General features: G+C 44.0%; 1 protein-coding gene across 1 annotated transcript; it reads right to left on the bottom strand.

Moving 5' to 3' along the window:
- Positions 1–42,830: 42,830 nt before the first annotated feature.
- Positions 42,831–117,671, bottom strand: VEGFC (vascular endothelial growth factor C). Its single transcript, XM_036458201.2, has 7 exons — positions 117,293–117,671; positions 68,460–68,673; positions 66,509–66,699; positions 53,173–53,324; positions 48,730–48,836; positions 47,887–48,220; positions 42,831–43,323 (listed from the first exon to the last, which is right to left on the bottom strand). Exons 1-7 carry the CDS (start codon positions 117,443–117,445, stop codon positions 43,209–43,211), a joined length of 1,266 nt encoding a protein of 421 aa, XP_036314094.1. The 5' UTR covers positions 117,446–117,671; the 3' UTR covers positions 42,831–43,208.
- Between the last annotated feature and the right edge of the window lie 26,508 nt (positions 117,672–144,179).

Below are 144,179 nucleotides of genomic sequence, written 5' to 3'. Positions count from 1 at the left end.
ATGTTGATTCTTTGGAGACTTCTTTTGTGACCTTGTGTAAATTTGGAGCTTCTTATCTCTCCAAAGAATGTACTTCATGCCCTTGTTAAGTGTAGAGCTCGATATATGAATACTAGTCCAAGCTTATTTATTGTATTCAGATTATTCATAGAAATTGCCCATGAAGTATCAGCATGATACCTCATGAATCAGATTAAAATCAAATTTCAAATTATGATATTTAGGTAACAAAATTACTAGTTGTTGAATATGTCCTGTTGGTTAGATACTAAACTAATTCCTTAGAAGTTATTGTCACTTCATCCTCAGGACCATCTCTGAATCAACATTAGTCAGGGGTGGATTGTGGCCACCAAAATAACTAATTCAACTTAATATGCTTTAGTTGAATTGAGGTATGTTAAGGTGGCAGTGATGTGAAGAGGTTGGTGATGTAACAAAATTCAAAAGACCAACTTCATTTCATGGTTTCACAAGGTCCCTCCATAATCCATCAGTAAATCAACGAATGAGTGAGATAATTTCCGTAACTGCCTAATTTCATATAGAGCCAGGCATGATCTAAGAGCTAACTAAATGAAACCAGTTAAGAGTAGGATTCAGGCTCCAGAGCCAGATTGGCTGGGTTCAAACTAGCATATAGCTCTGTCATGTTTGAGTTGTGTGACCTAAGAAAGGTGACATCTGTCATCTGTGGGCCTCTGTTCCCTTATTTGTAAAATGACAGTGATAATAGTAAACTCTAGTTCAAGCAAAGCATGAGAAAACATTTTACATGTTTACTAGAAGTGGTTCCTTCAGCAAGGATCCAGAGGAATCAACTCACTGATGAGAGTCATGTGATTCTTTTGAATTTCAAGTTAATTTTTACCTTAAGAGAAATCTATGGAGATCATAAAATTTCTAGAAAATAATATTTTAGAATCTAAGATTGCCATAAATTCTCTTAAAATATTTCATTTCATCCCCCTAAACTTAAAACACATCTAAAAGAAGGGGAAAATCATAGCACTGAAAATTTTTTTTTTAATCTTTTATATGGTATTCCCATTTATTCATCTATTAATTAATTAATTAATTAATTAATGGATTCAACCACTCATTCATTTAACTTTGTGAAATCTGTTCTTGTTAAACAGACATGTCTGTGGGATCCCTGACATTCAAATAAAAAACCACAAACAAACAAAAGAATGGCTCCCAGTGGATTGGGCTAGGAATCCTGCAGCTTGCTCTGTTCTCGATTTATGGTCTTTTGCTGCCATTCACCCCCGGAGAAGTCAAATGCACGCACATTCTTGGGAGATTGTTTCCATGATGACTCTATTAAGTCCAGCGGTAATCCAAGACTCGGTATTTCAGAGATGACATTTCGCCTACCTTTATCTTAAAAGACTCCCTGCTTCTTGGCGGAGGAAGAGAATTAGGCAAAGGAACACTGTTAGTGATGAAAGCAAAGTGAGGCCACATCAGATTCCCTGTGGATGTTTTTCAAGAACATTTCATCCTTAGGAAAATGTTGCTCTTGTCACATTGCCAAGGTCAGCGATAACTTGGACGGTCCTCTAGGTATGAACTAACTGTTTAAACGAGACCTGGCCAGTAACATATTCAGTCTGTTCTCTTTAACTTCAAAGAATTTGCAACGTTTCTCATTCATAAGTTAAAATATGTTTTACCACTCATTTCTTCCTTTGTTTGTTCTAGAAGGCAGTAGACATGCTTTCCCTGTGGCACTGGAGTAGCACAGGCATGCTGTGCATGTGGCTCTGGGGGCAGATTTCCATGTCCCTTGTTCAAACCGAAGATGGGGGCATGGGAGGACTTGTGATGATTGCCCAGCAAAGTCAAAACAATAATTTCAATAAAGGAAAGACATGCAAATGAAGTGAAAAAAGAACTATAGGATAATGGCTTGGAAAGAGAGGCACACAAGGTTGCAAATGATTGGTGTGGGGACAGAAAGCAACTGTGTACCTCGCATAGCCATTGGCCGAGTAGCAAAGGACTATTTCCTGCGTGCTCTCTCACTGAGCAGATGTACCGAAGGCACCCTCTTTCTGACCCACTGCCTTCCAGGATGCTCCAGAGGAGGGAACATGGCCATGAATGGCCAGATAGTGATTATTGGATATTGTACCACTTGTCAAGGCTGTTCCATGACTCATACGGTGCAACCCCAAGGCCAGCATCCTCACCCAGGGCCTTAAATGCTGCAACCTTTGAACCTGGCCTCAGTGAGTGGCTCCTCCCTCTAACCTCTTCTACACTCACAGGTACAATGGCGCATGACTCCTGCTAGCTCTGTTTTCCGGAGAAAACCTCGGAGCAGCGTCCCGTTGCATGATTCCTGGAGCAACACAAGGTGACATGAGACCGAGGTGAGTGTGAGTCTGCACGTGGTGGGAAGGTCAGGGTCCAGGCGAAGCTGCTTCTACCTGCGTCAGAGCTCAGCCTGTGCAGGGCTTGTGGTCTCTGTTCCCTTTTGCAGTTTGTTCCCTCACCCCCTTCTTGAACCGTGGTGTACATTGGCCTCTGTGCACTATGTCCCGGGCCAGAACTTATAGGATAAACAGCCTGGACCAGAAGAGTTTCCTCCATCAGGAAGCTATGGGCTGTTTGAGGGAACAACAAGCAAACATAATGATCAAAGCGGCATGTTAAGTTGGCATCTGGACTGTTGTCACTGATATTCCAGACACATCCAGGCTTGTGAGGAAAGCCTTTGGGGCTGGTGAGGTGACGTCCTGCAGACAGAGGAACTTGAGTCAGAGCACGACATCCTGGAATTAAACATCTGGCAACCTGAGGACAAGGGCTCCTTCTGCTCATGGAGTCACCCCACTTTGTGACCGGGCCACAGGGTATGGCACCTTGATGTGAAAGTCTAATTGCCACAGGTGATTTTCAACATACAATGGAGCTGTGCCTGCACTTTCTGGATAAAACTGCAGTCAAAACTGCACCATCAAGAGGGATAGAGAGGTCACGTGGTTGTTCCGAATGTCAGGAGACCATGAGATGTGGGAAGCAGGACAGAGCAGACACTGGTGACTGGCAGGAATGTCCAACCTTTAGAGGGAGCACAGTCACTTCACTGTCTGTGTCTGTTTATCACACATGGAGTTTCTGTTCTCTGTTACGTTCAGATCACCTTAGTATGAGGATTTGTTGACTTACTGCCAGGTGATGTCTGATGGTGTGAAGCTTGCTGTGGTTGAAACATTATTTCTAAGAAACTTGGAGGCCTAATGTCACTGAGCCAGATTGAAGAGAAAATGTCATAAGCTTCTGCCAAGCACCTCCGCGCACCGCTCAGCTGGTAGTAAATAAAAGTTAAGGTTCAAGAAGAGGCAAGTGGGGCCTGCAAGTCTGAACAAAGGCTGATTGGCTCCTAGCTCAGAGCATTTCTGGGTGCATTGCCTTTGGCTCCAAGGTTTGATTGAAGGAGGATGCCAGCGGGTTCTCTGTGCTGAGCCACCCCCGGGACCTGTTCCCTTCTTCCTGAAACATCGCCCGCACTGGATCTCAGCTTGATAACTGTTCCTCCCGGTGCGTAGGTGGCCTCAGGGCAAAACCAGTTTTGTGTGCAGGCCTTTCCACTCTGGAATGTTGCCTTTGTCCAGATTTTGGTCCCATAGGTCTTCACTATCCTTTCAGTGGAATGAAAATGTATAAAAGTTGTCCTTGATGGAAAGATAAGTCAATTATTCCATTGGCCATAAAGCATTAGCACTGGGATCAGGGTGTTTCAGTCTTAGCAATATTGACATCACGAAGTGGTTACTTCTTCCCTGGAGGGCTGCACCCTGTACACTATAAGGCGCTTAACAATATCAGTAACTTCTATCAACCAGATGCCAGCAACAACACCCCCCCTCCTCCACCACACACACTCTCAGCCATGACTATCAAAAATTGTCTCCAAACACCATCAAGTGCCCCGTAGGAAGAAAAACTGTCCTCAGTTAAGAAACTGCCCTAATGTGTTGCCATTTTAAAATGAACATTTCTGAAAATATTAACAGTTTATTATAAATTAGGAATATTTGGTTTATGTGCTTTTACTTTAAATTTCAGCTCTGTGATCTTGAAGAAGCAGGCCTTGAAAACCCAATGGGAAATGGCTGAACAGTGTGATTTATAGAAGGAACACTAACTTTAGAGCCAGATAGAAATGGATTCTAAACTTGCCTCAACAACTTACTTTGACAGACTACTAATCACATGGCCCCAGGCAAGTTACTTAACCTCTTCACCCTTACTTTCTACTTCTGTAAATTATGATCCTCAAAGGGTTGTTTGTAAGTCATTTCCTTCTCATTTGGTTCAATTATTCATCCCAAGCACATAGAGCATGCAATGGTATCCTTCTCTCGCTCTCACCTCCCGATACTGTCTCAAGTATAGGCTCTTTCACCCAAGACTTTATTGTTAAATTGGGAGTAGGGGCAGAGGGAGAGAAGTCTATTGAATTGATTTGTTAATCCACAAAATAATTTTATTTTACTTGAATTCTTAGAGTCTTCAATTTAGTTTCAATCTCACTTTAAAAATTACTTATGGGTTGGGAAAAGAATGCAGGTAGGTTTTATACAAGGCCAAAAATTGTGTTTCAAAATTTGCACTTTTTCTCAAGGTGTGTTTTTACTTGATTGTATACGGATGGGAGAGGTGGAAAATTAGAACTCTTTGGGTATGAGACAAGTAACCAACCCAATTTGTGTTACTTTTCACATCAAGTGGAATCAGAGAACTCAGCATATTCTTGGTGGGTCTACAAAGAAAATGCATTGAGTACCAGATGGGAAGGTTCCATGTAAATAGTTTTTATCTGTCACCTCATTTGGCTTCCACAAGACACACCTGAGGTAAGTGCTATCCCATTTTATGGATGCAGGAATCTCAGGTATATATGGAGGCTATGAATCCACATTCCTGCAGCTGAGAGCAAGTCATTCCAACCCTGCTCCTCCCGGATCCAGCTTTAGAGCCAGCATGCAGCCAAGGACAGAGGAGAGACAGAGATGCGTGGACCCCAAAAGATAGTCTTATTGGAGGTGAACTCCATGGAACACAATGGGAAGGGGTCTTGAGGAAAGACAGAGGCGCAGGACATGCGAACTCCAGGGCAGAAATAAACAAGGGAAAAGGAAAGGAGGGTGGGACCAGAGGCACAGGTTTATAGAAAACTCCTAATACTTATCAGCTGAAAGGAAACATCTTTATTTTTAGTTAAACAGAAACTCCCAAGACATCTATTCAATGTTGTGTGTTTAACTACGGGATTATAAATGATGCCCTCCTGCCCACAGAGAGTTTACTTATGGGAATGAACCTCTCTTTGACACGGAGACAAGCTTCTTAATCATCAGGTAATTCTAGCACGTGGACGTTTTTAGAACCAAGGAGTTATATTTTAAAGCTTCCGCTGAGCCCAGAAGTGCTGGATGGGCATCTTGTCTGGTAAGAAGATAGATCTGGCTCATAGCTCTTGGAGAAAAAACACCTTGGAGACCCTCAGTGGATGTTCCTTCCAGGGCAGGAAAAGCAATGGATGCTGTTACCCAGAGCCTCTGAAGAGCCCAGGTCAGCGACAGCCACTTAGCCAGGCAGGCCCTTCAGATGGTGCCTATCAAGGAAGATGGAGTGGATCCTAAACCATGTCAGAGTTCCACTCCCATGGAAGAAGGGTCAGACCTATTCTCTCTCTCTTTCTAGCTGACACTTTCTCCCAAGAATGATCAAAAAGTGGCCATACGCAAGGAAATCTGTGAGCATTTTCTTCTCGGAAGCTACATCTTTCTAAATAGATTGCTTCCATATTCCCAAGCTGGTGGACTATCACCTCAGCTATGTGGGTGCCCAATGGGGAGTTAACTGAGTCTGTGAACAGTAAAGGAGGTATTCAAGAGGACCTAGATGTTGAGATTTTCATGAGCTATCTCCTTAGCTTTAGTTATTTTTGACTACTTCCAATGTTTGTAAATACCATGCAGTGAACACACAGTCAGTCTGTGATCTCAGTAGATTTGAGAGCTGACAGGGTGGCCCCCAAAGACAAACAGGAATTCAGGTGATATTCAGCTGACTTGGGCGTTCTGTCTAAATATTTCGTGCGGGAAGGAGGAGAAGAAAGAATGAGGGTTGGAACCACACTATTTGGGGACTGTGTCTGCGGGCTGGCTACTTAATCATCTTACTCTCTATGTTGTTATTGGGAAAACGGGGTAATAGGACCATTGTCCCTGGGCTATTATGGGGAATGAATCCACCAGCTCACCATAAGCCATGTGAGCATCCACTCAATACACATCTCAATTCTTCATCAGGTTCCAGGGATTACCAATTCACTGATAGAGAGATCAAATCTTGTTTTGGCTATTCACATAACTTGGTACCTGAGAAGTTTTATGTAAGGAGGGAGGAAAAAAGGACTAAAAAGAAACATGGTGTGAGAATGGGAAAAGTTGGCTATGGTGAAGTACCAACTCCTGAATTAAGTCAGCTCTACCTGAATGGGAGATGTATTTGTATGCCTATTCCCTGTTGGCTGTAGGGGTCCCCACTTAATCATGGCCTCTCTACTTGTCATCTTTGGGGCTTGGGGGTTTGGTGACTGGCTCCTCAGAATCCCCACTTCTCATATCCTTTGTTCTGAGGCAGTCTAAGTTCCTCCTCCCCAGGGCAGCACTAGCTCCTCCCCCTCCTCTGCAGCTGACTTTGTGCAGGTGCCGAGAATGGGGACACAGAAAGGTGAAGAGGCATGATGAGGCCCGTGCAGATCCACAAAGCGGTACTTTCCTGGGTGCGGCTTTTGGGGGGTTGATTTGAAGACTTCTAAGCACCCAGTGTCCTTCTCTGTTCTTTGTTCTCTGCAAGATGTGAAGAAACATGAGGAAGCTCCTTTGAGCAACACTTAGTGCAGTGGGATCAGACTTTGCTCCAAGCCAGGGTCCAAGGCTGGAAGCACTATGCTAGGTGTGAAAACGGAATGCAATGTGAATGGGGCTGTTTTCAATGAGCACATTGGTTTCTGGAGAACTCCATACTGTAAGATAGATAACATAAAACTGTGGATTTTTAAGTAAGTATTTTTTAAGAGAATAATGTGTGTGTGTACATATACACACCTACACGTTGCTGCCAAGTTGTGAGATTCAGGCTCGCTGCAGAAAGCCCGCACATTAGTTGGCAGGAAGCAAATCTCTAATGTAGGTGCTGTGTGCAGTCCAGATCCATCTCAGGAAGGGAAACGGAGGGTGACAGAAAACCGCCCAACTGTAACTGCAATTAATATCCACGTTCAATTTGCTGCAAGGCATGCTGGTCGTTTACCACTTGAAAAAGCAAGCTTAAAATACATTTGAATGTGAAATGATCCTTCTATTTGAAGTATTTTTTCTAGGAGTTGTCCTGAAATGCTGAACTTGGTCATTGATTGTACTCCTTGATTTTAATTCATTCTGTGCTAAGCTTCCTCCAGACTTTCCCTGTTTTAATACTTCATTCATCCTTGTATTTTTAATATTTGCTGGATCCCGTGAGGCTACTAGGTGTCAACTAGCTTGCAGCATTTCCAATGAATTGCACTTGGTTAATTTTCAGTTTCCTGAACCTTAGTTTCCAGAATGTTCTTAGCTGAAGTCCTAGGTGTCCCAATGGGTTAGATATTGGGATAGAGTTGGGATCCCTGTTTACTATGAAAAGACCTCCACGTGGCTTTTCAAGAACTTGTAACTCTTGTAAACTAAAGATGGAAAGAAACTCTTTCAGCAGTCACTTGAGATAATCATTTACTTACAAATACAACTTTATATAAAGAATAAATTGAGCAAACAATGAAAAGATGTCTTTATCATGTAATGAGGGAACTGACTTTTATTTTTATAACATACCTCTTTTAATAACTGGGGAAGGAGTGTGGGAATACTGCACATGATGGGAAAAATCAGAAACATGGTATTTTTAACCTCAAAACCCATGAGATTTTTTTGTAAAGCAATTTTATTTCTATAAGCTCTCTGCATTTTCTAAACCTCCATACGTCATGATTTTAAGAAGTCTAGTCTGGTGTGAACTTGAACTTGTACGTTTAGGTTAAAAATCTTAGCCAGTGACACATTGCAGAAGATAAGACTTCATCTTTCTCTTTCAAAACATCTACACACCCACTCCCTACTCCCCCAGCTGTTTTGTGCCATTCCATGGCAGAGTTGAAATATTTCAACCTGAAATAACAGAGCCACGTTCAAGGTTCTCCCAGCACAACTTGGGGAAGTGCCAAGCATAGCAGCATGCGGTTCCTGTAAGGTTGGACTCCATCAGTTTCTTAAGGGAGAGAGATTTGTAGGTCACTCCCGGGGGCAGTGGAGAAAATGCCTTGCTGAGGATCAATGCTGAGTCCTAACCCTTGGCCTACGAGTCTATATTTTTACAGAGCCACTGAACAAAGATGATGGGATGAAGGCAAATCTTAGTAGAAGTGTGTATTTCAACACTCTGAAGGATTAGAGGATGGTTGGGATTCACCCCAAAAGGAATTATTGTCCTTGAGCTCAGCCAAGCACCTGGACAAGCACAGCAGTGAATGGTGCATTGTGATGCTGCTCGCCTTTTCCTCCTGACGCTAACGCACTGTGGGCTGTGCCAGCAGTCAATGCCTGTCCCTCGGAGCTGTTTCCTACGAGCATCTTCATGATGTCACGTGGGACGCCGGAGCTCATTCTAGGATGCTGGCCTGTCATTTCTGAACCGACTGGATGAGGTTTTAGTCTGTGTGTCATGGGTCAAGCAAACCTCTACTCATCTGAGGTTTATAAGTGAAAACTCATACTTAAAAAAATCAGCATTGCTCTCCCTTGCTGTAGCTCCCATAGTCTTTACTCTGCACAAGAAAGCAGACAATTTGGAGAAAGCATCAATTTTACCCGAATAAATTACCTATGTGTATTTAATACAAAAGAGATATGCTTAAGGAAAGAAAAAGATTGTGTTTTGTTTTTTTTAGGCATCTGAGAAGCTTCTAGGCAATTGTGCTGGGCAGATTGGAATCTGAGCTATTAAGAAATATCTGCTGAGAATCACACTTCATAGCTGCCCATTTAGCTAATGTGCATTATCTGTAATATCTGTGTTAATGTACCCGAAATGTTTTTGCACAGACAATGCCCAAACATCATTATCTGGGAGAAATGTTTTTTAGAGTAAGCAATCATCTCCAGGAATTATTTTAAAACAACCAAGTGAGAGTCTACCCATGAACTCTGGAGCCGTGGGGACTATTTAGAAGTATTATTAAAGCAACCTACAGAGTAGGAGTTAATTCTTGGAGAAATCTTAAAAAGGAAAAGAGTAGGCACAGGTGGGTGGGGACAGTGTTTGCATGGGCTGGGCTGAAGGGAATTTTGGCATCCCGCTGCATTGTGCCTCTCACAGGTTGACTGGTTCCAGCTCCATCAAGCCCACGGCCTCGTTTACTTGAAGCAATGTGCACAGAGGACTGTTATTCACGTTCAAGTGTCCTCAAAGACAGGTATGGGTGAACACAGAACTCCTGATGGCTTAGGTGGGTTCACAAGATTAATCCCTCTCCACTCACAAAACTAAAAGTAGAGAGAACAGTGGAATGAATTTTAGCTAATGGCAAACCTTATTAAAATGCCCCAAGTAACTCCTCAGTTTTTCCCCAGTTAAGGCCTGGAACCTGAGTAATTTGTGGCTAGGTCTTCTTATTTACCTGTTTGTATTCTACACAACTGGATTAGACCTATTTTATATTCATCAAATCACCATTTAAGTCTCCTAAGCTACAAATAGGTGACCTGCATTAGTCATTCCAACTGATGAAATTTTAGCATCAAAACTAATGAAAGCAGAGGGAAGTCATCAATATAAAACTACCTTTGCATAAAATTCATACTTAATCCAGGATTGTTGTATGCATACAATTGCATAGAAAAAAAATATATGATCCAACAAAATTCGAGGGTCATGAGTATGCTCTAAAGATGAGGTTATGTTTCACCTGTGAATGGAGAAATTGAGAAATGATGATTAAATGAGTATCATGCTGATTAAATGAGTTGCTATAAAGTGCTTACCACCATATTTGGCATACAGTCCGTAGGTGGCATTTATTCAATACTAAAGACAACTATCGTTGTAAAGAAGCATTGCAGATTCCATTTCCTCTCTTCTGTGACTTGATGATGACGACTTTGAAGTTCCAGGTTCTTGCTTTGCCTCTGGTTATACCTAATCACCTGGAGTGCAGAATCCTAGCTCAAGAAGGACACACTGAGTCCCCAGGTGCTACTGATCGCACACAGTGTACTCTGTAGCTCCCTGCACCAGGAACTCGCATTCAACTGGACACAAAATTGGGATGTTAATGGAAGACTGTGATGGGTAGTGTTATTTGTCAAGTAGACTGGACCTTGTTGTGCCCAGTCACGTGGCCAGACATCATCCTAGGTGTATCTGTGAGAGTTGTTTCTGGATGAGAGTTTCTGGATTGGTAGACTGAGGAACACAGATTGCCCTTCCTGATGAGGGTGTGCCTCATATAATCAGGTGAAAGCCTGAACGGGTCAGAAAGGATTCTGGTGAGAGGGACTTCCTCCTGCCTAACTGCCTTTGAACTGGACATCACTTTGGACTCACACTGACACCATGTCTCTCTTCGGGGACCGAGCTTCCTGGCCTTCGGGCTGACATGGCCCCATAAACCCTCCTGGGTCTCAGGCCTTTGGACTTGAATTAAAACTAAGCCATAGGTTTTCCCGAGTCTCCAATTTGTCAACTCATAGTGAAAATTCGGGACTTGTCAGCTTCCCTAACCGTGGAGCCAGTTATTTTATACACACACATATACAGTCTGTTGGTTCTGTTTCTCAGGAAAACTGTGTCTAATACAGAAGTAAACAGTTTCTTTAAACATTATTAAAAATTTTTCCAACTTAGTTTTCTTCCGTTACCTATGGAATTAATCTTTCTAACAAATATTTTATTTGATTTTTTAAAAAGTAACTTTAACACCATCCATTTATTTATTCAGCAAAAGTGCATTTAGGGTCTAAAATGTACCAGGCACTAAGTTAGACTCTGGACTATAACAGGAGAAGTGGTTCTTACCCTTGTGGAGATTATAGTCTGCTGGCAGAGAAAAACAATGTAGAAGTAAACAAGCAAAATATAATTTTTCTAGGTTCTAGAAAGACACAAGAGGGCGGAGATTCTGGGAGGAAATGTCTCCTAAACTGAGGTCTGAGTATGAGAAGTTTTTAATCAGAAACAAGGGGAATTCCAGGCAGAAAGGCACCAGGAAAACCAAGAGCTGGAGGCCCACATGCTGGGGAAATTGACCAGAGCCATGGCTGAGTCATGGCAGCCTCACTAGAAACAGCAGGAGGGCAGTGAAGTCAGAGACAGAGAGTGGCGGGCAGGGCAGGGGACTGAGGCCCATAGCAAAGAATTTAATTAGAACTAAGTGACCCTGTGGAAGGATTCTACATGATGGGTTAACTTGATACAATTCATGTTTTCAAAACATTTGCTAGGCTATTGAGGAAAGAAGTGACTAGCCCAGGCAGGATGGAAGTGGGAGGCCACGCCTGGGCAGGGTGAGTGGGGATACTGTGCCTGAATGGGAGTGGGGCCAGGAGACAAGGAAGGAGAAGCAGCAATAAGAAATGCATTTTCTCTCCCACCGGATGCCCAGAATGGCTCAGTGACCTCCAGGTTCTCCTGGTTATAATCTTCATCACACATCACCCCGAGATTCATTAAAACTCTCAAGGTCAAGTTTCACTTTTTCCAGAGCTCAATCTCTGGGATCCAGTTAGAATGATCTGACACATGATTCTAATTCAATATAGAGTTCCTGAAGGAATGGATGGAACGAATACTATCTGCTCTGTAAGGAAAGAGACAAATGCCCCATTTCCAGGGAGATGATGGGAAATGAAGAGTTGAGACTAAGAAACTGAATATGATGCTCACACTCGGTTGAGAGAGAAATTCTAGAGACATCAGGTGCATCTGGAATCAATAGAACCTATTCTGACCAGGAAGCACCTCCTCCAAACCACCATGCTGCAGTGACCAGGCCAAAGCATCACCATCTTCACTAGCGTGTGCTCCTTGGTGCTGTGCCCCTGGTGGGAGGTGAGTCAAGTCTGCAAGACCAGAAGGTGCTGAGTGGTTGAAAGCCTGGCAGTCTTCCTGTCCCTCCTGGGCAGCCCTTGTGCACCTGGGCTGGCCAGCATCTGCCACAGGTACAGCCAGGCCAGGGAAGCTACAGGCGACCTACTCTGTAAGACCTTTAGGAGGCGAGAGGGAGGAGAAACCCTGCCCACATCGCCATGGCCGGGCCACTGCTCAGTGCATTCCTCTCTGCACCTTCTGTGCACCTGTTTTGTTTTCCTTTTAATCTCTATTCTTGAAAATATTACATAGGTCCTTCTTTCCCCCCATTAACCTCTTCCAGCCTGCTCCCGCCACTCCTCCCCTCCCCATCCTCCACCAACCACTGTCTATATCCACTGCTGTGTCCATATGCATACAAGTTCATTGGTTGATCTCTTTCCATCTCTCCTCCCCTTCCTTCCTCCTGAGGTTCAACAGTCTCTGGATCTATCTTTTTTTTTTTTTTTTTTTTTTTTTTTTTTTTTTTTTTTTTAATATATTTTATTGATTTTTGTACAGAGAGGAAAGGAGAGAGATAGAGAGTTAGAAACATCGATGAGAGAGAGTCATCGATCAGCTGCCTCTTGCACACCCCCTACTGGGGATATGCCCGCAACCAAGGTACATGCCCTTGACCGGAATCGAACCCGGGGCCCTTCAGTCCCCAAGCCGACGCTCTATCCATTGAGCCAAACCGGTCCCGGCTGGATCTATCTTTGATTATCAGTTTGTTTGGTTCATTAGACTCCCCTCCTGTGCAGCCTTGATTGAGGCTTGGGCTGCCTGTGAGGGGGATATTACCTCTGCTCCAACCAACAGCGGAGTGTTAGTATTATGGGTACATTTTACTGTCTTGTCTGCAAGTTAGAGAAAACCACCCAGCCTGCTTGTTGAGGATCTGTGGGTCTTCCACACACTCTGCTTGACTGGCTAATGTAAATTACTGGTGTCCTTTATTTTGTTCTATGCAGTTAACCCATAACTTAACTTAGCAAAATAGCTTGTCCATTTGGTGTTATGCAAATGGAGACTGTGTGATAAAGGAGTAATAGTCAATGTGGGAATAGTTCAGTGTTTCCCAAAGTGTGGTACTCATACCCCCAGGGGTATGGGAAGAGTTTGGTGGGGGTACGAGTTGCACCGGAGTTTGGTGGGGATATGCACTGTACTGTGCTTAGCTGCGCCTAATTCTACATTCTCATGAGTATGAGGGGTACTCAGCATTATGAAAATTATAGAGGGGTACACATATGTCAAAAGTTGGGGAAACATTGGATGATTGAAATAAGTGTTTTTAAAGCCCGTATGGGAAACACATGTGTAAAGAAAGTTTATGTATCTCCCTTTTTGGAAAAAAAAAAAAAGAAAAAAAAAAAAGAGAAATCTCAGCCTGTTAGCTATATCCCCTGAAATATCAGAGAAAGAGGTACAAACCATACACAAAGTTCACACCTGCACCAATCCCATGTGCTTCCACAGGAGAGTGCATGAGTAAACCATGGACCATCCACACCAGAAATGTGCAGCACACACAACAAACCCACTGGTGACCTGGGTCTCCAGGGATAACTCTCTGCAATCTCATACACAAAGTCCTTGTGTTTGGTCACTCAGACAGGCAGGGGCAGAGGCCTGAAGCATCTCCCCAATCTCATACTCAAGTAGAAGGGAAAAGAGGCAATGCTCCAACTGGCCCTGGAGCAATGTCTATGTCCATGTACCACAAAGTTATACAGGCACGAGTGCAAGGGGTTCAGGTGATGACTCCGCAGGCTGCCTGGAGGCAGAGTGGTTAGATGGGGCCAGAGAGCCCTGCCTTAGATGTAGATCCTGTCATCATTTTGCTCCATTTGCACAGCAGAAATTTGTAGGTGCTGATTAATTACATTATATTAGAAGGAAGAAAATGGAAGGAGGGAGGGCCTTACAAATATCAATATTGAGAGTGGGTCATAAAAAATATGATAAATCCTCCCCAGCCAGCATGGCTCAGTAGTTGAGTGGCAATCTATGAACCAGGTGGTCATGGTTTGATTCCTGACCAGGGCACATGACTGGGTTGTAGGCTCCATCCCCAGTATTGGGAATGCAGGAGGTAACCGGTTGATTCTCTCTCATCACTGTTTCCTCTCTCTTTCTTTCTTCTCTTCTCTCCTTTCCTTTCTGAAATCAATAAATATATATTAAGAAATAAAAATGCATGACAAACCCAATTTTATGCACCCATGTAAAAAGAGACAGAAAAAGAGAACACACAACAAACGATCAAACTACCTTTTCTTGAAACACCAGACAAAGGTCTCTTTCTAAGTTTATCTGATTCTCTAGGGTGTATTGGGGAGCAGAGCCAGCAAACATTGCTTGATTTTTCCTGGCACCTCTCGCATCCAGGACACAATATCCCCCACTGACCACTGGCCCAGGCGTGGCCTTCCCACTTCCATCCTGCCCAGATCCTATCTCAGTAGCCTGGACAATGTTTTAAAAACATGATTGGGTCATATTAACCCATCACTTAAAGTCCTTCCATAGCCTCCGATTTATTTCTAAGTAATTCTCTTTACCATGGTCCACAGCCCCACTTCCTGTCTTAAAAGGCCGTCAGTGGCAGGAAAGCCTGGTTCTACCTGAAAGCCCCAGGGACCTCTCTCCCCGGAAGGGCCTGGAAGTCCTTGTTGTTCCGTCATTCAGACAGGTAGGGGCAGAGGACTGAAGCATCTGCCCAAAGGTAGTAACTAAGAGACTCTGATTGCAGTTTTAAGAACTCAGAGGAAGCCAATTTTTGGAACTGAGAAGGTCTTAAAAATGTTACGGTTTTTCTGTGGAGCTAGTCCATCTCCATTCAATCCCAGTGTTCCTGAATGGGGGTGCCTTTCCTTTGGGGGTGACTCGATGGATGAGGTGCTGGCAGAACCCAGCACTAAGACCAAGAACTGCAGTGAAGAAATACTGGCCATTTTACCGAAGAATGGCTCCACTTCGGAGAATGAGAAGCTACAGTTCAAAAGCCTGAACTCCCTGATGGCCTGCAGGTTACAGGTTATCCAGGGCAAAGTCACAAGACACTGTGGGTTAGGGCTTTGGGCCCTGCTGGGAGCTGATCTGTAGGATGTGAGGTTAGGACAATGAGTCATTTGTTCAGGTCTTGAGGGCAGTTCTGGGCCTGTCCCTTCTGCCCTATCTCATGGGAAAGCAGCCAGGGGGTCATTCCACCTGAAACAAAGCTGAGGTCAAGATGTTATCATCATTAACCTGACCAGTAGTCAGGTCCCTTCGACTGCCTTCTGCTGCCTCGGGGGTTGCTGATTATCTCTGGGAAAGACTAGGAGAGAGAGAGAGAGAGAGAGAGAGAGAGAGAGAGAGAGAGAGAGAGAGAGAGAGAGAGAGAGAGAGGGAGAGAGAGAGAGAGAAAAGAGAAGAGAAGAGAGAGAGAGAGATTTCCAGAACAAGGATTTAAAATAAATTTAATCACAGTCTTAGAGACCCTTGGTTTCAGCCTCCCAAGGTTACCCTGCAGATGGCCTCTGATCCACCAAGTTACCTTCAGAAGAGTGTCTGTGGAGCTAAATTTACTGACTTAACTTTCTTCAAATCGTATCTCATGCTCTACATTCAGACTTGAGCCCCGCTGCCCATCAGCTGGGACACTACCATAGGGGCTGGTCCCCAGGACTACTCCCAGGATCTCTTTGTGAAATCAATAAATGTATAATAAAAAATAAAAATGCTGTGGTCTGTCCTGAGTGGAAGTGGTCTCTGAGTATCCGTGGGTAGGGGAACCCTCTGAGCCTCCTGTCCGGGGGGTGCTTCTGCTAACACTAACTGTTCTATTGTGGGCACAACAGACAGCCCTGGAACAGAGGTGGCACTGCCCTCTGGAAAAAGGTTTCTCAGCCCTGCAGGATGCCCCTCCTCTTGGGCCTTCCAGCAGCCGGACCTCAATGCCTCATGCTGACTCATGACAGGGTGAAGGGACCTGGACCAGTTGAGCTGCTTTGAGGGGTGTCCAGAGTTCAGGGCCTGTGACTAACATCCTTGTGGTGAAGGCTTTAGCTAATGGAGTGGAGTTCATGGTGATTGTGGGGGCTGGTGAGTTGGAAATCCAGAGGGCAGGTGGGCCGTGGGCTGTGGGCAGGCTAGAAATGAAGTCAGAGCTGCAATTACCATCTTGAATCTGAAATCCAAAGATTGGCAGGATGGACACGTAGGCAAGATTTCTATGTGAGCCTTGAGGCCAAATGCCTTCTCATTTTTCACGTATATGAACAAGTTCTTCAAATACCTTGGGAGGGAAAAAGACTTTCAGAAGAGGAAGAGACCATTGTAGCAAGAAGCATGGGCAGAATGCCCTGGGAGAGAAGACTGTCCTTTGCTGGGATGACAGAGGTGAATAGTTCACAGGTTCTCACCCAACCTCTGACTCAGAAAGTCCAAAGGAAGAGACAGGGCTTCCACTTGACCTAACTCTGCACACAATTGAACTAAGGAGTGACCTTCCTGGCCGCAGCCCAGTCCCTGGATTCTCTCAAATACAGAGCCCTCCTTGGGAAAAAGATAAAATAATGAAGGTAAGTCCTTAGTCTTCCACAGGCATGAAAAACCAAGCTCTCCATTTCCCACAATCGTGGCACAGCTGATCCCAGCAGGGTTTTGTTAAACTCTGAACTTGACCTTAGGGGTCCCCTCACAGTGGGATTTCTATGTGAGCCTTGAGGCCGAATGCCTTCTTCTCATTTTTCACGTATATGTGAATAGTGGGATGGTGACAAGCCTGTGCTCTGACTCAGGGGCCAAGGTCTGCAGATTTCCAGCAATGAACGAGGTCAGAGAAACCTTCTCGCTGGTGCTTACTTTATTTTGCATGACCACATTGCCCTCTTCCTTCTTGGAGAACAAAATTCTTAACAGAATCCTCCTTTGCACTTGTCCCCTGGCATTCACTGCCCCTGTGAGAATATTCCCATGACTCTGTGCAGCCCTGGGTGGCTTGTCAGAAGGAGGTTTGTTATTTCAGCCTCCACTTCAGGTAATTAAGCATTTCCACTGGGCTGGCACTTCCTCTCTTCCTGAAGGAGGTGCTGATTGTTCTGACAGCTCCCAGGGGACACCCCAGGCTCCTGAAATGGCTACAGAGAGCAGGGCGGCATGCCCTCATGTGTTCTGTCACACAAAAGACCCCAGGAAAGTCTATTATAATATCAGCATCAAGGCTGTCATTGCCTGCACTGGACTTGCTGAAGCTGGAGAAACCACCAAATGGAGTTACCTCCAAAAATGGAAGAAAAGAAAGGCTTAAAACCTATTGAGTTTTGCTTTGGTCAGGTGGCTAAGTGGGTTGGAACATAGTTCCATATACCAAAAAGGTTGCGGGGTCAATTCCCAGTCAAGACACATATCTAGGTTGCTAGTTCCATCCTGTAGTCCAGGCAAGTATAGGAGGCATATGTAGGTTGCTAGTTCCATCCTGCAGTCCAGGCAAGTCTCTCTCTCTCTCTCTCTCTTTCTCTCTCTCTCTCTCTCAATTTCTCTCTCTCTCTCAAATCAATACCCATATCTTTGGGTAAAGATAGAAAAGTAATTTAAAAACAAAGAAATAAAACCTGTTGGGCTTCTCTTTTAAACGCTGTGGCTTGCAGGGGTCATTGGTAGAAGAATAGGAAGGCATGGTTACTTCTAAAGAGCATGAGGGCACTGTGACTTCCAACACAAAGTGCAGACAGCTCTGCCTGGGGCAGGACAGGCAAGAACAGAAATCTTGCAGAGATAGTGGGCTTAGTGGCCGATGGTTACTGCCCCTCAGTGCTATGCATTCCAACTAGATTCTGGTGCTGATGAGGAAGGAGTGAGCAAAGGTACTAAACCTCATAGCTGCCCACCAGCATGATTACATAATTGTGCAAAAGAGGGTTCCTCACGTGCGTGGGTGAGCAGAGCTCCATTGCTTCCAGACTTGAAATAAGGACAGTCGTCTAAATTGATATTTGTTTCAATAATGATGCTTCACTCATTTTGTAAATGAAGCCTAAATCCTCAGTCCTTGCAACTAGCTAAATCTTCCTAATGTCATAATTTCAGGGGTTTAATCATATAATTAAGAAGTGATCAAGGTTATACCAAACAAAATTAAATATAAATTATCTTTAGGGTGCAGTGGGTCTATCTAAATGGGCAACATTATTGGAATTATTATCATGAGTTTATGAAATACTCATTTTCATAAGTGCTTCAAATCAACCTGATCTTGTAAGTGTTTCTCTAAGAGGTGGGATAGCAAAAGAAAAAGGTTAGAAAAAACAGCTCTTCTTATTCTTTTTCTGTCCAAAATGTTAGCTCTTTGGGATGTTACATTTGGTCATTTGGTGAATGCTATATTTTCTCCTCTTTCACTCCAAATCAAATGTTACTTTATTTTCTATTGGTAAATTATTGAAGGGAATTTAAGAATATATAGAAAACACAGACAAAGTAAAACAGTAAAATATCCTAAACTTCAAGCCATTATTGTCAAATTTTAATTTCATCAAAAAAATAGCTCTAATGCAGTTACATTAAATTCCACATCTATCTATCTATCTATCTATCTATCTATCTATCTAGTCTATCATCTATCTATCTAAAAGCCTAAGCAACATCGACTGGTCACTATGATGTACTGACCACCAGGGGGCAGACACTCAGCACAGGAGCTGCCCCCCGCCCCCCTCGGTGGTCAGTGTGCTCCTACAGTGAGAGTGCCACTCAGCTGCCAACCCATCCTTGCAGCCCACCAGCTTGGCAGCAGCCACTCCTTCCCACCCTCGGTAGTATTGCAGATCTAATCTCTGGAGAATAAGCCAGGCACTGACAGACCATCACCACTGGCACAATCCCGACAGCACCACCGGCCTCCTAGAAGTCAGCTATAGCCATCATGCCCACTTCTCTCTAGAGTCTACTCTAGACAGTCCACAGAGAAGAAACTATATAAAAGCAGCCACGAGGTGCCTCCAGAAAACTGGCACGGATGTCAGTGGGACAGATCTGGATCCCAGGGCCGGCAAGGGCATCTCATCGCCTGCCCGGAGGGTCAATCACATCCTGGCTGTCTCCCCCCTACCCCCATCCCTCTCAGAATGGGCGCCAGACACAGGGTTCATGGCTGGTGAGTGCCTCTGCAGGGGCATGAGCCTCCCCCAATTAAGACTGATTGGGCGTGAACCCATGGCAGGCACAGTGGGGCCAGGATGAGTGGGAGCAGTAGGCTGGAGTGGCAGGCAGTATTGGACTGCCAGTTTTGGCCCAATCCCTGCAAGTTACACAAATCCGTGCACTGGGCCTCTAGTATATTAATAATAATGTTCAGGAAGATACTCAGTTAAATAACTCAGTGAATCTAGAAAGCTGAATAAGATCTAAGGCAAGAATTAGACTCTAGTCAGTGGATAACCAAGTAGATAAATGGCAATGATATAAAGATAAAAATTAATTAGGTAAGTTCCAAAACACTTGATATTATAAGGAATAATTTATTCAACATAGCATTCATTCATTCATTTAGTTAGACTTCACAAATTATTGATTAAAATATGGCTTTTCAAAGAATATGTGCTAGTTAATTGCAATGAAATGTTTAATAATTAAGAGGTAGTGATCCAGGATACCTCTCAAATGATGATTTTTAATATAGATAACTACCAGATATTTGAAGGATGAAATGATTATGTGATATTTTCATAATGATTCTGTGGCGTATGTAGTATTTTCTTCATTCATGCTGTTGATGTGTTATAGCACATTTGTTGACTTACGTATGTGAAACTATCTGGCATCCCAGGGATGAACTCTTTCTATCATGGTTTATGATCTTTTTAATGTGCTTTGAGGGCAGTGCTCTAGTGATTATTGAGAATTTTTGCCTCTGTAGTTACCAGGGATTTACTTGTTTAGTAAATGCCAACTGTTTCCTCAGAAAATGAGTTAGTCCCTTACTCTTCAGTTTTGTGGAAGAGTTTGATGAAAATTCTTTAAATGTTTAGTAGAATTCATCGGTGAAACCATCTGGTCCTCAGCTTTCTTCATGGGAAGATTTTGATTATTGATTCAGTCTCCTTCCTCGTTATTGGTCTGTTCAGATTTTCTATTTCATCATGATTTGGTCTTGTAGCCTGTATGTGTCGAGTTTTCCTGTGAGTTGTAGGATATTGAGTAGCATCTCTGGTCTCTATCTGCTAGTTTCTAGTAATACCCTCTCACTTGTGGCAACCAATAAAGTCTCCACAATTTGACAAATGTTTCTTGGGGGACAAAATCACCTCCAATGGGAAACCCCTGATCTAAATATATGTAAGAAGTGATGAGAGTACCATGGAGAGAGCAGGAAACTTTATGGGAATGTGTCAGGAAAGGCTTCAGACAGGAGGTAATGTTTGATGCTGTTAGGAACTTGCTAGGCAATCAAGACATTTGGAGAAAGAATCACAGGAGGCATTACTGCAGGAAACTGGGTAATGTTTATTAAGTTAATTAAGTCATTAGATGGGACAGCTTCTCAGTGAGTTAGTGTGTAAACTGGGGCCCTTTATGGTTGTTTAGATTTGCAGGATGTCAGCATTACCCAAAGCAATCATTGCTCCGACTTCTTTGTATCTAAAATGAAAGACCCCTACGTTTTACTTAAATTACTGCTTTTGGTGATCCTGACGTGTCAAACTACTGCAGAAAAGCTCACATAATTTAATAACAAAATGTCTCAAGAGCAGAATTTTCCTCACCTTTGGCTATGTGACTGCAAATAGGTGGTGAGAAACCATAAGAATGGCCCTGAGCATTACTCAACATCCCAAAGTATACATAATCCTGACTAAAAGTCAGATTCTAACATTTATATTTAGAAAACATTTGAGCTCTTTTATTAGTATTCCTCCCCATTTCCATGCTTAGTTTCCTCTTTAGCCTCTCAGTGTATTTGTGTGTGTTGTGTACTGTGTACCAAAATTGATGTTAAATTTGAGACTGCACTTATAGGAAGTCAAAATCCAGATAATTAGAAAGAACCACCAGATTGACAGATATTTTACATTCAATATCTGTCTAACAGTCTAATAATAATATGTCTAATGGTCACATGTTAAGTAAATACAACACAAAGTGTGACCATTAGACAAATTATACCCTTTCAGACTTCTTATACTCATCACCAAAGCCTTTACAATGACTGATCTTTTCATTACTCAGGACATTTGTATTCTTGTGACCAATCCTCCTTTGGTTTTCAACATCTACTGCTTTTATGATGTGATAAATTCCTAAGTAAGAATAACATGGATTATATTATTCTTTCATCTGGAATGCAAATAATTCTTTATGGGTCTCAGCCCACTGTTTAGCATGTTGATTCCCCAAGGGTGGACCTAATTTCTCCTATTAAAATAGTAATAATTTCCCCTATTTCTACCTTCATAACAGGTTGACATGATCCGATGATCATGACAATCAGAAACTGAGCAAGCTGTGGAAGAAATCACCTAGTTTAGGCCAATAATATGAAGGATTTCTCATGTCATATGGTCTTCTCTTTTCCCATCAAAAACATGAGGAAGAATAATCATTTTGGGGAGGTCTGCCAACAGTGTTTTGTGCTTCAAATACATTTTAGATAATTGGAAATACATGAACATATGGAGTTATTACAAATGTTAGCATGTGTTTAATCATAAGAGTGATATTTGGCAGAATTTTCTATGTATAGATTTTTAATAGTAATTTTTCATGAAGGTTCTTCATTAATAGTTTTAACTTGGGGATCACAATGTGTTGTCAAATCACCAATAATGTGAATTTTTCCAGGTATGCCTTTGAAACAGCACCATTTTAAAATTATGCCATATGACTGTGCTCTGAGAAGAAAGAATAGACATGATTTTCTCTATTTATTCTTCTAAGGATGACTAAAAGCCACACCCATTGTGGGGAGGCATGGGACAGGAGTTGGCTAAAGGCACCTGCCTCTGCCTTGACTTTTCCAGACTAGGTTTTAGCCCCCAGGTATTTACTTAGACACATCCTTGCTTGAAGGACACATGTGTTTTCTCAAGGATGCTTACCTGCTGAGTATATATAATAGCTAATTTTAGTTCAAGCTGTTGTTACAATAAAAGTCTAAGGAAGCAGGTGAACAAGACTACTTGATGGCTATAGCCAAGTAGTCCCTTAGCCTCTCTTTCACAGAAATGTGTCAGAATAATCATTCATTTGTTGTTCAGGGTCTGTTGGTCAGTCCCAGCAAAACATTATACCCAAAAGAAGCTCTAAAAAATGGAGAAAAGAAGGAAGATCAGGTAGGAAACTCAGGGCCCAAGGATTAGCACAGGGGGGCATTCCCTGGTTTGTCTTTAGACTCATATAGCCTATACTTGGAGACAAAGAACTTGGCAAGCCAGACAAGGGCAGACCAAAAAGGCCCAACAGAAGCCCCCTTTCTCTAGCCAAAGGTCCAGGAAAGGGGCACCTTAGCAAGAAAACTTAGATAATAGCCTCTCTCTCTACTCCAGCTAAACACCACAGAAAAAATCATGGCCCACTCCCACTCATGCTAATAAAAGATCAGTGGGTAGACTAACTGCCAGCCAGGCTGTAATGAGGTATCCCAACTCCCCTGCCAAGATGGTGCTAGAGAAGGTTAGGCGTGGAGCTAGGACTTTCATCTCTGCCCGATGGGATGATAAAGATATGCCCCTTCAACTGCCCCTCCCACCCTAAAATGCTCCAGAAAATGGCATTTTCTTAATCCATTGAGATTTTGCTTCTGGCAGTTGTTGTCAGTTTGGATCAAATGAACTCATAAAAATTCTGCAGGTTTGAATGTTTCTTTCATTGACACCCTAAAAATACACACAAACCAACAGCCTATTTACAAAGCAGTTTCTATATACTAGTTCTTTCTTAAATAACGTTTTTGTCATGTTAACTAGGTTTAAGACCAAGAAACACTTCCGTCTTAATGCTATAATTGACAAAGTATTTCTGTGACTGCCACTTCGAATTACTAGAGGACTGGCAGTTGAAACGTAGCTCTCAGCCCAAATGAAGTGTAATGGAGCTTGAGTTGTTTGGGATATATTGGCCAAGCCAAAGGAATGGACAAAGAACCAAAGAGATTTAGTCAAACTGTCCAAATCGGAAAACAATTTGCATTTATTTCCTGAAAGCTAACTTTAAACTTCAGCTTAATAAGTATGACCCTTCTGTCTACAAACTAGCCATTTATTTAAAAATCATAATTCTAATATTTGAATTCATCTACATTTCCAAGAGTTAGAAAAATTTCAAGAGTTAAAAACATTTTAATTGGGAAATTCTACTTAGTAATATATTCCAAAATCCTTTCGGCTTTTTTTTTTTCCATTCCAAAATTCAATGATAGCAACCAGCTCTGTGCTTCCAAAGTCCTGGAATGATTTCAGAAGAGTCAGTACCAATGCCAGTTCTCTGGTCAGGCCTAGTGTGGTTATTTTGGTAGTAGTTTTTGAATCCATTTATAGGAGAAATGCAGTCTTTCCCCGCCCTCACTTTTGTTTTTGTGTAGAAAATATACTCAAGCAAGGCATATTTTTCTGTTGTTCTTTACCCCACCCCCCACCCCCAGTATTGGGAAGAGGGGGAGAAGCTCAGAAACATCTGTTTTCCTTCAAATCACTGCGAATTTCCATGTCTGTTATTATTACTAACAAGGAATTGTAAAATGGGTGCTGTTTCTAGGGTGCTCTGCATAGAACAGGAGTAAACAAACTTGGGAATATGATATTTCTGAGCCCATGAGCTAAGTATGTACTTAGGATTGACAACAAGTTCTCAGCTCTTAACAGACCAAATAACATGAGACCTGCGTTCACGTGCTATTTGAATCTGGCTTGTGCTTACCTCATGTCACCAAGCTGTCTCTATGCTTCTGAGCAGAGAAACACCCAGAAGGTGTGGGAATGTCACTGAAGCATTATGGCCCACAAGTTGATGTAAGACTCAGGGCTTGCTCTGCAATAAGAGATGATTATTCTGGAATTTTCCAGATTCTACCATTGATGTACTTATGGATCCTAGAGGAGCTACTTAAATTATTTCCAAACTTCATCAGCAAGATGGGAGTTAGTATACTGTCAACATCATATTTTGACCCATGACAAACATAGGTATTAGTAACTTACTCTATAAATTAATAGAGAAAGAGATATGACCGCCTCCTGGTCTACTCTCCTATAAAATAAGATGGTGATAAAAATTAATCAGCCATTTCCAGGGTTTAGTACTATTACAATAGAAAGCAAATTTACCAGATTTTCATTATTTCCGCCCCCTCTTCTCTATATTGAATTCTCCCACTCACTATGCATTAATATTAACTGGTGTAGTCCAACTCAACAAATATTGGTATACCCGGAATTAATTTCCAATATTAATCCCCTGGCGACTCAATGCTCTGCCTTAATTTGAGTGTGACATAAAGCAAAAAGTTAACATGTGACGGATGCCCAGTAAAAGAATCAAAAGTGCTACTAGTTGAGGTGAAAAAGGGTGAAGTAACCACTGTATATATAGCCCACCAGTGATTTTATAGAAGGGCAGTCAGAACCTGGGGATTTCTACATGTGCCCACCATATAGAAGGCATAGAAGTAGACATTCTTTACCCTTATTAGTTCATTTAATTATTTTAAAAAAACATATGAGATACATATTATTTCCTCCTTTTTTCTTTTTCTTTTTTCCCCCCACCAAATGAAGATGTTGACATCCAGTGTGCTGAATGGAGATGTGGGTTGGCCGAAGACAGAGTGGAACACAGAGTTTTCTTTCTGACTCTGAAACCAACGTACCACTGGTAGGGACCATCTGAATAAGAAGCAATGGCCCTTGCCAGTTTGGCTCAATGAATAGAGCGTTGGCTGCAGATTGAAGAGTTTGGGTTTGATTATAGTCAAGTGCATGTATCTCGGTTACAGGCAACATCCATGGCCCTGGTTAGGGTGTGTTCTGTGTCAACAAATTGATGTGTCTCTCTCACATCCATGTTTCTCTCTCTCTGTCTCTCCCTCTCCCTTCCATTCTCAGTAAAAATCAATGGAAAATATCCTCAGGTGAGGGGGTGAAAAAGGAGCAATATAGGTCAATGGATTTTGTTAACAAAGTGGTTCCATTGATGTTTACTCTCTATCTATGGAAGCAGAAATCTAAGATGACCCCAATGACCTTTTACACTGGTATTACTCCCTTGGCTGTGTGACTTTGCTGATGATAGGATTATGAATCTGTTGGCTTTAAAATGAGGAGATTATCAGGGTGGGCCTGGCCTTGTCACATGAGCCTTTTCAATGTTCTCCAGCTGGTTGCGGTTGAGTAACTCCAGAGATTCTAAGCCTGAGGAAATCTATGTGAGGAAATTTCACGCTGTTCAGATGGAGGGTCCCTGGGGCAAGGACCAGAGAGTGGCCTCCCGGAGGAACTGAGTTGTGCCAACAGCAGCAATGAGCCTGGAGCAGATTCTTCCCCAGAACCTCCAAATGGAGTCCTGCCCAGTGGACACCACGAAGTCGGATTGGGGCTCAGAACAGAGGAGGCAGCCCTTCTGGACTTCTGACCTAGAGGAATGTAAGGCCGTAAATGGTGCTCTTTTAAGCTGCTCAGGTTCTGGTCCTTTCTTATGCAGCAACAGAGAACTAAGACATAGAGCGACTGGTCAGATTCACCTGTGGCACTTAGCAACACAGGCCAGTATTGCTCTCTACAGAATTCTTAATCACGAACTTGGTCTCTATCACTTAGTTATTTTTCTTTAGTATGAAGAGATTTCCTCACCTGGAAGTCCTGTTCTTTATCCGAGCAGGGTGACTTGTGCCAAACAGGAATAATGAATGGAATTTGTCCCCTTTTCATTCCCCCCCTCCCTCCCAATTTAAACATTACCTGTTTAAAAAGAGGGTGGATTTTGGTCTAAAACCTAATATTTCTTTTTAAAAAAAATATATTTTATTGATTTTTTACAGAGAGGAAAAGAGAGAGATAGAGAGCCAGAAATGTCGATGAGAGAGAAACATCGACCAGCCACCTCCTGCACACCCTCCACCAGGGATGTGCCCGCAACCAACGCACACGCCCTTGACTGGAATCGAACACGGGACCCTTCAGTTCACAGATCGTTGCTCTACCACTGAGCCAAACCGGTTTTGGCTAAAACCTAATATTTCTTTCTTTTATTATTATTATTATTATTTTTTAAAATATATTTTATTGATTTTTTTTGCCCCCCTCCCTCCCTCCCACACATCCCCTCCCTCCCCAGAGTTTTGTGTCCATTGCTTGTACTTATATGCATGTATAAAAGTCCTTTGGTTGATCTATTATCTCCCCCAGATCTTCTTCCCCTCCCCGCTGTAATTTGACAGTCTACTTGTTGATATACTGTCTCTATATCTATCTTTTGGTTCATCAGTTTATAATGCTCTTTATTATCCACAAATGAGTGAGGTCATGTAGTGTTTCTCTTTCATTGATTGACTTATTTCACTCAGCATGATGTTCTCCAATTCCATCCAGGTTGCTGCAAATGATGAGAATTCCTTCTTTTTTATGGCAGCATAGTATTCCATTGTGTAGATGTACCATAGTTTTTGGATCCAATCATCTGCTGATGGACACTTAGGCTGTTTCCAAATTCTGGCTATTGTAGATTGTGCTGCTATGAACATAGGGGTGCATATATCCTTTCTGATTGGTGTTTCTAGTTTCTTAGGATATATTCCTAGAAGTGGGATTAATGGGTCAAATGGGATATTTCTTGCTCAGTGGATAGAGCATCGGCTTACGGACTGAAAGGTCCCAGGTTAGATTCTGGTTGAGGGCAGGTACCTTGGTTGTGGGCACATCCCCAGTGGGGGGTGTGCAAGAGGCAGCTGATTGATGTTTCTAACTCTCTATTCCTCTCTCTTCCTCTCTGTAAAAAAATCAATAAAATATATTTTAAAAAACAAACCTAATATTTATCTGCACAGAGAATGAGACATGTTTTTAATAAGAGACATGGAGACCTACCTGTAGGAGAGTCTGCCTATAAAATGCTCAGGTCTGCTTGTGGAGGAAACAATTACCATGGAAAAGGCATCTAGTGGGCCGTGGAGAATTAAAAATGCTTTGAGTCCACTGGACTATCTGGCAACCTTACTATAAAGTCTTGTTTTCATTAAAATGGATTGGGCTGAACCTTTCTTTGATCATTTAAAATTTCTTTCTACTTTCCCTTCTCTCTGCCTCCAACCCCCATGCTTTAGACATCATTGGTATTTTGGCAATCTAGGAGGACTTGAAAACAAATTACTGGCTTAAATTTTGTCAAGCATCTGCCCAAAAATCACGCAAAAACATGTTGATGGGCAGGCTTTCCCCACACTGCTCTTGTACGTATCGGAAACTGGCTGCTTTCTCATGAGCTGCATACAATACATTTAGCACTGAGTGGTCTCATTGGCCCTTTCCAGGAGTATTATATCCCATGAAAAGCCAAACTGCTGAAATGGTGGAGGCAGGTAAATACAGCATGTGTAGTATCTGCGTCTGTTCACCATTCCAACATTTCTTCAGTCACTTCTTCCTCAACTTTTGTACTCTTTGATCTATCCTTGTTTTAGTTACTATTGCTATGGAACAAACGATCCACACTTACTGTAAAACTGCAGGAATTGTGTTACATTCACTGATTGTGTGGGTGAAGAATTCAGGTAGGACACAGCTTGTGTCAAACCCATAGGGGCCTCAGTGGAGGCAGTTTCAAATATCTGAGGGCTGGAATCATCTGGAGGCTTCTTTACTCGTGTATCTGGTTTCTGGGTTGGTTTGACTCAAAGGCTGGACTTAGTTAAGACTTTTGACTGGAACACCTACTCCTGGCTTTCTGGGTGAGTTATGATAGACATGGAATGGTGGATAGATGTGTCCAAAAGGGGACAGTCTCAGATGACCTGGACCACCCAAGCACAATGGCAGTTATGACCCAGCCTACAAGGCACACAGCATCCCTCACACTGCACTTTGCTAGTTACCTGATAAAACAACGGCAAGCCTTCCAGATTTCAAGGGAGCTTAATAGACTCCACTTTTCCTTGGGAGAGTAGCAAAGCAGATTTCAGAAAAGCAGTTTGGATGGGATATATTTGGTGGCCATCTTTTGGAAATATTGTATGCCACTATTCATCCACAATTCATATCGTATGGCCACTCTCTCTCAACACCCTCAAAATTTTCATTCTATTTTGTCTTTTATCTCAGGCTGAAGATGAAATGGAATGAGATACCTTGAATGCAATTCCTCATGTAGGGTTTCTCCCAATCAGATCTGTGAACTAAAGAAACAGGTTATCTGTCCCCAAATCAGCAAATATATAGTCAGACAGATTTAGGACAGCCATAGTAGACTTGTCTATTCAAAATAGAACCTGTCTCATAGCAGTTCTGAAATCCAGCAGAAACAGTTTACCAAATCCTCGATTTAAGGCTTCAAGCTATAACCCAAAAGACATTTTCAATGACTTTTAGATCCATTTTGGGCTCTTTATTATCCCTCCTAAGTCATTCTTCCTTTTTCATAACCTATAGCCCATGTTTACAGCTGAGCATATTTTTGTTTCTTTATTTTTGTTATTATCCTATGTCTTGTCTGTCGAAGTTTAGAGATGCTAAGACTTTTAAATATATATATTTGTTATTGATTTCAGAGAGGAAAGAAGAGGGAGAGAGAGAAAGATCAATGATGAGAAAGGATCATTGACCACCTGCCTCCTGTACATTTCACCCTGAGGATTGAGCCTGCAACCAAGGAGTGTGCCCTGACTGGAATTTAACCATGACCTTCTGGTTCCTAGGTCAATACTCACTCACTGAGCCATGCTAGCCAGGCCAAGGCCTTTTTCATTTTGTACTGTTTCTGTTCCTTTTAGTCTCAGTGAGTATAATTTCTTTTAAAATGTTGTAGGAACTTTGGTAAGTCAATTATGAACCTAACCCCTGAGACAAACTTTCTATGCACACGCCTCTGAGAGATAAGCCCATTCCACTGTGGGCCCCCGGGTGACTTCTGCAGAATCACATCCTGAAGAATTTTAGAAACTCGAACTTTTGTTTAAATAGAAGCATTTCCTACAGAACACTTTCCCATCTGAATGTGTCTAGAGGTCATGAATATAAATCTTTCTGAGGTCTTCACAAAGGCAAACCTAAGGGGGCAGCCTCACACTGAGGCAGAGTTTTTCTGCTTGCGCTCTGAGTTTAATATTTGAACCAAAGTGCCTTTCTTATTTGAGAAGCCTTGCCTGTCAGAAAATGCCTTCCTAAAGCCTCTTCAGTTGCTCTTGAGAACTGAATATAGTTTGTTTTTAGTTCCTGTCATAGGAAGTCAGCCTCAAACTTTCCCAGGTGTAGTTTTGGACCATCAAGACTGAAATGAGCGGTTTTTGGTTTTCTCATGACTTTTGACTTGTGGCGGCATGGGTTGGCTTCCTTAGACATCAGCGCCTCCAAAATGACGTGTTAGTGTCATCATGCACTTTTTGTGGAGGAATGATTCCCCCTTTCTCACCGCCCCTCTGCCACTGATCATTTTTTAGTTTGGAAGTCTTCCAGTTATCCCACAGGACCAATCAGTCGCCTTGTCATCCTTGTAAGGATGTGGTTGCCACTGTCCAAGGGAGATAGTCAACACAGGAATTTGTGACTGGAAGAATTTTTGAAACTTCTGTCGTCATCATCATCATCACCAGCACCATCATCCTCATTAACATCACCATGACTACCATCATCATAGTGCTTTGTGTGCAGGAGAGGAGGGCTGGGGTCCTGTAGCAGGCCACCTAGGCCAGCTGAGTTGCTCTCACAGGGCCAATGCCCAGGCGGTGTGTGTTCTCGGTGTATAGGATCTCTCTCCTCCAACATCTTGGTTTCTTTCCTTTGGTTGACGTGTGTGAGTGCTGCGATAGCCACGGCTTTGTTTGGTGGTATGCGAACCCTTGGAATGCCCTTTGCGACTTTGCAGGCAAAACTCTGTGGAGCTGAAACTAAACATTGTTCTCTGTGAGTTATAATGACAGGGAGGGAGATTAGATCTTTCACATAATTATTCAGGGTTTGGCAGATTCTTGAACTGAATGTTAACAGATAAGAAGAAAAAGAACCTTTTGGAGCAAAATACTGCTTCATCATCCTGATTTTAGAGTGCTTTTGCACTCAGCAGCTAGAATTTGTCTGTGAATATATATCTGGAGTCACTACTTCTGAGCTTTTAGAAACTGCCTCTTATTTCTCTTAAGCTTTTGAAGGAGATTGCTCCCAAGGACATTTGACTTTTTCCTTGGCACCAAACACTGACCATTATTTTATTTTGGGAATGCCAATATCTTCTTTATCGCCATGGCACCTTTGGTTTCTATGGCCTCCACTTTTAATTTTTGCAACAATCCTAAAGGTGGACCCTGTCGCTTTTCCAGCTAACTGATAGGAACGGTGAAATCCCCAGCTGTTTTTGTCTTCAGAGCATATGCTTTTAACCACTAGCTTTTCATGCTCCAAACCTCTAAGTGGGAACCATTGCAACTATAATTGTAGAATTTTAAAGAATTTTTAAAAAATGTGAAAAGCACATAGTCTAATGCTTTCTATGTAGGAGGTACTTCATTTTTAAAAAATAGCTAAAAATAACTTTTCTTGAGCTGAAAGGTTCCCTGGATTAAGTGCGTTTGTTTCCATATCATTTAAATGAAAGGATTGGCTTGCCTCTTACACATGAGACATGGAAAAGCCAACAAGAATCTGTATATGAGGACAGGCAATACAAAGGACAAATAAGGACCCATGAAAGAGAAGCTAGAATAAGCTCTATTTTGGCAACAAGCAGTCCCAACATTTCTGTGTTTTTCTGCAACAGAAACCTGCTTCTCCCTTGCTTGTCCTGAGGATCCTCTTTACTTTCTGCGATTCTTCTAGACAGCTGACCTCTGCAGCCCTCTCACTTATCCAGAAGCCACTCGTGCTGTGTGGCTCCACCGTCTTTAGACAAAGCTTCTCCATGATTTTTTCTGAGAGAGGAAGGGAAAGGTTGTACAAGTGCACCTGACTTTTCATGGACTCAGCTCAGAACCCACCCCAATGACTTCCACTGGCATTTCATTGGCCAAAATCTGTCATGTGACTTCAGCTAGGTGTCAGGGAGCCAGGGAATGAAACACAGAAAACAAAGGGGACTTTCATTGATGAGCACTAAGGCTACATGCTACACAAGCCCAGGATCTCAGCCATTAAGGGGAGAGAAAAGGCAGGGGAATGGTTAGCGTGGGGAAGACAGGGAGATGTGAAAGAAAGGATGAAAATATATGTATTTCAAAGCTATCATCTAATTGACGTGGACAAGAGGATTGTGGGTCTTTAAGAAAGGTAGTTTTTCATCTTGCTTTCATCTAATATTAGACTATGCATCTGTGACTGACAGGACAGAGAGTGATGCTGGTAGACTGGAGTGGATACTTGAAGTGAATTTTGTTGGTCATGCTGCTGTTGGTGGAAATTAGATTCTTTCACAGGATCAAGAGAAAAGAATTCCAAGGACCTGCATGCAGGAGATTGTGGTATGGTGGCAAGATGATTTATTTGTGATGCTGACACTGGGCTTCCAATGTCCTATCTCTCTCTGTTCCACCATAGAAGAAAATGAAACCATGTCATCAGCAGGACCAACATAAAAACCAGCATGCAGAGTTTCTGTTTCATATTTAAGCTTAGTCCATTGGAACCAATGAGTCTCCTGAAAACCTGGGTAGCTGCTGAACCACCTGGTCAGCATCTTTCTAGGCAAGAGAGAATGCGAACAAATAGGAGAATGTGGGTCATTAATAGAGAGAGAGAGAGAAAGAGAGAGAGAGAGAGAGAGAGAGAGAGAGAGAGAGAGAGAGAGAGAGAGAGAGAGAGAGAGAGAGAGAGAGAGAGAGAGAGAGAGAGAGAGAGAGAGAGAGAGATAGATAACTTCTTTGTTCTCTTGGGCTTTTCACCAGGAACTTTTTCAAAATAATCCATCAACTTCCTAAATTTTTCAGGACTTGCACTGGCTCTGCCCCCTAGCCAATGATCTTTCCCCAGGTTAGACTGACAGGCCTCTAGGGTCAAGCACCTCCCCCTGCACCACATTGAGTTTATTTTGCGTGTACTTATCTCCCCCTTTGCTCTATCCTTACCCTAGTGACCTGGTGAATGGCTGGTGGTTCCCTGCAGGGAATGTGAGCTGCAGCTGGTGAAGCAAGCAGGTTCTGAGTCCCCAGTTGACTATGCTCAACAATATCTGACTTTCCTGCTCTCTCCCCATTATCAATACCTCGCTACCCATGGTAACACCAACAAAACTAAGATAAAAAGGAAATGGCAGTATCAAGTAAGGTGGAAAATATGTCCAATTATATATGACTTTTAATAAAATATAAATGAATCCAAACTCTTCTATCAGAAGATAAAACACATATGCTGTTTTCAGGGCACACACTTATACCAAGAGGGTCAAGAAATACCGAAAACAAAGAGGCAATTGCAAACCAAATGAAAAATGTTGCAATATGAACATCAGACAATGTAGTTCTTTAAGATTAAAAACACCCAATAGAAGAAAGTGGATATTGTATAAAACATGTTCATTCCAGCTTGACTTAAAAGCACATCACTCTAATGGGCAAAAAATACACTCTTCATAACTAAACAAGTAATTGAAATCAACATCATTAACTTGTATGTCAACCAAGTAGGTTAAACTGGATTCATTTTGGAAATGCTCTGATCCTAAGCAGGGTGTTTTTCCTGTCACATCATTCAACTTGGTAGATGGCTTTGGGTATGATGTTCCCCCATGCAGACATAGATATGTGTGACCAATATTTCAATTGGTTTAAGGCTGTCCATGACAAAAATAGATGGAATTCCCTCATCTGTCAATTGTTTGATCTTTGAACCATGCCTTCAACTAACTTGTCAGTCCAATGACGAAGGCCCTGGACCACAATGCAGGACATTCCAACCTCCCAAATAAGAACAGCCTCCGCCCTCTTTTTCACCTTTTCTTGCCTTTTTTTCCCCTATTGCTCGAGCTGAAATTTAATTGTGACAAGTTAGCTTCTGGTTGAAGCCGACTTTGTGTTGTACACAATAGTTCCACCAGGCAATTTATGGAAAACAGGAAACATTTAAGTGAAACCCATTCCTTTTGTGGGAGGCAACCGAGATTTTCTTTTTAGATATGATCTCAAAACTTAACTGGCTAAAATGACTTGGGTATGGAGAAACACGGCCGAGAATCTGAAATGACATGGGCACGTCTAGTTTACTAAGCTCACGAGGCCATGGGGAATTTAGGTTGTTTGTTATTTAGAAAAAGCAGGCTAGTTAGGCAGGCTGCACAAAAGAGAGCACAAAGTCAGGAAAATGTGGCAATATCCTGCCAGGACCGCCGGGTAAGGTGCTGTCTGCAGTCCTGAAACGGGCATTTCATTTGCAATAAGCCTATGGATCGAAAAGGCATCAGGTTGCTTTAGTGATAAAGAAAAATGGATATATCAACCTTTGTATATTTCAGTCTGAAGAAGGAACAAACACCAAATTGCAATCGTGGTTAGAGACTTATTAAAAATTATTTATTAAAATCAAGCTTGACAGCTTAGGACACTTCAAGCAAATGGTTCCATAGCAAATGGGCATATTCTGAGGTGCAGGGGTCTCCATTTTCTCAGAAAAAGTGGAAAAAATTGGGCAAGAGAGAAAAATAAAGTTTTAGATGATTTCCGCAATGGCCCTTCCTTTTGAATATGACTGCTTTTCTAACAGCATTACAGGAAGAAGAATACATAAAAGGTCGCCAAGTATCATGTTTTAAATGGACGGTTAGGTACATCAAATTTGGCTTCTGTTTAGAAAATGTAAATGGCAATGTCCCCGGAAGGCCAATGTCATGGTTCAAAGGGATCAGAGGTTACATTCCAGTTTCTGGTTATTCCTTTATCCTGAGGAGCATAAGCTTTTAACAGGCTCCATTCAGCTTTCAACCAGACACGTTATTTTGAGGTTTCTAGGGAGAAGCTTAGAGCTGCTTTCCTCAGGGTGTAGAGGGGAGATGAAAAAAAAAAAAGAAAGAAAAAAAGAAAAGCACTAGGAAATTAAAAGGGTCAGAGGTTAGGCTGTTACTATGAAGTAGGGCCTGAGCATTGCAGCCCCTGGAAAGGTATAAGAGGAGAAAAATCCAGAAAGACCACCCACTGACCCTCAAAAATCACACTATTAGTTTCATGTCCTCTACCTGCATACATTTGACTTGATATTTTTGTTTGTTCTTGTATATTGTATATTTGATGGAAACGTTGAAAAGTGAAAAAGTAACATTTAGTCCATAGTTTGAAATCTTTTAATAATGCATGTGTCTGTTTAAGTTAAAAAAGAAATTTTTTTTTTGTAATGCTTATGGAATTATATGACCCAAACTTGGTCATCTCCATATTGTAAGATACTATGTGAAATGAATGAATGCATAATTATTCAATGTTTTTCAATTAAAGTAACCATGGATATGGAAAAATTAATATAAACTCTAAAAAAACATTAAATGCTTTGGAAAAGCTCTGTGAAGGAGAGCTGATTATAACAGGGTGTCAGTTAGATCTCAGCCATCAACTAGCAAGGGTTAGGGCAAATGTAACAGAATAATTTTTTTTTCAGATTGCTTTGTAAGTGACTTTAGTTTCTCAGTCCCCTTGGATGTAATAAAAATTCCAAAATATACAAAGCATTGCATGCTTTGTACAAGGAAGGACACCAATATCCAATGCCAATGACAAGATCTTGTTACTATAACGACAGCCTAGAGGGTCATGTACATAAAAAAGGAAATTATAATTAAAGCATGCTTAATGATCCTTAACCCCTTAGATTAATCAACCACCCACTAGAGTTCAGTTTATTTGTAGAAGTCTTTTCCAATTCCAATACATTCCAGTCTTCAGACACACATTATACCAGAAGCAGAGGCTTAAGACCCTTATCATTTCCAGGTCTTTGAACTTGGACCAATAAGCACCTCATACATTCCATACCTATTGCCAAAGTTAATGCCAATGGTCTAATCAAAATTTGTATGGATGAGTGTTTTGCTTCAAGACCAGCTTATTTCCCCAATGTGTCATTACAGGAGAGAGTATTATAAGACTAGAGTAAAATAAAAGTTGTCACCTGAAAGTTGAAGTTTGTTAATAACATTTAGACTTACTTGGGGTTTGTACTATATGAAGGATGCTCTATATTTTTACTAACACTAGAGTCCTGATTTACTTTTAATTTGCCTATTAGCATTTTTTAAATTACATATTTACACACTCTTTGGCCAGGAGATTTCTATAGTTTTACTTTAAAATTATTATCTCCTCTCCTCTAAGCTCTTATAATTCTACACTTTAAACTTTAACATTTTGAGCAAACTGTTTTTTTTTTAATTTATTGATTAAGGTGCTACATATGTGTCCTTATTCCCCATTATCCTCTCCTAGCCCCCCTACTCATGCCCTCACCCCCTTGTTGTCTGTGTCCATTGGTTAGGCTTATATGCATTGAACAAACTGTGTTTTGAACCACACTGAGCCTTCTGTTGTTCATCTCTTAGAAAAGGTGCTCAGATTTTAGTACATCTGTATAAATGTATTTCCTTTCGAGGACAGGAAGAATAAAAAGTTAAATTCAAATCTGCTAGAAATGAGTCAGAGTGCCAACATCTCTGGTTCTGAGGAGTGGTATTTTTCCTCCAACGGCCAGTCAATCTGATCTCACAAGAAAGCTACGTGTTAAGGACCTGGTGTGGCCTCCTGTCCAGGGACACGGTCCAGGGACACGGTCCAGGGACACGGTCGTGACATTTCCCAGACCATGTTGTCTTTCCCAAATGCGGGGAAATTCTCTACCAGTTAATGTTTGACAAGCGCTGACTTTCACTGACTTTCTAAGATTTTTTTTTGAGGAAAGTGCATTTTCTTAAAAATGAAAGCAATTCTTGCCAAAATAGTATGGGGAATTCTTAACCAAGTAGACTTATTTGTAGCTTAATGTTATTATTCAAATGCATCTTAATTTTTTTCCAAATGTTTCATTTTTCATTCTGTCTGTATTTCTTTATTTATTTTTTTACAAAACATTTACGGTGTTCAAAGTGCCCTTCATTCTCAGAATACTGACAGTTGATCTCTCAGAACTTTGCTGTGATTTGTAAGTGAGGCTGAATTTCTGAATTTAACTTTTACTCAAGTTGAAAAGAGGATTTGGCATTTGAAACTACCAAACCAGGATGATTGAAATTACTTCTAGAGGATTTTTTTTGTGTGGATCACACATGAATTTAACGTGGACACATTTGCCAATCGTTCAATCAGCAACCAAAATATTGACTACTCTGAAAACAACACTGTGGCTTTGCCTCTGGGTCGCCCGTAGAATCTCAGTGCTGACTGGGCTGATCCGCTTCTAGCTTTTGCTTGGAAAATCCCTCGGCAGCCAGTTATCCCCAGGTGTCTCCTGCCCGTTTGACGACCATCCTGTAATGTCTGAGAGCACCAGGCATCTGGCCAGCAGGAGCTTGTGACACTATGCAGAACCTCGATATACCATCTAGGAGGCAGATAACGGGAAGACCCAAGTCATGAGTGAAATCTGGCTTCTATCGATATATTCAGCCATCTTACCATTTTTCACACCCAGCTCAGTTAGGCTGTCTTTCACCTCCCTCTCAGGTGGAGTTTCGGGTGTAGCTGGGCTGTGTGGAACTGATCGCTCTCTCTGCAGATCTCGGTTACTTTTCCCTCCATCCACACACAACCCTGCTCAGGGGCACGGTTTGCCTTGAAATAAATATTTCATTTGATCTCAAAGCATTTGAATCAGAGCCAGCTCATTCTTAACAATGAACATTTGTCAATGGAGAGGGGGCTGCTATGTATCGATACTAAATTGTGTCCCCTCCACATCCACATGGTGAAGCCCTCACCCCCGATGTCCCCACATTTAGAAAGAGGGCCTTTAGGGAAGCCACGGGGGTCCAGTGAGGTCCTAAGAGCGGGGTTCTGATTCAAAGGGGCGGTGGCCTTATAGGAGGTGGAGATACAGAGATCTGGTTCCCAGCACAGCACAGAGAGAAGACCCGTGAGGACGCAGTGAGAGGGAGAGCTCCCTCACTCTCACCAGAAAACCAGCTCTGCTGGCACCTCCACCTTGGGCTTCCAGCCTCCAGAACGGTGAGGAAATAGCTTGCTGTTGCTTACGCCTGCAGTCTGTGGCATTCTGATATGGCAGCTGACAGGGCAAAGTGTTTGTGAGAGTGAGTTCACACCAGCCCTCTGACAACAACCTGGCTAGTCTAGGTGAGGGCGGCTTCTACTGTGCACAGGTTCCAAGTCCTGGTAAAAACAACGTGGCACGTGGTCCAAGAAGAATGCCGTGGCTCCCGGGGGGAGCTGCTTCTACACCCAGCCCCGAGCGTGGGCCAGCCCGGCTCCTGAGTTCTGTTTCAGCTGTGGCCAAAGGCTGTCAATTGGGTGTAATTAAAAAACACAGGAAACCTGGATGAAAACCTACCTGCATTTCTGGTTTCCCCGCAAGTTCTCTGCAGAGCATTCTTTAGCCAGGGCTCTGCATGGGGGTGCTGTCCCCACCTGCCGACAGCTCGGTCCCCTCCCTGGTGTGGCCGTGGGTCGGCTCCCAGGTCAGGCAGAGGCACGGGCATGCCCCTGGATTCTGTGAGTCCGCACCCCTGCTGCGCCTGTGGGAGATGTGGCTTCTGCAGAGAGCGAGAGCCTGTCCAGGCCGTTCTAGAGGGCAAACATCATGTCTCAGAACATTTGGGAAGAGTTTTCAGAGGGCCTTTTAAAAAGTAAACCCTTTCCCCCTCGATGTCTTGCCATAGAACAGATCCGATCAGGCAGTGGGGTGGGATGAGGAGGGAAGGCCAGGACCGGCCTGGACGCTGCGGACACACAGGGTGCCGCTGGGGAGGAGGAGGGAGGTGCCACGACCATCCCCTGCCCGCGCTGTCCCGTGGGCGCTGCCTGTCTCAGGAGAAGCCGTTAGCAGTTCAGGGCAACCGGTGCTTTTCCATAAACATGAGACACCGGCGGCTGCAGCCTCTAGAGTAGGGGTGTCGAACTCAATCAGAGAAGGGGCCAAAATCTAAAATCCAGCCTAAATCGCGGGCCGAATGGTTTACTGAACAGTCATAAACTGTCATTGTGATGGAAACGCAGCGGAGTGCAGTGATGACAGCGCGGTGCAGGCCACATTGCAAGGCCTGGCGGGACGGATTTGGCCCGCGGGCCTTGTGTTTGACACATGTGCTCTAGAGCAGTGTTTCCCAACCTTCTCTCATGATGAGAATCACCTGGTGGAGTTGTTAAAACACAGATTCCTGAATACCAACTAAGAAGTGCTAAACTAGAATTTTTGAGAACATATAGGTAAAATTGCATACCTAACTTAGTGCTCTGTATATAAAATCTGTCTTAGAGCACTAGTTAAGTATACAATTTTACCTATATGTTCCCAAAAATTCTAGTTTAGCACTTCTTAGTTGGGATTCAGGAATCTGTGTTTTAACAACTCCACCAGGTGATTCTCATCATGAGAGAAGGTTGGGAAACACTGCTCTAGAGACGCCGTAGGCCTCACGGGAATTCCTGGAGCTGTCTCAGGTGCGGCCTGTGGGCGTCTGGCTTCCCCAGAGACCAGATGGGGTGAGCCACCCTCTGGGTGAAGGCAGACTTCTCATTCCTGTGCCCTGCAGGGCGTCTCATGTCACCCCCCCCCCCCAAGGCAGCAGGGAGAGCAGAGCTGGCCGTTTTGTTGTCTCACACCCAGGCCACACCAGTCCTGTCACGTAGGGGAAATCCCCATGACGTGGCCGTGTGATCCGAAGTGGCCGATGAGGCATCGGCTTACATGTAGGGATGAGGACATTCTTTGTTTCTCCAAGACCTTCTCCAGAGCAGCAGACCCCTGCGGGAATGGCGGTGACCGGCGTGGCATGCAGAGTCCACGGCCGCGGCAAATGCCGCCCAGGGTCTTACGTCAGGGCTCCCCTTGACCTTTCAGACGACGGCCTGGCATTTGCTGATTACCATCCTCCCGGGCAAGGAAGGGCTGGGCAGGACACGAGCTCCTGTCTTTGCCACTCGGGCCATGGACTGCAGAGATGCCCCCCTCCACGCCCAGACTGGCCTCACCTCCCCCCCCAACCTCCCCAGCCCCACCAGGTCCCAACAGGTCAGGGACACCTTCATCTTTTCTTTAAAATTCCAGTGGGCCTGCTTTTCCTCTCGATTCCCCTCCTGACCTTTTCTTATTTTTTCCCCGTTCTTTCTTCCTGTTTCCACCTTGTCTTCATTCCTTTCCCTCCTTTCTGTTTCCCTCCTGCCTCGTTAGCGTGTCCCAAGGCGAGTCTATGACCCCTCATTTCCTGGGTGCCCTATGAAACGCAAATATCAAAATCAGGAGAGGCTGCCCTAAGCTGGGCATAGAATGGGGGAAGCGGTTCCTCCCAGGCCTGTCTGCTTCCTGGGACAGCCTATCCTTGAGCAGTGACAGTACAAATATTGTTTGTTTTTAAAAAATATATATTTATTTTATTGATTTCAGAGAGGAAGGGAGAGGGAGACAGAAACACCAATGATAAGAGAGAATCATCGATTGGCTGCCTTCTGCACAACCCCCACTGGGGATTGAACCAGCAACCTGGGCATGTGCCCTTGGCCAGGATCCAACCCGGGACACCCCCTCCCCTCCTCCACAGGCCAACATTCTATCCACTGAGCCAAACCGACGAGGGCAGTACAAATATTGTTGACAGGGAATTGGGAATAGGAGAGAGTAGAGGTTAAAGGTCATTGTTCAAGATTTGTAAGAGATGAAGAGAGAACAGCAGCACCTGAGGGTGTGGTGGGGGCTGTCAGAGAAAGGAGCGTGGGCGTGCGGAGGGCTCAGCTGTGCACATGACCTTGGGCTCTGGGAAGGCTCCAGGCCAAGTCCTCACCGATGTGACACTGACTCCCAAGAGGAGGGTTTGGTGGGTTTTTCCACACTGACTGGCCCTGTCAGCCACCCAGCTGATTCCTAATGATATCCTCAAGACAGAACTCCCACTTAATTGAAATCTTTTCATTGAAATAGAGCAAAATTAAGCTTTAAACAGATTGAGAAAATGTGCAGCTGCCTAAAAATGATGGGAAAAATGTCACAGCCTTCACAATGCATCAGAGTGACGTCCTGTCTAGAAGGTCAACACTTTGTGTGCAAAAAGTTAAGTGTTTGAGGCGATTTTGAAGGTTCTTATGCAGCTTCTCATCACTTTGTGAATTTAAAGGATGTTTTTAACGGTGTTTCACCATCCTTCCCATCGGATTGATAGTTACTGTGTCAGAGTGGACAGTCACGTCTCTTCAAGCCTGATGCGTGGTCAGCCCGGTGGGTGAGCTCCTGGCTGCCTCCGCACCTGCCTCTGTTCTCAGCTGGTGTGGACCCTAAGCTGGGAGTGGACCCCAGGCCGGGAGTGGACACGCATGCCTTCCCAAACACCGCTCTGAGCTGCATAATGAAGAGAAGAGCGAGCGAGAAGCTCTGGTTTACAGGTTCCCAAACCCTCAACCCTCCAACCACTCATGCAAATGAACAGATATTCCCATTTAAGATAAACCCCATACACGAAAGTCAAGGTCAGAGAAAGCCAGTGTTTACATTATCAAATGTCACTGGCTTCCTCAAACAGGGTTCTGGGTGTGCTGAAGGCATTTTTTCTTGATACAATAATTGGATTTATTTAGAACTTTCCAGAACTCATCCACATAAAAACCAGACTCGCCAATGCCTCTCTTCCACCCTAGCAAAGTGATGCGCTATGCTCATCTCCAGTTCAGAAGGCAAAGTCCCTACACAGGGCCCCTTGAAAAATCTGCCAGTGAAAGCGCAAAAGGGTAGCACCCGTAAGGGATGGACACAGGCCTTCCTCACCTGGGAGTGTCGTGACCCCTGGCCAAGCCCTCCAGCAGCGGCTCCAGCTCAGCCCACCTGCGCTTCTGCTGTCCTCCCCCAATCCCTCGGGACTGGTCCTCCCGACCAGGGTCTCCTCTCCAGCCAGACCAGAGCGCGGCCTGTGCCTCACACCCAGGAATGCCAGTGGATCCATTCCGTGGCCGCCACCCACCCTCTGCAGGGAGTCAGTGTGCATGCAGAGAGCACAGCTATTTTTAGAAATTCTAAGACTGGGATCTGTTTCATTCCATCCGTCAGCCAATGTCAAAACCCCTTTCCAAAAAAAAAAAAAAAAAAAAAAAAAAATCTGGAAGCCAGAGCTTACACAACCGCTTAAAAAAATATCTTTTCCCCTGAGTCTTTCTAGCTAAGGACACAGCATGAGGTTTCCGGGCCACAGTTCTGTGGACAGACTTCCCAAGACCCCGGTGTAGTCCCTGATGCTCAGTGCCTTCTGTCTTCATCCTGCAGATGCCCAGGCTGGGGCTGGGGGCTCGAGGCTCGTGTGTAGAATCTTTCAGCTTCTGCTGAGGCAGTCAGTCTTGCTGATGGTCCAGCTTTCTCTCCGGCCCCCCTCTCCAGCTGGCACCACACAATGCAGTTGTTACAGTGGAGGGAGGTGAGGTTTGGATGGTCCATATAACGTGGCCCGATCACCACCCGCAATGTCTTGGCTCTGCCCATGTTCCTTCTGCTTCTGGCCCAAATGGTTACATCTCCAGGGACGAGTGAAATGCCTTTTCCTCTGGCCCGCTTCACGCTTTAATATTTGGCCCAGGGGTTTGCTGGCTTCCCCCTATCTTCTGAGAAACTAATTGTCAACACATAGTTCAGATGACTCTTAAGCTGATAACTTACAACAGCTGTTGTATCGAGTTACAGAGCCTCAGAGGCTCAATCAAACTTATATTTTTCCTGCATTAGTTGAACAATTAATGTATTTAAAGATGTATCCACACTAACCATGACTCACCAGATGCATAGAGAGCTCACCCCCAGAGCTAGGGTTCCAAGGGCCCCGGTGCCTGGACTAACGCCATCACACGGATATGCTAGGCAGACTGCTTTGCTAGAAGGTATGTTCTCTATGGATTCATTTGGTTATAAATTCAAGATAATCACGTGCTAAAATGTTTATCATCGTGAAAATGCTGAGATCAATTGAAATGTAATAGCAACTGTTACTGTGTGGACGTTTCTCTGGTAGGCTCAGGCTTTGTCCCAAGCCCAGTCTGCCATCTGGCTAGAGCACATGTGTCAAACACAAGGCCCGCGGGCCAAATCCGTCCCGCCAGGCCTTGCAATGTGGCCCGCACCTCGCTGTCATCACTGCACTCCGCTGCGTTTCCATCACAATGACAGTTTATGACTGTTCAGTAAACCATTCGGCCCGCGATTTAGGCTGGATTTTAGATTTTGGCCCCTTCTCTGATTGAGTTCGACACCCCTAGGCTAGAGGAAAAGAAAGAGGGTGGGGGTTGAGGGGGGGTGAATGGTCCATAATATCCAATCCTACTTACAACGGAAGATGGTAAACAGACCGAGCTCAGCTGCTTATAATACAATTCTCGTTTTATTTTAAACGTATTTTGCATGATATAAAAATATTGGTCACAGTGAGCTTTACCAATTGTTATTGCTATACACATGGATGCAGAAACAATATTTTTAGTGGAAATAAATTATATAGTCATTTTTTTTTTAAATCACAACAGGAAAACCTCGGCTCCTCGGTCCTTGGCGGAAACCAGTGTTTCTAAGAGGTCTTTGCAGGTGAGCTGGGGCCCGTGTCCGTGACGCTGTCCCCGTGACCCGGGAAACACCCACAGACGCTGTCCCCGTCGCCGCAGCCCCACACGCTCTGTCCGCAGACAGTCTTTAGGGGGAGCACAGTCCTCCACGGGGGAAGCGGGGTGCCGGGGGGCTGCCCGCTCAGTTGCCGTGCGGCCTCTTCCAGTACGCGGGCACACAGCGGCACACCTCCTCGCTGAACGCCAGGCCCGGCTCGCAGCCCCGCGGCCGGTTCGTGCACGGCCGCCGGTAACAGCTGCGGAGACAGACAGAAAGACACACACTCCGGTTAGAGACCATGCGAGGAGGGAGAGCCCTCCGGTTCACAGCCGCACAGCACTGCACGGAGGGGCCTGGGAAATGTGATCCTGAGTGAAAGAGGCCAAACTGAGAAAGGCAAATATCACATGATCTCAGCTGTGGAATGGAACGAGCAAAATGAATGGGGCAACAAAGTAAGACCCTAAGCAGGGAGGCATGGAACGGAAGACTGACATGCCTCGATGTGGGGTTGGGGGAAGATTTATGCACTCAAGTGGGGGTTCCTCAGCCTGGCCTGCACCTCTCGCAGTCCAGGAGCCCTCAGGGGATGTCCGATGGATGGCTTGGGCCTGCTCCCCTGGGTATCCTTACAGCTGCCATGGAGATGAGAGAGGCTCCCACCACTACCACTGCACTCGCCAGCCGTGAGCCTGGCTTCTGGCTGAGCCGCGCCCCCCCCCCGGGGGCAGTGCACTGACCACCAGGAGGCAGCTCCTGTGTTGAGCATCTGCCCCCTTCTGGTCAGTGAGCATCATAGCGACCGGTCATTCTGCCGTTCAGTCGATTTCCATATTAGCCTTTCATTATATAGGATATGCATAGCCATGGGCATGTGCAATAGGGTGGGGAAGACCTGGGGCATAGGTAGGAGCTAGGAGGAGGGGGGCAAAGGAGGGGATAGGAGATATCTGTAATACTATCAATAATTGAAATAAATAAATACATAAAAGACCAAGGGGAGGAATCCGTTATGCTACACACACCTTTTGTGTTTTTCTAAATTTTAAATGAGAACGAAGTTACTTATTTGTCATAACATCAGGTTTAGAGGTTTGTACATTGTCAGTTTGTGCTTACACTCACACAGTTTGAGAGGAATGGACCCCCCCACCCCTGACACACAGCATCAGTGTGTCTCGGTGCTGATGTAACAAATGGGACACGGCCTGTAGGGTGTTTTGAAGTGCTGTCTGCTTTGTAGATGAAGAGGAAGTGTTGGAAGTGACTGTTCTGGGAATGCTGATTCAGGATGACTACATCAGCATGAGGCTTCGGGGAACCAGGGCTTTGAAGGGACCCAACCCCACCATCTGCAGGCAGGAGTGTGGTCCTCAGGGCAGCCCCACCCTCACTCCCATCTGCCGGACCAGACCTGCAGCTGCCAGCATGGTGGGGGCTCACCCCACTTACCCCCGCTCCCCACCTCGGCTCCACGTACAAAGGGAGGGACAGTTTCCATGGGGGGGCCCCTCTCTGTCACCCCTAAACTTCCAGTTTCCAGCAGTGGTGAAAAAATTAATGATCCAACAACTAATCCCATCCCGAGCCCTGTTGCTCTGAGGAATAGAGAGGTCTTTGAAGATGTTGGTTTTTTTTGTTTTTTTTTTTGGCATATGAGTTTGCTTAACACGTGGGAATGGGGATGGGTGTCCGGGGAAGAATGCAAATGGCTGGCCATGGAAATCACTGTGCACTGCAGAACACTCCACATGCGATGCTGACGCGATCGCTTCACCTCTTGTGCTTTAGCAAAGGAGGCACATCCAGTTAAAATGTGGTTCTTAAACTTCTAAATACAAATGCAATTTCCTAAGACCACTGTTGTTCTTTAACTGAAAAAGACAGAATTCTCAACGAGCAATGCAAGTTACTGAACAAGGCAGTGGACCAAAGCATGTATATGCTGCCCACCACACTTTGGGAATAAATATTAAGAAAAAGTGGGTGTAAATGTTTTCACAATATAAATTATTATTTTTTTTTGCTACAATATATACATGATACCTGGAATTACACGCTAGAAAAGTGAACATAGGAAGAGTTTCAGTAAATAAAAATCTTTGTGAAGCATGTATGCTATTAAGAGAAATATCGTACAATGATATAAATCTCTTCTAACTTATAAGAATTCTGGAGAAAAAAATATGGTTACTGGTTAGACTTTATAAACATACAAATTTCAGCTTTTTCAATACATACTAATTAGGTTCACTTAGAAGACTCACTATACAAAATGGTTCCATAAGATTTGATATCTATATTCTTCATTTTTAAAATACCCTGGTAACTTGAGTAGAGATATGCAAGTAAAATTTCAATATAGTTATTGCTTAAAATATTCTAAAGAGAAAAAAATGGTTCCAGTAAGGTATTCTGAAACATAATGAAAAAATATGTCATCAATTGTATCTGTAGATTCACTAAATCTCCTTATGCAGCAGCTAAAATGCTAGTGTAGACCGATCTTCAAATATAACAGAAAATGAGAGCACAGAGCCTTTGAGAACAAAAAGATGGACACTGCAATTACTGAGGAAGAGATACTGATGAACATCAATGCAGAGACGCAACTGTGAATAGATGGGATGAGAGCATCGAGTCTGTGCATAGCCATCCCTGAAAGGGCGTCAGCACCGTCTGGGAAGAGTGGATGAAAGAGGAGAAGAGAAGCACTGAAGGTGATGAAGAGCAAACATCTGAAACTCAGAGACGCCAGGAAAGGGCAATGTAATGTCAGCCAAAGAAGGAAGAGAGCTTAAAGAAGAGCTATAGAAGGGCCGCTTCCAGAAAGACTGAACTGTCCAGTGCATCTGGCAACCAAGATTGTACTGATACCTTAAACAGAAACCTATAGTGGAATTCTTGGGCACAAACCCCATTAGTTGGTTGAAAATTCAGAGATGGCCCAGCCGGCATGGCTCAGTGGTTGAGCATCAATCTATGAACCAGGAGGTCACGGTTCAATTCCCGGTCAGGGCACATGCCTGGGCTGCAGGCTCGATCCTCGGTGTGGGGCATGCAAGAGGCAGCTGATTAATAATTCTAGCTCATCACTGATGTTTCTATCTCTCTCTCCGTCTTCCTTCCTCTCTGAAATCAATAAAAATATATTAAAAAAATAAAAAAATAAAATCCAGAGATAAAAGAGGTGACAGTGTGGTTAGAGAGGCTGGGGACTGGAGGGGTGGCTAAAATATATAGCGATGGCAAGAGACGAGATAATGGGTCATGAGCACACAATGGAATATACAGGTGACATGTTATACACTTGAAACCTATATGATATTATTAACCAACATCACACCAATAAATGTAATAATTCAAGTTTTTTTAAAAATATTTTATTGATATTTCACAGAGAGGAGGAAGGGAGAGAGGCAGAGAGCTAGAAATGCCGAAGAGAGAAACATCGACCAGCTGCCTCTAACACACCCCCTACCGGGGATGTGCCTGCAACCAATGTACATGCCCTTGACCGGAATCAAACCTGGGACCTTTCAGTCTGCAGACTCTACCACTGAGCCAAACAGGCTTCGGCTAATTCAAGTTTTAATAAAAGAAAGAAGTGGACCCGAATAGGGAAGACCTAGTCTTAAGCATCTCTGGCAAGGAGGACAGGTCTCGGTGGCTAACATGATCTCTGCACACACACGCTGAGAAGATAGAAGGCATTTGGGAGCTTTTATAACTTGAGCAGAAAGGACAACAGAGTTCAGGTGTAAAGGTCAAGAAGAGAGAGGCATGATGGGTGAAGCAATGCTGAAGGAACAGGGACAACATGTCGAACATGGAATCTGGCTTCAGTAGCCGACCACCTTATTCTCAGGAAAGAGAGGACCACATTCAGAACTCACACCGACAAGATTCGGGTCCAAAAGCCTCATTTTTTTATTTTTTATTTTTTGTGAAGAGGGAGCAGATTTAAGGAAGAAGTCCTGAGTAAGCTCTAACAGCATATTAATTTACTTCTCTAATTCCATTAAACACTTAGCTTCACTATTTTTATGCCTAGATACAATTCTACAGTAATTCTCAATGTCTTGTCCTTTGTAAGTTTTAGATGCTATTTTCTGCACGTAGAACAGTTGTCTTAAGTCACATCTGATGGAATCGTAATTGTGGTGGAGGCAGGTGTGCATGTCCGGCTGTATGTTTTTTGTTGTTTTTAATCCTCACCTGAGGACATTTTTTTCTACTGATTTTTAAAGAGAGTGGAAGGGAGGTAGTGAGAGATGGAGGGAGGAAGGAAGGGAGGGAGGGAGAGAGTGAGGGAAGGGGGGAAGGAAAAAGGGAAGTAGGGAAGGATGGAAGGAGAAACATTGATGTGAGAGAGACACATATATGGGTTATCTCCTACACATGCACCTAGGAGGCCAGGGGTCAAACCTGTAACCCAAGTGCATGCCCTTGACTGGGAATCAAACCCAAGACCCTTTGGTGCAGCAGCCGATGCTCTAACCACTGAGGTCACCAGCCAGGGCCTGGCTGAATCTGGAAAATAACTGCCCTATGCACCTGTCCAGCTCGGGTGGAGAGCCACCACCTCAGCTTCTGGGACAAGGACTCCGTGCACTGAACTTGGATCTGGTGTGCAGTCCCAGGCCTCCTTTCTGGCCTTGAAAGTGTGGCATTGGTTGGACACTCCCAGAACGACTCTTCCCGAATGTACTGGTTCCGCGCTAGCCACCGCAGCTGCTGTGAGTGCTGAGAACACTGCGTTCAGTGGAGGAAACATTCTCAGGAAGAGGAACACCCAGGGCTCATGGGGACCGCTCACCTGCACGTCTGAGGCTGGAACTTCTTCCCCTTGAGGAAGCACTTCTGGGGGCTCTCTGCGCACTCGCAGGCGCACCGGGCCGGGTTGAGGGGCTGGCTCCTGGGGCAGGCCCTCCTGCACACGCACTGGCACGTGCTCTCGTCGAACTCCCGGTGGGGCCCGCACGCACCGGGCGAGAGCTTGTTTCTGCACACGCACTGGCACGCGTCCCTGTCCAGCTCCCGGTGCGGCCCGCAGCTGGCTGGCCGCAGCCCCCCTCTGCACACGCACTGGCACGTCTCCTCGTCCAGCTCCTTGTTGGGGCCACAGACGTCGTGGAAGCCGTCAGCCGCGTCTAGACAAGCGGGCGGGACATGGTTACTGCACCTCACTCTGGCTGGGGGGGGGAGTGAAGCAGTAAAAGCATCTTCCCTGACATGTCCATCACAGGGCTGTGCACGGACATGGGTGTTCCCGTGTAGAAGCAGTCAGGGCACAGACATGGGTGTTCCTGTGGAGGAGCGGTCAGGGCACAGACATGGGTGTTCCTGTGGAGGAGCGGTCAGGGCACAGACATGGGTGTTCCTGTGGAGGAGCGGTCAGGGCACAGACATGGGTGTTCCTGTGTGGGAGCGGTCAGGGCACAGACATGGGTGTTCCTGTGTGGGAGCGGTCAGGGCACAGACATGGGTGTTCCTGTGGAGGAGCGGTCAGTGCAACCCCGATGGGAGGCAAGCGAGGGCCTGTCGTTAGCGAGATGGTGCAGGCTCTCAGGACCTGAGCCTGGTGCGTGTGGGTCTGATGGGAAAGTGTGTGCCTACCACACAGAGCCTGGCACCCAGTCACCAGCCACCACGCCCTTACCGTCTCCCGCTTCGGCGGCGAACATGAAGTCGTGCGGAGCCAGGCACCTACAGACGTGGCTGCTCCACGTGTGGTTGGCGGGGCAGGTCTGGTTGTCAGCCTGGCACCTGGGGGAGACAGAGACCGGGCGGCGTTAGCATCATGGGCACGGAGACAGGGCCATCGCATTCCTAGCCTAAGTATCCCGTCAACACATGCGTGTAAGAGCGCTCCACAGTGATGCCAGGGCATGGGGAATGACATGTGGACGTGCCCTCTCACACCACCCCTACCCGCAGGGGCTGTGGCATCCCCACTCCGGAGGGGACCACAGTGAGGGGGCAGGTTTGACTCCCTCCAGGCTTCCCTCTCTTTAAGGCGATACCCTGGTCTGTGCCATCACACAGCGCTCTCACGTGTGCAAACATGGGACAAGGCCTCTTCCTCCAAATGGCCCTTCCACTAAACAGCAACCCTCGGCAGGCAGGCCGTGACGGTCTGCTCTTTTGTCTGTGGAGGCTACGCAGGGTCCATGTAAAGATTATTATTATTGATTTTATTGGTCCCCCGTGGATAGCCGTGGGAGTGGCTGCCGCCTCAGCCTTTGCCAACAAGCCCCCAGGAAGCATTCTGTTGCCCCGGCCTGGCTGACTGCTTCTGGAAGCACCGATGCCCACACCGACAAGGTCCATTCGTGCAAAATTCCACTCTACTCCCCACCACAAAAGCAGCTGCAACCATGGGTTTTGTGGTGTTCGTCTTCCCTCCCCTCCTTCCATCTTGTTTGTTTTGCTGAAAGTTAACCAGCATGAAGTTCTTCTTCTTAGCTTTTATGACTTTGGAGTTTCCTTTTGCAAATAAAAGGAAGGAAGTAGGTAGGTGTGTATACATGTATATATATGTATGCTTATATTTTATCTCATTCTCTTACACAGATGATATCCTCCCGTGGATTCCAAACCTTGATTTTTCACTTAACACTGCTTCCTGGAGAATGTTACACCTTCATAGTAGTTTCAGGTATTCCCGAGAGCAAGTCTCTGTTCATTATGTATTTTTGTTGCTATTTTGTAAGCTAATCACAAGCATATATTGATGCACGTAAAAGTTAGACAGTGCTTATCCATTTTCTAAAACAGTCTCATTGGTTTTTTTAAATATCTTTTATTGATTTTTTTACAGAGAAGAAGAGAGAGAGATAGAGAGTTAGAAATATTAATGAGAGAGAATCACTGATCAGCTGCAAAACCAAGGTACATGCCCTTGACTGGAATCAAACCTGGGACCTTTCAGTCTGCAGGCTGACGCTCTATCCACTGAGCCAAACTGGTTTCAGCTCGTTGTTGTTTTTATTTATCTCTTTATTAAAAACTTGAGTGTTCCTCCATCAGATAAGACAGCAGTTATGTTTATATAACAGCAACGCAATTAATCCTGGTTGAACCAAGCTCAGATCACTCTTCTGTAAGTGCAAATCAGTCTATGATGGCCATGTTGCCTCAGTGTTAACGGGTTTAAGTGGCACATCCCATGTTGGCACAGTGCTGTGGGGTCGCAGCTAGAACTTGCCAACGTGTGCTTGAAGCTGCCATGACCTCAGCCACCATGTTCCCAGCTAGTAGTTGTAAGCCGGTCGTGGGTCATAAAATTAACCACATGACTTGGGGAAATGCATTTTTTAATGTAAAAGAAAGGCATGTAATAAAATAGAAATGAGTAGAGTTCATGTGATATTGTTTTCAGCAATTACATTTCAATTATATATATATATTAATGTAAGTAATGCACATATACAAATATATATGTGTGAATATTAATATACAACCTCTCATACACACAACTTCCCTTCTCCCATGTGTGTGGTATGTGTATGTGTGTGTGTGTGTGTGTGTGTGTGTGTGTATGCATGTCTGTGGTTGCAATGTCAACTATATTTGTTTTTAGTCACAGTTGGAAAAGTGACAAAATACCTACTTACGCTATTTAAGCAGCACCAAGAGGTGTCAGAATAATCCAGATCACTATCCCAAGAGAGACTAGTAAATGGCGAGATTGCCAGCTGCAGGCACATGTATTACTGTGTCTGTGCTTAGTTTTAAAAATGGATACACAATTGTTCACCCCAAGTGGGTACAAAAACAAAAAAACAATTTCCTAGCATATAGTAGGGAAAACATAGTTTTCTCTATAATATTCCAACATCTTAAAAAATAGAAACTCGAAAGTATGGACTGAGTGTAGAAACTAATGTAGGCATAACTGTAGAAATATGTTTCTGGGAATGTCATACAAAGCAAGGAATCAAGTCTGACAGAATTAAATAGAGATTTCATATGATCTGGCTTCATTAACCCTTCAGTTTTTGTGCATTTATGTTGAATAAATATACAGCCTTCAGAATAACACTCAGTTATGTTCTGTCTCAAACACTGTGCCCACTTAGACTTTATATTGCTAATTATGGTTTGCTCAAAGTGAATATTTTAATTTCTAATACTCTTAAAATTTAAATTTCTGGGACAATATGACTTCTGAAGCTACTAAAAATAAAAAACTACTACTTATCAATGTGAACACATATTTCCAAGTTGAAACTTGAAATTCTGCTACATACGACTTAATGAAAGAAACACACATTTGGGTGAAATACATTTTCATAATTTCCTAGAAAGGTTATTTAAAAGTGAGTAGCAACTGCTTAGCATATAAAGCTTCTCATGGGAAAATAATTAGAGACACAATTCCCAAAAATATTGTCATTTTAGAAGAAAAGGCAATGATTTCACGGTGGACAGGTTTAGCACCATCATATCTCATTTATCTTCATCTCTAGAGCATTTTAGTTCTATTGAAACTGCAAGTTATGAATATTAATGGGTGAACATATCAACATGTTTACAAATTAGTTTGCAATCACTGGGAAAGAGGGTCTAAGCTGAGAATCGTAGGGAAATATACGACTTCCCTTTCCTACCCAGGAACACACTAGGCCTAGGCCCGCAGACATCAGTAAGGTTAAGTCCATAAAACCATCGCTGAGAGAAAAAAGGTAATGTCACCATTTTAACAAAAAATGTTACACACTCAGAGCTGTACTGTGTAACCTCTCGTGGCGCATCAACTCACCCCTCTGCCATAAAAACAGAAAAGCACGAGTGGCAACAACATTTTCAGAGGAGGGATTCCCCTGTGCGTGGGGACAAGGAATGGTGACGCAGGCCTGTGGGTTATATCGTAAGTAAATAGCAAAGATATGTTTGTTAAATGTTGGATTGGGGTGGAGGAATAGGTCATTTTTGTTTCTGCTGTCCTGTAATAAGTGTTTGAAATTTTAAATTTAAATAAGTTAAAAATGCAGCCGAGACTGCAAACCCACAGGAATAAACTGACTCCAACCTTGTTCTGCATCTCTAAAGAGCTCCTTGTCAGGTGTGATGTTGGGGAAAGTTACTGAATGTGGATGATTCCGATTTTCAGATCCAGTTGAGAATTGGTCTCTCCTCTCTCGTTGTCTCTCCTACTTTCTCAGACACCCTCCCTCTATGTGCCAGATTATCATTAAATGACAAGGTGATCTTCGCTCCATGTCCTTCAGCTAAAGAGTCAGTCCCTGCCATTCTCGGGCTTTTCCTAACAGTTGATCCTCTCACCACTTCTCTGTCCTTGAACTCTGCTGGCTTTTGTAAGATCATTTGAATTTTGTAATATCTTTCCTCTTTCAGTGTTCATCTCTTCTCTTTCTCAGCCTTCTGCATAGACCACTGCTTCTCCAACAGTTTCTAAATATTGATGTTCCCATGGTTTTATTTTCTCTGCTTACGTCCTGTATTTTCCTTGGTTGGGTTTAGCTCTTCCAATTGCTCTCACCACCAATGACACGCTGGTAGCTACCCACCTTTCTCCCCCCCCCCGCCTCCCCCTATCCAGCTGCCTGCTGAACAGTCGCTTTAATTTCTTCAGATATTGCAAATATTCAAACTACACACATAAAAACTTAACTCTTCTCAAACCCGCCTCCCCATCTTTTGAAATATCATCAGTGCATCTTCTCTCCGTTATGCCACATGCCTAGCTAATAGATATATCATTTATTTTTTGTTTGTTTGTTTTGGACCAAAATCTCATTAAGACTTAAATGTTTTAGCTTGAACATCCTTTGTGAGTTGGCACTCCTAACTTTATGAGTTCTGGATCTACATTTCTGCCAGTTGGATATGAGCGGGAGGTGTGTGATTCCACAGAAACACTTCTTTGGTTTTGTGAGCTGCTGTGTCTAACAAGTGGGCTTCCCTGTTTCAGCTTAATTTTGTTTTCCAGGTGCACTATTACATTTGCCTTCTTTTGTATTTCAATGCAAAGAATACTATAAAAGATTGCACAAAATGGCTTTTAGTAAACTAGTTACTTGAACACAGTTTCCCCTGAGGAGAGGACATGGAGAAGGAAAACTTAATTCATACTCACTGTGGCAGTGTTGCTGGCAGGGAGCGTCTAATAATCGAGTGGACTTGTCTGTAAACATCCAGCTTGGACATGCACCGGCAGGAAGTGTGATTAGCAAAACTGACCGTGACTGGTTTGGGGCCTTGAGAGAGAGGCACTGTAATTTCAAACAACTACAAAGAAGGGACAAAAAGAGAAATGATTATATAGATGCCGGACAGCATGGCATGGCAATCGTTGGAGTCCACAAAGAGTGAGATGAACTCTTCATGAACAGATAGAATGCTGCATAACATCCATATCCTTGATCAATTAATCAATAGGCCCTATGCTTATCGCATGTCACTGTTTCAAAGCATATTAGGATTTTGATCATCAACTAAGGATTATAGAATGGAGATGTCATAGACCAATGTGTTCAAGGAAAAGAACTATTTCAGAGACCTAAATTATTATATATATATATATATATATATATATATATATATATATATATATTGATTGATTCCAGAGATGAAGGGAGAGGGCATGTGCCTTGACCAAGAATCAAACCATGACCTCCTGGTTCATGGGTCAACAATGCTCAACCACTGAGCTGGAGAGACCTAGATTGTTTAAAGGGGTAAGAAAGGGGCACCAATGTCCATTTCATTGTAATGTAAGAGCAAAGCTATTGGCCACCTCAAAACATTTGGCTGAGTCCTACTGTATATAAACTGAATACATAGACAAAAAACACATAGATGAAAAGCTGGTTTTCATTTCAAATCAAATTTCTACCTCAGGGTAGTTGTACATGTATTGAGATCTCTTATAAACGTATTATGTTTAAAAGAAAAAAAACAAAACAAAACAAACAAAAAAAAAACACATTCATGATTTAACACCTAACACTCTGTTTCTGCTGTTTTGACAAAGGTATTAGGAAAAAAATTAATCTTAGAGAAAGGTAGGGCATTTTACGTGACTGTGGGTTGGAGTTTCAACATTTAACTTGACTAACATCTCCTTCAGCGTGCCATGTTTGTGGAGAACTTAAGTTCTCTTGCTTCTACCAAATCAGTGCTTTGAAACATTACGTGAAGCCCAGCGGATTTAAATTCCTCAGGCTCTCATAATCTAAGGATCTTCAGTACCAATGGCAGAGTAAAACCCTGCCCATTGCCTGCTCGATAAGATCAGCGTGCAGTGACTCAACTGCAGGGAACCACGTGTGTGTGGGACTTTTATGGCAATCTGGGCAGCGAGAAGGACATGACATACTCCAGAGCCTCGTGATCTGGCGCCGCCCTGCAAGTTCATACCAACAGCTGAAGATCACTGAGAAGGGTGAGGGAGCAGAGTTAGTTGCCCTGTTGCTCATACTACGGAGAGATGCATTAAAGTGATTTTGGAAGAGTGAAATGCAGAAATATCTCCATTACAAAATGCATGTTTTCTTCACTTGAAATGCATTCATTTCCGATGGCATCTATTTTCTTAGCGTGAGTGCCTCTGGAGGAATGGGCACAAGGTCACACCCAGGCAGGACACTTTTATAGCGACCGCGCTTGTAAGTTGTGTGGATTTGGGAATGCCATCTAACTTTTCAAAGTTTTTTGTTTCTTTAAAAACTAGTAACATGAAGATAATATATTGACCCATTACTTCATGAGACTGTTATAAAATGATATAGGCTGAAGCACGAATGTGCTTTATATATGGAGTGCTGTATAGGTTATAGATGTGGGTGTTTAATTATTTACATATATTCTCAGGATCCTAGATGTTCCCCAGAATACTGTCCATTCTCCATTGATAATTTCAACTCAGGGCCTCTGCGTACCCAGCATTCCAGTTTTGACCAGTTTCTTTTCTAAGAGACATTGGTTCGTGCAGTTGGGCAGAACCTTTGGTTAGGTGACACGTTACACTGGCAGGAACCCTTTGTGCTATGCGTAACTATTTAAAGAAAGCTAATTCTGTGTCTATCAATGTTACTGTTTTTCTACTTGCATGACATCTGCAGCCCTACATTAATGACCAGAGTGACAAAGGCAACATAAAGTGGCTGAGAAACTAAACCATTTTAACATGGTGCCTATTTAATTTTTATAAATGACTTGAGAGGTGTGCAGCTCAGCTCACAAAGGCCTGGATTTTACATCTAGCAGGTGGATAGGTGTTTGTGCCTGGAGCTTAGGAGAGCCATTAGAAAATCATCCACATTAACATTGGAACTGACGTCTGGGCATCGATAAGATGACCTGATGAGATCCAAGAATGTCTAACCACAGAAAGCTGGGCAGGAGCATTTCAGGGTGGACAAAGGCAGGTGCGCTGGGAAGAGGTGTGACAGGTAGGAAACCAGGCGGGTATTTCTAAGTCCAGGGAAGGCACAGAATGAGAGGAGGGCTTCAAAGGGGCGTGTGTGGTCACAGGCTCCAGTGTCTCTGGGAAATCAAATTCGTCAGGCGAGAGCGGGGACAGCTGGGCACCAGAGTGGCTCTAAGGGCAAGGCAGAGCCGGGGTGGGTGGGCAGGAGCAGCGGCCAGGATGGAGAGACAAGAGGGGCCCCTCAGGACTGGAGGAAAGGGGCTCAGATGGCTCTGGCAACAGGGGACACTTGCCCTGACAGAGTGCATGTAATCCTCGTAGGATCTGTCACTGTCTCGAGTGACACAAGGCACTTGTTAGAGGGAAGGCTCAGACCCGGTCTGAGATAGGGCTGTGTAGAAGAGTTAAGGATGTTTTCCCACTCCTGGACCTCAGGGGCACACATCCTGCTCTCAGTGGTGGTGGCCATTCCAGACGCCACCCTATGTGCCTCCCCAAGAAAGATCCCCGGGTCTGGTACCCGTGATCTCAAGCCACTTCAGCCTCTCCCAGTGGATAATGACCAGTCAGGACCCGTCCAAAGGTACCACCTGTGTGTATTCAGGAACTGGGGTGGTGAGGAATGTTCCAGAGAGATGAAGGTCAGTTAAATGTCCAGGAAGAAAGCATCTTCCAGGAAAAATAAGACTGGCTCTACACTTTCAGAGTTGGCAAACACTCTACTAAGAGGAAAAAGGGACAGGTAAGGAGGCATTAAAAAAAAATCACTGTTTAGAGAAGTTTGTTTTCTTTTTCTTAAACTTGAAGAAATCTTATGCCTTCAAATTACAGGATAGATTGGGAGAAAAATCTACTTATAGTTTAGCTCAGGTTGGCAAACTCATTAGTCAATGGAGCCAAATATCAACAGTACAATGACTGAAATTCCTTTGGAGAGCCAAATTTTTTAAATGTAAACTTCTAGAGCTACTTCTTCAAAATGACTCGCTCAGGCCGTGGTATTTTGTGGAAGAGCCACACTCAAGGGGCCAAAGAGCTGCATGTGGCTCGTAAGCCGCAGTTTGCCGACCACGGGTTTAGCTAATTAAACAACAGGAAAAAATTGTAGTTATTGATATTTCATTCCTCTTGTTTGAGTCTAAGTAGGCAATTGGCCAGCTGGAATAAACAATTTAATCAAAAGGAATAAATAGGTCAAAAATTAAAGTTAAACAAATACATGTTCTTGAAACACTTCTTCTACCTTCAAATTTTGACCTGAGTTTCTCAGGTAGTTCCACTCCCTTCTGGAGTGTCTCGGTATGGGAAACATGTAAGGGGCCAGGGAAGGATGGCTCTAACCAACATAAAAAGTAAAAAAATTGAGTTTTATTCATTTATCACTTTCAGAAAAATGGGGAACACCTAAAAGTGTGCTGTGGGTGAGTTAGCTTACTTGTCCTCTGCTGACTTTGTGCAGAGAAGGGGCCATTTCCCTCCTCCAATGTTATTCCCCACTATTCTTCAGGTGCATTCATTGATTGACATTTTCCCATTTAAAGTGATTAAATATTTCTATTTAATTAAATATTACACTTCTAATAAGTACAGTAACTTGTTCTCTTTACAGAACAAGTTGTGAATTTCATATAGTTCTATTTAATCCCTTCATTACTAAGAATGTCCATGTGCCTTTTCCCCGAGTCAGATAATATGTACTTAAAAATGTAAACTTTTTTGAACTAAAAATATTAATTAGAATCACATTATAAATTCACAGATCCCCCTCCTGAAATAAATCAGTGTATTTTTAAATATCTGGCAGCTTCCCTTCCCCACTAGAGATGTATGAACAACCAAGAACATCATCTCAAGGACAGGCAGATGGTAGGCAGAGCCCCAAATTTGCAGTTTGGTATTCCTGGGCCTTGGAAAAACTGCCCAACGGCCCTGAGCCTCCATTTCTATCTAAAAGAGGGATCATTGGGTGGTGATTTCATTGTTGGGCTATTTGATTTCCCCTCATCCTCCCCATTCGTCTTCAAGATTGAGTTGAATCTTTGGTAGAGGATTACAAATGATTAAGTTTCTGTTTAAAATCATTCCTTGTTTAGTTTTCAATAACTGTTTATTTTTTTAAATATATTTTATTGATTTTTTACAGAGAGGAAGGGAGAGGGATAGAGAATTAGAAACATCGATGAGAGAGAAACATCGATCAGCTGCTTCCTGCACACTTCCTCCTACTGGGGATGTGCCCACAACCAAGTTACATGCCCTTGACCAATCAAAGCTGGGACCCTTCAGTCCATAGGCCGGTGCTCTATCCACTGAGCCAAACTGGTTAGGGCTCAATAACTGTTTACTGAGAACCTAGAAGATGCCAAGCACCAGGCCTTGCTGGACGGTCTAGCTATCAAAACATGAGTCTTGCCTCCATGCTATTCTTAAGAAGCCAGACAAACAATGGGAGTGAACTAGAGAAAACTTTCTATGTATTATGATTCTATGTTAGAATTATCAAAATATCAACTAGTTTACCACAAATGCTGTTAGTGAGAAAGAACATAGGTTTACCTGTCTTATGGAAATACACGTTGGCCATATATGAAGACCTGAATCAATGCAGGAACTATAATTTTCTCTTAAAAGAGTCTGTTCCAGCCATACATCAGAGTGTTTGAGGCAATAATGGGTTCTTTATATTTTAATAAAATAAGAATCCTTATACTATTGTCAGACTATTTTGTGCTTCAAATGTGTATACTGTGGAGTTTTCTATTTTAGATTTATGCTCATAGAATGCAAGATTCATGCATTAGGTTCAGCATTAGCTAATAATTCTACGTATATATGGGTACTTAGTCAATACTGATGGATGATGGTGACAATCATAATTTGATATTTTGAACATGATGATTTTCTTAAGGCAGTTTCATGCTACAAAGTGAATTGCTCTTGAACAGTAAGATACAAACTTGTAATTAACTTAGGTCCCAGTACTAATGAAAGTCACCATGGAGACTCAGGCTGTCTATCGGTATACGCCTGTTGAAAGAGTTGCTCGGTTTAAAGAAGATCAAAAGAACTTACATCCAGAGGGCATTTAAGCAAGGCTGGAAATTGGGGTGAAATACAATAGTATGTCCTGTAAAGTTGCAATAAAAAAGGAAGTGGCCGTCATTTCCAACTGAGAGGCTCCCCATTGCTATCAACTGGAATGTTTTAATAAGAAAGTTTAATAGTTAATTCTCACCAACAAGAATGAACTTCATTTCAAGCCACTTTTTGAAACAATAGCTTGTTTACCCAGCATAGCAACTGTTGTACAGCAACAGTTCCTAACCCTACTTATCTGGCCAGCTATTCAAGAACAAGGTGTAGAACTTCCTTGCTGAAAAAGTCCTGGATTAGCCAATGTCTAAAGGAAGGCCTGTGTGTGCCCAAGTAGGAAACAGAAAAATGCCTTCCTCTGCGACCTCTTTACACCCCAAGGAGAGCCAGTTTCCCTCCAGAACAGAATATCTCACTGCTATATCTAAAGCCAACATTCCCACCTTAGCCCATTAATTATGGAAACATTGACAGTCCCTGAATAATAGAACTAATAACTGTCAAGTCAGAGGAAAACACTCTATGCCATGTAAAGAAGTAATCCCTACAAACGGAAGAAGGTGAAAATTAAGGGTTTTTTCCAAGCACTTCCACTGAGCATACCGACCACATAGGCAACTAGGGCCTATGAACCTTCAGTTGAGTTTGAGGAGAACATGGGATAGCAGATCCCAACAGAGCAACACATGGCTCTGCATTCATTTCAACATATTGTTATACATGCAAAGTATGCACAGTGTTACCATGATCACAAAAACCCATCCAGGAGGTTGGGACATGATTGATACCTTGAATTGAAAAAATAATGGGCTTTTAATAGATGCATTAATTTTTTTTTTCCTTTGGGCAATGCTATTCCTAAAGAGACGTCTGGTAACTGGTATTGGTGTAGGTGGAGAGTTCGTTCTCCACATCTGGATAAAACCTGATTTCCAACAACTGTATGCGCCAAAGATGAATTAGCTAAAAATTCAAAACAAATCACATTGCACTCACTGCGTACAGATGAATGCAGTAAACTAATTTTTCAGGCTGCCACAGAGTTCTGCCTCATTGATGGAAGAATAACCTCTGTTTGCAGCACAAATGAGCACCTAGGAGTCTCATTCCAGAGTTGCACATTTTTATTGGGTTTAAAAAAATATCGTGGTAAAAGAGAATTTTATGGAGTACCCAGGGTAACTCAAATATAACCTGGAATGCTTTTGTTAACACATCTGCTTTTATTATTTCTCTATCACATAATTAGAGGAGAGACCAGCCATTTCTTTAGAAGATGGCAACGCAGAATCTGAACAGACACTGTTGGAGTCGTTCAGAAGGAGCGGGAGACCTGGCTCCCAGTGGAGCCTCCTCCTCCATGGACACTAATGAACGAGGCAAAGAGGCTCCCGTTTCTAGAAGTTCTCTCCCAGTGTCATCTTCAGGGAAAATATGTAAGGTAAATACCAGCATTTAACGAACTTTTTAATCCAAATGTTTGGCTCGAAAGCAGACGGCTTTCTCCTACTGCTACTTTGGCCATCAAATGATTGACACTCTACAAAATCCACTTTCTGCTTCTTGGTTACATCTCTTAAATGCACAGCCTCTCATAAGACAATCCACTGAAGGGGTATGTTTATGAAAGAGGTCAAACACCCATCCCATCCACTCCCGTGTCCCAAGGCCTGCAGGCCTGAGCGGGGAGGTCTGGGCGGCAGCAGAGGACTGGGTTCCTGGAATGTGTCCTGCATGTGGTTTGACTTTGCAGCAGACCAGGCTCCGCACACATCCTGATAACATGCCTGCGCCCAGCCCCATAAAAGAATTTCTGTGAAGTTGCCACAGAGCACGTGGGTTTTACATGGCTTACAGTACGTTGTCTTCACAATTTATAGGATTCCAGTGGGTGACTTTGATGGCTAAATGATGTGTGTGGAACTCCTTTAACAAAACAAAACCTCTTCTCCCCCCTAACCCCCCCCCCCTTCAGAAATTAGAGCAGTGAGACACTGGCTTTTATGTTGGAAAGAAATCATCACATGCTCCCAGTTACATGACACTGAAAATAGTAAAACACACTCAGGGGAAGGTGTGACTTGAGTACAAGCTTTTACAAGCTGCAATCTCAGGAGAAATGCAAATGAACACTCTGCCCTCAGGGCTCCATGCCTGGCACCCCTGGTCTGTAAACCTCCTGGATACGCATTTGCACAAACCACTGCACTTCCCTTTCCAACACCAAGCCTACTGTCCACCACTTGGTAACTGTTGATTTTCCTGCTGAATTGTAAGCTCCTTTAGTCAGGTCCACCCATCGTGGGTGCTGCACCACACCTGCTCAACTGAGTCCAAAATAAAACGACCCCTTTCTCTATAATAAAACTGAGGGATTCTTCAGGCAGGAGAAGTGCAGGAAATTACAAAGTCGGAGGGAGAAGTGATGGGCCGTCAATGGTGAATACTGGCTTTCCCGCTTCTCTCCTGGTCCAGGAATTCACTTAGTACCAACCACACCAGGGCTTCCAACAACATTCACCAATAGGATGTTTCCTCCCAAATCTGCAGCTGACGATCCAGTCACTGCCAGAGAATTCTAGAATGACATGCCCAGTCTTTTCCTGATGTCTCCACCTAAATGCCACTCAGATTCATCAAAATCAGCATGCTCAAGACTCTCACTTTGACCCCAAATCTGTCCCCTTCTATCTAGGTATTCATTCCATTTAGTGCCAAGTGTTTACTATGTGCCAATGATTGCACTTTGCCTGGGGTAAGAGCCAAACACACCTTTGCTTTCATGGAGTTGAGAGCCTAGGCAGTGGTCAGCAAACTGAGGCTTGTGAGCCACATGTCATTTGCAGCCCTGTTGACTAATGAGTTGCCAGCCACTGGCCTAGGGAATAAAGCACCTGAGAGATAGGTAAGGTAACGATGCTAAAATACGGGCAAAAACGATGCTGTCACAGGCCTCGGAGTGACATTTATGCTTAGGTCTCAGGAAGAGGAGCAATCAGCTAGGTAAGAGTGATATGGGAGTGATATGGGAGTAGGGTGAGGAGGCATGTTCGAACACAGGGCATAGTGCTGTAATGACAAGAGGTACTGATATGATTTAAGGAATCCAAGAACTTGGGTGCTGGTGGAAAGGAGTCTTTGAGAGAAAAGGCAGTGACAATGGAGCCTAGAGATTTTGGTAGCAGCCAGATCATGAAGGTTCCCATAAACCATGTTTAAGGACTTAACCTTCAGAAGAGTGAGTGCCATTCAAAATATTTAACAACATAGAATGTTTGCACCAGCCAATCAGAACTGATGCTAGCCTGAGCCATCCAATCAGAAAAGAGCAGCTCATCAATGCACCAGCTCAATGCAATGTTCCTGAAGAATTGAGCGGTATCATTTAGAAAAGAAAAACCTCACTGCTAAGAAAAGGCAAATGGATTTGAGGGGAGAAAGAATGGGAATTTGAGACCAGTTATTAAGCTGGCCCAGGTGTAAGTGGTCGGCAAACTCATCAGTCCACAGGGCCAAATATCAACAGGACAACGATTGAAATTTCTTTGGAGAGCCACATTTTTTAAACTTAAACTTCTTCTAACACCACTTCTTCAAAATAGACTCACCCAGGCCGTGGTGTTTTGTGGAAGAGCCACACTCAAGGGGCCAAAAAGCCGCATGTGGTTCCTGAGCCGCAGTTTACCGATCACGGGTCTAGGTGATTAATGAATGTGGCCTTTGCCAGAGTGGGATCTAAATCTAGAGATATTAGAAGATAGATTTAGCAGGGATATTTGACTACCCTGTTACTGAAAGAAATGGCCAGCTAGATGAACAGTGTCATTTATGGAGACAGAAAGTACTGGAAAAAGAAGGTTTATCTACTTGCTTGTTTATTTGTGAGGGTGAGGTGGGATGGGGAGAATATATGGGTCACAACCTCACTGTGACACAGATTGACTTTGACCTTAACATGGCTTAATGATGAAATCAGGAGACTGTGACTCAGGAATAAAGACTGGGGAGGAGTCAGCAGGAGAGAAAGCATAGACGAGGAAACTACGGAGTGTGTGCAGAGTCAAAAAAGAAGGCAGCTGAGGAAATATGGGAGTGATATGGGAGTAGGGTGGGGACCAGTACCTTGATTTCAACCAATCTAAAATTTTTAATTCCAAAAATATGCAAATCTAAAAGATGGCCATGCCAGCCCAGCTGGTGTGGCTCAGGTTGGGTATCGACCTATGAACCAGGAGGTCACTGGTCAATTCCTGGTCAGAGAACATGCCCAGGTTGCAGGTTGGATCCCCAGTAGGGAGCGTGCAGGAGGCAGCTGACCAATGATTTTCTCTCATCGTTGATGTTTCTATCTTTCCCTCTCCTTTCCTCTCTGAAATCAATAAAAATATATATTTTAAAATGCACATGTTCACATGAAAACTACTCTGTTAGTATAATGATACACATTTGAAAATATGACTGCAATAAATATTTGCAATAAAGGATCAAAATAAAACTGAAAAACAACATAAACCAATAAGAAACACCAGATTGACTTAAAAAATTTTAGGTAAATCCTGACTCTCTGGGCAGATGACTGTGAGGAAGCAGGGGGAATTACCAACGTGATTAATCTATTACAGTAGAAGGAATCCCCAGTTCTCTGAAAGAAGATGGAAAAGAATGAGAGCTGATGCTAAATGACATAAAGTAGACAATTTTCTTATAGAAAAACATGTAAGTATGAGGCTACTAGACCAAATTCCATTCCACCTGCACACACCTAATCTTAGCACTAAATGCTCTTCTAACTTCTAAGTTGGCTTTTAAGCCTTTACCTTCTAAAATCTCAACCCCTCCGAGGCTCCCTACCTGGTGGTATGCTGCCCTGAACACACACTTACCCTTAACCAAACACTTCGCTCTATTTGCCAGCTAGGGAAATAGGGGGCCAATAAGAACAATGGAGGGAAATGGAAAGTGGCCACAGAAAACTGGTTGACAGGAATGCTTAACCAAAGACTGTACGTAGTATTTATCTTGTTTACTAACAATGAGCTGTGTGCTGCTTTCTGAATTTAGATTTTTCCTAAGGGACTCCTATTACCTATTTGGCCTCTGTGTAAAGTAAGCCTGCATTAGCAAACCAGTAGTAAGAGGATTGGAAAGTTGACTTTTGCTCGTAGTAACTATGAATGAAAAGAAGGGGGAGAATTTCCTCCCTGATAGGTTAAAGAAACAGCTATTTTTGAAAAAGTTGAACTAAATTTAGAGCGTACACTTTAGTTAGGCAAAGGGATCATTTAAAAATCACCCAGGTGAGTTAATCAGCTATTTTATTATGATCAATCTTGGAGGCAGTACTTTGAAAATCTGGCTCCACAGATAACACTTAGGTATCAGAGAACCAACTTCCTGAAACTGGGAGTGTGTGCGGAAACTGGGGTAAATGCTGTGGATGTACCCCTATCTTCATCCTCCCCCCCACAGAAGGTCCCATATGTGATTTTTTATGTGATTAGGGGTTGTGCACTAACTCTGTGGTAGGCACTCGGGTCGCTAGTGAACAAACCAGACTTCCTTTAACCTTGGTGGAGGAAATAGATATTAATCAACTAATGATGACTATATTATTATACCTATAGGACTATAAGCTATAGTAAGTGTTTCAAAGAAAAGTGTGAGAAACTATTAAACAGTTAAAGTAAATTCTGGGCCTGTTTCTGACCTCTTATCTCATGGAGACCAGAAAAATCTCCAAGGAGGACTTCCTCCTGCCACATCAAACTTGAGTTGCGACCTGAAGACCTGGTCCCTTCGCCAGGAGGGGACAGGAAGGCCAGGATAATGCACAGGTATGTGCAAAGGCTCTGGGGCAGTGAGGATTCCAGAAATGGAAAGAAGCCTCCAGCACTGGTAGACAGAGGTGAGGTCCAAGGGCAGGTGCCACTGCAGAGGCTGCACAGGCAGACATTGGAGCTGAGATAGAGATTGGGGGCTTATAGCGCCATGAGAGGTCCTGAGAGGCCTTTGTGCCTGAGATGGCTCGCATCAAAGGTGCCATTTTTAAAAGATTACACGTTGGGCCAATTAAAGAATGGATCAGGAAAGGGAAACAGAATCAGGAAGAGCAGAGAGAATGCTGTTTCGTTGGTTGGAAAGAGCGTCAGTCTTCTGGACTACAGGGGTGGTGGTGGATATGGGGATTCAAGACTCTTGAGGGATGAAATTAACATGTGAGCTGAAACCGGTCTGGCTCAGTGGATAGAGCGTCGGCCTACGGATTGAAAGATCCCAGGTTCGATTCTGGTCAAGGACATGTACTTTGGTTGTGAGCACATCCCCCAGTAGGGGATGTGCAAGAGGCAGCTGGTCTATGTTTCTAACAACCCTCTATCCCTCTTCCTTCCTCTCCGTAAAAAATTAATAAAATATATTTTTTGAAAAAGAAATTAACATCTGATTAGGTGATGGACTGGATTTGGGATGATGAAGAAGTCCGAAAGGACCCTATGTTTCTTACTAGAAATGATGCCACACGAGGAGAGAGGGAAGCTAGAAGACCAGGTGCTTTGTGTGGTGGTGGTGGAGTTTGAGATGAGTTTGGTTTGGGGAGAAAAAGCTTGTCTGGGGAGCTAGTATACAAAACATGTGGGTATCCATATCTAAAGAAGACATATTTTGAAATATTTAAATATGAAAGCAGTAGGTAATTTAAATATGAAAGTCCTATTCAATAAATGGTATGTTATAGAAGTTGAGACGTTTTTAAAAGAAAATTCATTTTAAAATATTTTCTTTGTATTAATAAGGCAAAATAAAATTTATGGAAGAAATTAGTAATGAAAAGTGGCTTTGTATATTGTGAATTGGCAACTGATTTCCACCAAGAAAATAAATTAACAATATAAAATGAGGAATTTATGTAAAACTTTCAACAATAAAGAATTAAAACAAAACAGGAATTTAAAGAAATAAATGAACAAAACAAGAAGTCCCAACACTACAGTGGTTATTATTCAATTCTACATCTTTAAAATATGAGCACTTTGAAGGTAAAATTTCATCTCACAATTAAATCTAACAAGTCCTTTATAAAATGATGATTAATGAGCACTGAACAGACAGATTTGATTAAACAAATATTCAAAATTCATCATTGGGTCTATCCAGGTCATTCCATTTCTAAAAGAAACGTGACCCTTCGGTATTTGGAAAATGCAATTAGGATGTCAATACCTTTGAAAGATCCACCAAAGTGCTATTTGATTTAAACAAAACATCATTATAATAAACAGTATAATCTAGGACACATATCTTATTGCTCAACTGAATTAATTAAAAATATACACTAGTAAATGTATTCCACAAACTTATTTTAATTCCTACACCACCCATATTTCTTTTCTTTGTAAAAGAATGATTTCCCCCCCCAAATGTCTCAAAAGGCCAAAAATGCTTTTATTGAGTTTGGCTGGATATAAAACCAGCAAAATTTTAATATTAATATCTTTTTCTTTTAAGTAACTTTTTTGGAGACTATCCTACCGGCATAAATATTTCTACTTGATAGAAACAGTTTTTAGTTTCAACACTTACTAAAGGATTGAAACGTAGCTCCTTGTCAAATGAAAATTTTATCCTCAAAGATGAACTTTGTATGTATGTGTGCATGCCTATGTGTGCACATGAGTATGTGTGTGCAAGTGCGCATGTGTGTGTACAGGAGTGTATGTGCACATACATTCATATGTACATTTATTTTCTTCACTTGCTTTTGGTCCTGCTGCATGGGTTCATAAAACATCACTTACTCTGTGAAATTCCCATCGAAACCACAACACACTGAGAGCTTAGCGTTATTCCCCTGAGAACAAGAACAGACAGGCTGCTCTGCATCGCACTAGGCCGCTTTGCGGGGGAGGAGCAGGGAAGGGGACGCAGGCGGCAGGGCTGGGGGGACACCTACCGTCTTGCTGAGGTAGCCCGTGCTGGTGTTCATGCACTGAAGCCCCTCGCTGTTGCAGCAGCCCCCACATCTGTAGACGGACACACATGGAGGTTTAAAGAAGGTGTTTGTGGCTGCTCCAAACTCCTTCCCCACATCTACACACACCTCACGTGGCATGCATTGAGTCTTTCTCCACTCATTATCAATACCTGCGAGTCATAGGGAAGGCCAGAGGTTACACAGAAGCCACCAAGGGGAGCGCCCCCCGCAGCTGGAAGCCACTCACATTCCATCTCAGACTTTAAAGATTCACAGATAACTTTACAGAAATCACAGATGGTGCCCGCAACTGCCCTGGGAGCTGGGACACGGCATCATGTGAAACAGCAGGGAAGGCTATTTTCTAAAAGAACCGATTTCCACACAAGCTACAGCAGATGTGATTCCTTAAAATGACACCGATGTTCCCCAGCACGAATGTCTGATTTCAGTAAGAAAACGAACACATACACTGAATGGCCAGATTATGATGATCTCTGAACACATAATGATCTTGCCACTCAGTATGCAAATATGCAAACTGTCCCCTCGACTAGGAGTTCAGTGAGCAGGCAGGCCGCCCAACCGCCCATGTCCTATATATATATATATATATATATATATATATATATATATATATATATATATATATATATATCAGTGGCCCAGTGCATGAATTTGTGCATGGGTGGGGTCCTGCCAGCCTGGCCACGGGGAGGGGACATGGGTTGTTGGCCAGCCTGCCTGCTTGCCTAACTCCTGGTCAAGGGGACAGTTTGCATATTAGCCTTTTATCATATAGGATAATCTGGCCACTCAGTGTATATGTTCACATGACGTGCAGAGGCCATGCTCATTGGCTGTCACATGCACTGCTTTCCGGGCTCCAAGCAAAGAGGACCATGATGGGTGTCTCCTCTTAAGCTGAGATGGGAGCAAGATGGTGGCTATTGTGTGGGACTCCCTTCTGAAATGATGTTCAGGCTGGCTACTTGGCCATGTGGGGCAACGTCATGGTGGCAGCTCAGCTACTTGAAACACAAGGCTGTTTTCAACGGGGAACATGGATCTGAATCCTGTTTGCTCAGGAGAGTGCTCTCTCTTTTTTTCCGCAGGCGTGACTCTGCATTTTACCTTGAGTACTGCTGACTCTGTAAGTGCTGCCTTCCAAAGGAGGGAGGTCTCCACTGTCTTAGTTCTCTTAGGTCTCCACTGTCATGTTTCCCATGCTTCTCTTAAAATAATATTCTTTGGGGAAAGAGCACATACACTCTTCATGACTCAACCATGAAGCCATTTTGTGTGGCTGGTTTTGTTCTGGAAGTCCTTGGCAATCTCAAACCTTTGTAGGAATTACCGTCTAGTAACTGAAGGGGATTACTTGTGAAAAGTAATCCACCTGTTTACACTATGCCATGCTATGTGTGCAGCAGCCTAATTTTGGGGACACTTTCTGTGGGGTCTCTCAGGACCTCCCTCGAAGTCCCTCCCTGATGCCAGTGACCTGTGAGACCACAGGGCAACAAGTGGTGCTTGCGTAGATGAGCTGGACTGAGTTCAAAATCAGACACTTCTAAATCCACACCAGAAAAAAACACGTTTGTGCAATTATTTTATAAGCTACAGAATGTCTCCATGATCAAACTCACAGGCTGTGTGAAATACCCTTATGTTTTAAAATTGGGCAGTGAGATATCACCAATGTTTAAAAATTGAAGTGTGCTGGTAGGCATGCACTCTTCCCTTTTTATTTCAATAAGTCAACCTAACCACTCTCGGTGAAATCCTGAAAGTGTGCCTTTGGAAAACAGCCTTTCCTTTTGGCCCTAAACACATCCAGTGGGCCCGGCACCGAAATGCACAGCGCAGGCTGGCCACCCCCAGCGGTGCTGTGGTGTGACCCTCTGTGTCTTTCCTCTCCCACACTTACTTTTCAAGATCTCCGCATTATAATGTGCGGCGGCAAACTTTACAGTGTCCTCTGTCCTCGGGCCCACGCTGGGCTGGTCGTGGCTTTGCTGCCAGCCCCCCTTCCGCAGCTGGCACTTGTACATTTTCCAGTACTCTGGGTAGAGCACGCTCATGAGCTCGTCCACGCTGGACACTGCCCGCAGCTGCTCCTCCAGGTCTCTGCCCGCATACGCCTGTGGGAGAAATGCGCAAGATCAGATACCTGCCAGAGTGTGGGATGTGGGGACAGATGTACTGAAGAACCTGTAGGTTTACTAGTGTACAGGCTGGATCCATCCTATATAATGAAGAGGTAAAATGCAAATTGACCATCACTCCAACACACAAGATGGCTGCTCCCATGAGGTCAAAGATGGCCACCACAAGATGGCCAGCAGGGGAGGGGAGTGCAGTTGTGGACAATCCGGCCAGCAGGGGAGGGCAGTTGGGGGTGACAAGGCCTGCAGGGAGGGCAGTTGGGGGTGACCAGGCCTGTAGGGGAAGAGAGTTAAGGATGGCCAGACCAGCAGGGTAGAACAGTTAGGGGTAATCAGGCCAGCAGGGGAGCAGTTAGGCATCAATCTGCCCGGCAGGGGAGTGGTCAGGGGGTGATCAGGCTGGCAGGCAGACGTGGTTAATGGTAATCAGGCAGGCAGGCAGGCAGGCAGGTGAGCGGTTGGGAGCCAGCAATCCTGGATTGTGAGAAGGATGTCTCTGACTGCCCATTTAGGCCTGATCCCAATGGGGTCCCAGATTGAGAGGGTGCGTGCTGGGCTGAGGGAAACCCTTCCCCCCCATGCATGAATTTCATGCACTGGGCCTCTAGTATTAAAATAGGATGAGTGACCCCTGGGTTACTTAATGTTCCATGGTAAAATATTCATACTTTTCATCTGAATCAATGCCACCATAAAAGTGAAATCACATCTCCCGGTGAACATATAAAATAAGTATTTCGGTTTTAAGTCAAAAGTCGTGTGGTATAATTTTTAAAGTAATTCTTTGTAGGAGCTTGTTTTGTTGACAGTTCTTTTACATAAATGGGTAACTCAAAAGTTTGGAAATTCAGTCAAGGTTGTGTTCACTTCCAACATAAATAAAATTAAACTGAAACCCACTCTCATGCTTTGCTTCATTTGTAATTATCGGCCCCAATAAAATGTAATTAAGCAGGAGCTTGAAAACAGTCTTACAGAAGCTCTTTGAGCATCAATAATCACATGAAGGGTTGGATTTCGACAACATCATCACAGAAAGGTTTACATATTGGCCAACACTCCAGTATTTCAAAAAAATTAATCACTGAGGTTTAGTCTGGTATGAAAAAGAGGCCAGAAAGCATTAATTCTGCTTACAGATAGATAACTGTCTACATTAGTGCATCCAATTAAGTGAAGCATTCCATAGTACAGCCAAGTAGTTACTGTACCTAAAAAAAATACATTTTTTCCCTAAATTATACTTTAAAATTATGGGAAATGGTATCCTGTTTAACTTTATCTGCGAAGTGAAAGACAACATGAAGTGTTTGTTTTATATTGTCTTCATTATTACAGTTTTAACGTCTAGATATAGAATACTTGAGACACAGGGCATTACATCTGTTAACAATGCAGGTACCTGCCTCCCACATCCCCCAGTCGCACATCTTGGATGAAGAAACTACGTTCTAACTTTAATGGCTTTGTCTTTCTAATTTTTGAAGAAGAAAATTAAGAATTTGCTTTAAAATACCAACATATTATCCATTGGAAGACTTTTCATCACTGTTTTTAATTATCCAAGCTACTCTGAGGAAGATGATCTCTAAACAACATTTTAAGAAACACAGTCTAAGTTAGGTTTCCTGTTCAGTACAGAGTCTCCAAAGCAGTGGAGTGTGAAATGTGTCCCCTCCTACGACATAATAAAATTAGCTATTGATTTGGGGGTTTCCCCTCCTTCCTTTATTGTGTGAATTGAGCATAATAAAATATTATGTTATGAGAACATTGAGATTTCTCCACGACCTTCTGGAATCTATGGGATGATTCTTGATATGCCATGCAGCTATGCTGTATTTCATTCCACTGAATACATGGAGGATGGGGATGGAGAAAAGACCTCAGCTTCAAGGAAAGTGACAACATGTCCTCACACAGTTTCCAAATTAAATGTTTATGAGGCATGTCTCAGGAAATCTCAAATATGGCACAAAATGCAAGAATAAAAAATGTTCCAGAATCGAGAAGGACTGCTGCTGAAGAAAATCCTTACTGAAGTGCAGGGGTACCTGTGGCCACTGCTCCCTGAGGGCCGTGTCCCAGAGGATGGCATCTGCCTGCTGGCCTCGCCCTGCACCATGGCCTTGGGTGCTTGGCGGGTCCCTGGGTTCTCTTCCCCAGAGCTCAGCCAGAATGAAAGACAGGGTGTGACCCAAGCTGACCATGAATCAGGAGTGAGTGTTCATTCTTCCAAGAGCAGGCGCACTATAACCACCCATGTACCACAGCACAGGAAAGACGCACACTTAATACTAAGAAGGGTGGTGGTGAAGAGGGGCTTCCAATGAAGTGTCACATTTTAAGGCAAAAAAGGTCTGTACTTTAAAATCTAGAAATGGGAAATAACTGTAACTACACACACACACACACACACACACACACATATAGATATAGATATAGATATAGATATAGATATAGATATAGATATCAATAGATCAACAGGAGGAAAAAAATAAGCATAATAAGCATACAATTCACAATAAAATGCAATATTAAAAGAAGGGAAAATACTAGTAGAAAATAAAGGTTATTGTACATATTTATAGTCTTAGGCAGAACAAAGGCCTCTCTAAGGGTGAATATAATAATAAAATGTAAACTATCTGTATGGCAGAAAACACTGTAAACAAAATAAAAGACAAACAGTAAAGTTGGAAAACTATTTGCTAATTCACATGAAAGATGAAAAAGGACTAATAATCTTAAAATATCGCTAGAACATGTTAATGAGAAAAAATAAACAGGCACTTGAGTAAAAAGTGGGAAAAGAACTTGAACTGAATATTCACAAAGACTAAATATGTCATATATTCAGTGATGGCAAAAGTGAAGAAAAGTATAATTCCTTCCAATCATGGTGAGTATTAAATTTGTACAGCTGTTCAAGAAAAATGTGCTGTTTCAAGTCAAAGAGTCTTAAAACAAGCTCCATTTCAGACAGCAAGTTCACTTTGGAATTAAATTTTCTATCCAAGAGAAATTATAATTATGCCAACTATATGTACAAATTTATCATGAGGCTGTTTATAATAGTGAATTTAAAAATCTATACAGATAATAATAAAGAATTGATTAAATAATGTGTAGAATAAAAAGAAATTAGCACAGAAAGTAATGCCATGAGAGTATGAAATAACAATAGAGATTTATAATTTAGACATGAAAAGAGTATATTCTATGCACTATAGAGTACCCAGCTTATACACAGTATATGCACACACACACTATTCATTACGTAGTACTTTCTGTGAACCCTGAGAAAAAAGACACCTACTAAGAAGGGCTCCTGGTGGGTGGCTAACTGGTCTCAAATTTTAAAAATCAGAGCCTAGCCCTAACTGGTTTGGCTCAGTGGACAGAGCGTCGGCCTGCAGACTGAAAGGTCCCAGGTTTGATTCCAGTCAAGGGCATGTACCTTGGTTGTGGGCACATACCCAGTAGGAGGTGTGCAGGAGGCAGCTGACGGAAGTTTCTCTCTCATGGATGTTTCTAACTCTCTATCCTTCTCCCTTCCTTTCTGTAAAAAATCAATAACATATATTAAAATAAATAAATCAGAGCCTAGCAGCCATTTCTGCTCAGGGGCCTCACACAAACCACACTTCAGGGAGAAGCCTGCACTCAACTGCCAGCCTGTACTATCTTCTTGCCTGCTGAACCAGACCTTAGACAGGAGTTCCTGAAATTTTATTTCCACCAACCAATAGAAGCTGTGCAGGTCTGATCAAACATAGTGGCTCTATTCTGGCCAATCAGGATAGTACCTTTTGGACCAATCAAACATCAAGGATTTGGAGTCCTCGTTTGCATGAGGACAGACCATAGAGGGACCTGGGACAGGGAATTCTGCCCACATAGGCCAGCTCCCCCCAGGCTCCAAGAGCACACTTCCCCTTCCCATGGAAGACTGAAGCCTGCACGTCCCTGGCTGAGCTGAAACACAGGAGAGGTATCAAGTGCAGAGCAGAGCAGCCCAGCTCAAGCCAGAGCAGACCAGCAAGGAGCAGACCAGAGCAGTGCACAGCAGACCACTGCATGGGGAAATGCACATGGTTGAACCAAGGAAAATTTCCTCTCACTTAAAAGCATATACTCCTACCAAATACTCATAATCAGAACTGAAAGAATAGGCAAGGTCCACTGAAGAAAAGTTTGGTCACACTACTTCATTTTTACAAAGTGGCCAGAAAGGGCCATAGGCAAATCTGGCTAGTTGTCCAATAAATCTATATTTGGGTAAAGAGGGAGGAAATAATTTAATGTTCAAAAAGTAAAAAGTGACATTTATATTTTTCTTAAAATGCACATACATTATCTTTAGAAATCTGGTTTAAATAATATTTTATATTTGAAAAATGTATATTCTAATGAGTAATTTTATAAAATGAAGGAAAAGGAAGATTACTTCGTCAAATAATCAATTTGATAAAGTAGGAAATGTACTAAAAGATTTTGTGTGTAATTATTTTATTTTTTGATTAAATTTATTGGGGTGACTGGCTAATAGGGTCATATAGGTTTCAACTTTACATTTCTATGACCCATGATCTGTATATTGTTGTATTGTCTGCCCACCACCCAACAACAGATCATCTTTCATTACCATATATTTGCCTCCCTTTAATCTTTCCAATCCCCACCCCCTTCCCTCTGGTAACCACCATACAGTTAGTTGTCTGTCTCTACGAGTTTCAGTTTTATATCCCACATATGAGTGGAATCATATGGTTCTTGTCTTTTTCTGACTGATTTATTTCATTTAGCATAATAGTCTCAAGGGTTTCAAAAGAAAATATTTTTCATATTATTCATCACCTTCATCATCTCTTTGTCCTAGAAAAACAAATTATCAGGAGGAATCAATATATCATGAGGCAGCGATCAAGGCCAATAGTTACACTTCCATTAGTTTTCCTTTCTTTGGAAAGAGGGTCAGAGCCGTTATTAGAATTGCGGTGGCTGAGTTATTCTTCCCCTGAACACCAAGGGGCTCACTGTTCATCGTTCTTGCTCAACCACATTTCATGTGGTTGCATGACAGAGGAGCTGTGGTTGTTCTGTCTCCTTCCACTAGCAGTCCTTCCTGGGCAAACGTGCACATTTAGTAAGTATACCCTAATTACTCAAAAATGCCCTTTTAAGCCAAAATTTGGGCTCAGTAGCAGAATGGAGAGGATTTTGGATCTGAAATTCATCCAATACACTGTGATAAAATGATCCTTTGGTAGTCAATCATCCATGAATATGGGAAACCCAATGGCATTCTTCTGAGGAAAAGAAGGGGTGAATATTTGCAGAACCTTCCAAAGGTTCTTAATATTTTACTTAATGTTTCTGTGACGGTGTCCAAGCAGGGCCCTTTCACCCACAGGGCACCCATCTTCCATGTCTACCCCAACCGGATGTGCCTCCTACAGAGAACCCTGGACGCAGAGATTTAAATTTCAGTTTAACGTTGGACGTGATTGACTGGAACTTTTAAGTTTTTATTTAATTTTGCCTAATCCTCTCAAATGTTTTATTGTGAATGCTGAAAATAATGCCATAATAAAAAGTGAATTAAGAGCATAAATTACTTATTTTAAAAATAAAAGTCATAGCTGAAACTGGTTTTCCTCAGTGGATAAAGCGTCAGCCTGCGGACTGAAGGGTCCCGGGTTCGATTCCGGTCATGGGCATGTGCCTTGGTTGCAGTCACATCCCCCGTGGGGGGTGTGCAGGAGGCAGCTGATGGATGTTTCTCTCTCATCAATGTTTCTCTCTATCCCTTTCTGTAAAAGTCAATAAAATATATTTATAAAAAATAAATAAAAATAAAAGTCACGTTTTTAGTTTGTCATATGTATAAATTAACTAAAAAATAAATAAAACTTGTTTTATCCAAGTCTGAGTTAAGTAGACTCTTAGAAAATATTTTAAATATTTATTTTCAATTATGTTATCATTTTAGAGAAGTTTCTAATTTAATGCCAAAGTAGAGACCTGGTCTCATCTGTCTAATCTACACAACAGACAATGGGATTCTATCCACACTGACTCTGGCCCCGGACGCTGACAGCCGCTCACCTGCCTCTTGTTCATCATGGCATTGACTTCATTTCCTTGCAGAAGGGCAAAATGATCTCAGCAATATTAATTCCCACTTTCCCCCCAGAAATAATTGCTAAAACAGCCCCAGGTAGGGGAAGCCAAGAATAACAAGTATATTTACTGCCTACGAAGGAAATGCCAGGGAACCAAAACAGATTACTCCAATATTCCAGTGCTTCTCTCAGAGAGCCGGCTCTCCAGGCAAGACTGCCCTCCCAGCCCCCACCCTGACCCCCAGGGCATTGGGCAATGTCTGCTGACATGTCTGCTTCCACACTGTGGGGTGATGCTGTGGGCACCAGTGTGTGGACCAAGGAAGCTGCTCGACATCCATGCTCAGGGGTCCCCTAGGAAACCGGCGTGCCCCAGGCCCCCGTGTCCATAGTACTGCACTGGGGGCCCTGAGCTGAGTGAGGGCAGGCCTGTCACTCCATAGACTCTTGAGAACAAGTCAACAGTGCCAACTGTGCAGGGATTTCACCTTGTAAAATCCCTAGAGACAAGGATGTGAGAACGAATGGGTGGAAGACACCAGCCGCTGGACTTTTGCTCTTAGGGAGACTTATTTCTAGGCCAGGGTAACCCAGTGAGTGTCTCTTTACACAGGCATTTTCTCAACAGAGTTTCTTCACTTTCTGACAAGAAGAGAATGGAGTTTAGGCACAGGCTTCCCAGGTAAGTAAATTGGAAATGCTTCAGAACGGTTTTCCTTTCATTGCTTGTGGTTGTTTTGCTGAAGATTCAACTAATTTCAAACACAACTTTTACATATTCATTTCAAAACTGCTTAATAATTAATCTTGAGGTTAAGTATATTATTTAGTGTATACCTCTGATGCCCCAAATTTTATCACTGATGGACAAAAATTAATTGCAATTTCATTTCCTTCTTCTTCTAAAAGTAATGTAAACAATGGTTTTGTCAACACATTTGAGGTTCCCAATGACATTAAGTAATGTAAGTCTGCATCTAATAGGCACTCAAGTGTGGTAATAGCAGTAAATACATGGACAATAATTATGTTAAGAGATATTCACTAAACTACATAAAAGGTTCAATTCTCATAGCATACTTCAATGTTAGCTCTTATTATTCTCTTAAAACCTCATTTTTGCCTATAATATGTACATGTTACTTAAAATCACACAGTGAGTACACAGAGATATGTTGCTGATAAATGATTAGCTGAACTCTGAGTTTTCTAGTGGAGATCATGTTTTGGAGGGTCACATATGCACGGTACAACACAATGCTAAGAGCATGAGATTGGGTATTTTAATCTCAGCTTCTCCACTTGCTATGAGTGTGACCTTCGAAGATCATGTCTCCATATGAAACATGAAGACTGTGCCCTAGCTGGTTTGATTCAGTGGATAGAACATTGGCCTGCAGACTGAAGGGTCCTTGGTTCGATTCCGGTCAAGAGCACATGCCCAGGTTGTGGGCTTTATTCCCAGGAGGGGGTGTGGAGAAGGCAGGCGATCAATTATTCTCTCTCATCATTGATGTTTCTGTCTCTCTCTCCTTCCCTTTCTCTCTGAAATCAATAAAAAAAAATATTTTTAAAAAAGAAAAAAAGAAATTTGAAGACTGCTGTAACAATTACATGAGCTACTTTGAAATAAGGTATGCAAGTAGCCCAGAGATGTTTTTATGCTAAATTTTTAACAAGTATAGATAATGAGATTAATAAAACCTCAAGCCTATGGTTCCTCATTTATAAAATGTAAATAATAAAATGTATCTTATAAAGCTACTATGTGTTAATAAGATATTTGTAAAACACTTAGGAAGAATGCTGTTACACTGAGAAATCACCTGTCTCTGATAATTTAAATAAATAGCAAAGGAGGGACATTTGTATGACTTTACAATATTTATTGAAGAATTCCTATATGTCAGATTCTCCTAGGCATGCTGGTTGTAAACAAGGTCTCGCCTCTCATTGGGTTTACAGGCTAGAAATTATATAAACTTATTAGAGGCCCCATGCATGAAATTTGTGCAAGGGGTTCGGCCCTTTTCACCCCGACTTCGTCCGGAAGGTCGTATGGAAAGAAGTCCTGAAGGTTGTTCAGCTCTCTGGTCTAATTATCATATTAAGCTTTTATTATCATAGATTATTATTATAAATTTTGAGGATGGAGAATATTAGTTATAAGATTTTTACAGTTGTTCTTTCCATGGGATGTGTGAGTTTTAAGGCATACCTGTTTTGTGTTATGTAATTAATTCCAGAGGCACCTGTTGCTTATGTGCTTCTGTGTCTAAAAGATTCCAGATTATGTGCTAAAGGGGCAAGAGGTGGAATTGGAATTTGTTGCCATGAAACAATGTTGAGTAAAAAACAAAGTTAAATTATTTAACCAGAAGCACTGTTGTCTGAAACACAAAATTCCAATTTGTATTTTTACTAGCCCTTGAGCTCTAAACTTCCCCTTTATCATTAAAACCTATTTAAGAATTTACTTCAAAGTTAGCAAAAGCATAAGCCCTATAAGTGCTTTTATTTTAAATTCATGTACTAACTGTATATGATTGTGGAACACAATTGCACTCTGGAAGGGCTGCGTGTGTGTGTGTGTGTGTGTGTGTGTGTGTGTGTGTGTGTTGAATGGTTGGGGTATCCGGAGGATATACACTCAGTAAACAAGTCAACTCGAGAAGGATGGAAGGTTATCGCCATATCTAACCTACCACTAAGGAATTGGGAAAGTGTTTCTTGGGGCAGAATTGCTTACTAGCTTTTCGGAAAGCACAGCCCCACTCTCATCAAACCACCGACCCTAGACCCCTAACTGTTTACTTTAGGAACAACTCTGCTCAACCGGACAAAGTCCCAAAGGGCAGACCTCCTTTGGCATTGTAACAAATATCAGGATTATTTTTCTTTAACGTTGCTCGCTGCTGGTTCATTTACTCTATGCCAATACATTCCTTTGCTGATTTCACATCATCTCCATCCTCTCATCTCTGCAGTCAATGGACAATCCTGACTCATTCGCCATGAAGAAAATAGAAGATGTTGAAGGGCAACTCACTCACACACACACACTCTCTCCAGTCTTCCTCCCTCAGGGAGAACTGGTAAAAGACTTCCCCTCATCCTCTCCAAAGCTGGAAACTCCATAGGGGCTGTGTCCTTTCTGTTGTGTGTAGAGCAACACACTAATCCTTTACCTTATTCCTTTTTAAAACTATATTTTTATTGATTTCACAGCGGAAGGGAGAGCAAGAGAGAGATAGAGACATCAGTGATGAGAGAGAATCATTGATCAGCTGCCTCTTGCATGCCCCACACTAGGGATGGAGCTCGCAACCTTGGCATGTGCCCTGACCAGGATTAGAACAGAGACCTCCTGGTTCATAGGCCAACACTCAACTACTGAGCCTCATCAGCTGGGCTCTTTTACCTTATTCATTCTGTCTCTCTCCCTGCCCCAGTTTTAGTCTTCACATTAGCATACAGACAGGCTGTTTTCTCAAATTAGAAAATACAAACATCTGAACCTTCACCCCTCCTGAGCTCCACCATCTCTGCCTCTTCACAGCTTCGTGGTTCTGGATCGCACTCTGTATCTGCTCTGTTCCTCACGTCCCAGTCACTTGTCCGAACTCCGGCTCCTTTGTGTCCACTGTCCCAGGAGAACCAGGCCCTACAACTCCCCTGGAAGCTATTCTTTGCCCCACCGCCTTCCTTCTGTCCTGCAACCACCTTCCTTCTGTCCTGCAACCACCTTCCTGTCACTGCATCCAAGCCAGGCGTTCTTTGTCCCTGACACCGCACTTTCTGCTTTTCCTTTTCTGGAGTGGCTGTGTCCTCAGTAACCTTTGCTGACTTCCCTTGTTCAGAATCCTCAGTGTCTGAGTTCTCAGTGCCCAGAAGTCATTCCCCTAACACCCTCCATATGCCCCTTCCAGGGACCTCCATCCAGTCCATCTCTGCAGGGAGGGTCTGCAGCTGAGGACTCAACACTCCAACTCGGACACCCAGGCCACCTTCTCCTCCAAGGAGCTGGCGCTAGTCCTCAAGGTCCCAGTCCAACACATCCGAACTGGGATTCCTGGATTTCCTCTCCAGATCCACGGCCTCCTCAGCTCTTCCTGCTTCATTAACCAAAGCTCTGGGAAGTCCACCTCTCATCTCCTTTTCCCTTGTTCGTAAGAAAATCCATCAGCACGTGCTAAGAATCTTGCCTAAAAAATACACCATTTCTTTCAGGTCCATGCTAACCTGGTTGAAGCCTTTGCTATCTCCGCCCTGATTCCCTGCATCACCTTCACATTCTATCTTCAGGGGAGCCTCTGACTCTCACAGGACAGAGGGTCCTTGGGGAACACTCGCTAAATGGTGCCACTTTCCCATGGAATCTGCTCAGTAGCTTCACAGGATGAGGCTCTAGCCCCATCGCATCCCGCCAGCACTCAGAGAACCTAGGTCTCTGAGGCTGTAAGCCCTCTGGGGGAATTGTATTGTCCTGCACAACACAGGGTGGCAGAGTTTCCATGGAAACGTCCCAGACTTCCTGCAGCTTTCCTGCCACTCCACCCTGAGAACCACAGCCATGTGCTCTATTTTAGCACCTCCCCTGGTTTTCTTTTCCTATCACTCAGGCACCGTGCACACTAAGGTTCTGACACTTTACTTCACTCCCCACAGGCCCGTGTTGTTGCCTTCTGCCTGCTGGTCTATGGCAGATCAGGCCCCGCTAAGAGTGAAGCGATTAGGTAAGTGCAGAAGGGGTCGCCACAGTATCCTGTCATTTTCCATGTCATGGAATAATTCTAGAAAGAACACTTTCCTAAAACCAAAGAGAAACACGAGAGAAAAAATTTACATGAAATTCTATTCAAATTTGCTTAAAATTGCCCAAAAGTAACTATTGATCATGATGTGCTTGTTTTCTTAAGACGACTAAGGTTTCATTTAGGAAGCTGTTCCCTGTTTAGTCTGAATCAAGAAATAAGAAAATAAACACAATTTTCTTAAAAAAAAAAAAAAAAAGACAGTATAATATTAGCATTTTAACTGGCTATTTCATCACATTAACATTGAAACTCATTAACTAGGTGAAGTCAATAGTAGAGAAGGGCATGTACTTGGCTGCAGGCTTCTCCCTGGCCTAGACCCTGGTGGGGGCCCTTGTAAGAGGCAACCAACTGATGATATTTCTCTGTCTTCCCCTCTCCCTAAAAATCAATGGGAAAATATCCTCAGGTGAGGATTTAAAAAAAAATTGATTCCCCAATAAATTGTTTAATAAAAGTACATACATTTCAATTGTGTATTTCTAGAATACATCTCTATAAATTGCACTGTGTGTTTACCACTCAGATACTAGCAATCTCTCCTCTCTCTCTCTCTCTCTCTCTTTCTCTCTCTCCTAATGACTTCACTCCTCTTCTCATCGATCAAAATGGTTCCCCTGTTGGAGACCATGTTTACACAGTCATTTCAGCTTGAATTTTCTTTGATATCTAAGCCATATGTTGAAATTCATTGTGAAGCCCTTGATTATCCTCTTTTAGGAAGTGGCAGCTTCCATCATCATGAGTCAATGGAGAGACTGCTCTGTGAGGACACGGAGACTGTAAACAAGCTTGAGGGCTGTACACAAGAATTTCTAAAACAAACATAATGTTTACATTTGTTCAGACTAAAATCAACTACTTTTATGGGTTATCAAAGCCTCATGTGAAGGCAGCATTAGCTAACTGCTTTTGGGAAAACTGCATGAAAGGAATCTGTAGACTATAAAAAAATCTCATAAAAATTGTGAAAGCCAAGTGGGAGGAACCAAAAAGCAAAAGCATTTGAAAAGAAAGCGTTTAGAATGAATATGTTGTCTGAATGCATAGATACATATTCATTACAAATGACATAGTCACGCTCTCTCAGGTACAAATAAAAACGTCTCCCTGCTTTTCTTTCCTCCAGATGCCGCCCAGACGTTCTTTAGGCAGCACTTTTGCCCATATTTAATGGTGCAGAATATATACCATCCGGTACCTCCCTTATATGTAACGTAAGATGGCTTTGTAGTCTTACAGTGTTTGTGTATGTTTTTATTTCAACAATTTAAAGTTTGACAGTTTAAAATAACCTTTGCCCATTTCTGTAGGTAAAAAGATAGTCTTCTAACTCATAGTTGACCCGGTTCTAATTTTTACATGTCACAAAACAGGAAAAAAAAAAGGGGGGGGGGGAGGAGGGGGAAGAAACAACATCCCAGTAGACAGACACCACCACCTTGTCCCTTTTCAGCACTAGAGGTTCTGGACAGAGTCTCTCAGGGCCAATCTTCCCAGAGATGAGATAAATGCTTATCTTTGCCTTTACATTCTCTGCCCAGCTTGGTTCATAGGAAGAGTTCCAAGGAGCAAGAGATTGTGACACGTCACATTGAAGGATGTTCTGCTGAACAGTGACACTCTGAGCCGGACACCGCCAGGTGTAATCTTAGAGGACTCAACGCAGACTCGCCTCTGTGAGGGGACACTGGCCACACACCATCACGCTCACGGCTGTAGACAGGTGCCTGCCATTGGCCACATGCTCAGCATCACTACTGGAAAGGACCAGCAATTGTCTCAATGAGGTACATACAATTCTTCCTCGTAATCTTCTGAAATCTATCTTAAGGAAACAGGCTCACTGAAATAGCCCCCTACAAGGTCTGAAATAGCAAAGGCCTCAAATGAGATAGATGCACCTGCTCATTCACATATGGATTCATGTCCATGCTTTCCTGCTAGAAAAAAAGGCATCAGCTCCACCTTGGACCGTCATCCATCTCCATGGCAACTCATGCCTTAATTTTAGTAAGCAGAGACTTCTGTAAGGACTCTAGGCCTGAACATTATTTCTTGAATAAGAAGGAAAACTTGGGAACAATTTGCACCTAAATCACTCAAACAAAATTAAAAGGCTGTGTGCTTTGGACAATGATGGCTTTGGACGTCATTACTTGGTACGGTTCACCCATATTTCACTATTCGGGGACCACACCGTGTGCTGCTTTCTCTTGATTTGTAATGTTTCATAACTCCTCACTGGCGATGCACTCAATATCCTAGTGGAAGGCCAGAGTAGTTTTTAGATCTGGCTTCCAAGGACAAAACTCAGCTGCATCCACATTACTTACTTTCTTTGTGTTGCAACTGATTCTCCTATAAAGAAGGTATAAGGAACGCACCTGCCTCACACCTTCCTGTAATGTTTCTAAGAGGTGATGAATGCACCGAATTCAGTATAAATCCTGGTGTCCATAATGCATACTTCATGGGCAAGAAATGTCTTCTCTGAGGCTCCAAAGAAAGCATGCATTTATTATTACTTTTATTTTTCAATTACAGTTTACTTTCAATATTATTTTTGCATTGGTTTCAGGTGTGCAGCCTAGTGGGTAGATGCTTACATAAAGTATGAAGGGATTCTCTCCTATAATTCTAGGACCCACCTGGCACCACACATAGTCATTACAATATAACTATGTTCCCTGTGCTGTACTTCACATCCTCAGGACTATTTGCTAACTGCCAATTTGAGCTTCTTTTCCCTTCCCCTTCTCCAGCCAGGCCCCCGAGCCTCTCCCCTCTAGTCCTCTAGTCAACCACTGGTCCTCTCTCTGTGTCTCTAAAGTTAAGTTTGTACACATATGAGGAATAAAACACTCTATCTTCATGTCAGTGAGAATATCTCTTGTGATTTTTAAAATGTTTCTTTTTTTTTTTTTAAATTAAGCATTTCATAATTGCTCCGATGTTTTTCATATTTCTAAATAGGGTACTGGTCACCGAATTAGAAACAATTCTTTGTTAAACACAGAGAGACAGAAACTGCAGACTAAATATTTACCAGTCAGCTAGCGGTGAAGCACAACCCATTTTATTTTCAAGGATGCATTTAAATGTAAGAATCCTTCTAGTTAAATGAATAATAATTATTTTTTAAAAACACTATCCTTAAACAAAATATCTGATGTATCAGTGTCTGAATTTTAAATGGTTATACAAAACAGGCACAACTTACAAACATGAGTGGGGGTATTAACAGACCCCCCATTTACTCAGATTAGCTAATAAACAACCTAAAATAAAATGTAAAGCAACATTAAAGAAGAAATGTAAACTATCATGAAATTCAGAAATATGTTTTGTTAAGGGAGTGATTATAAAGATGTTAGTTTAAAAATATTCTAAAAATATTATATATTTGTTAATTTAATGTCAGAATGTTAAATGTGAAATGTTTTCAGATAAAACAGATAAATTAATACAGCCTTCATTCAATGTTTCTAAAAATAACTTGTTGTTTAGTGTTCATATAATGTAATGCTCAGAATTAAAAATTACCTAAGAAGGAAAATATGTTTCTTTACTTGATAAAAAAGAGCCCCCAAAACAATATAAAAGTGTTCTGAATAGAATCATTAAAAAATAGTCTAACTATAAAACTTTTAAAGGATAATTCTGCTTTTTACCCAATAAAACTCCTTGGAAAATCTCAGCAATTCTTCATAATTCATTTTGAAGAATTCATATTAAGTTATTTCTTAACAATAACCCATGGTCCCCATGATACATACTTGCCAAATTTAGTTTAAAATCTCTTTAGATATTTTTATAAGCTGCAGACAAGGAGAACAGAAAATGAGTAGACTATGTTTTGCAAATGTTCAGAGATTGCTTACCTTCTTTTTAAAAAAAATATATATTTTATTGATTTTTCACAGAGAGGAAGAGAGAGGGATAGTTAGAAACATCGATGAGAGAGAATCATCGATCAGCTGCCTCTTGCACACTCACTCCTGGGGATGTGCCTGCAACCAAGGCACATGACCTCGACCGGAATCAAACCCGGGACCTTTCAGTCCACAGGGCTTTATCCACTAAGCCAAACCGGTCCCGGCCTCTCTACTTTCTTTAGTTGCTGATGAAAGGCTTATTGGTTATGAGGACGAGAAGCTGAACAGAAGTCTTCTAACGGCCACATGACAGAATCCAATGCTGCATCCAGGCAACAGGTGGGAATGAACTACAGCTTAGAGCCATGAGGGGAGGGTCTGAAATCTTCTAAGAAGGAAGATGAGACAAAGTAACAGGCTGAAGCTTTTGAATCCAGGTGCCAGGCTAATGTGAGGTGATGTTTTGTGATTTCCATAACTTGATGGGCAGGTGACCGACTGGGAGGACTGCAAGAAGTCAGCTCTGGGCCATAGGGCCTCTGCATGTGGATGCAGTCACATTTTTTTCTTAAAAAAAAAAAAAAAAAAAATATATATATATATATATATATATATATATATATATATATATATATTATTGATTTTTTACAGAGAGGAAGAGAGAAGGATAGTTAGAAACATCATCGATCAGCTGCCTCCTGCACACCCCCTACTGGGGACATGCCCACAACCATGGTATATGCCCCTGACTGGAATCGAACCTGGGACCTTTCAGTCCGCAGGCTGACACTCTATCCACTGAGCCAAACCAGTTTTGGCTGACGTCACATTTTCAAAAACGTAAAGCCATGTTGTGGATCAACGTACCAAAATGCTTTGGACACGAGAGTCTGGTAAAAATCAGGTAAATGATGGGTGACTTGGTCGTTTCCACACTGATGTGTAGCCCACATCATTTGTTCATGGTCTGCGGACAGTGAGGCTAGCCCTCAAGGCTACTCATTTTGGGCAGAACAATATATGCAAGCCCCCAGCCAGCAGCCATGATTCTGCTGGGAAGTTGTTTGGGGGCACTGTCCTCAGGCTGAGCACACGGCCAGGAACATGTCAGAACCATAGATCTGAAACTGTTTTCACAAGAACACACAAAAATGATCATTTTGTGGTTATGTAGACACTTTAATTAAGTCCAGCCTTCTCTAATAATTGGAATCCTCAAAATATTTACCAGACTTGGCTCCAATGGACTCTGGCTGTTAAAATATTTGGCATCCCTTGGAAAATTCGGAAGAAGAAACTGCTACAGACCATGGAGACATTTTCAGAAGTAAATATTCCCAAAATGTCTTGAGCAAAAGGAAGAACTTCACATTTGTCCAAAGTTCAGGTAAATTTTTTTTCACCTTAAACAGTACTTTACATATATACATATATATATATATATATATATATATATATATATATATATATATAGTAGGACCTCAATTAACACTGATTGATTTAAATGAATAACTCAACGATGAAGGAATCAATAGCAGACATTCAATACATGTTTGCAGTTTAAAGTTATTGGTCCATTAATTAACAAGGTCAAAGAGAATTCTCTAAATTTGAGTGACAGATACAAAAAAAAAGGAAGGTAAAGAGTAGATATTTAGCTTTACATTCTTTACTTAAAATATATTTTTAATAGAGGCCCGGTGCATGAAATTTATGGACTGGGGGTGAGGGGGTGTCCCTCAGCCTGGCCTGTACCCTCTCACAGTCCAGGAGCCCTTGGATGATGTCTGACTGACATGGGCCTAAGCTGGCAGTCAGACAGCCTTAGCACTGCCGCAGAGCAGGAGAGGCTCCCACCACTGCCAGCCATGATCCTAGCTGCTGGCTGAGCGGTGCTCCCCCTGTGGGAGTGCACTAACCACCAAGCGGCAGCTCCTGCATTGAGCATCTGCCCCTGATGGTCAGTGTGCATCACAGCAAGTAGTTATTTAGCTGTTTGGTTGATTTGCATATTAGCCTTTTATTATGTAGGATTGATTTCAGCCAAGAAAGGAGAGGGAGAGAAAGAAACATCAATGATGAGAATCATTAATTGGCTGACTCCTTCATGCCCCCAACTGGGAATCCAGCCTGCAACCAGGCATTTGACAGGGAATCAAACTGTGACCTCCTGGCTCATAGTTCGACACTCAACCACTGAACCACACTGGCTGGGCTACCTTTACATTTTTAATGCATCAGTGTCACTGACCAATATCTCCTGTGTTGGCTAATTTATACCCATGGAAGAATCTATGTACTCATTTTTAAACCGAATGCTCCATTTGGATAGTACATCTTTCCATAAAACCATCATCTTACAGAAACTGGAAAGTTCCAGAACACAGGGAAGGTTGCGTTTATTGGACTTAAAAATCTAAGAATGCTGCATGGAAGCATCCTCAATGTAAACACACACACACACACACACACACACACACACAAAAGCTTAAGCTAATTGTAGTTGATTTAACTGTAGGAGAAGTGACTTGGTTTGTATAAATCACTGGAGTGCCCAGGTCTATGGCAGCTGGACACTCAGAGTTGATGCAAAGTGTTCTGGGACACTCTGTAGGCACATTGAACCTGAGGAGGCCAGGCTAGTGTCTTTTGGGGGCTTGATTTCTCAAAATGGTCACTTTTAGGATCATTGACAGCCATTGAGAAACTGTCAAGTGGCAACTGGATTATTCTGCCTATGTCATGCCTTAGACCAGTGGTCGGCAAACTGTGAGCTGTGGTTTCCTGCTCCTTTGACTGAGTTTGCTGACCACTGCAGGAAGGCATTACCTTTACCCAGAAGTTTTGACTTCAGGTTAAAGACATTAGTACATTTTTAAAATGTTTTTAAGTGTTTTTCCCTAAGGCAGTGGTCGGCAAACTCATTAGTCAACTGATGAGTCAACTGCCAGTGCAGTGTGCCAACCACTGCCTCAGACCTCTAGCTCCTAAGAAGGTACACAGTATCCCACACACCCCAAAACATATTATGTTGGTGAATCTTCATAAATATAAAGTGTGACCTTTACTGGAAACACCACTTCATGCGGAGTTTAAATAGAAATCTCTGGTGCAGCTGTTACAGGTTGTGCTCTTTATTAGGAAAAATGATTCTGACTGTTCCCAGTCTCTACTTAGGAACAGGTGAACTGCAGAGACCGCAATGGTTTTTCTGGGCTTGTGTCCATGTCCACGAAGAAAAGCTAAACATGTAGCAGCAAACCGATTCTCTGGTTCAGTTAAGGGTTCCTTTGTTTTCTTCCTCCATCTACTCTAAGTGCGTGGCTTAAGGGAAGATCATAAGTTTGGGATCAGAAAGACCTTGGTTCAAATCCTAGCTTCACTTAGTTTTGTTTATTTGTTTGTTAATCTTCACCTGAGAATATTTTCTTTCTCCCCCTCTCCTTTGTTAATCTCCACCTGAGGATATGTCAGGGAGAGCGAAAGAGAGAGGGAAAGTCAGAGAAAAACATCGATGTGAGAGAAACACATCGATTGGTTGCCTCCACATAAGCCCTGACCAGGTCAGGGCCGGGGAGGAGTCTGTAATCAGGGTTTGTGCCCTTGACAGGAATCAAACCCAGGACCTTTGGTCAACAGGCTCTATCCACTGAGCCAAACCAGCTAGGGCTCTATTTGCTTTGTGATTTATCTTCAAATAATTATGAAGAGTCATTCTGAGTATCACTTTTGTTATTCTTAAATGTGCTTCATAATAACTGCTCAGGGCTGTTCTGAAGATGAAAATGCTCAACGGGTCCCATACCCACAATCATGCATTTTGTTGGCACTAGTTCTTACGTTGCCAAACTCTTAAAACAACTCTAATCTTAAGTCTGTTCAAATCCTTCTATGATTGGTAATATACACCTTGTCCATAAAGATGCTAACAGGCCAAAAATTAAATTTACTCCCATAATATTTGGTGAGAACTGGGCCAGGGACTGAACATGGCAGGTAGACAGCGGGTCCTAATTGTGACGGGAATGATCCTGCTATCAAAGGACCAAGGTCTGCTAACCACAGGAGGGAGCCCGGAGGGTGCAGGCTGAAGGGAAGAGAGTCAAGTATTCAGGCTGTACTTGCTCAATAAGGACGGACCGCCCGGGAAGGGAGAAGAGTAAGATCAGATCCAGAGGGAAGTCAGGTGGACATGGGCCACGGACTCAGCCCCCTGCTGAGCTTGGCCCATTCTCCTTCCTGTCCCTAGAAGCACATCTGAACCCAAGGGCGGAGGGCAGAGCAGTCAGAATTGGTTGGCAAAGTATTAATTTTCATCCAACAAAACACAAATGATGAAAATATTTATTGAAAATCTGTAATAAAGTATATATGCAGTATTGATATGCCCTAAAAATTGAAATGATATCCAATAAAAATTATACAACAGAATAGTAAAATAAGGATAAATGATTAAAAAATCTTATAATGACAATAGACTAGACTAGAAATCGGGTGTATCGTGAACCACACTGGAGTTAATACAAATTTTATATACTATATTATTTATATATTATATAGAATTTGTAAAGAATGATTATGAAGAATCATTCTGAGTCTCAGTTTTATTATGGTTAATGTGCTTCATAATAACTATTCTTTGTAATTATATATTATAAGGTAATATATAAAACAATAGATATGAAATGATATAATATGTAAATAATACATACATTATATATAATAAATCATATGTAGTTGAAAAATCTTCCAGCAGCATGGAATGTTACCTTACACTTATCTTTCTACTGTTTTATTCACACAAATGGCAAATGTGTGTAGGCAGTTAATAGTGTATGCTATTCGGTGATTTTCAAACATTTACTCTGCAAGCTAAGTAACTCACCTTTCTGACCTCTTCCTTAGCAGTGTGAATGTGGAGCAAACACTACTTCTGACCTGTGGCCCAAATCTCTACACAACACCCATTAGCAAAGCCACAAAGACTTCTCCCAATGTAGAGTTCCCAAAATGCCGGTCACCTCCAGAAAGGAAGAGATAGCCACAGTTTCAAGAAACCTTTGTTACATATAAAAAATATTTGTCATCGTGACAATACTTTCCATGCATAGGGCATCAATAAAACATGCATGTAATAAAAACCCCACCCGAAGAAAGAAAAACCGCTCTACATTAAATATTGATCTTGAAAACGCATTGCTGTGGATTCACTGGCTCTGTCTGGCCATAAAGTCACTGCTTATATGACTATTTTAGTGAGTTAAACTGTCCAATCCCAGCCTCTACTTTACAGCTTTCCTATGAATGGACGAATCTGGGATGAAGGAGGCTTTGAGCTGGAACATAAAGAGTTGATCACACATGGAGAATCAGGGCAGCATATACATAATTTAAGGCGAAAGAAATACCGCATTTTCTAAGTGAAAAAGTAGCTCTTCCTTCTCTTTACAATGTGGGGTCCCCATGCAAGGCAGGGCAACAGGCCTGCAGGGACAAAGGGCAGCAAGACAACACTACTTTTAGGGTCAAAGGTGAAGCCTGCAAGAGCAACTTCAGCGTCGATATCCCAAGAGTTTTGTGACACAAGAGAAGGACAAAGATGCACAAGAAGGACAGAGTTGTTGGTGAGCAAGAAGAGAAGCAGCCCTTGAGCCAGAGATAGCCCTGGGCATGGCGGGCTGTGCTGAGACTGCCCAGACCAGTCTGCATGGGCCCCGATTTTGTGGTGGTCACGTCACAGGGTCACGTGCGTAAGAGCAGATTTACAGAAGAGAAGACCATCTGTCTTTCAAAAATAGCTCTTAGGTAGCTGCGGAGGTGGCCAATAACTCCTTCACCGGAAACAGGACTAGGCACAGGGAGCTTGTAGGGAAAGCAGGTTCCCAAAGGCCCAAGGCCTGATCCCCCAGGGAGCTTACCAGGCTCCGTGCTGGGACGCCTACTCTCCCGGCACTCACCTCACTGCATTCTGCCTCAGTGGCTTTCACCATAAAATGGGAACAATACCATCAGCGGAGAGACTCGGATGTGCCCTGGCCTGCCCTGCCCAGGGAGCTGGTGACAGCTGGCAGCTGTGGGGCAGTGATGGGCTGTTGGATGGGGGTGCTGTCTCGACACCCAACAGCCCATAGCTTATTCTGCTTGTGTGCGGGTGTCTGGGAGGGCAGGTGAGAGCAGCGGTGTCGGTGTGCTGCACAGCCCCAGGGGAGAGCCTGAGCCCCGGGCTTGACCCTCAGGGTTCAGAAGAGAAGTGGCACCCACACCTTCTGGGACTGATGGGCGGGGGTTCCTCCCGGTGACTCCAGGACCTGGACCAGGGCTGCCCAGCTGCCCCGCAGGCGGCTCGCCCTGACTGGCAGGGCCGAAGACCTTCCATCAAAGGGGGCGTGTTTTCTCTGGGCCCGAAGCCTCCTTGCCCAGACAGATGCGAAGGAAGACACTGCTCCACAGAGTTCAGGAAGAGCCAGAACCAGAGCCGGTTCCAGGACTTCTCAGGAGTAGAGGGTGAAGCTGAGTCCTCACGGCCACTGCAGGAGCTGTGTTCCTGCCTCCCTGAGTGGCCCAGAGCATCGCAGAGCAAGGGGCAGAAAGACGCAATTTCAAGTGCACGACAGACAGACAGACAGAACAATGACATGTCAACCTGTCACACAGGATGGTGGCTTCTGCATTGTACACACAGACTAGCTCACGTGACTCAGAAAGGCTGAGATCTACAAATGGACTAGAAGGATGTGGCCTGACCTCTGACTTTTGAGTCTGGGGTTTCTGGGGTGAAATCGTTGGCAAGGCCATTGGCTAACCAAGCCAATGAAGGCTGCAGCCCCTATTTCATGGCCTGGAGAGGACTTCTGCTCGGGTTATCGCAATTGACTCTTACCACAGACCCCCGGGAGAAGCAAGACCATCCCTTGTCCCTATGCTGCAGAGGCTGAGCTTAAAGCCCAGAGAGTCAGCAGTGGCGGCGATCAAATAGAGCCATGAGGCAGAACGCAAACCAGCTCTGCTTCCCCAATCCCCCAATTCCTTCCGAGCTTCACCCCCATGTGCGCAGACTGGAAAACTGCTAGGGTTTTCTATATCGCTTTTTAAAAAAGTAGCGGGGACACACAATATTACATGCGTTTCAGGTGCCCAGCATGATTCAAGTCATATGTGCCAACATGGCTGGGCCCAGCGGGCACAGGGAAAAGTGAAGTGAGCCAGATACAGAAGACAAATACTGTGTGATCTTGCTTCTACGAGGAACCTGGCAAACAAACCAAACAATGAGTGAGCAAACAGAACAAAACAGAAACAGCCTCAAGCACCCAGAGACACGCAGTGGCTGCCAGAGGGCAGGGTCTCGGGGGGCTGGGTGAGAAGGTGGACAGGAACCAGATGCACGCACTCCCAGTTGTAAAGGAAAAGAAGTAAGTCGGGGACGTAATGACTTTTGTAGGGAATACAGTCAACATATCACAGTGACTTCCTACGGTGACAACGGCTATGGTTTCCAGGCCAACATGCTTGTAACCTGGGTGACCTGACATGTCTGTGTTTCATGTAAAGTCTCTGCGTGTTGTCATGGCCCTTTGTTCCCTGCTGCTGCTAGAGCAAATGGCCACAGACTGCTGTGCATGACAATGCCAGCGTGTTTACGTGTTCGCTTGCAGACCTGAAGGGGAGAGGTCCCAGGGTCTCTCACGGGGTGAGAACCAAGGTGCTGGCAGGGCTGCCTTCCTCTCCAAAGGCCGGAAATAAAGCCCACCGGCCTTCCTCAGCTTCTAGAAGCTGCCGCCATCCCTGGCTCTTCTCCTCACTGCCTCCAAAGCCAGCAGCGGCCATGGCAGTCTTTTCACACCACATCACTCTACTTTTTAAAAATATACTTATTGTTTTTAGAGAGAGGAAGGGGGGAAGAGAGAAACATCTATGTGAGAGAGACACATCGATTGGCGGCCTTCCCTATGCACCCCAGCCAGGGATTGAACCACAACCTTGGTATGTGCCAGGAATCGAACCCACAGCCTTTTGGTGCAGGGGATGCTGCTCCAACCCACTGAGCAACCTGGCCAGGGAACACACCACATCACTCTGAATCTTCCTCTCCCGGCTCCTTCTTCCACTTCTCAGAGCTGTGGGTACACTGAGCCCCCTCAGATAATCTAGGACCGTGGTCGGCAAACTGCGGCTCGCAAGCCACATGCGGCTCTTTGGCCCCTTGAGTGTGGCTCTTCCACAAAATATCACAGCCTGGGCGAGTCTATGTTGAAGAAGTGACGTTAGAAGAAGTTTAAGTTTAAAAAACTTGGTTCTCAAAAGAAATTTCAATCGTTGTACTGCTGATATTTGGCTCTGTTGACTAATGAGTTTGCTGACTACTACTCTAGGATAATCATCTTTCCATCTCTGGATCCTCAGCCGGACCTGCAAAGTCCCCTTTGCCACGTAAGGTAACACATTCTCAAAACCAGGAGCAGGACGTGGGCCCCTTGAGGGCCCACTATTCTGCCTACCACACAGGTAGGTTTGAGTTACAGAAAATCTTCAGTGGGGATGGGGTGGGTGAACATACAGGGAGCTATAGAGCCTTGGCAGGGGCCCTGCTGACATTGTGGACCAAAGAGGGCTGCTCTGTGAGTAAATAACTTAGGCAAGTGTTCCCACAATTCCTAAAACACAGGCTGTCACCCCAACTACACCAACATACACACTCAGAGAGCAACCACTGTGCTGAGCATGGCCCGTATCGCCTACTTCTACTATGGCAGCTGCGTCCGTCCTAGACATCACAGTTTGCCCTTAGCTGTGTTTGGTCTGTTGGTCCTTAATTCATAAAGATCTATGCAAATGAGTGCTATGGGAGACCCTGTCACTGCCGAGCCAAGTCAGTCACTTCCAGTCCAGCTGTACTGATTGCTGGCCGCCTGCTCTGAGGCCAGACTCACTCTGCACGCCTTCGGCCAGCCATGCTGCTCCCAGACAAGCCCTCACTAAGGCCTAACAAGAAGGGTGTGCACGTGTAAACAGCCCCGCCCCTTTCCCCCCCAGCTGGGGTAACTCTGAGGTGCATGCTCTACAGTGATTCCCAGGGGTACCCGGTGGAATGAAACACCAGATACAGTGGTAGTTCGCTTGACAAGGAGCCATTTATTTCATCCTATCTGATCCCATTTCACCTCATCATTTCCTTACCAACACACCTCCCTTACTTCCAATCCCCGGGGTCAATGATCCCATGGATACACACATTCACAGTCACAAACCATGAGTACTCAACCCACGAGTCTGTCTCCCTGTGAGAATAAGCCACAGCATTCTTGGTGGCCCGCCTGGCATTGTCAGCTTGGGCAATGGACTGCACAGACAGGTCATGTACCCAGGTCATTTGTGCGGACTCGGTGGGACAGCTACAGTCCCGGGGCCCCAGGTGATGGGGTGGATGCCGTCTTCATATGTGCCAAACTTACTAGAATAAGGCAGCGCCCCGGGGCGTCCTGTAGCACATGTTACAGACTACAGGCAAGGTTCCAAGGTCAGCAGAGCTGAGTTCAAATTCAGACTCTGCCATTGAACCTGCTGAATAACCCTGGGCGAGATGCTTACCTCTCAAATCCTGCATTCTTTATCTGCTAAGTGACAATAATAGAATTACATTTATAATGGCATTCTGAGAATGATACGACATAATATTTTCTTACTGAATGGCGTGTACTAAGTGCTTATAAATGCCTTTGGAATGTCAGGCATTATTAGGTTCCGGGAGCTCAGCTGTGAACAAAACACCCAAAGCCTGCCTCCCCCCAGCTTTCTAGTAGAGAGAGAATCAATTGTGAAATAAAGCGATACAAACATTTAAACACACGAGGCAGGGATGGCGATAAACCGAGACTCCCTATGGGCTCTGGTTTGGCCACTTGAGAATAGAGAGCGAAGGGAGGGTGGTCCCTAAAGAACTGGTATGAACTAAGAAGTCCAGAAACTAACCCCAAAGCCCAGTAACACTGCAGTGAACATACACGCACCCCTATGTTCACTGCAGTGTGACTCGCCATAGCCCAGAAATGCAAGCAGCCCGAATGCCCCCCAGCACAGGAGGTGATGAGAGAGATGTCGTACGTGTACACAGTGGAATACTAGTTGCCCCTAGACAAGAAGACAAACCTACCTTTTGAAACAACATGGAGGAACCTGCAGAGCATGGTGCTAAGTGAATAAGGCATCAGAGAAAGACAAGGAGCCTGTGATCTCACTCATAGGTGGAAGCTAATGAACAAAATAAACACACATAAAACAGAGACAGACTCACAGACACAGAGAACAGACTGCCAGCTGCCAGGGAAGAGGGGGAAGGACTGGGTAAAAAAGGTGAATGGGAAAAAAAGAAAACATAACAATTGGTATTGAAGCCGGGACTTCCACCAAAAAAAGGGAGCCAGCCATGCTTGTCTGGAGAACATTCCAGGCTCTGTGGAAAGAATGTGTTTATGTGGCAGGCCGAAAAGGAGGGAGTGCTCTTCCCAAAAGGTGGGGGGCGGCACCGAGTGGTGGGATGGAGCCAGAGGCACTCGGGGCTGGACTGGGACAGGTCTTCCTCACCCTACAGTCCACGCAGGGGAGGCTGGGCTCTGGTCTAACTGCCATGGGAAGGAGCCACGGGCGGGCGGGCTGACATGGAGGAACGGTACTGTCTCCTTTAAATTTGAAAAACATGACCTGGCTGCCATGAGGAGAATAGACTCCCAGGGTATAAAGAGCGGACACAGGACAGTCAGGTTGTATGAGAATTGCCGAAGCCAGGGGTGGTGCTAAGCTTGACTAAGTTTTCCTTTAAAAAAAAAAAAAAAAAAAAAAAAATATATATATATATATATATATATATATATATATATATATATATATATATATATAATTGATTATTTTTACAGAGAGGAAGGAAGAGGGATAGAGAGTTAGAAACATGGATGAGAGAGAATCATCGATCAGCTGCCTTCTGCACACTCCCCACTGGGAATGTGCCGACAACCAAGGTACATGCCCTTGACCAGAATCGAACCAGGGACCTTTCAGTCCGTAGGCCAACGCTCTATCCACTGAGCCAAACCGGTGTCGACGACTGAGTTTTTCTTATTCAGGTTTATTCCTCTTCCCCTAAGTTACTGTGCTGATCTGAAACACTAACTAATCCCCAGCACCCAATTTCCTTTGCAGCAGCGAACGCATCTTCGGATGACCCAGCAGCAAGCATCCATCACAGCAGACCCTCTGGGGCTGGGCCCTGCGCACCCCTCCAGCCTTGGCAGCAGGGGCCAGGGGCGGGGAACCCCTCTCGCTGAAGGAAACGTGGCTCTCCCTCTCAGGCCATGCCACACGGACGGCACCACCTTAGTGACTGGCTCCCCAAAGAGGCGCCACGTTGGACTTGCTGCTTTTTCTCACGCTGGGTAACGTGCCCCTGACAACGCCCTTCTCTGCCAACCCTGGTTATGAGCAGGTGTCCTCTGTGTCTACGAAGCCTGAACCATTTCAGGACGCCCGCCCCCTGCCCTGTGCTGCGTTCAGACAGCAGCCTGGATGCCTGTGCGAGCTGCCAATCTCCTTTCTCTGCAGATGTCTAAGCTCTAACCCACAAGTGTCAAACACAAGGCCCGCGGGCCAAATCCGTCCCGCCAGGCCTTGCAATGTGGCCCGCACCGCGCTGTCATCACTGCACTCCGCTGCGTTTCCATCACAATGACAGTTTATGACTGTTCAGTAAACCATTCGGCCCGCGATTTAGGCTGGATTTTAGATTTTGGCCCCTTCTCTGATTGAGTTCGACACCCCTACTCTAACCCTTCCTGTGCTCACATAGGATAGGGCTGCTCCTGGACAGAGCCTGGCTTCTTCATGCCTGTAGTTCTTCATGCCTGTAGCCGGCGTCCCAGTTCTTGGGAGCGCCTCCCACAGCCATCCATGCCCAGTGTCTGGAGCCAACACCATCACCTTCAACCCACTGTCATTACATTCTCAGTACCAGAGTGTCCCTTCCATTCGACCAGGAGACTTTCTAAAAACACCAAGAAACCCCCTCCAGAAGGGCAGTTTTCGTTGTTATGAAAACTATTTTACTTCCTTAAATAAATAACACAGTCCAACATCACAACTGGGTTGTAAAAATTCACAAATGAAAAGCTAAAATTACATCTTATGGAGGCACAAACTCAATGACTCTACTATACTTCTTGTTGAAGTTTAAAATGATTGAGACTCATTTTTCCATTTCTATTTAGAAATGAACTGTAACAGGTCTCCCTTTGGAAAGACTTCCTAGACGTGGCATTTTGGGGTTCAGCCAATTCATCCAGGAGAGTGGAAAGAGGTACTTGTGGGAAAATCTAACCGTTGGGACATTTCAAACGTTATTTTTAAAGGAGTGGCATATGGAAACCGTCCATCATATCGATATCTAGTTTTTTGCTTTGTTGTACTTTTGCTTTACAATCCTAGGAGTACATATTTCTAAGTCCATTTCTTCAAGATTCTCATATATATATATATATATATATATATATATATATATATATAGTTTTTAGTTGCAAAAATATTGGACATAAAGCTGAAAGAATTCAAACTCTTTTAGCTGTTTTGGACGTAAAATGTTCTATTGGACAGGCACTCACATATCCTCTAACAAAGTCTGCCTCAACATCTACTGTTGACAATTTCTATTCACTTATAAGGACAGGAACCACAGAAAAATGACCAGCTGTGAAAAACACAACAGTTGCAAAAATTCACTTTGAAAGCTAAAATAAATTACTTTTTTTTATCAAGTACTGCACAAGACATTTATTTAAAAATTCCACAGAAAGGGCCAGAAACAAAATATAAATGAGAAAAGTTGACGCTGAGTTAAGCATTGAACTGCTTCATTCGAAACTGCCAAAGGGGTGCACTGTACAAAATGTCAGTGAAGCAAGAGATAAGCCTTGCAAATTCCTCCAAAATTCAGAGGTCTTTTAAAAGAGTAAGGCTACACAAATAAGAAAAAACTAGAACTATTCGGAATAACTCCAGGAGGCTCCACAGAGGCTAGGAATTCCAGAGGAAATAGAGGGGCTAGAGGAGAGAACCATACTAAGGCAGCATGTAAACTCTTTAGTGATGCTTTGCACATGAGTATTCTGGGGAGTAAATATATTGTTTTTATAGGTACTCCCTAAAACACATGTGTCAAACACAAGGCCCGGGGGCCAAATCCGTCCCGCCAGGCCTTGCAATGTGGCCTGCACCGCGCTGTCATCACTGCACTCCGCTGCGTTTCCATCACAATGACAGTTTATGACTGTTCAGTAAACCATTCGGCCCGCGATTTAGGCTGGATTTTAGATTTTGGCCCCTTCTCTGATTGAGTTCGACACCCCTACCCTAAAACATTAATGTCACAATTTATTAAGTGTATAGAAATGTGTAATGTTGAGTGTTACATCAAGGAGGACAATAAATTCATGTGTGTGTGTGTGTGTGTGTGTGTGTGTGTGTGTGTATAGTCTGTCTTTGTCAGCCAGCTTCCCTATGCACATTACCAACGGCCCATGTAACAGTAGAGAAAGAAACACCTGCTAAGCACTTCTGTTAATATTATCTCATGGGACACAAAAACAATTGAAAGGAAGTACTTGCAGGCTCAACACAGGTAGATAGAGGGGCCCAAGGGAGGAAGAAAGGCACAGCACACACAGTGAGCTGACAGAGAGCACCAGGATTCACCCCGAGTTGGAGGAGGGCACCAGGCCTGGGAAGGAAATCAGGCTAGAGACAGGGAACTGTCAAAAAGGGGTAGGGAGCAGCCCGTTATTACTTGGAATAAATGGATTTGCTAGGACCAAGCAGCTGTCCGTTCTTCTGTGCCAGCCACGCTTGGGAGGAAGCAGAAGCCTCTGTCTAACCCTGTCACCATGACCACACGCCCTTGGCTGTGCAGCCTGGACCACGGCAGCAGACATCAGATGCAGACCCAGGACATGAGACCTTCTGGCCACCAGGCCGTAAGGACAATCCTAAAATCTCCTGTAAAGCATGCCTTAGTTACTTCTGTTCCTATCAGTTTTCTGGAATAGACTCTGTCTGAAAAAGTGCATTTATCTACCTACCTATCTATCTAGTTATGCACTTTAGTGTGTATGGATGTATATATGTGTCTACATATGTGGATATGTATGTATATATCCATCTATAGATGCACTTGTGTGTATGTATCTATCTATGCATTGTTTATGTGTGTATGTTTGTATCTATCTATGCACTTGTATTTATGTGTGTACGTACCTGTCTATGCACTTGTGTTTATGTGTGTATACATGTATGCATGTATCTATCTATATGTGTGTATATGTCTCCATGTGCAGTGAACATCTGATCAAGTAAAGACCCAAAATGAAGTGAAAAAGGAAAACCAGAGCCGAAGCAAGCACTCAGTCATACTCACCTTGGGAGCAAGGGCTTTGACATTGACCTTGTCACAAGAACGCGAGCTCAGAACTCCCCTAGAGTGAGGAGTCTAATAGAAAACCATGTATTAAGCTAGAACCCCCAAATCTACAGTGTTTTCTCCATCGATGCACAAACTGGGGGGCGGGGGGGAATCTCATGTCCACAGGAAACAGCAAGGGAAACTGACGTCTGAGCATTCATTGGTGGAAGCAGAGAGAAGGGAAGAAATAGCCTGCTTGTGACGTCATCACACCGAAGCGCTCAACCCGGTCTGTGTTCTGAAATAATCTGCCTGTGGCTCAAGCAGCTTAGCCGGAAATGCCTTTGGAAATGGTATGTGTAGAGCTCAGGTGCCTAACACACCAATACTCATGGGCTCTAGAGAAATTCACCTTCAACCCACACAGATACAGTCCCAAGAAAAGAAGCCCGAAGTGAAAGGCCAGAAAACATACCCTTTCCACATACAGGAGAACACACACATGGGCGGGTACCATATATGCAATGTGGTCTCACTATGTTGAAAAGTGAGGGAAATGAAGAAGCTGCAGTTCCAAAACATCAACATGGATGAATCACAGGGACTGGATGGTAAGTGAACAAAGCAAATTGCAAAGGAATGCATAAACATCATTCCAATTATATGCAGTCCCAAAGCCAGCAAAACTCAACAAAATACTTATAAGGAGCCCACATACTCAGCACTTGAAGGAACATAGTCTATTTTTAACTTGAGTGGTGGTAGTCTTGTTATTGTTGTAAAATGAAGATATACACCACAGAAAGTCTTTCAAATGTAGTCAATATTCAAGAGAAACATCTTCAAATGAGATTGTAAATATTAATCCATTGGGACTAAACTAACTATGTTATTTCTAATTTCAGAAATGCATTAGTTAGTCTTGCAGAGTTCATAAGATTTCACATTCTTGTATCACATTTGTTAAATTTACTATACCATGCTTGCTGTAGTAAATTACCCATGTTTCCAGAATATAAGACATCCTCCGAAAATAAGACCTAGCGCATGGAAAAATAAGACATCCCTTGAAAATAAGACCTAGCACATCTTTGGAGCAAAAATTAATATAAGACACTGTCTTATTTTTGGGGAAATAGGGTACTTACGTATATATTTTTTCCAATTAATCCTCATAAAACATCTTATGAAAAAGGCCTGGTTTTCTGACTACAGGTGATAAAACTGCAGAGCCCAAGTACACAGACAATCATTTGGTGAAGGCCTAGGAGGGGCAGGTTAGAGGGAGGTAAAGTGAGGTGATGGGGTGCATCTGTAATAGAGTCAACAATGAAAGAAAAAAAGGGAGAGAGTTTTCAGTGGGTATCTCAAACACAGTAAGTGAAATGTAAACCACAGGCCTACCCCGAAACTGTGTCCCCTTAGTCACTAAGCCAGACTGACCCCACCATAATGATCAAGGTGGCTCATTTAGGGAATCCTACTTCTAACCACGATGGAGCTGCTGGTGACAAAACAACAAGTCTGCTGAGAACTAGCAAATAGGAGGTAAAACTAAAACAACAAACACCTAGTTGATGATATAACCATAAGAGACAGCCAAAGCTTTAGTGGCCAAGATCTTGGACAGGAAAATAATCTCAGAAAGGTGACATCTGAGAGCTATATTTTTTCCTCAGGACCCATGCCAGACCTTGTGTGGGTGAGAGGCTAGGATACAGGCAGAGAACAACGAAGATTGTTTTTTTTTGTTTAATAAAGACTTCAGCATGCTACGAGGCTGCAGACACAAAGCCTCACAGCTTGGGGCTGAGGGCAGTTAAGGTTTTGGAGGTTTGGTCCTGGACAGAATGTAAGGCAAGAGGAGCAGACAGACACGTTGTCCACTTGAAGCACTGGCTAAATGTTCAAACTGTCCAGGGAAAAGAAGCAAAATAGCCACACACACTCACACACACACACACACCCACACACCCACACACACACACACACACACACACACACACAGACACACACACACACGCACACACACACACAGATACATACACACCAAATGAAAAACAAATATGAAAAGCACAAGATGTTATTAGCAGCCTTGGAATACTGAAGAAGCAGAAACTGGAGGACAGAGCCTGCTGAGGAGGAAGAGAGGCATGACTCCATAAACGTGCGCCCCTCTTGTGACTCCTGTGGCCACACCTCACTGACCATTACCTTATCAGATGGCTCTGGAATGACAGCTCCCAAGGAACGGCGGTGAACCAGTGCAGACTGCCCCATGAAAGTGCTGGCAAGCCTCCGGTCTGCATACTCAGGCTGACCGGGTGGCCTGTCCCCATTTTAGCTAACTCTCAGAGGGTTCCGTCAGCCCCGCTGGGAGGAAACAGCAGTGTTCAGGCAGTGATCAGCCTTCATATGCAATGTCAAGCACTCAATCAGGTATTTTCTGCCATACCTAAGCAGACTGTGATCTTGGTTTTCACACTGGAGCACCTCCTCCCCCCTCCCCTGCAGAGGGGCTGATGCTGATTCAGTTTCCAGGGTTTCCATGGGGCCATCATGTCATGTCTTCTCCCCCTCTGCCCTAACACAACAATGCTCTCCCCTTCCCGTAAAGTCCAAGAGCACATAACCAATGAACATGCAAAATTCACTTCTTTCAAGAAAAGTTACCTTAAAAAAAGTAATGGATACATGAAATCAAATGCACTCTATGTGGACTCGAAACATCAGCATCGGTGACAGCTGCCTGGGAGGCACATTCAGAAGAATAGCTCAAAAGCTCAAGGACAAACAACTCAGTCACAAGGGGAAAATGTTAACCAGTAGAAACTGCTCAAATCCGTTAGTAAATCAGATGATACGGAAGGAAACAAGGACGAGCTCCAAGTCCAGACGCTCTTGTCATAGCTGCTTCCCTCCCTCTTTGAATGTCTTTTCAGGTCAAGTTTCCATAAAGTCTGAGATAAAGTCAAATTACTGAAAAAATATGCTTAACATTTTTTTTGGGTGCCACCCCTCCAAAAAAAATGTACACACACTTTAACAGCTGATAGTTCAAGTTTGACAATGAAATGTGTTTTAGCAAAACTGCCTTTGTAATTACTAACAGTGTGTGTGTGTATATATTTTTGGGACACTCTCTATATAAGATTACACATTTGAATAATAAAATCAACAGGATGAACTATTAAGGTTGACGAGGGAAGAACAGAGAAATGTTCTCATCAGCATCAGAAATGCATTGAGTATGTTTTTTGAGGCGCTCACGCTCCCCGTCTTCCTGTCTCCATGAGAGAATGTGTTAGACACGGGGGAGGGGGGCTAGGCAGGGCACTCAGAACCAGGTGAGGACCGGGGCTCCCAGCAGACAGAAATGCCTCGGACATTCCACCTGGACACAGCGAGCCTGTGGTGCGCATTAGGTGGTGGTGTGTGAAGACAGTGTAACCGCCCGTCTCCCTCCTGCTTAGTTTTTGTCTTTATCACATGGGGTGCGGGCCGTTAGCACCCTGAGGTCAGGACTACCAGATTCTCTGTTACCAGGTCCAACAGGAACTGTTCCCCAGTTTCCATTGAGACACGCGGAAAGGGGAGAAGGGACATCCCCAGGAACACCCAACTGGTCTTACAAGAGGTGCATTGGACAGGAGCCAATGCCATGGTGGCTAAGAAAGCCCTGCTATCCTTCCCATGCTGAGCAATGGAGACGATGCCATGAGAAAGAAGTCCAGTAAAGTCTGAAAGTGTCCTGTGTCCGGCCTTACAGAAAACATGGAGTGAAGAGGGAAATCAATGCTTAAAGGAAACTTTAAGCATTTTTTAAATATTATATTTACTTAATTTGATATTATTTAATGTATCCTATACAGAAATCAGCATGACTCAAATACTTTTCAAAAGCACTAACTTGCCCGAGTATTTCACTTCTCTGTGACTACACTTTGGCACAATAAAATTAGCAAGTTTACACTCTCACAATCTGGAAGTTTCAGATAATGACTGTTATCTCCAAATGAGATTTAAAATCTTTGGGGTTAAACTCATTACTTTTTCAGATGGGAACACAAGGAAAGCGCTGAGGCTATGCAAGTCCGAGAGTGGAACACAATAAAAACTTGAAATATACTTGAGAATGCTAGTTTTCAGGAGCCCAGATAATTCACTCATGAAAACAACTCCATGTTTTAGAATACCGAGTAAGTGACAATGCATGTTCTCTGCTTGTAGAATTCACTTTCTCCCACCACATTGTGATGAAAAAGAAAAGAAACTATAATCCATGATACACATATTATCCACTGATTTGCCACATGCTATTACATATAATTCTTGAGTACTTTATGCCATGGACTACTGAACATATAACTTAGTATTTGACTTTCGATAGAATGACAATTCTATGTCCCATGAAAATTCTGGTTGCTGTCACTGAATCATTAAACTCACAAGTAACGGTGAAAGTTAACTCTATGAGGGTTAGGTTTCAAACGTGGTAGGAAATAAGATGTAGTTAAAAACTGCAGAAATCAGAATGAAAGAATCCCTTCTTATTTAAATTAAATTTATTGGATCACACTGGCTAATAACATCATAACATGTCAAGTGTCCAGCTTTATGATATGATGTCTCTCTCCTCTAAGGTATGCTCCCCACCCGAAGGCTCATCTCCTTCACTCGCCTGGTGCTTCTGATGGACGGAGCAACTGGGCCTAGCTACTCCACACAGCCTACCTGTGCTGAGCTCGTTCGACATGGATTTTTGTGGCAAAAAAAAAAAATGATCTCTGCGTACATAAGATGGCTACAGCACGTGACAGACAGAATGAAACTGAAAAGCTAAATATTAGAGAATCAAGAAATGGAAAAATATGGCCAATGCTAGAAATAAAAATGAGCTCCCTATATGAGAACTCTCTAAGTAAGATTATACTTGATGGTTCAGATCAGCGGTCAGCAAACTGCGGCTCACGAGCCACATGTGGCTCTTTGGCCCCTTGAGGGTGGTTCTTCCACAAAATACCATGACCTGGACAAGTCTATTTTGAAGAAGTGACTTTAGAAGAAGTTTAAGTTTAAAAAAGTTGGCTCTCAAAAGAAATTTCAATTGTTGTCCTGTTGATATTTGGCTCTGTTGACTAAGGAGTTTGCCGACCACTGGTCCAGATGATGTCTTAAAAGAATATATTAGAACACGTGCTTTTTAAGTCTTGCAGCCTGCACATGACATGTGCTGATCTGTATACTCTAGAGTAGACTGTCAGGGAAGAATATTCTAGAAATCAATTGCTAGAACCAAATTTCATATTATTTGACAGTGACTCTCCCCTCCCTCAGTGTTAAGCACCGGTGTGGAGGAAGGATTGTGCATATGCACATTTTGTGGTGGAATCTTCTCTGTGTGTTGGAAAAACCACATTTTTGGAATCACAGATAAACATTCCACTGGATTTTACAACTGCAGTGCAAACAATCCGAGGGGCATCTGCAGAAACTTGTTGACAGACGAGGAGATTCGTGCATAGGCCATGGATCCTCTCTCCTCCCAGCTGTGTCACATTGAATGAGCTCTTCCCCAGTCTCCCATGTTGACACTAGGCTGGCAGGGCAGGCCCTTGGAGCCTAGAGCCCAGCACAGTGTTGGCACAGTCCCGGTGTCCACTCCTTCATCTGCCTGACGGTAAAAAACACGTTCTTGTTTGCACACTTTTCCTGTCCTTTCTGAGACTTCTCGTCGAACTTTCTAAACTCTAGAAAAGTTCTCTTTCTCTCTGTTCTAGTTACCATTTTCAAAATAATTAGTTGGTCAGGGGTGGCACCCAAAGTATTAACATTTTTAACAGCACAAAGGGACAAAATCTATGGTCTCCAAAACAAACAGAACTTTCCTCTATTTGAAATCTGGCTGCTTCATAACATATTTACAGAATATAAATATAGAATTTTATAAGATTCCATCAGCTGGCAAGTAATGTTGGATAAAAAGATTGTATCCAACTTGGATATTAAATAATTTTAACTCCAGGGGCACATGGATTAAGTACAAACTTAGAAAGGCGTCTCGTATTCCCTGGCTGCCATTAACAACTATAAAACTTCAGTCCACGTGAGTCTAAAAGTGTCCTTTTGATAAGCATAAAGTCATTTGTTTAATTAGAAGGGATTTTCTGATTTCCAGGGAAGACAATAAAACAAGAAAGGCAGTGTCTAGGAGAAAAGCAAAGTTTTCCCATAAACCCCTACTACGTTTTGCCTTGTATTTCATTGGCCAGACCGATGCTATGGAAATACTTGTTGCAAAGGCAGCTGGGAAACCAGCTTTTTCTCTGACTGCACACCACTTCAAACCCAGCTTGGTCTCAACTACATTTAACATTTTCTTTGAAGAGTTATACTAAGGAAATGAATAGCAACAGCAGAACGCAGGCATGGTCACAAGCACAAGACACACACGTGATGAGTCTGTAAGGAGGGAGAGAGCAGGACATCTGTGCCCTGGGTGGGCGACTTCCCAGAGGTTGTCAAGGTCAAGAGCTGCAGCACCAAGGACAGGGGAACTGGAGAGGCAGAGAAGCCGCTCTGATCCTGACCCCAGCAGATCAAACCGGAACCCCAGGGTTGTCTTTTATTACATAAAATGTGATGCTATGGCCCAATGATTAGGGAAAACACAGAAAACTATTAACATGCACAAGGCCTGGGTTTTGCTTTATGTTGTTTGGTTTTGTCTTTCTGTGCATATCCAATGAATGACTTGGATTTGTGAAGCTGTAAAAGCTTCATGAAGTGCTACTTTTGATAGTTACTAGGTTATCTTTCAGTAGTGTTTTAATTTATAGACAACCCAGTTAGTGATCTTATATTTCATGCTTTGGTGCTTCCTATTTGGCCTAACCAGTAATGGAGTGGTTGTAAATTCATTGACTTTTAACAGCCATTGTGTGAGCTTTGTAATCACTTTTTCACTGGCTTAGAGAACTAGTGACATGTAGCTTAAGTCTAAGTTCTAGTCTATCTCCACAACCCATGAAAATTAATCATGATTATATATGTATGAAACTTTGAAATATGTAAGACAGTTGACATCTTGGAAATTTACACAATTGTTTTCTTCAGGTTTTATTCGATAGTTTAAACACTAACAGACAGAAAGCAATAACTACGTGATGAAGAAATTAATGTGATAAAGACAGACACAAATATGAAAGTACAGGACCTAGGACTTTCTAGACATTGATGGCCTAGTTGTGGGAGATGGAGAAAATCACATTTTTGCTGATACACTTTGATAACGAACCGAGCTAGAAGTTACAAAGAATTCCCTATCAATATCTGCTCACATTTGTAATTGGAAGCAAGGAAGACAATGCCAAAAAAAAGCATATTTATTAAAAAAAAAAAAGCAAATAAATAAAAATAAATAAAGGGCCTTCTTTTAGAAAAGAATGCTGCTGGTAGGAAAACTATTCCTCAAGATGCCTTTTAAATAAATATAAAATAAACATAAAAATATAAAAATATAAAAATTAAAGACAGCATTGTCTCTCCAACAGTTAACTGAATGCAAAGGGGGCATGTTTTCCTCTATGTGGGTGCGTGGCTGTCCTGTGACATGAGCTGGTGCTGTCTTGTGTGCAATCCATCTTTTAAAAATATATATATTTTATTGATTTCAGAGAGGAAGGGAGGAGGAGAGAGATGGAAACATCAATGATGAGAGAGAATCATCGATTGGCCGCTTCCTGCACATCCCCTACTGGGGATCAAGCCTGCAACTTGGCACGTGCCCTTGACCAGGGATCAAACCATGACCTCCTGGTTCATTGGTCGATGCTCAACTACTGAGCCGGGCAATATGTCCATCTGTGACTCCTGGCCTGGGCGGCACGCTGTGCCGTGTGACAGCAATGTAACTATGCCATGCTCACCGCCCGGACAGGTCTCCTTGCTGCCAATGTGTGGGAAGATCAATGTGTCACCTGCACTAGAACTTATGATATCATCATTTGCCCACACTGCACAGCATAAAGCCTTCAGATGACCCAACTCTAAGTGTGATGCCATGACCCCTGGGTAATATGGGCCTCGATGGCACTCTAATCTGGCAAGGACAGACACCAAAGTTAAAAGAAAGACCCAGGATCCAGACAACAAGCAAGGAATCACTACCACCTCCAGAACGGAAATCTGGCGCTGAGACAAAACCATTAGTTTGATTTTTTAGGGAAGTCTTAAATATCACCACCCATAAGCAAACAGGAACCTAAATGAGTGTTCGTTTTTCCAAACATACACTTGGGACAGTGCCTCGACCGTCCAGGATCTGCCTCCTGCTTCCACGGTGTTTGGACGGAACAGACCCAGGGACAGTTGACATCTTGCCTCCAGCCTCCGACCACCCTCCCCTCACCGCCTTCCGAGCCCCTCCCAGCCCAGCCAGCACGCCTCTCCTTTCTACCTTAACTCCCATCGCCCAACCATGCCCGCCTCAATTCCTCAGGATTATTCCACCCAGGTGCAGGCTGGGGTCAGCCTGCATCTGAGGGCCTCCCACACCTACCTCTCTCTGGCTTCTGTTTCCACGGTGACCATGGTGCCCTGGAGGGAAGGGGCCACTCTTTTGGAGAGCTTGGAGGAGAAGCTCCATCCAGGGAGTCTCTTACATTAGATGCAAAACCAGTGGAGGCCACATTCTCTTCCAGGATTCGAAGGAGCCGCCCCAAGGTGCATGGGGGAAGCTCAGGCCGCCCTGGCCTTGGAGAGGAACTGAGCCGGCCCTCCTGCAGCTGCAGCCCCAGGCTCCACCCGCAACTCCTGACTTCCTGCAGAATCACTTCCGGGGCGAGGAGGTGCAACTCATCAAGAAGAGGGGCCACACCTGCCTCCCCTCTGCAGGCGGCCCCCCAGGCTGGGCTGGGCAGCATCTCTGGGAAAGCCTGTGGAGCCCGAGGCCTTTGAGGGGCTCCTCTGCACCCCCTGGTGTCTGGCTTTGCCTGAGCCTCTCCCTGAAACCGCTAGCCATTCTGTAACACCCTGAGGCCCTCTCCTGTGCATTGGGCCAAATGGAACAATAAAGCTTTTATAGCAAAAACAAGCAAACAAACACACAAAAAACAGAACCTTGGAAGAGGGCTTTGGAAGATAAAATAACTAAGTACACACAATAGACACAGACAAGAAGAAGGAATGAGAAGTCCTCCGGGAGGCGGGGTGCTGCAGGAGCCAGAACTGGCCTGGTCTCAGGCCTCAGGCCTCAGGCTGGTCTGTGGGATGAGGCTCCTCCAGGCAGGCTGAGGCTGAGGCTGAGGCTGAGGCTGAGGCTGAGGTTGAGGCTGCGCCCAGGACAAGGCGCTCCCTCCTGGGTCCTGGGCTCCGCACAGGCTCACGGTGCTGCGCCCTCACCAGGTGAAAAGCCAGTCAAGACCATTTCCCTTTTCCCCAATGTCAACCCCAAAACTCCATAACAGTTAAAAAATAAACAAGCCCTAACTGGTGTGGCTCAGTGGATAGAGTGTCAGCCTGCAGACTGAAGGGTCCCAGGTTCAATTCCAGTCAAGGGCATGTACCTTGGTTGTGGGCACATCCCCAGTAGGAAGTGTGCAAGAGGCAGCTGATTGATGTTTCTCTCTCATGGATGTTTCTAACTTTCTATTCCTCTCTCTTCCTCTCTGTAAAAAAGCAATAAAAAATATATTTAAAAAAATAAAAAATAAACAAATTTTTTTTTTTAAAAAAAGACCATTTCCTTAAAGATTTGAGTCTGATTAAGTTTGCCAGACTTACCCATTCTTTGGAGTGTGTGTGTGTGTGTGTGTGAGGGTGCCTGTGTGATGTCATTGAGGGGAACACAAGACCCCATTTAGGCATGAACAAAGAAGACAGAAGTACGGTTTTCCTGAGAAAAGGTTACAGGCCGCGACCAGCACAAGGCAATTATTTCTGCCATTTCAGAGAGGCGTTCAGCTTTGAACAGCAGGCGGCGGAGGCAGCGAGAGCATTTGGATTCCTCCACTCAGGCAGGTTCCCAGGAGGGAGGAGGGGTGTCTGTCTCCTGTGCCCCCCTCATAGCACCCTCTCACAGGGCAATGGCTGCCTTTTGGGGCTTTGGGGGTGGGGCAGGAGGGGAAAGTGGGCTTTTTCCTTCTTTCTAAGTATTTTAGCAAGTTGGAAGAAAAGCAGTATTAATTTCATGAACATTTCCTCTAAGCACAAAATAATATTAAAGAAGCAATGCTATTTTAGTCCTGTTTCTGTTCCCCCCAATAATAAGCACAGCACAGCGATTTAGAGAAAGAACTTAGTATGAGAATGAGAAAGCACAGTGAAAAAATTCAAACAGGGAACCATAGCAGTACTAAAATACAAGGCTTCATTTTATATAATTACAAATGCTTCTAATCCTGAAATAAAAATATAAAAATCACTTGAAGATGTGATTATACCAGTATTGGCATGTAGATTCATATGGTGAATGTGGATGGATGTGTATAAATTTTCATAGAAAATGTAGCATCTAGATTGCCTAATTATTTATTCATTTACACAGTAGCAAAGTATCTATTTAGTGTTTGATCATTTGTTCCAGATTCAGTCAGGAAAAAAAAACAAAAACACACACACACAAAACGTTCTCTGTTTAGAAATATGGCATCAGATCTAAAGTCCCTAAAATACTCCAACCAACATCTATATCAGATTCCTAAGGAAGTACATACTTAAAAGATGATTCTGAATAAAAAATATGTCACTAGCTCTTAGAGAGCAGGGACTTGTGTCCACCGCATATTCTGAATTTCCTCCTCCAGTCTGCTCAATGCAACCCGCCTCCCCACCACCATGCCATGCACAGCACCACGGAATTCACAGTGTTACTGGCAAATAGAACCACCAAACAAAACCAACCGTGGTGAGCACACTAGAGCACTCAGGTGACCAGACTTACCCATCGGGTAGAGTGTTTCTCAAGGACAGCACAGAACATTCTGGAAAAGCACAGAGCAGCACAATCCCATTGTTGTCAACAAGTTCACACAAGTTTAACTCTTGCACAAGGCGTTCTACCATTATGTTTTCTTTTTTTATCCTCAACCAAAGGGTATGTTCACTGACTTTGGAGAGAGAGGTGGGGGAAGAGAGAAACATCAATATCAAAGAGGAACCTGGATGAGTTGCCTCCCATGTGCCTTCCGACAGGGGGTCAAACCCACAAGCTTTTGGGTACAGGACTGTGCTCCAACCAACCGAACCGCCTGGCCAGCCTACATGGACGTTTTCTTATATTTTACTCAGTGAGAGCATGCTTTCATGGCTTAGCTGTTCTGGGGTGACTTCACTGTAAATTAGAATTCCTACTGTAAACCACATCTCTTTTAACGACGCTGAGGTATCTGTTTCCCCCCACCTGTCCACACAATCTCTTCCTGGGCCCCTGGGTGTCCCTCCCAGGCGTCAGGGGCCTGAGGCTTGAGAGCACCTTTGGGAGCAGGCCCCACGCCTACCGGACACCCCTGTCTCATCACACACACACACACACACACACACACACACACACACACACCCCGCCAGCACCGCACACATCAGCACCTGGTGTTACCAAGATCAGAAACAAAGGCCGCAAACAGCTGTATGTCATCAGATCGGATCAGGGTGACAGCGCCAAACCAGTGAGGAAAATGAGCTTCAGGATACAGGGTCCAGGGGGGCTGGGGGCACGGTCAGCACGGGGCTGTGAGAGTCCCCAGAGGCCCCCCTCCCATGGGCTCGGTGGTAGGTGCCAAGGAAGCAAACCAGGAACCACTCCTCTCCCCACAGGGCCACAGCCTCCCAGCAGGCAGACCAGCGGAGGCAGAGCCACCACCGCTCTCTGTGAGTGAAGAGAAGCCACGGCTCGGACACACGTGGGACACGGGTGGGAAACGTGAGAATCACTGCACATCACGGGCACCGTCCTCCCGCTGGCTGCAGAGCTCCTCTGCTGACACCCTGACTCAGGAGGATGCAAACCCGGTCACAGCTGCCTCTGCAGCTCTGGGAGGCGTCTGTGGCCTGTGCGGAGCGTGTCTCTCCCACGGGGACAAGGGAGAGAGGAAAGCACAGGCAGGAAGGGGGAGGAGGGGTGAGGCTGTGCCAACCAGCCTGCTCTCTCCAGGCATTGCTGTCTGGGAGAAGTCGCCGGGCCGAGGGCCCACCAGGCTGCCTGCAGGTGGAGACGTGCACCGGGAGACGCTGCCCAGCCTGCCCTTGGGGTTCAGGGAGCCCTCCCATGCGCCAGCCACCTCACATCGGCCAGGGAGAAGCCATTCCCCATCTTCCCTTAGCAGAGGGGCTCCATGTGCCAGCCCAGGGCGTCCCAGTTCCTGCAGAGCATCCTGTGGGCACCGGATGGTTCCTGGTCCCTGCACAGAGGCCTCTGCCTCCGCAGCTGCAGCTGGGGCAGAGGGGGTGGGGGGTGGGGGTCACGGGCTTCTGGAAACCCTGAAGGCCCAACCCAAGGACCACACTCTTCTAAACGGCTGCTTGCCGAAACCAGTTTGGCTCAATGGATGGAGCGTCGGCCTGCGGACTGAAAAGTCCCAGGTTCGATTCCGGTCAAGGGCATGTACCTTGGTTGCGGGCACATCCCCAGTGGGAGGTGTGCAGGAGGCAGCTGATCCATGTTTATCTCATCGATGTTTCCAGCTCTCCATCCCCTCTCCCTTCCTCTCTGTAAAAAAATCAATAAAATATATTTTTAAAAAATATAAAAAAATAAAAATAAACCGCTGCTTCCAAGGCTTTCTAAAAGGGAAACAGCCTTGTTCCTGGATAAGTCCTTGGAGTCTAGGTTCTTCATCTTCAATGACACGTGACTGTGTCCACCCCACGGAGGGGCGGTGACAAAGGAAGCGGCACCTGTGGCCGCACAGGCACACGGTGATCAGGGGCTGCAGGGTCCCCTGCTCACGACAGAGGCACCTGCTCTCCATGTAGGAGGCGTGCGTGGTGTCCAGAGGAGGTCTGAGCCTGCTCGGTCCCCTCTGGCAGCCAGGGGTGACCATGCTGGGAGCACAGGGGGTGCTCAGGGCACTTACACCGGTTCCCGGGCCCCACAGCACCAGGTGGGAACTGGGAACCGCATGCCACACTAGACTCAGGCTGCCAGCAAGGAGGGGCAGACACCTCTTCCGGAGCCCCAGACCTGGAGGCCCAGAGTGAGCTCCCCAGCCCATCCCTCTGCCCAGCCCAGCACGAAAGGACAAGAGTGGGCTGCCCAGACCTGCGGTTGGCAAACTGCCACTCGCAAGCCACATGCAGCTCTTTGGCCCCTTGAGTGTGGCTCTTCCACAAAAAACCATGGCCTACTTTGAAGAAGTGGCGTTAGAAGAAGTTTAAGTTTAAAAAATGTGGCTCTCAAAGGAAATTTCCATCGTTGTGCTGTTGGTATTTGGCTTTGCTGACTAATGAGTTTGCCGATCACTAGGCTAGACCAGCCACCAGCGGTTTCCTAGACTGCGGCTCTGATAGTCCCCTGAGTAAACCGCGGCCAGGCAGGCAGGCGTCCCAAGTTCAGAAGGAAGCACATGAAGCAGCAGGAACCGGAGGAAAGATGAACAGAGCTTGCTATGACCAATGCTTTTCACTCCAGCATCTTGGGGAGCTGGGGCAGAGCTCCGAGAAGACAGGAGGTTGACCGAACACCTGGTCAGACCCGCTGAGGACAAGCACACATGCTATGAAGGCATCAGATACCGGGGAAAGACAACAATCCAGCCCTTCGAGGGCCCAATCTCTGCTTCTCACAGAGGGCTGGGAGGGGTCGGACTGTGCAGAATGAGCTGAAGAGGTTTCCCTTCCACACACAGCGCCGTTCCCTGCCCGGGGTCCTGCTGTCTGAGATCCAGGGCTGGTGGCTGCCCCGCAGCGTGGGAACTGGAAGGACCTCAGAGAAATGCCCGGGCACTATCCCACCACGCTCAGAGGCAGCTGCAACCAGCTACACATCACAGCCCGCTTTACTGGAATAACATTTACCTTCTTGTTTTTAATGCCCCGTAATGGGGTATGCATTCTGCTCATTTTCCTTTGGGGATTGTACTAATACTTGTCAAACACTTAAACACTTTTGCTCTGTTAAGCAGTTTAAGTCCGGCTGATCCCAGACAATTATTTCCCTTTAGTGAGATGGATGGGTAGAGTGTAATGTGCGTCTCCAAAAATGGCTTAGTTTAGTAAAATCTTGTGATTTGTGGAATAATGCCTTGGTCTTCCTCTATGCATCCGTGAAAACCAGTCTCTTCACTCTCTGAAATGCCCTCATCCCTCAAGCAGGCTCAACATCTCCTATGACTATAACACGGAGGTCAAGGTCGATTTCCCCCACTCTTGTGTCTTTCCTGTTAGTCAGTCACCAGATCTATGGATCCTTCCTCTAACACAGTAGTTCTCCACCATCCCAATGCCATGACCCTTTAATATAGTTCCTCATGTGGTGGTGACCCCCAACCATAAAATTATTTTCGTTGCTACTTCGTAACTGTCATTTTGCTACTGTTAATGGATTGTAATGTAAATATCTGTGCTTTCCCATGGTCTTAGGTGACTGCTGCTAGGGGTCCTAACCCCTGCTGTAGAGCCTAAGATCATTGGAAAACACAAATATTTACACTAAAATTCGTGTCAATAGCAAAATGACAGTTATGAAGTAGTAACGAAAATAATTGTATGGTTGGGGTCATCACAACACGAGGAACTATATTAAAGGGCCGTGGAGTTAGGAAGGTGGAGAACCACTGGTCTCACAGTTTTCCTTCTGTTATCACTGTACCTGCCGCACTATTCACGGCTCCCCTTCTCACCCTTGCTATTGCTTCTTAACAAGACCAATCTCCCCCCTTCTTCCTCCTCTCCCCTACCCGCTTCCCCCCGCCAGCCAAGGTTCGACCGATCAACCCCGCACACAAGTTCAATACCCTCTTCCTGTCTTCCAGGTCATGCACAGCCAACCCCCATACCCCACAGCATGATGGTCACATTCCTGAAATGCGACCCCATCCATCCCTACAGACTTGTTCTCAGGAAGAGCCTTCACTCTTACCCTACAGACTCCCTCAGTCCTGCTGGCCTTCTTGCCCCTTCTCTCCCGTCCAAGACGCGAAAGGGATCCCTGAGCTTGACGGAGTAGTCTGCTGGGAGCTCTCATTCAGGTGACCACTCAAGTCCTGCCCATGAGCGGGCACCCAGACAATGAGGCCTCGCAGGTGCCTCTCTCCCACGCCGTCCACACCCAGAGGGAGCTGGTGCCATTCCCCTAGGGGCTCGCAGAGGGATTGCTGTGCTGAAGCCTCTCTTTGCTCCTACCTGAGCTGGGAGCTCCTTGAAGAGAGAGTAAATGGCTTGTGTGCCTGAAGTCCCCCCAGGCCCACTAACTGCCCTTGCTGACTCAACAACCATGCAATGAAGATGATAAAAACCGAAGAAATCAATCATTGTCGCATACCATAGATGGGTGGCTTCAAAACTTACTGTGCCTGAGGAAGACTTAGCAGGGAGCTGATGAGTGTCAGGTAAGAAAAAGAGCAATTCAAGATGGCCGAGGAATTCCGCTGCAGCGGGCTCCCAGATGGCATTTTGAAAAGCACCACCACACGTGGACTTGAGGCGGTAAATAAAAAGACAAAACAAGCCTGGAAGTTTGCAGCAGTGTAAGTGACAGAGGGAGGAAGTCCCGCGCACTGCAAACTACTTGTCATTTTTCTGAAGATTTTGGGGATAGTCACCATAAACTAGATGTGCTTTCATTATAGTGACTAAAAATAGCTATCCTCATTAAAGGAATTGATGTTGTTAATATTAAGCTAGTCTTCTTTTGCATTTAACTTACAAATGTAAAGATATTTGAAGCTGTGTGAAACAGGAAATATGACACTATATTTGTGTATTCAATATTTCATCTTCCACACTATTCACTCAGTTGACACAGGTTGTAGGTTTTATGTTGAGTTTGATTTTTTTAAATGTTTTTATTGATATTAGAAGGAGAGGGAGAGGGAGAGAAACATCAGTTATGAGAATCATTGATCCCCTGACTCCTGCACACACCCTACTGGGGACTGGACACTCAATCAGGCCATGTGCCCTGAGGGGACTCAAACTAAACCCTCCTGGTTCACAGGCCAGTGCTCGACCACTGAGCCACACCAGCAGGGCTGAGCTTCCTCTTTAACACGGGTATCTGCAATGTAAAATATGCTCTCCTGGCATTTATTACTCTAAAAACATATAAGGATGTAGGTAATTATGCCCCTAGTCCAATCCAATTCATGGAATAAAAGGCCCGTACAGTGTAAGTCCCATAAGCACATTTCACATGACATAGCTCTTCCTTTTTGCTGTTTCTGTGAACCAACTTTTCTCTTAAAATCAAAGTCCTCACATCCCACCAGCCAGAGGGACTTCTCTCTTATCACAGGTTGGAACGTGACTGTAGGCAACCAGCTGGTGCGTTCCCTAGGATGTGCGGTGTTCTTCAGAGCAACGACAAGGTCAAATATGTCCTCTTCCCCCCTCATGCCCACTTCACTTTAGTTACATGAGAGCAGCCCGGCTCGCCTCACCTTGCTGATCGGACTCGGTTGCCCTACACCCTGCAGAGAAGCAATTCAGGGTTTTGAGTACCTACTCCAACCAGTAACTGGAAAGAGGGGCCCAATAGACCCAAGTAGAGGGGGAAGCACAGGGTCTCTTGTCTGCATTTGTGATTTTACCTTGTTTTTTTGCATGGCTCTGGGGGAGGGGACGGAGAAAGGGGGGGAAGAATTGGCTGGCTAACTTTGGTTCATAGTTTATGAGCTGTTTTGCAGTTTTTGAATATAAAAAAAAGCATTCGAAGTGTCAGTGACCAACAATTTGCCTTTTTTGGAGATTATGTCTAGTTGGCCTCTTCTTTTTAAAAAAATATATTTTATTGAATTTTTACAGAGAGGAAGAGAGAGGGATAGAGAGTTAGAAACATCGATGAGAGAGAATCATCGATCAGCTGCCTCTTGTACACCCCCTACTGGGGATGTGCCTGTAACCAAGTGCATGCCCTTGACCATAATCGAATCTGGGACCTTTCAGTCCGCAGGCTGAAGCTCTATCCACTAAGCCAAACCGATTTCAACTGGCCTCTTCTTTTTGCCTTCTCAAATCTCTTCTTGGGCTCATGGAGCCCTCAGAAAAGTCAGCTCCTCACCGGGGCTCATGCCTAAAGGAGAAGATTGCTGAGGCCACTAGGGAGAGACAGAGAGCCTGGATCTGGTCTCTTGGCGATCCCATGGCAGGGGCACATGCCACATGCCTCCCACGCCTTTCCTCCCCCCGGGGACCCTTCAGTGCAGGGCGAACGGGCTGCCTGTGGTCTGTGGCACTCAGAGACCCCACCTCGGGTGTCATGGCGTGGGGAAGAGTCCGCTCGGAACTCAGTACACGGACCCAGGCTCACTGGGCGGAACATATAGGGCGGGGAGCCAGGGAGAGCGAGCATGGAGCCAGGAGGGAAATGGGATCACTTCTCCCATGAAGACAGTTTTGAAGTTAAAAATGAATTACCTTGTATCGTCCAATAACACACCTGCCAAAACATCTCTCACACACATACACACATCATACACACACACTCACACACACTCACACACACATCACACACACAACTCATATACACATCACACACACAACTCATATACACATCTCACACATATCACACACATCACACACATCTCACATATCACACACATCACACACACACACACACACACACACACAGCGCTTTCACTCAGGACTGTCCAGCAGTGACAGACTCCCATGGGGGTGGGGAAGGCTCTTAGCTGATGGGGAAGACCTCTCCTTTGACCTCCGACCTCCCCCTCTCCTCCGGTGACCCTCAGTGAGCTCCACAGGCCATCCTCCCAATGGCTGGCTTTGCAGGAACAGAAGGGACACAGCAGCAGTAGGTGCCGCGGGTCCTGCACCCTCTGGGCGGCATTTAAGGACACGGAGGGCACTCTGAGACCACAGTGACACCTGTGTGGCTGTGTGTGGCTGTGTGTTACAAACATACCATCGCCCACACGATGCGCTCTGTCCTGCAACCGAAGGCCCATTCTCTCTGCTCCCAAGGCTCTTCCCTGCAGCCCTGTGTCCTGTATGTGAGCACCCGCCCCCGCCCGCCCCAAAACGTAAAGACACCGAGAGCCCGTATTAAAAACTAGTCACTCAGTCTTAAAGCGCATTTCAAACCTTAGCTGGGAAGGCAGGCTGGTTCCCACCCGTTCAGTGTATGTGATCCACAAGCCAGTTCCCAGCGGACACTGGCCTCCGGCCCCAGAGCAGCAGAGCGGGCCAGGCCCCGCGGGGACGGGGTGGGGAGGGGACCGCCCGGGCAGCTCCAGCGGGACCTCAGAGTTCCAGAGCGTGGCCGGCCTCAGCTGGAGCTGTGGGTGAATGTGCCTCCCAGGGGCAGCAAGCAGCGGCACCCGCAGCTCCGCTCTGCACATTAGCGGCTCTAGACGCCTCCGGGCAAGGTTTTAGGCAAAGAGTCCAAATGCTGCTTGAACTACAGGCACCCACACCACCTTCCCCCAACGTCACCCAGATTTCAGAACCCAGTTCCCAAGGGTGCGGTCAGGCCGGCTGGGGTCCCATGCCATCCGGGGCACCTCAAGTGGCACCAACTTCGGGAGCTGACCCCGGGCCCCAGCCCCAGCCCGGCGGCCGGTCCGCACTGCTCTCCCCGGTTGCGCGCCGCGCCGGGGCTCCCGCGCCGGGGCTCCCGTACTGGGCTCCCGTGCCGGGCTCCTGTGCCGGGGCTCCCGTGCCAGGCTCCCGCGCCGGGCTCCCGCGCCGGGGCTCCCGCGCCGGGGCTCCCGTGCCGGGCTCCCGTGCCGGGGCTCCCGTGCCGGGGCTCCCGTGCCGGGCTCCCGTACAGGGGCTCCCGTGCCGGGCTGCCTGTGCGGGGAGCACGCCGAGGGCCCTCACCCGGCGCTGCGTGACCCCCGGCCCGCGGGGTGCAGCCTGCGCTCCAGCCGCCGCGCCCCGCGCCGGTTCCAGGCGCCGGGGACGGACCCCCGAGCGGCTCCGCGATCCGGGTCCCCAGCCGCCCGGGCCCGCCCCGCCCGCACCTCCGAGTCCCCTGGGCTCCAACTCTGCGCGGGAAGAGCAGGAAACTTTTCCGGGGGGCGCGCTGCCCGCTCCCAGCTCCCCGACAGCCGTCCGCCCGGCGCGGCGATCCGAACGCACACGCCGCTCGGGACCCTCCGCGCCCCGACCCCGCGGCCCCCCGCCGCCCCCGCGATCCCCGCGCCCCGGCCCGGCACCCACCTGGGCCTCGCCCGCGTCCGGCTCCGCGTCCGAGAAGCCGAGTCCCGCCTGGAGGGCGGCGGCGGCGGGCGCGCGGCGCGGCCCCGGGAGCAGCGGGAGCAGCGCGGCGGCCAGCAGGGAGCCCGCCAGGCTCAGGGCGCGCGGCCGGCGCATGGTGCCCGGCGGCCCCGCTCTCCGCCCTTCCCTCCCCGCCGCTCCCCGCCGCTGAGCGAGCGCACGGTCCGGGGCGGGCAGTGGCGGCGGGCGGGGCGCCTCACAGGAAGCCGGACATCCGAGCTGCCCGCGCTCGGCCGGCGGCGGGCGCTTTTGGGAAGGAGGGGGGCCGGGCGGGAGCCCCCGCGGCGGCGGGCGGCCCCTCCGGTCCCGGGGGCCGCGTCCCTCCTCCCGCCCTTCCCCGGAGCGGGCGCGCCTGGCGGCGGCGGGCGCTGGACGCGGGGCGCGGGGCGGGCATGGCCGGGGCGCCCTCTGCCTGCGCCCAGGGGAGGGGGAGGCCGCGGAGGGCGCGGGCCGCCGGCCGCCTCCCCTGCGCTGCCCCCGGGGCCGCCCGCTCCTGCCCCTGCGCCCGGAGCCCCACCTCCTACCCTGGTCCCCTCCATCCATCCATCCATCCATCCATCCATCCATCCATCCATCCATCCATCCATTCATCCACCCATCCATCCATCCATCCATCCCTCCACGCGGGGTCCGGGCTGGCGGGCTGCAGGCCCAGCCTGGGCAGATGGGCAGCGGGAGAAAGCACTTGTTGGGGCGGGGGAGCCCCTTTGTCCCGGGCAGCCCTGGGCGCCCGTCCGATCCAGCCCGCCCGGCCCCCCGCGCCCGCTCCAGGGCTGGAGGTGGCCCGGCGCGCTGAATGGCCCCCGGGAAAGCCCTCGCCATGGCGGGGACCCCCGGGGACCTGGACCCGGCCAAGGTCCCTTCCCCTGGTCGCTGGGTGCTGCTGGTGAATCCAGAACTACCGAGTCCCCCGGGGCGCGTGCGGAGGACCCTTTGGGGTTCCCCAACTTCTGGCCAGAGGCGTCAGGGACAGTGAGGAGATAGGAGTCAGGCTGAGACGGGAAAGAGAAAGGGCCGATAAAGAGGCCATGTGGCCAGCACATTGTAGGGAGTGACAACTGCATGGAGTGACTGCGTTTCCCCAAAGGGGCACCGCCCAGGGCTGCGTGGTGCTGGCCGCCCGGAGGTCCCGTCCAGGGGGGGCGGAGGGGACATGTCCCAGAGAAGGAAGCCCAGGGACTCAATGCACCAGATGGAAAGGTCCCGCTCACTCTTGAGCTGCTTGGAGAAACGCAGACTTCCTGCGTCTGAAGTCTGAGCTGCAGAGGAAGCCTTCTTAGTCTGACCCAGCTCCAGGCGCTCTGAAAGCGCCCTCGGGCATCAGGGCAGCGTTCACCTGGGGCTTCAAAGCCTTCTGGGGCAGGGCCCTCTGCCGACTGCCCATCCCTGTGTGCATGGCCAAGGCTGCTGGACAGTCCCTCCATCCCTCCATTGCTTCTGACTGCTGGACTTTCCCCAATAAATCGACTCTCACGTCCATGTGTGATTCTTCAGATACTTTGAAAAATGTCTTCTGCTCCCCCGGTGCTAGCCTTCCGCCCAGCAAAGCATCTCTGCTTAGGGCAGCTCCCGCTCCCTCCTGGACCAGGATCTACTGTTCTTCATTTAGCAACCTGCTCAGCACTGACTCTGTTCTTACAGGGAGGACAGAAGGAGGGTCTTCCTTGGCCAGGGTCACTGGGTCGCAGCCTCAGATAAAGTTTGTTCTCTGGCAGCAGAGTCAGCGCTGACTCACACATGGCACTGAAATCCCACTGGGCTTCTCAAGGACGGAGTCTGCGCACCCAGCTCAGCCAGGCCCACGTCACTGAGCCCACATTTGGAAAGTTAGTGACTGTGCCCAGATGTGAGCTTTGGCATGGATCTTCATGAAAGCTGTCCTCCCAGAGTCACCCCGTCACCACAACTTGTGGAAATGAGCTGGGATGCAGCCCCTGCAGTGTGCGACTCCTCTTGCTGTCTTGCTGTTAGGTGCACGTTTCACCAATTGGCCATATTTGTCTTCAGTATGATAAAGGGAAGAAGGGCTAAGGACTCACTGGGGAAGGATTTAAGTAGAAGCTGAAATTAATATTTTGTTAATATATATATATATCAATATATATATTATTGATTTCAGAGAGAGGAAGAGAGGAGATAGAAACATCCATGATGAGAGAGAATCATTGATCAGCTGCCTCTTGCACGCCCTCTACTGGGGATTGACTTGCAACCTGGACATGGGAAGCAAACCGCCTTCTGATTCCTAGTTGAACCTCAACCACTGAGCCACACTGGCCAGGCTGGAGCTTCTTTTTTAACCATTCCCTGTTCCAGTGTTTCCCAAGTTGGATTGCACTTGGAATAATAAAAGGAGATTTCAAGCGATGATGAAGAAGTACACAGTGGCAGGTCCAAGGTAGTCAGGTACGCAGGTAGGACCCTCACCTATCTGACCCAACCAGTCCTCCACTATTTCCCCAGAGGCTCCGCCCACTCCTACTCAGTCCCCTTCCTTCCCCCTCTTGGAAAGACCTACCTGGCCCTATCTGAGCCCAGACCCCAAGTGCTCCCGTTATTCAAATTCTGACTTTCCCCTTCTGAGACACCTGTAAGTAAGGCTGTCAAACGGTGCTCCCCCTCCTGCAGAGAGTGCTGCTAAGAGTACTTTTGTTCACTAAAAAGTTTTCCACAACCTGCCCATCCCACCAAGACCTACTGCCACCTCCCTCTGTGCTGCAACCAAGACTCAGACTCTCAATTTAGAACCTGGGACCGCTGAGGCCTGCAGGGATGGGGTGAGTCTCGCAGTAGATTCCGGTCCCATTTCTTTTCATCCAGCTGCCAAGCGCTGAGTGTATTTCCCCCGCAGATTGTGATGATTTGATAGATTTCAGAGCCCCCATGCCTGGGGGAAGCTGCCTTGTTTCCAGCAACATTGCTGTTTGCCCTTACTCATGGGCACTCTCTGCTGGTCATTGATAGCAGGAAGTTCACATCCAAGCCCTGTGCTTACCCAGAAGGCCAGGTTTGCAGGTTCGTCCAGCCCTTAGGTTGAGGAGCCCAGGATGCAAGGGAACCAGCCACTGATTTGACCAACCACCCCCAGAGGGTCACATGTCTGTCTCAGACTACACCCAAGTGTGTGTCTCCTGCAGACCAGATTCTGGCCTCTTCTGTGTATTTACACTCCAATGCAAATGTGGGCATCACTGGCCAACAGTTTGGAATTGCAGTTGGCATAACTGACCAACAGTTTAGGAAACTTTTTGTAAGAACAAAATTGTTCATTTGCCAAGTGCCTTAGAACGAAAAGGGAGAACCATTGCAGCCATTCAGGAACCTGTTTTCTTGTTAAGAGAATGCTTGGGAGAGAAACTCAGATTCCACAATTGCCTCTCTAAATATTCCATGGAAGAGACACGTGGAAAATGTGAAAAGCTTTCTCTCCTTTAGATCCGCCCACATCACAACTGGAACCTGAAAGCTTTTGTCTGCTTCCACCCTGTGGCCCTCTAGTGTCCCTGCCCCAACACTCCTCTGACCAGCTGCCATTCCTCTGGGAAGCTGAAACTCTGAATCTCAGCCAGGTCAGAACAAGTCCCTGATGGTGGAATTTAAGTCCTGATGGTGATCTGAACAGAGAGTGATTTTTGAAGATTTTCCAAAACCTCTGTAGGATAGATTAGCACTTTGCAGTAGTTTCAGGAACATTTAATCCAGGGTTTCCAGATATACATCAATGTATTTGTATTATTATCTACACTAATAAAAGAGCTAAGATGCAAAATGATCATCATACCTTTGTGACACCCATTAGCCAATCAGGAGTAAGTATGCAAATTAACCCAACAAAGGTGGTGGGCTAATTTGCATATGCAGGCACCAAGAGACCTGAGGCAGGACGCTTGTATCATCGCCATGGCGAGACGCAGGCATTCCCACCTCCCCAGCTATTCCAGGCCTTTGGGCAGTGAGGGAAGATGGCTCCAGCTGGAGTGAAGGCAGTGCTGGCAGCCAGGGGAAGAAAGGCCCATTCTTGCATGAATCTTCATGCATCAGGCCTCTAGTGAACCAATTAAATGAAATAGAAAAGGCTCTGTGACTACCCACAGTGTGATTTGAGAGACTTTAAATTCCATAATAAAACCAGAGGAATTTAGAACAACTGTAGATATTAGACACCATTTTGGGGGACCATGCACCCAACCAAAAAAAAGATGGACACGTGGAGACTGCAGGGATAGGCTCCTTACCACCTTCAGAAAACATATGGGTGCAGAGCTTGGAATAGGCATGACTGAAGCTCTTTCCTCACTCTGCCTGGATAGGCTGAAATCAGAAGAAGGGGATTGATGTACAATTGCCAGGCAGTAGAATCTCAACCCATTGAAACAATGCTCGAAAGGATGGCGGTTTCATAAGTTTCCATCAAAGGAGGAGACATGGTGGGTTACATGAAATCCATTGGTGACAGATTAGGGAGGTGGGAGAAAGCAGCGGGGAGAAACATCTGGAATTGGATAAAGAGTGAAATGATAGACACCTGCTTCTTTACACAGGTGGGTGCAGGATCGGTACCAGTCAACAATTAACAAGATGATGATAACAAAGGGGGAGTTGGTGGTCTCAGCCCTGGCTCCATTTGTTGTGCCCTGAGGGGAGGGGGTGGGGGAGGGAAGTTACAAAAGTTAGATGCAAAAAGACAGCAGGCTCAGTAGAGATGGAAGTTGATCTTTTTCAGGGAAAATACTGGCCTCAGACATAACTCCCCACTATAAACTGCTTCTTAATTAAAGATTTTAATTTCAGACCATCCTGTGTGGTCACTTTAGGTCTCTTGAGTTCACAAGGTCACCACACAGGCCTCCCCTGAGTTAGTCAGGACAGCTGTGGCCCCTCTTCATCCACAAGATCAGATACTGGAATGGAAAGTATTCAAACCCTTGAAAAGGACAACTAAAGCGGAGAAGGGAAGTGGGAAATCCATGAGGCTGCTCCAATCAAGGATCAAGCACTCATGTCCTCTGGACCCTTAAACTCTGAATGACTCTTGCTGAGAAAGACTTTTTGAGACACACACCTGCTTGGGAGTATGAAAAGAGTTACTGAAAACAATCCCATGAGGATAACCTCCTGATTCAGAATGGCTGCTTAAGGCCGCCAGAACCTTCAATTGGAACCTTGCAAATATCTTACCTAATAAAAGAGAAACATGCAAATTAACCACCACTCCACTATGCTCACAGCCAATCAGAGTGAGTATGCAAATCAACCAACAAGTATGGATGTTAATTTGCATGTGCAAATTAACCTCCCAGCTGCTCCAACCTGCACATGCAAATTAACCTCCATCTTTGTTGGGTTAATTTGCATATGCAGGCAAGGACCTTTATAGGTAACTACCTGCTTTTCTCTTGCTGTTTTTAATATTCTTTGTCTTTTGCTCTTGGAATTTTAATTATGATGTGTCTTGGTGTCGTCCTCTTTGGATTCCTTTTGTTTGGGGTTCTGTGCACTTCCTGGACTTGTAAGTCTATTTCTTTCACCAGGTGGGGGAAGTTTTCTGTCACTATTTCTTTCAATGTTTTCTGTATCTTGCTCTCTGTCATCTTCTGGGACACCCATAATTCTGATGTTGGTTCTCTTGAAGTTGTCCCAGAGGTTTCTTACACTATCTTCAACTTTCTGTATTCTCTTGTCTTCTTGCTTCCTCGGAGGAGTGTCCTCTGGCTCTTTGTGTTCCAAATCTTTGACTTGATTCTTACAACCTTCCATTCTGTTTTTAGGACTCTGTATAATATATTTTTTTTTTATTTCAGACAATGTATTCTTTATTTCTAGTTGATCCTTTATTATTTCTAGTTGATCTCTTTTCATATCTTCATAGGTCTTGTTTATTTTATCGGCCTTTTCTAGGAGATTCTTGAAAAACCTTATAAGCGTGGTTTTGAACTCTATATCCAGTTGCTTTTTGTCCTCCATTTCTTTCGTTTGTGATCTGTTTCCTTGTCTCAGCATTTTCACTGCTTCCCTGAATTGGTAAGGTGTGAGGATCAGCTGTATCTATCAAGGAGGTAGCCTTATTCGACTAGACTTGGAAAACTGCAAGAGCCTCCGTGCTCAGCTTGGATGGGACAGAGTTTCAGGGTGGAGCCTACCGTATTGGCTTCCGGTTAGCCCACCCTATGAGGCTCCTGAGTCTCAGTGTTCCTCAGTGTCCTTTGGTACTCGCTGCAAGTACCTCTGAGAGAAAGGTGCCCTAGAGTTTCGCCCACTACCAGACAGTCTAGTCTCTCCCCCAACAAGCCTGCAACTGGGATTCAGTGCAGTTGGAAGTGGGGTTAAGAGCAGTCCGAAGCTTATGTCTCCTTCCAGCTAGGGCAATCCAGCGGCTCAATCAACAGTCTGTCCTCTGCGTGAAATGTGCGCGACTCCGGGGCTCTGCCTTTCGCTGCTCCCCTGAGTTTCCGCCTTACAGCCAGATTCCCTCTGTATGAGCCTGGGGCCTGAGGGTCTCACCCAGAACTGGGGTTCAGTACAGTCAGAACTGGGGCTCATCACAGTCCAGAGCCTTTGTCTCCTTCCCACTAGGGCAATCCAATGTGCACGACTCCGGAGCTCTGCCTTTCGCTGCTTGTGTCTGGGTTCCCAGGGTCTCATTCAGAACTGGTGTTCAGTGCTGTCGGAACTGGGGTTCAGCACAGTCCAGAGCTTTTATCTCCTTCTCGCTAGGGAACGCCAGACAGGCACTCAGCCGCCCCTCCTCTCCAGCTCCGTCCTCTCCGCACATGCAATGTGTCTCCATACCTTAGGCTTTTACAGCTTCTCTGATTTTCCTTCTGGTTTTCTCTTTCCTTCTCATTGTAGAATTTCCAGTCAGTCAACTTTCCTGTAGTTCTGGATAATGTCCACTTTATATTTTAGTTGTATTTTTGAAATTGTTGTGTGAGGCTGTAGTTAGGCAGTTACCTATGCCGCCAACTTGGTTTCTCGCCAATGGTATTTTTAAACTCAAAGGAGCAATCGTTGCCTCGAACCCTAAGAACATGGCACAGGCCTTACTTTAAGCTTTCGTATTTCTCCCATCTGGGGTGCTGCCTGGCTTTGGCAGGTGTGGCAGGACACCACAGGGAGTCAGGAAATGCAATGGTTTTTATCACCAACAGACTAAGTTGCATTTCCTTCATACCCTCCAAGCAGCCTCTGCATAACCAAACACAGAGACTTTATCATCGCAAAGACACCATTAAAAAAATGCCTGGTTAAGCCCAGTGGAAGGAAATCCTTCCCCTGGTGGGTAATTCTGACCACCAAATTGCAGTTAACCTACAGAGAACCTGAGAGAGCAAATATCTATGTTCATGTGTCCCAGCAGCTAAAAAGACACCGGGTTTCTCCTCTGACAATAGCATGGACATTCCTTTGGGAGATTTAGAATGGGGGATTCTTAAGAATTTGTTAGAAGCAATGGTATTTGGGTGGAGAGTGTCCACCACGGAGCTCTGTGTCCAGATGGCAGCTGTAGGTCATGGCCAGTTCCACCCAATCTACCTCATTAGATGGAGGTGACAGTGCACATGCTTGAATCAGCATGCTTTATTTTGTTTTTTTCTTCTTAGCTATCCCCACCCCTCTATTCCTCCACCCCCAAGATTTTAGGCTTAAGATTCCGGGTAGTTGACAAATGATTGTTTCTTAACCAGTGAAAAGTCAAGGTCTCCAACTTTAATACCGCATTATCTACCTGTAGTCATTCTTTGCAAGGACTCCAGTATGGCAGACCCGGTAAGATCTGTCCAGAAGAAACCACAAAGCTCCGTGTTTTGCACACATATGTGGAATATATGGTTTCATTCATAATCTGACTCAACCAGGAATTGGTGTGTGTGTGTGTGTGTGTAGAAGAGAACGCACAGGACAGGTGACTAGCATCAAAGTCCTCAGAAAGACAGGCCTCTGCTCCCCAGAAAGCACACTCCGGGCCCCTTCCTCAGAGATAACCTCTGTAAACAAATGTCCTGTGAGGAGGGGAGGCTCCTGGGAGGAGGGGAGGCAAGGGAGGGACCAGGAGCAGCTGGTTTGGATTTCAGCCCTGTCTCATGTTCCCCGCCACACAAAGAAGGCTCACCACAGAGGTCACTCTTGTTGCCTGTCAGCTCCACCCTGATGACCTGCCGTGGACCCTTCTGCACCACATGGGGGTCATGTGAATACTAAATTAGCCAATATACGTAAAGAGCTTACAAGAATACTTGACATTTAACTACCACTCAATGCATTTTGCATAGAGCATGACAAGTAATTACAAAGTAATACTGATACCTTTATTAATCTTTATTTCTTCCTTACATTTATTATATCCCCCCCCCCCATCTTGTATTTATTGATTTCAGAGAGAAAGGAGAGAGAGGGAGGAAGAAAAAGAAACCTCAAATGATGAGAGGGAATCACTGATCAGCTGCCTCCTGCACGTGCCACAATGGGGATCAAGTTCAAATCCCCCACATGTGCCCTGACCGAGAATCGAACTGTGACCTCCTGGTTCGTAGGTCCATGCTCAACCCCTGAGACACACTGGTCAGGCACCAACCTTGGATTTAAATGGTTATTCAAATGGATGTGAAACTCTCACATCGACTATGTTTCCTTAAGTACTTTGAACATTGTATTCTGTTGTATTTCTCCACCAAATATTGCTACCAAGAAACCTGATAACAGATATGGTATGCCTGTTATGTGTCTGGCTGTATTTTGATGGGTTTTACATATTTTAATGACTTAGTTCTCCCAACACTCATAGGACAAAAATATTATTATGGTCTAAGCCTTAAGGGATGTAAGTGAGGAAGCTGAGTGATGGGGAAATGATGATGTTGTTTAATGTTCAATGTTCTAGAGCTGAGTTTGGGAGACCCTGGATTGAGAGCCACATGGGTCCTGTGCTCAGTCAGTAAGGTGCCCTCTGCCGCCTCTTTCAACATGTTGATATGGTGATTTCCCTCTGTAGGTCTCCTGCCAGTTCTTGTTAGGAAAATTTTAGAATGTCCCCTTGTCTTTGATTTTATTAAATTTTACCACAATATGTCCATACTGGTTTATTTGTTATCTCTGGCACAGTTTTGGTATTTTCAATAAAGTTCCTATATGTTTATCTGTATGCATGTGCTTGTGTAATTCCTGTGAAATTATGGGTCATATGTTCAAATAATTGGTACAACCTGTCTTTCCCCTTACATTTTTTTTTTTGGGGGGATTTTTTGTATACAGATATAGACATTTTACCTTTATTTTCATATGTTAACTCTTTTTGTATTTATTCCATGTATTCATTTTTTGCTAATGCATTCTAGAATTTCCCCCTGGTTTTTAACTTATTTTTGTTGTTTATATCAATGATTCTTCTCTTTCTCTCCATGCATATATCATATATGGATTTTCTTATGTGATACACTTACATGATTCACTTTTTTGACACTTTTCTGTGATTACTACAAAAATGATGAGAATTCTGCCACTAACAATTATAGTGACACATACACCCTCTATCTCCTGCCTCTGTGAGTCTCTCTCCTCCTCTCCAGATCCACAGGAAGTATAGGAATATTCCAGATCAATTTTTTAGCCATAGGCATTACTCTGTAAACTCTTTCATCCATACCATTGGTCTTGCAGAAACCCCTATCTGCTTATGTTTCTCTCTTGCTTAAACCCTGTCAGCAGCTCCTTATCAGACACAAGATAAAATATATGCATGTTTGCATGGCTGTTACCTCCACAGACGCTCTCCACTCTCCCAGCATGCTCTATCTTCTAGTAATGTTACACCTCTTGGAATTCCTTGAATAAGCTTTGCCTTTGTTAATGTCTAGCACATTCTAATGTCCTCAGGAGTGTTTCTCTAATGACTAAATAGGGCTACAGTTTAGTGTGTTAAAATACAAAGAGTGAGATTCAGCTTCTGCTAATGGTGGGTGGCTTGGTCAGAAGAAGCTTGCTGCAGATAACAGCTATAACATTGGTCCCATCCCCTAACGCCCTCAAAAACCCCAACTATTTGAAGTCACTGAGAGAACTTCCAAAATCAGACAAAAAACTAGAGGAATGTCTACACTTGAACCACAAACTGAAACAGACCTACATGACAAGCACTGATAAGAGAAGCCTGTCAGACTGAAAGGAAATGACACAATAGGTAGGAACTTGGATCTAAAGGGAGGAATACGATTACCAGAATTGTAAGTATGTAGTCAAATATTTAAGCATTTAGACATACATAAATGCATACACATTATTTACTAATTTATTTAACACACAGCAATAATTATAACATACTGAGGGATTTATTATGTGAACAGTTGTGGCATATATAACAAGAATAGCACAAAGAACTATAGCAAGGTTTCCTTATTTTATGTGACATTGTACAGTATTAACACTCAGTAGATTGTGTTCACTTAAAGATGCATATTATCGTCCCTATAGCAGCCACTTTAAAATAATGCAAAGCACTGAAATGCTAACTGAGGAATTGAAATTAAATACTAAAAAGGAACTGGATTTTCACAAAAGAAACCGGGAAATGAGGAACAGAGGAGCAAAATAACAGAAAAGACCAAAACAAAAGGAATAGTAACATGGCAGAACTAAATCAAATTATGTTAATAATTACATTAAATATAAATGACTAAACACGCCAGTTAAAAGGCAAAGATTTTCAAGTTGATTAAAAAAGTAAGACCACCCACTCCAAAAAAAAAAAGGTTTAGTTCAGTTTTTAATAAAAAATTATGAGATATGCGAAGAAACAATAGAGTATGGTCCACACACAGAAAAACAGACAAACAAACAAACAAACAAACTAAAACCATCAGTAGGAGTGTCCCCTGAGGAAGGCCAAAGGTAGGACTTACAGACAGATAACGTTCCCTTTATAATCTTTTCTATTTTGTCAGGTGAGTAGTGATGGAAGTTCCCTCTTTACTGCCAGGTTTTCATTGCTTTGACTTTTTTCTTTATCAGTCTAGCTAACAGTTTATCAACTTTGTGATATTTTCAAAGGCTATGTTTATTTTGTTGATTTTCTTAATTGTTTGTATATTTATTTCTTTTATTTTCATTTAATATTTATTATTTCTTTCATAATAGATGAATTTCTTATCATTATAAAATGTTCTTCTTTACCTCTAAAAAAAAAAAAAAAAAGACATTCTTTAATTACAAAGACACAAACAGTTGAAAGTTAGAGTTTGGAAAAAGGTATACCATACAGACTCTATTAAGAAAACTGGAATGGCTGTGTTATATGTTGGGAAAAAAAGCCACTCCTAGACAGCAAGTTTATCAAAGGCAAAGAAGCATATTGAAAATGGTAAAAGTATCAGTGCATCAGGAAAACAGAAAAGTTATAAATATGTATGATTATAAAAACAGCCTCAAAATATGTGTCAGAAAAACTGACTGGCCAAAATAAAAAACAGACAAATCCACAGTTACTGCTGAAGGCTCCAGCACCCCCTTTTCAGTATAACAATTAGATAAAAATAATGAATAATGACATACAAGATGTGAATGACACCACTGAACATGATGGGTAATTGGCCCTGTTAACCATGTTGATGTCTATATCTATAATCTATATCTATAATCTATATCTATATCTATATCTATATCTATATCTATATCTATATCTGTATCTGTATCTGTATCTGTATCTGTATCTATATCTAATCTATATCTATATTCATATCTATTTACCCCCAAATGGTAGCAATCATGAATAAAACAGCTATAAACATGTGTGTGCTCGGTTCTGCGTGGGCAGCCTTGCATAATTCCTTTGGGTAAATGCTAAGGAGTGGTATTTCTGGATCGTTGGGTAAGAGTATGTTTTAGTGCCTTTCCTCCCCCCAGGTAACATTTCCTGGGAGGTGCCCTGGAGCTTTGCCATCCAAAGGCCAGTCCTCCACCCAACAGCCTGACCATCATGTAGGAGCTAGCTAGAGATTTGGGATCCTGTGCCCGGACCCAGACCCATTCAGTCTGTCTCTGCATCTTAACCTGGCTCCCCAGGTGTTTTAAGAGCAGACAATGTAGAGAATCACAGAGAACCATCAGTGCCCTTCAAGTTGACGTCCCTGCCTCTGTGACTGCAGGCCCCCAGTTCCCCTCAGTAGACCTTGTGCACCCTAACCCAGTGGACAGCAAACTCATTAGTCAACAGAGCCAAATATCAATAGTACAGCGACTGGAATATCTTTGGAGAGCCAAATTTTTTAAACTTAAACTCCTTACAACGCCACTTCTTCAACATAGACTCGCCCTGGCCGTGATGTTTTGTGGAAGAGCCACACTCCAAGAGCCGCATGTGGTTCGCGAGCTGCAGTTTGCCAACCGCGGCCCTAAACAACATGGAACCTCCCAGAGACCACATTTATTCCCACGTCTGGGACCCCTTCTGTGGCACGGAGGCTAGCTGTGCCTCTAGTCAGAGGCAGGATGGCACCCCTCGAGGTGGGGAACCCTGAAGGGTTAAGCCTTCATACTTCCCACCGCTGCTGGAGGAGTTTGTCACCCCTTTTGCGTAAGGGGGCGGTGTTGAACCCTCGCTCTATAAAAGCTGGGGAGTTGCTGAGGGTCCTCACAGCTGCTGGGGAAGGGAAGGTCACAGGCAGAGAGAAGGCTGGCTGGACTGCAGACCCCAACCCTTAACCAGGGCAGCTCCTCTGTGCGTCTGGGACGTCAGAGGCCCATATGCTGTCTTTGCAAACTAGAGAAAAACAGGTTTTGCTCCATAAAAGCCAACAATCTCTAGCCTGACATATAACCAGAAGCTGTTCAGTTAATCCAGTTCTCTGGAAAGGTAACTTATTAACCCATTATCACCCGCTGCTTCCGGGAAACGTTCCGTTGATCAGATTAGTTACTTGGAGAGACCAGGGTGCTGAAAAGCTAGTCCAGAGTTAATTGTTAATGGGAGAAGCACGATAAGACTGAGGCCGCTGTAACATGGGCCAGGGAAACTGGGACCATTGGAGAATTATTTGTGTAAGGGTAACAAAAAGAGTGATTGAGGGGATTGTGTGCACGCACGTGTGTGTGTGTGTGTGTGTGTGTGTGATGCAGATTTTGTGTGTGTGTGTGTGTGTGTGTGTGATGCAAATACTCTGTTACAGATTTTTAAAAACTAAATTCCTCTCGGAATCAATAAACAACATCACATAGCCTGCTCCTTTGGGAGAATCACAGCATGGATTTTTCTTCAGGCCTGCTGCTAGGAAAACACAGAGTTTGCCAAAGTAACTGGTTTATTCTTATCTTCTGGTCACTATGAATATTTTACTGGACCGTGCTTCTCTCTTTTCTCTGGGGCTACACAGCTCATTGCCAAGTGTCTGACCTACTCGAGCGGCGGGAAGTCAATCCAGTAGGATTGGCCAAGCTTCTCCTCGGTTGGCTTCCTATTGTTTCTCCTGGCTTCCTGGTCCTCCCTGGCCGGCTCTTAAGACGATGGTGCCGGTCACTGTAGGTGTTCAGGGTGCCTTCTTCTACCGGTCATCCCGGCCCAGACTCTGGGAAGGTCGGGGGCTGTAGCTTGCTCCCAATAGATGGTCCTCGCCAGTGCCCATCTACTTTCAATAACCTCATGTTTTCTTCCTGTATCAAAAGCTCCCAATCAAATCTATCAACAGAACTGGGTCTGGCTTTTCTGTATCAGCACCCAGGAGGAAGAAAGGACGGGGTGACTATCTGACATCCTGGAAGTTTCTGGACTAGCTCTGACCATGGGAATATAATGAGTCGCAAGTGTTAGCCACAATGACACTTTAGGTTTTCTTGTAACCATCTTCCAGAAAAGTATAAGAAGCAGGTGAAGTTCATTTTAATAATGTATTTTACCCAATCTGTCCAAAATATCTTTATTTCAACATGAAATCGATATAAAATCATTGGATGCTTATTTAACAGCCTTTGTACTGTACAAAAACTTCAGCACCTGCTGTGTCATCGATATTGAAACAGTTTCAGCGCACCCTCCTCTGAACTCCAAGTGCTCAGCAGCCACGTGAAGCCGCCACCAGAACAATCAACACAGTGCTAGACCATCGTTCCCCTGCCCCGTGGCCAATCCCACAGCATCTGGAAGACTTTTTTTCTCACCTCCAGTGCCATTTCTTAGGAAGCTCCACAGTGCTGAAGGACCTCGCATACCTAAAAGCACAGCATCATCTTCCATTCTAGCTCTGCATTAGATACATGTGGACGAGAAACTCACATGCTCATGTTCAATCCCTTGCTCTCTTCAATCCAATCTCATGTCACCTGCCTTCGCTTCTCTCCTTCTCTCTGGGGGCCACACCTTGGACTCTGCATTCAGATGGAACCGTTATGCCCTTGAAGTCTTCCCCTTCCATGTGCTTCTCTCAGATGATATCCTCGCCTCTTTTCCACCTGGCCAGCCCCTCATCTTTGCTCCTTGGCCACATTGGGGACACAGTCCCTCAAGTCCTGTACTTTCTCCCTTTTCTGCCTGATTTACTGACTAAATGGCACCAGCACACAGAGCCAGGTTTGAGGATGGTTTAAGGAACACAGGTCTTGCAGAACTAAAAGTTGCCTCCAGTGATGTGATGCTCCCTGAAAATGGGTGCTTAGTCTATATTCTTTGTTTCCTCATTATGAATAGGCCCCAAGGAGACCTGCCCCACAATATTTATGCCAAAGGGCTCAGACACAGAGACATGCTGGCAATAGCTCACTCTCATTTTCAGGTGCCTGGTGCCTCCATTCATGCTGGCTGGGGGTTCCTTCAGCTCCGTGGTTTTGGGTCAGCATCTCCCATCCTGCCTCATCTCTTGAGCTCACACATTTCTTCTCTTGAATTCTCCAGATGTTATCACCTCTGCTCGCTCTTTGTGCATTTTCTCTCTTGCTAATGTCTTCACTAGGAAGGAATTCACCTTCATAGCTCTAATCCTTCACCCTGACCTTGTGCTTGGCTGCTGATTTCAGCTCCCTCTCTATCAGGATGGGGTCTCCCTTGGGAAATCTTGCCTACTAATCTCATGGGATTTCCTCAAAAGGCATAGGAAATGGAAGCATGATCTCCTCCATGCTTCTTTCAGGGTTTCCTTACTCACGGTAAATCTTGAGGTGTTCTGCATACAAGGAGTAAGGCTGTTGGCAACCTTTGTCAACACCTAAAACTTGTTCCTTGGGGCTCACAGTATTATATCTACCATTATTCTTTAAAATGTAATCGATTAATAATTTTACACTCTGTGCTTAGAAACTATATAGGATGTCCTGTATAGTCTGTCAGTGAACATTACTTTTATTTCCAAAAAAGATTGAATATTAAGTTGGACATTTGATTTTTGTTATTGACTTAAAATAAATGTTCTAAAATAAGATATGGAGTGTTATCACAAAGAAAATGAATTTAAACAAAAACAAGGACTACACCTTGCCTCTCAAAGCAGTTGCTGGTCAGCTAAAAGCAGGGCTGGTTTGACCATTGGCCCCTAAATGTTCCTGCAACGAGAAACAGTGTACCTGTCATCCGTACCCCTGCTTTGTGATGATTTAAATGGTAAAATATGAGAATGTGATGTGCCTGCTTTGCAATGCCCACTATATTTTACTCTTCACATGTTTGTACATGGAGGAAATGGAGGCAATGTCACCTGCAGGTAATCACAAGGATGCATTTTAGGAAAGAACTTAGGGCACTTGTCCTGGTCCTGATCAAGTCATATTCATGATGCTGGACCAATCATTGACATTCAAGTTAGGTCACTTCCTATACATGTAGCAAGACAATGGAACCATAGACAAGGAAAGAGCAGAAATCCTTGTGGTCTTTTCTCCTATAGTTTTAAAGGCAAAGAAAAGGTGGAATTCTCTAAAACTGTCATCGCTGACACATCTGAGCTTAATTCTTGTTAGTAAAGGTCAATTGAGAAAGACTAATCTTGTTGTCTAGACACTTCACTCTCTTTTTCCTGAGCTTCTTTACTTTCCATTTTGCCTGAGAGTCTCTTAAAGGAAAAAATCATAGTCCAAATGACTGTTTAGTGACACAAACACAATAGTCTCGAATACATCAGTGTCACAGTAATTGTATTCAGAAGTGAAGATAAGCCGACCACTACAAAGCATGCTCTGAATTCCTTCCCCCAAGTGGCATTAATACTAAAGTCCACACTCTTAGCGACATAGCCACTGGTGTTTATCTACAGGAACTACCACAAGACAGCCCTGTTGAATGGGAATGTGAAAACATGCGTCAAGAATAAAAATAGGAAACATAGTATTTTCTTAAACATGTATGGGCATGAGGGATGATCCATGAAAATGAAAACTGTCCATGCACACACTCAGGGTGGGCAATGGGAACAGAGATCATTCCTTACTGATGATATTGACATGATTTTTCCATTCTGCTGTCTTCACTAGCATTTTTTTTCTTTCTTTTTTTTTATTTTTTTACTCTCCCAGGATTTTCCCAATAAATGGGTTAATTATTTACAGAGGAACTTCCTGAAAGATCCTTCAGTTCTTCAAAGGAAATCACTCTAAGGTTCTTTGAATCCCTCTCCTCAAAACCTGAATCTTACTGTTTCTAGCAATCCTGGACTATTGTATCTTAATATATACCCAACCCTAATCAAAAGTTTGAAAGTTCAGGTTCTAGAATAAACTCCAGACCAGATCATATCTAGCCATGAGTACAAGATACAGTTAATTTAATTTAAGACTTTCTTTCCAATTTCCACCCCTACATTCACCCCCCCAGAAAAGGAAAATTCTTACTAGAAAGTGAAAACACTTCTCTTCATAAGTAAATAAGAGTTCATTATTTTTTGGATTAATAGACACTTCTACACACACACAAACTATAGTGTACCAAGTGCACAGTGGAAACACAATTATTATTTAGTCATTATGAAACTTAGTTTGTGCATGCTGTTTTGAATTTAGTATTTTTAATTTTGTTTAATTCTATACCAAAATGTTTTAAACATTTGCCAAAAATTCTCATATTGAAAGGTGTGAACCAAAGACACTGTGTAGGGAACCAATTAGGAAAGTATTGCAATACATGGCTTCAAAAAAATTAAAACAACACCTATAAGATTGGGTCTGATAATAATATTAACTCCAATGATAATACATTTATCGCTTATTGTACAATGAGATATTGGGAAAACAGGAACTGAATTACTATCATTCTAGTAATTAAAGATCACTTTTGCATGTTTATACCAACACAAAAGCACTTCTATTTTATCCATGAAATATTGTTAACAATGAACTATTGTAGTGAGCAATCTAGGCCAAACATTTATTTTTGGCATGGTTCTCAGGTGAGAGTATGTTGCACACTTTACATACAATCATGCTAGAATTATTTATTTTGTGTCACATGTTTTTATTAATCTTAGGTCAGTAACTGATTTTAGAAAAATGAGGAAATTATTCTATGCATTGCTATTTTCTCTAAAGTGTTCTTTAAAATTCAACATTCTTTTTTGACTAATAAAAAATCCCAAAATAATAGGATGTGAGTAAACAACACTTTAATAACTCCCATAAACCTTTGATTGGCTTATACATGTGCAGAGATTTTGCTTAGAGAATGTCAGAGAAAATGACGCAGTAAAAAACTAAAACGTTGATCCTTTCTAAAAAACAACAAAAATCCTGGCAAAACCTATCAGAATCAATACCCTTGGAAATCTGGAATACAACCAACAGCTTTCAGCAAGTAATGGAATGCTTAAATTAAAAAAAAGAAGAAGAAGAAGAAAAAAAAAGGTGCATCTCAGTAAGAACACAGAGTTTTGTGGTACTTGAATGTGCCCTGGGCCCATTCCCTACCCACCACCCTGGCAGTGGCCTTGAAGATAACAGCCTGCATTCCTGGTACCAATGCCAGGACTGAAGGGCGAAGAATGGATCTCATTTGCAAAGAACTGGAGTTGGTTATTTTTTTACTTGTATGGTGGTTCCCTGGAGAACTGGCTAGAAGAACAATGTTTGTCAAAAACATTTACAGGCCAGCGTATTATTTGCTGCTGCCTGGGACAGTGGATGAATGTTGAGGTAAAAATAGACTAAGCAAAGAGCTTAGGAGGAAAGTCAGGGGAATGTGGCGCTTTGGGTAATGGGGGCTTCAAAAATCTCTGACATATATATTCCTGGGGATCTACAAGGCCATTCCTACGTCCAGAGCTTTGTACTTACTCTCCCAGGAGAGACCTGAGAGTGCCGTAAACTCTCACCTCTGGCTGACCTTCAGGCTCTGAAGAAGTGGAAAGTGAAGGCGAAGGCCAGGTTAAACTGCCTCGCTGAGTGTTAAAGGCATGTCCTAATACACACATAGAGTGGATCTAAAAACACTACTTAATCACTACATTCCTTCTTGACTAAAAAAACAAAACAAAATAATAGGATATCAGTAAAGCAACAACAAAAGTACGTTCTTGTTGTTGACCACTAAGCTAACAGAAGAGACTTCAGTGGCCAACTAAAACAAAGAATACAGTCTTTACATAGTTAGCTCATACAAATAACCAAACAAACATCAACAACTACAATAAACGGCAGAGAACAAACCCTGGGGATGGTGAGAGAACCCAATTTTCAGAGTTGCCACATTATAATATTTTAAATGTCCTGTTTCCCAAAAAGCAGATGAGGCATACAAAGAAATGAGAAAGCATGGCCAATACACAGGAAAAGCGCAGTTAATAAACACTGCTCTGGTGAAGCCAGTAGTTGAACTTAATACATAAAGACTTTAAGTCACATATTTTAAGTTTGTCAAATAGATAAAGGAAACCATGGCCAAAGAACTAAAGGAGATGATGAGACTGATGTTTCACTAAATAGAAAATAGCAGCCAAATGACAGAAGTTGTAAAAAAGAATGAAATAGAGCTGTGGTTGATTTGGCTCAATAGTAGAGCACTGTCCCACATACCAAAAGGTAGAGGGTTCATTTCTCAATCAAGGGCATATACCTGGATTTCAAGTTCATTCCCAGCCCAGGAGTGTGCAGGAGGCAACTAATTAATGTGTCTCTCTCACATAGATGTTTCTCTTCTCTTTCTCTCTCTCCCACTTTCTCTAAAAATAAATGGAAAAAATATTCTCAGGCGAGGATTAACAACAACAAAAAGAACCAAATAGAAATTATGGAATCAAAAAGTACAATAATTAAAATTAAAAATTCACTAGAAGGTTTCCACAGCAGATTGAGCTGGTAGATGAAAGAATCAAGAGCTTGAAGATAAATCACTTGAGGTTGTCTAAACTGGGTAATAGAAAGGAAAAAAAATAATGAAGAAAAATGAACAGAGCATAAGAGATCTGTGAGATACCATTAAGCATATAAGCATAGGCATTTTGGGAGTCTCAGAAGAAGAGAGAAAGGGGGACAGAATAGATATTTGAAGAAGTAATTGTGGGAAACATAGACATATACTCAAACTGTCAAAAACCAAAACAAAGAAAGAATATTGAAAACAGCAGTCAGAAATTAAGCATATACTAACTTAAATAAAGAATAATTGATAGGGATTCAACAGTAGAATAGAGCATTCTGAGAATCAAATAAACAATTTGGAATACGAGGCAGCAAAAAACACCCAATCAGAAGAGCAAAATGAAAAAAATAATCCAAAAATATGAAGATAGAGTAAGGAGCCTTTGGGACAACTTCAAGCTTACCAACATTTGCATTATAGGGGTTCCAGAAGGAGAAAAGAGAGAGAGAGCAAGATACTGAAAACCTACTTGATGAAGTAATGACAGAAACCTTTCCCTACCTGGTGGAATATATAGATTTACATGATCAGGAAGTGCAGGGAGACAAGAGGAACCCAAAGAGGCCCATACCAAGACACATCATAATTAAATGCCAAGGGTTAAAGACAGAAGAGAGACTCTTAAAAGTAGCAAGAGAAAAGCAGTTATTTAGCTATAAGGGAGTGCGGTGTGACTAGCAGCTGATTTATCAATTTGTGGTAAATGATAGAAGCCACAAATAACAAAGTATAAGACACAACAGGTCACATACTGTTAGGTTTTGTTTATGTGAAAACCCCAGAATGAGCACATCCAGAGACAGGCAATTCCAAAGCAACGGAAAGTGGTTGCAGGGTTCCAGAAGAGAAGGGGACTAGAAATGACTGCTTCCTGGGCATGTGGTTATTTTGAGGGATGATGAAAACTATTTGGAATTAGTGGGGATGGTTACACAACATTTTGAATGTTCTATGAACCACTGAACTGGTACATTTAAAAATGGTTCAAATGATGAATTTATGTGAATTTTATCTCAATTAAAACAACAACAACAACAACAACTATTCTGCTTAGAAGAATGTCTTTGCCCTGGCCAGTGTGGCTCAGTTGGTTGGTTGTGGTCCTGGGCACCAGAAGGTTGCCAGTTCAATTCCCAGTCAGGGCACATATCCAGGTGGTAAGCTCCATCTCCAGTAGGGATGTGCAGGAGGCAGCAGATCCATGTTCTGTTCTCACATTTGTGTTTCTCTTTTTCTTCCCCTTTGCCTCCTTCTCTAAGAAAACTAATAAAATTATTTAAAATGAAGAAGAATCACCCTTGCTCTATGCATTCCATCTTTTTTCTAGGTCCCAGGCCCCCACAGCCTTCCTCTTCTGAATAGTTTACGTTTTCCTACAAATCATTTTGAGAAGCAAACTGCTCATCCAAACACTGTTCTGCTCATTTTCAAGGAAGTGAGCGTTTCGTGTTTTGCTTTGCGTCAGCTCGGAGGTATGTTGTGACGATGAGATAACTTTGACTGTTCCTGCGAAAATGACTGTAAACCACTGGCCTGGCTGTTGATTAAGTGCAGAGAAGTAATGAACTACTACATTTGGATCCTGCAACTACTACATTTGGTGACAGTTGCCAGACTAGCTAGTCATGTACCGTGGCTTCCTCAGGGTTCCTCTCTTTTTGTGGAAGATGTTTTCCATCCTCTGATGAAAGCGCTGCACCTGACAAAGGCCCGTGTGCCTGGGCCTCGTCCCGAACGCCTCCCTTTCTGCAGTGCGGGTGGGACCCTGTCATCCTCTAAGCTATGCTCAAAAGCCACATTCCAAGTCCATGGTCAGTGGAGCTTCAGCCAACAGATACTGTCCGCAGGGAGCACCGGAGTGGAGTGCTCGGAGCAATTCACCCTGGATGACTTCTAAGTGAGCAGATCTCATGCTCAGATCCCTGTTAGCTTTTTCTTTTTCATGTCCATGTGTCTACCTACCTTATCTCTCCTAAGCCAAGACATTCTGCAGATTTCTCATCCATGGTGAGTCACGATCGCCACTATTTGGAGTAGAATTCTATTACTGCGGTAGATTCATAATGTATTTTTCTCATTAGAAAAAGTAATGATGATAAAAATTAGTGGAAAAATTCTAGTCACCATCTATGTAAAATTGTCTCTTTACACCACATAGCCATGGTGCTTTATTTGACTCCACTTGCCATCCTCTCAAATGCTTGAGTCTTTCAGCTCCCACAAGAGAATTCATTGAGACAAGAAACAGGTTATATTTTATAAAAGTTTGAACTTGATCTTACTATTTTATTACCAAGAAAAATAGGATGTGAACATAAATTCCTTTTTAAAAAATTATTTTACAAAGAGAAATTACTGTTTGGTTTAAAATTTAATTTCTATTGTAGCAATAAAAATAACAAAGTTAACTGTCATATCATATGTAGGGATAGCATGGCATCTTCAGTAATTAATGAGCTGTTGGGGAAATAAATAGCCTTTTCTTAGATGAAATATTCTCTTTTGGAACTAGTTCAATATTCTCTTTTAATGCCTGAAACGGAGGGGGTCCCAGAATATTGCTGAAAATATCTAGGGACCAGACTTCTGCTCAATAGTAGACAATCAGTAATAAACACATATTCTTTTTAAAAATTCTCTGTATATTTTTTCAACATTTAAAGGAACTTTACTGCATACTTATTTCTAATACTCTATACATACTACTCCAGTTATAGTAATAGTGCAGTAAACAGTTACATGTAAATTAAAAAAGATCTCTATATGCTTTTCTAAATTAGATTCTACTGTCTCTTCATTAAATACCTCACTCCCAACTACTTACTTATAAATTACCTACATTGTCTTTTGTCTGAATTTCTCATTCTCTCTGTGCCAATGGTCTTGGTAGCTTGCAACCATCATGCTAGTGAAACTACCTACATGAAGGGGAGATAGTGTGACTGCCTACTTGTGAGTGAGTTTTCCCTTGCTTTTGATGATCAGTTTTGTTAGCTAAGACATTAGAGGAGTATTTTACAGCAGTAAAAATATGTGCAAACATTCTCTTTCATCAAGATATTTGTAAACTTTCTCAATTCTTTTGATAATGTTACTTCCAGTGACAAAAGTCTATTGTTTGTAATTGACTGAACTAAAACTTTTTTTTTCAACTTCTATATATAATTTTTTTACTTGTCGATTGCAGTTGACTTTCAATATATTTCACATTTATTTCAGGTTTATAGTACAGTGGTTATTTGCAATTGAAGTCAGTGTGTGACTAATAACTTTATTTTCTAAGCACCCCTATAGTATTAAAGAGTGATTTCTAGGGCTTTTATTTTTACAGGAAGTTAGCTTAGTCACTTGACTATGAACTCTTTAAGAATGTTTTAGACATCTTCATAATCTCTAGAGTGCCCACAGCTGGCAGTCAACATTCGCTGAGCAGAAGTTACGCATTTTATAATCACTATACACTATGTGCTTGGCATAAATGGACTTTCCTATGATAGAACCACTTAAAACTGCGTCCAAAACAAGGCTCTCTCTTTGCGTCACTAAGAGCCAGGCAGTTTGCTTTTTGAAGATTATCTTAATGACCCCATTCTGCCTTGTCCCAGCTGAGCCCCAAAATCCACGTTCCAGCCTGCTCATTGACCTACAGCCCCCCGGGGGCCAGGGGAATACTGTCAGGTCTGGAGTACTGTAAACACACTCCTGTTTATTCCAGCTAATGAGGAGCAGGCGTTCTGGAAATGTGGCTCAGAGGAAATCTTTAGAAAATAGAACTCTCTAGATGGAGTGGAAAGGTAACACTTGGTAACATGTAAGCCAAACATAGTATCAGGCACAAGAGAAAGCAAATCAGATAGAAAATGTGCTTGGATGTGTCAGCGCGGGCTTTGGACAGAGACTTTTGCACGTCTGTAGTTATTGTCCCTCTCCTTCCCTGGCAGTTAGTTTTATGGGCGCCTTGCCCTCACGCCTGCCCCGAGTTTGCCTTCCTGCTGGGAATCCCATCTGGTCTTGTTATCTGTCCCTGGGATCAGCCGGCTGTCTCTTCCTCTCTCTCTTCTGCTTTAAGGTGTCTGATAGTTTATAGTCTTTAACCTATGGCTCTTCCTGTAGACAGTTTCCAACAGCTTCTGTGGCTGCTTCCGATCCTTTCATTTGAAAAGCTCTACCTTTCCAATAACAGTCTACATTATTGGAAAGTTTTGCCAGGTTATGGCACACTGAGTATTGATCTGTTTCCCCCTTAGAGAATACTTTTATCCAAAATATAGAGTATTTCCCTTAGAGTAGACTCTACAGTACTAAACAAGGGAAAAGGCTTGTTTATTTTTTCCATGGTTTCTCATCAAATTTGGAACCTCCTGAAGTTATTGTGCTCCCACAGGGAATCTCATCCAATTACTTGAAAGCCTGGGAGCCTACCACCCTGTGGACAGCTCTACAGCTCCTCTGATAGACATGGATTACCCACTGGTCACTGGTTTATGCGAGCACACATGGTTCAGAGCACGGTTCACCAATGCTCTCTCAGTCTGCTTCTGTCCTCCGTCCTCTCCATCATGTGCCATCACTGGAGGTTGTCTTCCTGATGCTACCACAAGAGCAGTATTGGCAGTGCCCGGCATTGATCATATCATCTTCCTTCAGAAAACACATATGGGCTTTGTTTTTGTATGGGAAGATTAAAAAGTCTATGTCCTACTTAATTTAAACAATACCATTATGTTTTCCTCTTATTAAAATTACCAGGGGTATGACACCACATTTTCACTGATTTAAGATTTTTTCCATTAAAAAAAAATATTTTTACTTATTTCAGAGAAGAAGGGAGAATGTATTTCCTACACTTAGTTGATCAAATAATGCTTTTACTTCTACCTCAAAAAATGCCCTACAATCTGAACATCCTTTTATTCCCATCACCACTGCATTGGAACAGGTCCTTGTTATGAACTGAATTGGGCCCCATCAGTGTCACATGTTGAATCTCTCATTCCTAATGTGACAGAATCTGGAGGTAGGGCCTTGAAAGAGGTGATTAAGTTTAAAGGGGGTCATAGTACCAATTGGTCTAATCCAATATGCTGAGTATACTTATATGAGGAGGAAGAGACACTAGGATGCGCCTTGTGCTCAAAGAGAAGATCATGTGAGAACACAGTGAGAAGATGGCCATCCTCAAGCCAAAGAGAGAGACCTCAGGATACACTGAATCCACAGACATCTTGACCTTGTACTTGTAGCCTCCAGAATTGTGAGAAAATATATGTCTGTTTGAGCCACTTGGTCTGTGGTATGGCAGCTCTAGCCAATTAACACAGTGCTCAGAATTTATCATCAGGGAGATGAAAATCATCTCCTAGCTATTCATTCTCTTTATTTGATTATTAGGAGGGAACCTATCATTCCGCGGTCTCCTGTTTTAGTGCGGTGACCGCCCATTGAGGAGCACAGCTGGCTGCATTTTGTCAGATGATCAATTCTTCATCCGTTATGACCGTTTCCAGGAAGAGCTGAGTGCATTCAGAAAGAATTGACCTGGGACCACAGCCCAAAGTCTCGTAGGTCACTGCTAAGATCAAGCTCTGCCTGTGTCTTTTATTACAATATCTTTCATTGACATAGTAATTATATTTTTGAAAGCATCTGTATGCAGTTGTCACATGTAGCTTGGTCCAAAAAATAAGTTTGTAAGACATACCATATACCCTGCAATGCATAACTGAAGGAACACATTTCAAAGATGAGTGATTTCTTCCATGCCTGACACACTCAGAGTGCTTCCGATTCAGAGCCCATCGCTCTTTGCACTCAATCGTATTGGAGAATGTCATCAGATTAGAGCCATTTGCTACGCACAGTGGAGTTTCAGCAAACATATATCTAATTTATTTGAATTAAACTGCAGGAAAAGGCCCAAGGTAGAAATCATTTACATTTAACTTAGACAATTGTGTCAGACATCTCACCCAATAGGCATGCATCCCAGTCAATGGAGTCAATGAAGCTTGAAAGAGTAATTTGAGTCTGATGAATCTTAGGAACAAAAAACTTCGATTCATTTCAAGGGTTCAACCACTGATAAAGAATTAAAATGTCTCGCTCAACCTTAAGTAAGTTGATAGTGATAGTGAAACTGAATAAATTAATTTAGGGCTACAGAGAATCATTAATTAAGGATAAGATATTGTATAATATAATTGGTCAAGTAGAGCTATTATTCCCTCATTATAAATTCCCCTTGGAAAATTAATAAATTGACATTCTGACCTCTATATCTTGTTTTTTTTGAATGAGACTGTTTAAATAGTTTTCATAGATGGGTTTTTCTGGTGCTTAAACACCTCCTCCTGTTGAGCGAAAGTATTGTAACAGTGATCAAGTTCTTACCCTACAAGTACAAGGACTAGACTGTCTCCCTAACTTGCCAAGACATACATGCCCCAATGGGAGGCCTGAACTCCTCCATCATATCTACTGTAACCAACAAGCCTTTCGTACCGAGAAGTTTCCAACCAATTTTTTCTTACAACTTTGATGATTAATTTTATGTGTCAGCCTGACCAGGCTAAAGGATGCCCAGACAGCTGGTAAAACATTACTTCTGAGTGTGTCTGTGACAGTGTTTCCAGAAGAGGTTAGCAACCGCATCAGTAGATTGAGTAAAGACCTGTCCTCATTAATGGTGGACACCATCCAATCCACTGAGGACACCCGTAGAACAAAAGACAGAGGAAGAGCAAACGTGCCCTCTTCTTGCTCTAGGAAGTTCATTTTCGAATGCCCCTGGACATAGGGGCTCCTGGTTTTCAGGCCTTCAGCCTCAGACTGAATTATAGAATACTGGCTTCCCTGGTTCTCCAGGTGCAGATAGCAGATTTCTCCATTTCCATGACCACATTAACCAATTCCTTTAATATCTTCTGGATAGCTCTGCCTAGGTATGTTATTGGTTCTGTTTCCCTTGGAGAACCCTACTATTCTGCATGCTATTCCAAAACTATTGTTAATTTGTGGTACTTATCTGCTATAAGACTAGTCCTTGTTTCTCTGACATTTGAGGTTTTAATATTATTGTTTCAATAAATAATTAATCAGAACAAAAACAGAAGGAAAAGCCAAATCATAAATGTCTAATTCTTTAAAAGGACATGTGTAAACATAAAAATCCACTGGATGGTATTAGTAAGGATCTAACTCCTTTTTACATGTCATCTATTATCTTTCTATTTTTTTGTGTATAAAATCACAATTAAATTAAGGACAACAACAACAAATCTTTATCTTAACCTACTTTGAAAATATGTAAGCTTTCGTTATGAAAGATTATCTTACAATAGACTTACAATAGACTAACTGAGGGTGGAAGCCAAGGAGTAAACATTATAGTGCTTTTTAAGAACCCATTTTTTAGGACTTAAGGCATGAATTATTCCTAAACTTCCATGGAAGACAGTCATGACATGTCACTTATTCCCAGTTGAAAGCATTCCACTAGAATTACTCTGTTTTTCTTTG

Source organism: Pipistrellus kuhlii, unplaced genomic scaffold (genome assembly GCF_014108245.1).
Source record: "Pipistrellus kuhlii isolate mPipKuh1 unplaced genomic scaffold, mPipKuh1.p scaffold_m20_p_3, whole genome shotgun sequence".
Classification (NCBI taxonomy): Eukaryota; Metazoa; Chordata; class Mammalia; order Chiroptera; family Vespertilionidae; genus Pipistrellus; species Pipistrellus kuhlii.
The sequence above is the reverse complement of the archived record's forward strand: the minus strand, read 5'-3'. Positions and strand labels throughout refer to the sequence as shown.

Excerpts from the sequence above, each read along its gene's own strand:
- VEGFC (XM_036458201.2), bottom strand. The coding sequence starts at position 117,445 with ATGCGCCGGCCGCGCGCCCTGAGCCTGGCGGGCTCCCTGCTGGCCGCC. Across the intron at positions 68,674-117,292 it reads CGGACGCGGGCGAGGCCCAG|GCGTATGCGGGCAGAGACCT; the intron begins GTGGGTGCCGGG and ends TTTCTCCCACAG. Across the intron at positions 48,837-53,172 it reads CTGCCAGCAACACTGCCACA|GTGCCAGGCTGACAACCAGA; the intron begins GTGAGTATGAAT and ends TGTCTCCCCCAG.